At 42.8% G+C, this 144179-nt stretch overlaps 3 protein-coding genes across 4 annotated transcripts; 2 read left to right on the top strand and 1 right to left on the bottom strand.

Moving 5' to 3' along the window:
* Window positions 1–7326: 7326 nt before the first annotated feature.
* Window positions 7327–22164, bottom strand: exosc1 (exosome component 1). 2 transcript variants are annotated; one of them, XM_068002024.1, is made up of 8 exons: window positions 22080–22164; window positions 17767–17882; window positions 16258–16332; window positions 12370–12458; window positions 11174–11207; window positions 10152–10202; window positions 9008–9092; window positions 7327–7686 (listed from the first exon to the last, which is right to left on the bottom strand). In XM_068002024.1, exons 1-8 carry the CDS (start codon window positions 22105–22107, stop codon window positions 7580–7582), a joined length of 585 nt encoding a protein of 194 aa, XP_067858125.1. In that variant the 5' UTR covers window positions 22108–22164; the 3' UTR covers window positions 7327–7579. The 2 variants fall into 2 exon arrangements, with proteins under 2 accessions (XP_067858125.1, XP_067858124.1); XM_068002023.1 differs by lacking the exon at window positions 22080–22164 and adding an exon at window positions 20983–22004.
* Window positions 22165–30454: 8290 nt separating this feature from the next.
* Window positions 30455–95632, top strand: LOC137339933 (ligand-dependent corepressor-like). The gene is made up of 7 exons (XM_068002022.1): window positions 30455–30642; window positions 38738–38803; window positions 41683–41762; window positions 46118–46250; window positions 49259–49531; window positions 62894–62993; window positions 93484–95632. The coding sequence occupies exons 1-7, from the start codon at window positions 30516–30518 to the stop codon at window positions 94442–94444; spliced, it is 1740 nt and encodes a 579-aa protein (XP_067858123.1). The 5' UTR covers window positions 30455–30515; the 3' UTR covers window positions 94445–95632.
* A 202-nt stretch (window positions 95633–95834) lies between these two features.
* LOC137339932 (uncharacterized) lies at window positions 95835–143165 on the top strand. Its single transcript, XM_068002021.1, has 2 exons — window positions 95835–95923; window positions 137686–143165. The coding sequence occupies exon 2, from the start codon at window positions 137753–137755 to the stop codon at window positions 142709–142711; it is 4959 nt and encodes a 1652-aa protein (XP_067858122.1). The 5' UTR covers window positions 95835–95923; window positions 137686–137752; the 3' UTR covers window positions 142712–143165.
* Window positions 143166–144179: the final 1014 nt, after the last annotated feature.

Here is a 144179-nt window from a genome sequence, read left to right as displayed (position 1 = left end):
ATCTTTGTGTCATCGGCAAACTTGAATATGTGGCTCTCTATCCCGTCATCTAAGTCATTAATAAGTACAGTGAATAGTTGAGGCCCCAACACAGATCCCTGTGGGACACCACTAGTCATGTCTTGCCAATTTGAGTACCTGCCCATTATCCCTACTCTCTGTTTCTTGCTGCTCAATTTCCTAACCAGGTCAATAATTTGCCCTCAATTCCATGAGCTTCATCTTCAGCAAACAGTCTCTTATGAGGGACTTTATCAAATGCCTTCTGGAAGTCGATAGAAACAACATCCATAGACATTCCCCTGTCCACTACCTTTGTCACCTCTTCAAAAAATTCAATCAGGTTTGTCAGGCATGACCTGCCCTTTACAAATCCAAGCTGACTCTCTCTGAGCAGCTGAAAATTTTCAGTCACTCTATCATTAATTATAGACTCTAGTAATTTCCCCACAACAGATGTTAGGCGAAGAAGAGCCACAAGGCTGGTCCCCAGTGTTCGGTAGCGTTGCCAACTCTGGTTGGACATATTCCTGAAGGTTCAATCGCATAACATTTGATCACATGACATTAACTGGGCTCTCGCACGTGCCAGGGGAACTGTACCCCAGTGAGAGTCAGTGCCAGGGGAACTGTACCCCAGTGAGAGTCAGTGCCGGGCGAACTGTACCCCAGTGAGAGTCAGTGCCGGGGGAACTGTACCCCAGTGAGAGTCAGTGCCGGGGGTACTGTACCCCACTGAGAGTCAGTGCCGGGGGAACTGTACCCCAGTGAGAGTCAGTGCCGGGGGAACTGTACCCCAGTGAGAGTCAGTGCCGGGGGAACCGTACCCCAGTGAGAGTCAGTGCCTGGGGAACTGTACCCCAGTGAGAGTCAGTGCCGGGGGAACTGTACCCCAGCGAGAGTCAGTGCCTGGGGAACTGTACCCCAGTGAGAGTCAGTGCCGGGGGAACTGAACCCCAGTGAGAGTCAGTGCCGGGGGAACTGTACCCCAGCGAGAGTCAGTGCCGGGGGAACTGTACCCCAGTGAGAGTCAGTGCTGGGGGAACTGTACCCCAGCGAGAGTCAGTGCCGGGGGAAGTGTACCCCAGTGAGAGTCAGTGCCGGGGGAACTGTACCCCAGTGAGAGTCAGTGCCTGGGGAACTGTACCCCAGTGAGAGTCAGTGCCGGGGGAACTGTACCCCAGTGAGAGTCAGTGCCGGGGGAACTGTACCCCAGTGAGAGTCAGTGCCGGGGGAACTGTACCCCAGCGAGAGTCAGTGCCTGGGGAACTGTACCCCAGTGAGAGTCAGTGCCGGGGGAACTGTACCCCAGTGAGAGTCAGTGCCTGGGGAACTGTACCCCAGTGAGAGTCAGTGCCAGGGGAACTGTACCCCAGTGAGAGTCAGTGCCGGGGGAACTGTACCCCAGTGAGAGACAGTGCCGGGGGAACTGTACCCCAGTGAGAGTCAGTGCCGGGGGTACTGTACCCCAGTGAGAGTCAGTGCCGGGGGAACTGTACCCCAGTGAGAGTCAGTGCCTGGGGAACTGTACCCCAGTGAGAGTCAGTGCCGGGGGAACTGTACCCCAGTGAGAGTCAGTGCCGGGGGAACTGTACCCCAGTGAGAGTCAGTGCCGGGGGAACTGTACCCCAGTGAGAGTCAGTGCCGGGGGAACTGTACCCCAGTGAGAGTCAGTGCCGGGGGAACTGTACCCCAGTGAGAGTCAGTGCCTGGGGAACTGTACCCCAGTGAGAGTCAGTGCCAGGGGAACTGTACCCCAGTGAGAGTCAGTGCCGGGGGAACTGTACCCCAGTGAGAGTCAGTGCCGGGGGAACTGTACCCCAGTGAGAGTCAGTGCCTGGGGAACTGTACCCCAGTGAGAGTCAGTGCCTGGGGAACTGTACCCCAGTGAGAGACAGTGCCGGGGGAACTGTACCCCAGTGAGAGTCAGTGCCGGGGAAACTGTACCCCAGTGAGAGTCAGTGCCGGGCGAACTGTACCCCAGTGAGAGTCAGTGCCGGGGGAACTGTACCCCAGTGAGAGTCAGTGCCGGGGGTACTGTACCCCAGTGAGAGTCAGTGCCGGGGGAACTGTACCCCAGTGAGAGTCAGTGCCTGGGGAACTGTACCCCAGTGAGAGTCAGTGCCGTGGGAACTGTACCCCAGTGAGAGTCAGTGCCTGGGGAACTGTACCCCAGTGAGAGTCAGTGCCGGGGGAACTGTACCCCAGTGAGAGTCAGTGCCTGGGGAACTGTACCCCAGTGAGAGTCAGTGCCGGGGGAACTGTCCCCCAGTGAGAGTCAGTGCCGGGGGAACTGTACCCCAGTGAGAGTCAGTGCCGGGGGAACTGTACCCCAGTGAGAGTCAGTGCCGGGGGAACTGTACCCCAGTGAGAGTCAGTGCCGGGGGAACTGTACCCCAGTGAGATTCAGTGCCGGGGGAACTGTACCCCAGTGAGAGTCAGTGCCGGGGGAACTGTACCCCAGTGAGAGTCAGTGCCGGGGGAACTGTACCCCAGTGAGAGTCAGTGCCGGGGGAACTGTACCCCAGTGAGAGTCAGTGCCGGGGGAACTGTACCCCAGTGAGAGTCAGTGCCTGGGGAACTGTACCCCAGTGAGAGTCAGTGCCAGGGGAACTGTACCCCAGTGAGAGTCAGTGCCGGGGGAACTGTACCCCAGTGAGAGTCAGTGCCGGGGGAACTGTACCCCAGTGAGAGTCAGTGCCTGGGGAACTGTACCCCAGTGAGAGTCAGTGCCTGGGGAACTGTACCCCAGTGAGAGACAGTGCCGGGGGAACTGTACCCCAGTGAGAGTCAGTGCCGGGGAAACTGTACCCCAGTGAGAGTCAGTGCCGGGCGAACTGTACCCCAGTGAGAGTCAGTGCCGGGGGAACTGTACCCCAGTGAGAGTCAGTGCCGGGGGTACTGTACCCCAGTGAGAGTCAGTGCCGGGGGAACTGTACCCCAGTGAGAGTCAGTGCCTGGGGAACTGTACCCCAGTGAGAGTCAGTGCCGTGGGAACTGTACCCCAGTGAGAGTCAGTGCCTGGGGAACTGTACCCCAGTGAGAGTCAGTGCCGGGGGAACTGTACCCCAGTGAGAGTCAGTGCCTGGGGAACTGTACCCCAGTGAGAGTCAGTGCCGGGGGAACTGTCCCCCAGTGAGAGTCAGTGCCGGGGGAACTGTACCCCAGTGAGAGTCAGTGCCGGGGGAACTGTACCCCAGTGAGAGTCAGTGCCGGGGGAACTGTACCCCAGTGAGAGTCAGTGCCGGGGGAACTGTACCCCAGTGAGATTCAGTGCCGGGGGAACTGTACCCCAGTGAGAGTCAGTGCCGGGGGAACTGTACCCCAGTGAGAGTCAGTGCCGGGGGAACTGTACCCCAGCGAGAGTCAGTGCCAGGGGAACTGTATCCCAGTGAAAGTCAGTGCCGGGGGAACTGTACCCCAGTGAGAGTCAGTGCCAGGGGAACTGTACCCCAGTGAGAGTCAGTGCCGGGGTAACTGTACCCCAGTGAGAGTCAGTGCCGGGAGAACTGTACCCCAGTAAGAGTCGTGCCGGGGTAACTGTACCCCAGTGAGAGTCAGTGCCGGGAGAACTGTACCCCAGTAAGAGTCAGTGCCGGGAGAACTGTACCCCAGTAAGAGTCAGTGCCGGGGTAACTGTACCCCAGTGAGAGTCAGTGCCGGGGGAACTGTATGCCAGTGAGAGTCAGTGCCAGAGGAACTGTACCCCAGTGAGAGTCAGTGCCAGGGGAACTGTACCCCAGTGAGAGTCAGTGCCAGGGGAACTGTACCCCAGTGAGAGTCAGTGCCAGAGGAACTGTACCCCAGTGAGAGTCAGTGACAGAAAATTTTATTTGACCCAGCATCCACAGCCTTTTGGAGGAGAGAGTTCTAGATTTTCCCTACCTTTAGCATAGAAAACGCTTCCTGATTTCACTCCTAAATGGCCTATCTCTAATTTTATGATTGTGCCCCCCTTTTTTTTGTGGATTCCCTCACCAGAGGAAATCATTTCTCTGTATCTACCCCATCGAATCTCTTTATCATTTTAAATACCTCAATTAGATCACTCCTCAACCTTCTAAGCTCATGGGAATACAAGCCAAGTTTATGCCACCTGTCCTCATAATTTAACACTTTAAGACCTGGTATCACGCTGGTGAATCTGCGCTGCACCCCCTCCAAGGCCAATATATCCTTTCTCAGGTGCGATGGTCAGAACTGAACGCAGTTCTCCAGATGGGGTCAGAGCAAGGCTCTGTACAACAGAAGCATCACTTGCTCCACTCTCTTGTGCCCCTCCACCTGTCGTACATTCCAAATGCCTACAGTCCAGTCTAGGCTTACACTGAAGAAGGATCATTTGGCAAGGTATCAGAGGGAACACAATGCTAGTGGAACTCTATCCCGGCAACGGTCGGAGATTAAGAGGAGAAAGGAAAAAAAAGAAAGTTTGCCAAGCACTTTGCCGGCCTTCCATGTCCTGTTAATTGAGATAATGGGGCCAGTGCCCCAGCTCCAGTGTAATCTATCACCAAGGTTGTACGTGAAACGCATTGTGAGGAAAGTGAGTCCGTCAGTCATGTGCTGATTAATTGATTCTGTGAAACTATCCCAGACAGGGCTGACAATAGGGTTATTTTTACACAGAGCCAGTGTTTGTCAGTCGACACTTTAAGTCACTGAAGGTTGACGTTGTGCCTATTGGTTATTGACAATACACCTTTATCATTTTATATACTTTTTTAAAAAAAATGTGTTTTGTGCTCCACACTGAAGGTGGTGGGGAATGTGATACTATCCCATCGAAGGTACCTGATGGCAGCAAGATTTTTTAGAAGCTCTTTACCTTTTATTTTTTGTCTCTATTATGTCCCTAAACGCTATGTGTTGCTTTCCAGAGGACGGAGCTGACACATGAGCTGCTCCCTATCCTGTGCTTTGTAACCGGACCGCAGGAGGTGTGTATGGGTCAAAAAAGGATACCCAGGAGTGAGTTACAGGCTGGAATCTAATCGAGGGGTTCAGGGGGTTTATATATAGAATAACGGATACCCGGGAGTGAGTTACAGACTGGAATCTAATCGAGGGGTTCGGGGGGGGGTTATATATGGAATAACGGATACCCAGGAGTGAGTTACAGGCTGGAATCTAATCGAGGGGTTCGGGGGGTTTATATATAGAATAACGGATACCTGGGAGTGAGTTACAGACTGGAATCTAATCGAGGGGTTCGGGTGGTTTATATATAGAATAACGGATATTCGAGAGTGAGATTCAGGCTGAAAGTTTTTTTAAAAATCTGGATTAATTATCTAAGAGCAGGGAGATCACCCTGGAATTAAATATCAGTCATCATCTGCCCTCTCAAGTGGATGTAAAAGGTCCCTTGTCACTATTTCGAAGGAGAGCAAAGGGAGTTCTCCCCAGTGTCCTGGCCAATATTTATCCCTCAACCAACATCACTAAAAAACTAAAGAAAAATAATGCGGATGCTGGAAATCTGAAATAAAAACAGAAAACCATTTCCCAATTCTGATGAAAGGTCATCGACCTGAAATGTTAACTGTTTCTCTCAACAGATGCTGCCCGACCTGTTTTCCAGCATTTTTTGTTTTTATTACCAGAACAGATTACCTGGCCATTTATCTCATTGCTGTTTGTGGGATCTTGCAGTGTGCAAATTGGCTGCCGTGTTTCCTACAACAGTGACAACATTTCAAAAGTATTTCATTGGCTGTAAAGCGCTTCGGGACGTCCTGAGGTTGTGAAAGGCGTGATATAAACGCAAGTTCTTTCTCGTTACTCCGAGTTACTTGTGCCCAAGAGAGAGGGGGTGAATTTCCGGTGGGGTTCTCCCGCTCATCTGCTATAACTTTGACTTCTTGTTCCGGGATTTCGGGATTTCCGCATTGCTTTGGCCGAGGTCACGGAGGACGAGGGGGAGAATCGCTAAGGGAACTCTCCCGCCCCCGAGAGAGAGTGGGATTCTTCTTTGATTAAAAAGTGAGACAGTAACATCTGGTGGCAGCCTCCCAGTATTGCTCATTGTTTCGACTTAGGTAAAGATATCGGGGTGGGGAGGGTGTGAAATGGTAGGCTGTGGATTCACAGCCGCGGTTCACCGTGGGGGAGATGCCACAGTCATACATCGAGGGGACACATAGAAAGCGAGCATTTAATTTACACACCTACCCCACCCCTTGAGATAAAGAAACATCTGATGGCTGTTTAAAGATACGAGTTCCAGTAGATTGGTGTACGTCTAGGAGAGTATTAGAACTTAGCCCTCCCTTTTGTTTCCTCGTACAGGTCTCTGGCATCCTGTGGTCGAGACAGCAGGCTCCTCGAATATTCCCCACAGTTCTCCCATCGTGGTGCAGACTCTTGCCGGGGTACAGTTCCACAGGAACCAGCACCCTCTGGTACTTTGCCCACCTGGCCATTCTCCATATGTGAGCCTGGACATCATACCCTTACTGTTACTGTGAGTACTCAACTCATTGTTATCTGTGTTGCCTTTTTTTTTTAAAAAAGGCAAAAAAAAAACTTAACTTAGTTCTAGTAACATTTTAATTTAGTTAATACTGAGGAAAACTGCAACAAAATCCAAGATGTTAATAACTTGCAGAATGGGCGTGTAAGTGGCAAGTGAATTTCAATATAGGTAAGTGTGGGAAATAAGAATCTAAATGGGGTAGAGGAGCAAAGGGATCTATGGGTACAGATTCACAAATTAAAAGTAGCAACTCAAGTTAACAATGTCATAAAAAATACAAACCAAGCACTGGGGTTAATTTCTAGAGGACTAGAATTGAAAAGCAGAGATGTTATGTTAAACTTGTATAGAACCTTAGACCACACTTGCAGTACTGTGCAGTTCTGGTCTCCATATTACAAAAAGGATATAGAGGCACTGGAGAAAGTGCAAAAAAGATTTACAAGGATGATACCAGAACTGAGAGGATATACTTATCAGGAAAGGCTGAACAGGCTGGGGCTCTTTCTCCTAGAAAAAAAGCTGAGGGGTGACCTGATAGAGGTCTTTAAAATTATGACGGGGTTCATTAGGGTAGACGTAGACAAGATGTTTCCACTTGTTGGGGGGGAACAAAACTGGGGGGAACAAAACCAGAGGTCATAGATATAAGGTAGTCACTAATAAACTCACGATCCGAAGGACACAATATCTGTGTGTCCAGGTGGATGGTTACTGGAGGCACGGATAAAAGTCTAGGAGCAATTCACAGACCCGCTTTCCTTGGCAGTTGAGGTGTGATACCAGGTGCACATGAACAGAGAGAGATAACTCGCAAATGATAAATGACTTAAAACAAAGAAAAAAAATTGCTGTTAAGGAAAAATATTTATCTTTTTAATAAAAAGTGGAAAATCTATAATGCCTCTTAGTACAAGTGACATTAAATCCAGTGCCAGACCCCTACAGGACTCAGTCCTGCCATTTGCGTGTCCAGTTACAGGAGCGGACCGTCATACGATTTAATTTGAATACAAACTGAGTTCAGTAACAGGCTTCAAAGACGTAACGTGCGTGTTCCAAGGGCGGAGAAATCTTCTCTCTTCTTGTTGCCACCAGGACTCAGGCGTGGAGGAACTCGGGCTGCACTCGAGCCACTTTCCGGAACTCTTTCCCATGGGTTTTGGGACATTGCATCTCGCACCAGCTGACGGGGACCATCTGCGCACCTACGGGAGGGAAAAAATATATTTAAAATACACAGGATGGGGTCGGGGTGGCACGGTGATTTGGAATTTTGTTTTAAGATTTCTCCCAATTCCCACCTCCCCCTTTCTTTATATGTTCGCTCCTTGTTTAGGTATAATTCAATCGCTCGTTTCAGCTGGTTATTCTTCACGTGTGTGTTGGGAGCTTAAATCTACCATAGCTGGCTCAAGGATGAGTTGTGCCGAGGCAGTACTTAATGTTTCCCAGAGGCTAGTTGCTGGAGGCACAAGTAGAGGTCCAGGTCTTGTAATCTCCCGCACTGGCGACCTTTTCAGCAGGGATGCTGAGTTACGATCAGGACAGGGTCCCAGATGATTTCCCCCCACCCCCCCTAGGGCTTCCCTGGCTTCATCTTAAAGTCTCTTTTCCAAAGAAAAATAAGCCCAATTTCCTTAACCTTTTCTTGTAACAGAGGCTGTGTTCTTTCCAAGAGTGGCTCGCCTTCTGATCCCCTCAAAGCTTCTTCACTATCTACAAAGCTCAAGTCAGGAGTGTGTTGGAATACTCACCACTTGCCTGGATGGGTGCAGCCACAACAACACTCAAGAAACTCAACACCATCCAGGACAGGGCAGTTTATTCGATCAGTGCCCCTGCCATTGAACTCAGGACCCATCCCCTCTATCACCAGTGCAGTATGTACTACCCACAGGATGCTCTGCAGCAAATAACTAAACTCACTTGACAGCACCTCCCAGTGGGAACACACTCACCTCCAAGTTCCCGTCCAAATCACACACCATCCCGGCTTGGATATATATCGTCATTGGGTCAAATTCCTGGAACTCCCTCCCTAACAGCACGGTAGGAGCATCATCACCACACCACATAGACTGCAGGGATTCAAAAAGGCCCACCACCACCTTCTCACAGGCAACTAGGGATGGGCAATAAATGCCGGCCTTGCCAGAATTGCCCAAGGGAGAACAAATATAAACAAAGATTCCTCTACCCTGGCTTACTTGCAGCAAATCCCTCCCCTCGCTGCCATAATTCCATGGCCAACCTCAGAAACCCCAGGATGATGATCACACCATACAGGAGGCCAGCTTATTTAAAATGAGTCCAAGTTTTCAAGTTACAAGGCTGTTCCTCGGAGTATTCCATTAAATGGCATTTTGTTCCATTCTTTTTACTTTGCCATAGGTAATGTTCTCACGAGTCACAGGCCGTGAGCAGTCATCCCCTTTGGCATTGCAAAGCTACCCATTAAGGAGGAAGATCTTTGAACTTTCGCATCGGAAACATTTCAAAGCGAAGAGAATGCTAGGAGAAACCCACCTGCCTCACTGTGTGCGACTACCACTCCCAGTTCATTCTCTGCAGTAGTCAGCAGGTAGTTAGACTGAGCATCACCCAGAGAGATCTACCAGTACATGTTAAGGATAACAATAAAAGTCTTACGGTTTAATCGTCACAGCATTAGCAACACTCAAGTTATGATTTTCAATCCTAAACTGTGTCTTGAGAGAGAGAAAAAGCACAACAGCTTTTTATTTTAAAACCTCCTCCTCCTCCTCACACCAGTTTTCTCCACTGCAGGCCTCCGCAGAGTACAGTTTAACAGGTGCACGGAGTCCTCTGCCCAAGTAGCCATTTTTCCATGTGTGCCCCTGGACACTGTGTCTTAGTGAGACAGCCGACTGCAGAGGCTGATCCTATCCTTGCCCAATATCCACACACGCGCACTTTCCAGCAGCAGTCATCGGTAGGTGCCCGGGAGTGGGAGCCCAAAGCGATTGTTCCTTTTCTAATTTGAGGTGCTGAGGCCAACCGTAGTGCCCCAGCTGAGATCAGTTAACTCACTACAGACTGGGGAACCAAAACTGGGACCTTTCTGGTCTGTATCGCTCAGCTACTGGCTGGATAAAGTCGCTGAGCAATAAAGGGAGCTTCCGCTGAGCTTCTGATCTCAGTGCTGGGCGTCCCTCTCGCTGACTCAATAGGTTTCTAGACAGAGAATGAAGAACAAATCTTCTGGGCACTATGTTGATTGAAGACATTGCTTTGGGTACTGATGGACCACCATCTCCCTTTATATAGCACCTCAAAATATCTCTTTACATACATTGAATTCCTTCAGAATTCAGTGACTGTTATGTAGGCAAAATGACGCAGCCATTTTTCGCACAGCAACATCCCAAGAACAAGTTAAATGACCAGTGGTGTTGGTTGAGGGAGGAATATTGGCCCTGACACTGGGAGAGCTCACTGCTCTTCTTCGAATGCAACCGTGGGTTCGTTAACATCTGCAGGAACGGACAAACGGGAACTCAGATTACCGTCTCATCCAAAGGATGGCACCTCCAACAATGCAGCATCCCCTCAATACTGCAGTGAAATGTCAGCTTAGATTCTAAATGCAATTCCTGGATTTGAGATTGTGAGGCACAGCAAATAATCAGATTTAAACCGCAAAGGATACCACTTTCGATAAAACAATATCCCCGGGTCGGAAGCATTTGTAGACCTCTACCTGTGGGAAAGAAGCAGATGATAATACAGTAAATTTGCATTTGTATAATACTTTTCATATCCCCAGGACGTCCCAAAGTGTTGCATAACCAATGAAGTACCTTCAAAGTGTAGTCACTGTTGTTACGTAAGCACCTTGAGGCATTTTACTACGTTAATGGCGCTGTTGTTATGTAGACAAACATGGCTGCCAATTTGTGCATGGAGAGGTCCCATTACCAAAAAATGAGATAAATGACCAGTTAATTTCCTTATTGGTGGTGATGGTTGGGAGATAAATGTTGGCCAGGAACCAGAAGAACTGCTCTTCTTCAAATAATGCCATGGGATCTTTTACATCCACTCGAACAGGCAGAAGGGGCCTCGACCTAACATCTCATCCAAAAAATGGCACCAGTGGCAATGCAGCACTCCCTCAGTACTGGAATTTTCCACATTCACCTGAGGAAGGAGGAAGCCTCCGAAAGCTTGTGGATTTTAAAATAAAATTGTTGGACTATAACTTGGTGTTGTAAAATTGTTTACAATCAGTGCTGGAACGGTGTGTCAGCTCAAATTCCTCATGTGTGATCGAACACACAACCTCCTGACCCAGAGGCAAGTGTGCTACCAATAGAGGCAAGCTGACAGACTGGCCTGGAAGAGGTGCTACCTGCAAGAGTTCAATCCTGATCACATCAACTTCTGCCAACTGCAGTCAGAGGTCAAAGGGTAGGAATGCACACATAGAGGCAAAAAATAAACATTCAGCAAATTCAACAAAACATTAATGCTGCTAATGCACCCGCACCATGCAATAAGCTTTCAACAACAGGGAAGATAAAAAAAATTTACAAAAAGAACAGTTCACATTGAGCGACTCCTGTGACCATTTCAGCTACTATCACTAAAACACATTAACTTAAGGGGGACACTAACTGAGGGTATAACTGACTGATCACCCAAAGGGGTGGAAAGAGAGAAAGTGCATACCTTGTCCTTTTCCGTTGCTCGAATGTCTTCTCTCCTGCGTAAAATAATGTAAAGTTATAATATCTGACTGAACCCGCCTCCTAGGCAAACATTGCCATGTCCTTGAGTTATGAGACATTATAGTTTGTTAATATTTATATTTTAAAGCAGAGTTACATGCTTTAATTGGCGAGGATCTTATTATAATTCTACCACCTACCAAGTAAAAACGTATAGACAAACCTGGTGCAAGCAAATCGCCGAAGATCAACAGATCTGTGCAGATTTTAAGGTGGTCCGAATGCTATACTGCGTGCGCTGTCGAATGCAGAGAATATCATGAAAACTGATAAGCAGGCCAAGAAGTGGGGCCAACTCAGTCCCTCCTCAGCAACACTGCACATTTTCTGCATGATTTTCTTTCTCTCCCCAGGGCTCTCATTGGGCTCCAGCACCACACCTGCTAGCTGTTCTCCAGAATCTCACCCAAATGACCTTTTCACGTGAGCCCCAATGAGTACCAGGCGGCTGTTTGCATATCCTGGGAGCGTCGCAGTTTAGCCTGACCCTGTCTTGCCTGATGCCCATTCACCTTTTCAGCAAGGGGGGAGGGTCATTAAATATCGTCCCGGAGTGGGAATCCCGGCTGATTTCCACCCCCAAACCCGCAGCGATCCTAGGGGCGCCCTTGCCTTAATTTCTTCATGGAATAGCATAGTAAAGAGCTATTTAGGGAGCTATTACAGGTCAATATACTGCAGTCTCACTAAAAGGAGTTAAAAGTTGTGCTGAAATTACATGCAAGCCAGTGAGGGACCATTGTGAAGTACTATAAATTCTGATGTAGAAATCACACACTTTTATGTCCCCTAAATACAGGGAATGACTCGTACACCTATCACATTGTGGGGTGGAGGGGTGGGTAAGAATCCCCAGACCTCTCTGACTTGCGTCTGAACAGCCAGTTGACTGCAGTATTGGGAACAGTTTTCACACTTGCCCGCCCAGCCCCTCAAGGTCTGCATGGCCAATAAAACCAGGGAAGAGGAAGGCACTGGAGGACAAGTACTCAAGAAGCTATCGGTAAAGTAGGTGTGTGAAACATACAAAGTCCAATTTATGCACTGTTCATGAGGAGTTGTAAAGCAGATTTATATACTAGGCTTTTAACTCATTCTCTCCTGGACTGCAGAGCAAGTTTGCTTTATTAACGTTACCTGATGGTTCCTCTAAAAGCACCTTTCAGTGGAGTGGATCGTACGTATAAAATATGAACTTTAGCGAACCGAGGGTTAATACTGGTCACCTGTTTATAAAAAGAAAATTGTCATTTAACATTCAGAATAAATACAATAACAGAACACTTTGGGAACAGCAAGGGATGCAGATACCTGGCGGGGAGGGGTGCAGGAGGAGTAAAAAGTTCTACAGGGATTGCTTTGGTACAAAATAGTTATGCTTCCATGTCCCAGACATGCCACAGTGATCTGCCACATGCCTCATTGCTGGATTGCTCTTGCATAGAGCTGGGACGGGCTGAATGGCCTCCTTCCATGCTGTAACCGTTCTATGATCTGCCACTCACTTAACCTGTTTATATCCCTTTGCAGACTCTTTGTATCCTCCTCACAGCTTACTTTCCCACTTAGCTTTGCATCGTCAGCAGACTTGGATACATTACACTTGGTCCCTTCATCTAAGTCATTAATATAAATTGTAAATAGCTGAGGCCCAAGCACTGATCCTTGCGGCACCCCACTAGTTATAGCCTGCCAACCTGAAAATGACCCGTTTATTCCTACTCTCTGTTTTCTTTCTGTCCATTAACCAATCCTCAATCCATGCTAATATATTACCCTCAACCCCATGAGCCCTAATCTTGTATAACAACCTTTTATGTGGCATCTTACCGAATGCCTTTTGAAAATCCAAATATACTACATCCACTGGTTCCGCTTTATCTAAACTGCTAGTTAAACCCTCAAAAAACTCTTAATAGATTTGTCAAACACGATTTCACTTTCATAAAACCATGTTGACTCTGCCTAATCATATTACGATTTTCTAAGTGCCCTGTTACTACATCCTTAATAATAGATTCTAGCATTTTCCCTACTACTGATGACAGGCTAACTGGCCTATAGTTCCCTGTTTTCTCTCTTCCCTCCTTTCTTGAATATCGGGGTTACATTTGCTACCTTCCAATCCACGGGGACCATTCTAGAAGATCAAAACCCATGCATCCACAATCTCTGCAGCCACCTCTTTCTAGATGTGGAGATGCCGGTGATGGACTGGGGTTGACAATTGTAAACAATTTTACAACACCAAGTTATAGTCCAGCAATTTTATTTTAAATTCACAAGCTTTCGGAGATTTTCTCCTTCCTCAGGTAAATGTTTCAAGATCTCCTTGAAGCCTACGCATTTATACATATTGAATAATACATGGTGTTTACAGACTGCCCCTGCAACTGCCCGTTGCCAAGGCAATCACCGTGTTCAGACAGAGAGGACGTAGGCCATCAGGTCCAGGGGATGTGTCAGCTTTTAGTCCCATTAATTTTTCTAATTCTTTTTCTTTACTAATCTTAAGTACTTTAAGTTCCTCCCTCGCATTATACCCTTGGTTCCCCACTATCTCCGGTATGTTTTTTGTGTCTTCTACTGTGAAGACAGATATAAAATATTTGTTTAACATCACTGCCATTTCCTTATTCCCCATTATAATTTCTCCTGTCTCAGCCTCTAAGGGACCCACGTTCACTTTCGCTAATCTCTTCCTTTTTATATATTTGTAGAAGCTCTTACAATCTGTTTTTACATTTATTTTTAGTTTAATCTCATATTCAATTTTCTCCCTCTTTATCAATTTCCTTTGCCGATTTTGAAAACCCTCCCAATCCTCAGGCTTACTACTCTTTTTGGCAACATTGTAAACCTCTTCTTTTAATCTAATATTATCCTTAACTGCGCTAGTTAGCCACGGTTGGATCACTTTTCCTGTGGAGTTTTTATTCCTCAAGGGTATGTATATTCATTAGGAATTATGAATTATATCTTTAAGTGTTCATCATTGCTTATATATATCTTTTAATCTAATTTCCCAATCTACCTTAGCCAACTCGCCCCTCATACCTACATAATTGGCCTTGTTTAAATTTAAGACCCTAGTTTCGGACTTAACTACATCACTCAATACGAAATTCTATCATATTATGATCATTCTTTCCCAGGGAATCTTTATTATGATTACTAATTAATCCTATCTCACTATACTAGATCTAAAATAGCCTGATCCCTAGTTGGCTCCTTGACATTGTTTTAGAAAACTGTCTCGGATACATTCCATGAACTCGTCCTCCAAATTACTTTTGAGGATTTGGTTTGCCAGTCTATACGAAGATTAAAGACTCCATGATTATTGCATTACCCTTGTTACATGCTCCTCTAATTTCCTGATTTATACTCTGTCCAACATTATAACTACAGTTCGGGGGCCTGTAATCTACTGCCACCAGTGTTTTCTGCCCTTTTTTATTTCTTATCTCCACCCATACTGATTTTACATCCTGATTTTCTGAGCTCAGATCTTTTCCCATTACTGCCTTCATCTCATCCTTTATTATCAGGACTACCACCCCCTCCTTTTCCATTTTGCCGATCTTTTCTAACAGGCAACTACCCTGGAATATTTAGTTCCCAACCTTGGTCACCCTGAAACCACATCTCAGTAATGGCTACTAGATCAACATCTCTATTTGTGCCATTAGTTCATCTATCTTGTTACGATGCTTCGTGCATTCAGATACAGCGCCTTTAATTTTAACTTTTTTTCCCCCTGATGTGACCTTAGTCACTAATGCCCTATTACCTTTGTTAAGCTCTCTGTCCCTTCCTGACACACACTGCTTCTTTTTACCCAAATCGCTACACTGCCCTACAGCATTGATTTTTCTTTTTAGACTGATAAAATTAACCTTACCTTAACATCCCCCAACTTATTAGTTTAAAGCCCTATCTACCGCCCTAGTTATTCGATTTGCCAGGACACTGGTCCCAGCCCGGTTTAAGTGGAGCCCATCCCAACGGAACAGCTCCCTCTTTCCCCAGTACTGGTGCCAGTGCCCCTTGAATCAAAAATTCATGGGGCACTGGACCGCTGGAAGTACGTGTGAAAGTCAAATGGGCACAGGTTTGGTCGTCATACTCATCTTCCAAGGGCATACAGTCCACCAGTACTCACCGCTAAGGCTCATGCATGAATAATGGCTACTGAAATCACTATGGCTGTCTGAGGCAAGAAGTCACTGCCTTTAGGATAGGAGAAAATTGTCATGTAAAAAGTTGACCCATGTGTGAGTGTGTCGCTGATGTACTTCAGTGTGAACAGGCACAGGTTCAAATCATAGACCACTTGTGGTTTGGTTAAAAATAAAATATACTTTTTTAAACTAGGTGATATGTTGATGCAGTGAGGGGGAAGGGATGCTTCTGTGAAGAGCTGCCCTGCAGGGGGTCAGGTGCCTCCACATTGTGGAGAGGAGGGGTGGGTAAGAATCTCCAGACCTCTCCTACTTGCTTCCTAACAGCCAGCTGACTGCAGTATCGGGAGCAGTTTTTCCACCTACCCATCCAGCCTCACAAGATATAGACTCATATAGCACAGGAGGAGGCCATTCGGCCCATCGTGCCTGTGCCAGCTCTTTGAAAGAGCTATCCAATTCCCCTGCTCTTTCCCCATAGCCCTGCATATTTTTTCCTTTTCAAGTATTTATCCAATTCCCTTTTGAAAGTTACTATTGAATCTGCTTCCACCGCCCTTTCAGGCAGCACATTCCAGATCATAACAACTCGCTGCTGAAAAAAAAAATTCTCATTCCTCCACCACCCCCCCCCGTTCATTTGCCAATTACTTTAAATCTGCGTCCTCTGGTTACTGACCCACCTGCCAGTGGAAACAGTTTCTCCTTATTTACTCTGCAAGGCCAATAAAACCAGAAAAGGGAGGGGGTACTGAGTGATGACAAGTACTCAAAATTTTAAACGAATAAAAGGCTTAGCTCTGTTGAGGGCAGCAGAAGAAGTGGTTTGAAACCATCTTACCTTACATGTTACGACGACACCGACTTCTGGCAGGAGTTGGGGCTCTGTGTCCCGAACCACCGATATAACCGGCACCTGCGAATACCAGCTCAGAGTTATCGATTACTTGACTGCTGCCCACTCCTGTACTTGGGCTTGGAGGCAGGTTCAATAATTCTAAAATATTTATTGACACAAAGGCTTAGCTGCGGCTGTATTGCGCTCCTCCCCTCCCCACCTGGCAGCCCACTGGGAATTCCACTTTATAGGGACAACAGTAAACAAACACTACCACATTTGGTGAGAAGGAAAAAAAATTGGAGCAGCTGACTCATGCTGCAGTTTGAAAGCCAGAGTATAACTGAGTCACTAGGTTAGGAGGTCCACGTTCAATTTCTGCTCTGTGCTGAATTGGCTGATCTCAGCCAGGCAGCAGTTGGGATGTTTAAACTTTGCCTCAGCGCCGCTGGACAAGGGGAGGAGAAAAGAAATCAGCCAGTGTTCCCAGTTGTGGTTGCCACCCAGTGAACGCTCACTCTTCCGAACTCACATATGAAGAATGGGCACTGAGGGGAGATACTGGAGAGTGCCTAGTACTTGTGAAACTGTAACCCAGCATGAGGAGAAAACTGCTAAACAAAAAAGGAAAGTAAAATTAATCGGGCTTACTGCAAACTTTCTGTATAACTGATATCCAATCACATTATTTGGTTCAAAAGATACTTCCAAACTCAATGGAGGGCCTGGTGTAGGATATCCTCGTGAGCTCCAATGCCACATGAAATAGGATCACTCCATCCCTGGCTTCATCACATTAAAGAAAAGGACATGCGTTTATGTAGCGCTTTTCATGACCTCAGGACGTCCCAAAGTGCTTTACAGACAATGAAGTAGTTCTAAAGTGCAGTCACTATTGTAATGTAGGAAATGCGACAGCCAATTTGCACACAGCAAGATCCCACAAACAGTAATGTGATAATGACCAGGTAATCTGTTTTTAGTGATGTTGGTTGAGGGATAAACATTGGCCAGGACACCGGGAAGAACTCCTCTGCTCTTCTTTGAAATTGTGCCATGGGATCTTTTACATCCACTTGAGAGGGTAAACGGGGCTTCGGTTTAACGTCTCATCCAAAAGACGGCACCTCCAACAGTGCAGCACTCCCTTAGTAGTGCGCTGAAATGTCAGCCTGGATTTTGTGCTCAAGTCCCTGGAGTGGGGCTTGAACCCACAACCCTCTGACTCAGGGGCGTGAGAGTTACAGCTGATCCGAGGCTCATTAGTGGTAATGGAGACATTCCCACTGATCTGGCTCCTAGATAAGGTCATTAACGAACCATTTTTATGGAAGTAAATGTACCAAAGCCAATCTGAAACTGGCACTAGATGAACAAAAGTATTCTTCCCTGAGGTTAATCTGGCATCCACTTGGCACTCTGTAGAGCTGCTGCAAAGATCAGGAATTGAGTGAGGAGGAAACTGCAGACATAAATCTCCCTACCAGCACTCTGACTCCATGCCTTGCTTACCATTCCATTGTCATTTTTCTTCACCACATACCCAGCTAAAGACGCAAAAATGTATCCATGTCTGGAGTATGTGCCATCACCAGGAGTGCTGTCCTCTATGCTGCACAATCTCTCCCCTGTAGGCATGCAATAACATTTTGACATCAGGTTACATACAGCATGTTAAATGGTCATGAATAAAGAAAATGATTTGAATTTATATCATGCCTTTCACGACCTCAGGACATCCCAAAGAGCTTTACTGCCAATTAAGTAACTTTTGAAGTGTAGTCACTGCTGTAATGTAGGAAACACGGCAGCCAATTTGCGCACAGCAGGTCCCACAAACAGCAATGTGATAATGACCAGATAATCTAGTTTTTTTTAGTAATGTTGGTTGAGGCTAGGACATATTGGGGAGAACTCCCCTGTTCCTCTTCGAACCAGTGCCATGGGATCTTTTGCGTCCACCTGAGAGGGCAGACGAGGCCTCGGTTTAACATCTCATCCGAAAGGCAGCACCTCTGACGGTGAACATTCCCTCGGTACTGGACTGGAGTATCAGCCTGGATTATGCTCTCATGTTCCCCTCCAAGTCACACACCATCCCGACTTGGAAATATATCGCTATTCCTTCATCGTCGCTGGGTCAAAATCCTGGAACTCCCTTCCTAATAGCACTGTGGGAGAACCTTCACCACACGGACTGCAGCGGTTCAAGAAGGCGGCTCACCACCACCTTCTCAAGGGCAATTAGGGATGGGCAATAAATGCTGGCCTCGCCAGCGGCGCCCACATCGCATGAACGAATAAAAAAAATTCTCTGGAGTGAGACATCATCACCTATTAGATCCTTTCCCAGAATAAAAGATAAAAGTACAGATACAGCAAGAACACTCGAAATTGAGCTGTTTGGACCCAGAAGGTATCAGATTCGAACCCTGGTCTCTAAATTAGCTGATCTCAGCTGGGGCAATGGTGAGATCCACGACAATTGGCCGCAGTGCTCCTGAGCTGGGCGGGCCGGGGGTGGGGGCGGTGTAAGAGAAAATAATTTAACCAAAGTTCTCACTCCAGCTTGTTAGCCAGTAATCCTTGCTGGAAAGTATGTGATGTGGAAACTCAGGTGAGGAGAGGTTTGGGATAGGATGTGATGCACTCCTAACTCTCTCTTTTTAGGCCCTCATATGAAAAAAAGAGTCAATTAGGCAAGGCACTGGAACGCTGCCAGTGTCTGTGGAACCATATGGCAGAAAGAGTTCGGGGCAGGAAGGAAAATGGACAGAATAAAATAACTCAATAAAAATAAATTAACAAAGTTTACCTCATCCTTGTCATTAGACTTGTTTAACCCATTGGTATTAATATGCTACCGGAGAATAAGTATTTAAGGCAATGCAACAGAATGTTGTGAGGTACTCAATTCATCATCTTAAATCACCTGCAGCACCACCACCACCATCTGACACACCTGTAACCCTCAGTACTCCACCCTTGTGTTATGTTGCAGGAATGGCAGAGAAATTATTAGGTGTTTTTCTCAAGTGGACCTAATACAGAAATTTCACACCCACCATCATCAAATCCTAGTAATGGTACATGAAATCCTTTGCATTCTTTCCCACCAATTTTCTCTCATTTCCCTAACCCAGGGCATGAAGGCCAAGAGTCAGCACTGCTACCCCAGCTGAGAACAGCAACAGGAAGGGGAGGGGGGGGGGGGGGTTGTGGAAATCAAACCTGAGACCTTCCTGGGCTGTGTTGCTCAGCAAATCACCGAATAGTCACCATTTCAGCCAGAAAATAATACAAATTTGAGGTTTTTTGATCAAAATTTATCACTTTTTCTTGTGTACTTCTGACCATATTAAGCTGCATCTTGTTTCTTATGCTGAAGTCACTTCTCCCTGTAGATTTTTAAATGCTAATTTTGATATATTGCATAAATAACCACGCAGGTCCCCTAGGGAGTAATACCTGGCAGGTCTGCCTCCCTGCCCACAACCCCTGTATATTCAGCAGAGAATTTCTGCACTGATCAGTCATTTTTTTGAATTCGTTCATGGGATGTGGGCGTCATTGGCAAGACCAGCATTTACTGCCCATCCCTAATTGCCCTCGAGAAGGTGGTGGTGAGCCGCCTTCTTGAACCGCTGCAGTCCGTGTGGTGAAGGTTCTCCCACAGTGCTGTTAGGAAGGGAGTGCCAGGATTTTGACCCAGCAACGATGAAGGAACGGCGATATATTTCCAAGTTGGGATGGTGAGAGACTTGGAGGGGAATGTGCAGGTGGTGTTGTTCCCATGTGCCTGATGCCCTTGTCCTTGTCCTTCTAGGTGGTAGAGGTTGTGGGTTTGGGAGATGCTGTCGAAGAAGTCTTGGTGAGTTGCTGCAGTGCATCCTGTGGATAGTACACACTGCAGCCACAGAGCGCCGGTGCTAAAGGGAGTAAACGTTTAGGGTGGTGGATGGGGTGCCAATCAAGTGGACTGCTTTGTCCTGGATGGTATCGAGCTTCTTGAGTGTTGTTGGAGCTGCACTCATCCAGGCAAGTGGAGAGTATTCCATCACACTCCTGACTTGTGCCTTGTAGATGGTGGAAAGGCTTTGGGGAGTCAGGAGGTGAGTCACTCACCGCAGAATACCCAGCCTCTGACCTGCTCTTGTAGCCACAGTATTTATATGGCTGGCCCAGTTAAGTTTCTGGTCAATGGTGACCCCCAGGATATTGATGGTGGGGGATTCGGCGATGGTAATGCCATTGAATGTCAAAGGGAGGTGGTTAGACTCTCTCTTGTTGGAGATGGTCAGTGCCTGTCACTTGTCCGGCATGAATGTTACTTGCCACTTATCAGCCCAAGCCTGGGTGTTGTCTAGGTCTTGCTGCATGCGGGCTCGGACTGCTTCATTATCTGAGGGGTTGCGAATGGAACTGAACACAGTGCAATCATCAGCAAACATCCCCATTTCTGACCTAATGATGGAGGGAAGGTCATTGATGAAGCAGCTGAAGATGGTTGGGCCTAGGATACTGCTTTGAGGAACTCCTGCAGCAATGCCCTGGGGCTGAGATGATTGGCCTCCAACAACCACTACCATCTTCCTTTGTGCTAGGTATGACTCCAACCACTGGAGAGTTTTCCCCCAATTCCCATTGACTTCAATTTTACTAGGGCTCCTTGGTGCCACACTCGGTCAAATGCTGCTTTGATGTCAAGGGCGATCACTCTCACCTCACCTCTGGAATTCTGCTCTTTTGTCCATGTTTGGACCAAGGCTGTAATGAGGTCTGGAGCCGAGTGGTCCTGGCGGAACCCAAACTGAGAATCGGTGAGCAGGTTATTGGTGAGTAAGTGCCGTTTGATAGCACTGTCGACGACACTTTGCATCACTTTGCTGATGATTGAGAGTAGACTGATGCGGCGGTAATTGGCCGGATTAGATTTGGACATACCTGGGCAATTTTCCACATTGTCGGGTAGATGCCAGTGTTGTAGCTGTACTGGAACAGTTTGGCTACAGGCGCGGCTAGTTCTGGAGCACAAGTCTTCAGCATTGTAAATGGGGGCCTGGACTATCTGGGACCCACTTGCCAAGGGCCAACATTGCCTGGGGCAAGGTTGCTAGGGTTACCAAGAGTGCAGCAGGCAGAGGCCTGGGTTGCTGGAGGAAACAGTGCCCAGGGCAGAGTTGCTAGGGACCTGGTTGCCAGGGGAAACAGTGCCCAGGGCAGGGTTGCTAGGGACCCAGTTGCCAGGGGACAGTGCTCAGGGCAGGGTTGCTAGGGACCCAGTTGCCAGGGGACAGTGCTCAGGGCAGGGTTGCTAGGGACCCAGTTGCCAGGGGACAGTGCTCAGGGCAGGGTTGCTAGGGACCCGGTTGCCCAGGGCAAACAGTGCCAGGGGAAACAGTGCCCAGAGCGGGGTTGCTAGGGACCCGGTTGCTAGGGACAGTGCCCAGGGCAGGGTTGATAGGGACCCGGTTGCCAGGGGAGACAGTGCCCAGAGCGGGGTTGCTAGGGACCCGGTTGCCAGGGGAAACAGTGCTCCAGGGCAGGGTTGCTCGGGACCGATGGCCGGGAACAGCGATTCCTGGAGAGGGTTGTCCCCGGGCAGAATCACCGGGCAGAATCACCGGGCAGAATCACCAGGCAGAATCACCAGGCCTTCCCCCCGGGCTCACCCAGCACACGTCTGGGGTAATTATTTGGTTTCAAACCGAGAGACCTTCAACACAGAAAAACAAACGCCTGCGGGGCATTAGATTAGGCCCTGGGTCCTGGGTCCTGCGAGCAGCGGGCAGCTCCCGCCCTCGCACTCGGGCGGCCGCCTTTACCTGGAATACACAGCTTCACCGGCGCCATCACAGCTTCGCGGAGCCTCGGGAACCGCGTCGGGATTGGATGTGAGCAAGGAGCAAGCGGATTGGCTGAACCCCGTCGCCAGGACGGTGTACCAGAGTAGGACATGGCGGCGCTGGGCCGTCCCTCCCTTTGCTGCTGCCACCCCTTGGTGGTGTGGGATCAGTGCAGGAGAAACAGGGCAACCACCTGAACCATTATTCATGTGCATTATAACCATGATTTCATTTTATACTTCTCCCCTCCATTCTCTACGTTTCAGTACCACACCAGTGGGTGTAGTGAACCACTGATCCATCATGGGGGCTCCCCTTTTAATTTATTTCTTCTCATCCTCCCCCCCCCCCCCCCCCAAAGAGACCGGGCTACATGGCTCCCAACCGCTGGTAATACCGTGTTCCAAACAGCCAGTGAATTCACTGAATCATCCAATACAGAGGGAGGCCAACTGACCCACCGTGCCTGTGCCGGCCCTCTGAAAGAACTACCAATTAGTCCCATTCCCCTGCTCTTTCCCCATAATCCTGCAAATTTTTCCTTTTTAAGTATTTATCCAATTCCCTTTTGAAAGTTACTGTTGAATCTGCTTCCAGAAGGTTCAGAACAGTCACGCAAGGTGACAGCTTTTAATTTTCTCTCATTCCCTATGTATTTCCGACATTACGACAGTGACAACCATTCAAAAGTACTTAATTGGCTGTGAAGGGCTTTGGGACGTCCTGAGGTAGCTATATAAATGCATAGCTTTCTTTTATATATTTGTAATACAAAAAACAGAAAATGCTGGAAGCACTCAGCAGGTCAGGCATCTGTGGAGAGAACAGATGAGTTAATATTTCGAGTGTGAGCCGTTCATCAAAACTGTAATGCATTTAATGATTGAACAGACAGACAGATTGACCGTATGGGCATGGGGCTGAGAAGGGGGAGTTGAGTGATCAGGAGCAGAACTGGAACAAAGTAAAGGAAGGAGGTGGTGAACTTCATGGAGGAAATATGCCTCAGGAGGGCTGAGAGCAGGATGGGAAGGGGTTAGGAGATGTAGGGACAGGTAGAGGGGGCAGAAGTGGCCAAGTGTATGGCTTTAATTTTGGAAGCAAAGAAGTCCATGAGCTGCTCACATCTAGAACCAGTGGTAAGAATGGTGATTGTGGGGAGGGAAGTTCAGGGAGATGAATAGTTGTGGCAACAAAGGAGTGTTTGGAGTTTGTCTTGCCCAGCAGATGTCCCTGAAATAATAGGTGAATAATAGCAATGGATACCCAGGGCAGACAAATGCCACCTGTGAACTTCAAAACCATGGAGGTGCTTATTGGACTAGGGAGGGGTGATGGTTGGAGAGCGTCCAGCATCTGCTGTTACATTTCGTTGTGGCCATTTTGGAGCAGAATTAAGAGGTCTGAAAACAAAAAAGAGCACAAGTGCAATTAAAGCCATATTAATTCAACTAGGACATTCCAACAGGGGTTAGTGATCTCATCAGTGATATTTATGACATCACAGGCTGTATATGTGACATATTGGGGGAGATTTTAGCAGGACAATAGCAGATTTAAAATCAAGGTGGTTGACTTACTGCTCCCTTCCTGCTCTGCTGTCATTTTCCCTGGGGTGTTCCACTGGGTAGCCTATAATGTGCATAGGATCCCGATGCAATTTTAGCAACCTCCCTGGTGGTGAAGAGGCCCCAAAAAGGTAAGTCTAAAATGATTTTTTGTGAGTCCAAAAGGAGCAGGAGAGCTCCTCCGGGCTCCACACAAATAATATGGGCCGCTGCTGCCGTGGGCTCCCCACAAAGAGAGACTGCTGAGGTGTGTGCCAAGCACCCCCTTATATACCTTCAATTCAAAGAAACCCCTTTCCATGCAATTGACCGATCTGGGTGATACATGTAGCAGAAGGGTTCATTTCTAACAGTCATATAAAGGTTCTTTAAAATGTCAAAGCATGGACACCTAGAAATAGAAGTCCCATTTTCACCCCTCTAACTCTCAACCTTCCTTTTAACAAAGGGTCCTACACAGGATCAGATAAGGTATGGCATATTTATGTCCCACTAACAAGCTATTCCTGAGCTCAGTCCTCAGTGTTAGCTGTCTTGTAAATGGTAATGAATGTTTGTTTAAATAAACATCCTTAGGGTTTAATTGATTTTGTTTTCCTAGCCGTTTCCCAGCATCCAGTTTAACTACTGACTCCATATTGTGTGACCACTTTTACTGAAACTCTATTTTGAGAACCAAATTCAAGCACTTTGCAGGGCATTTTCCTTACAACCTCAACAGTTACTCTCCCACATTCATTGCCCTCCTCTGCCCCACTACAGTTCTTAGAGACACTCTACTCCCTCTGGACCCAGTTCATAAAGATACTGTTCTTCATCCAACTGCCCACTTTTCACAAAGGCTCTCTCTTCTCCCTTCAGTGCTCCCACTTCATACTGGCACTTCTTCCTCTCCCCCCTTATTTCAACCACACACTTTTCTCCCCCTCGACCCCAGTTCAAGCTAGCATTCTTACATCGAGTTACATCGAAACTACAGCACAGAAACAGGCCATTCGGCTCAATTGGTCCATGCTGTTGTTTATGCTCCACACGAGCCTCCTCCCTCCCGACTTCATCTAACCCTGTCAGGATAACCTTCTATTCCTTTCTCCCTCGTGCTTATCTAGCTTCCCCTTAAATGCATCTATGCTATTCACCTCAACTACTCCTTGTGGTAGCGAGTTCCACATTCTTATCATTCTCTGGGTAAAGAAGTTTCTCCTGAATTCCCTATTGGATTTATTAGTGACTATTTTATATTTATGGTCTCTAGATTTGGACCCCCCCCCCACCAAAAGTGGAAACATTTTCTCTACGTCTACCCTATCAAACCATATCATTATCTTAAAGACCTCTATCAGGTCACCCCTCACCTTCTCTTTTCTAGAGAAAAGAGCCCCAGCCCGTTCAACCTTTCCTGATAAGGATATCCTCTCAGTTCTGGAATCATCCTTGTGAATCTTTTTTGCACCCTCTCCAATGCCTCTATATCCTTTCTATAATATGGAGACCAGAACTGTTCACAATACTCCGAGTGTGGTCTAACCAAGGTCCTATACAAGTTTAACAGAACTTCTTTGCTTTTGAATTCTATCCCTTTAGAAATGAACCCCAGTGCTTGATTTGCTTTTTTTTACGGCCTTATTAACCTGCGTCGCTACTTTTAGTGATTTGTGTATCTGTACCCCTAGATCCTTTTGCTCCTCTATCCCATTTAGACTCTTATTTTCCAAGCAGTATGTGGCCTCCTTATCCTTCCTACCAAAATGCACGACCTCACACTTATCTAAATCAAAAGCAAAATACTGCGGATGCTGAAAATCTGAAATAAAAGCAGAAAATTTCTATATTGAAATTCATTTGCTAATCAGACGCCCATTCCGCAAGTTTATTAATGTCCACTTGCATTTTGACGCATTCTTCCTTTGTATTAATTACACTCCCAAGTTTGGTGTCGTCCGCAAATTTTGAAATTGTGCTTCCAATTCCCAAATCCAAATTGTTAATGTAAATTGTGAACAACACTGGTCCCAGCGCCAATCCTTGTGGAACACCACTTCCCACCTTTTGCCAGTCTGTGTAGCTACCCTTAACCCCTATTCTCTGATTTCTGTTTTGCAGCCAGCTTGCTGCTACCTGTCCCCTAACTCCACATACTCTGACCTTATGACTCATGAGTCTACAATGCGGTACCTTATTGAAGGCTTTTTGAAAATCAAAATATATTACATCGATTGCATTACCCTTGTCTGCTCTATCTGTTACTTCTTCAAAGAATTCAATAAGGTTGGTCAAGCATGATTTTCCCTTGTGAAATCTGTGCTGACTATTCTTTATTATATTTTTGTACTCGAGGTATCTTTCTATTAGATCTTTGAGTAAAAATTCCATTATCTTTCCTACCACTGATGTTAAGCTAACTGGCATATAGTTCCCTGGACTTGTTCTTTCTCCCTTCTCTGCCCATTCAAGCTAGCATTCTTCTTCTCCCCCCCCCCCCCCAGTTTAAGATGGCACTTCCTCCCCCACTTCAATCCCCAGTTCATATTGTCACATTTCACCCCATCAGCTCAACATGACGTTCTTCCCCCACCCCCAATTTGTGTTGGTCCACTCTTTTCTCCACCTCGGTTAATGCTGGAACTTTCCTCTGGACATCACAAAGAGCCAGTGTCAGTTTCTCCCTGCTTTCCTGCAAAGCTCAAAACTTCTGCCTCTCCCCCTTCCTTTCTTCTTCTCTTCATTGCCATCCATTCCCCTTTCCCTTTTGCCTTCGGCCATTTCTCCTGCTTCCCTCTTTTCATTGCCATTCACTTTCCTTCTCTCCTTAGCACCGCTCCCACATAAGTGCTACTGCCAATGGAAATGATTCCTGCCACAGTGGATGCCACTGCATCCATGTAAGCAGGAACTCCTGTTCTTGTGAGTACATCGAGTTGACAGCACAAAAACAGGCCATTTGGCCTAACTAGTCTATGCCGGCGTTTATGCTCCACACAAGCCTCCTCCCATCCCTCTCCATCTAACCCTACTAGCATATCCTCCGAGTCCTTTCTTCCCCATATTCTTACCCAGCTTCCCTTTGAACGTATCTAAAATGTATGCCGTGGCTGCGATCATTTCCATTACCAGCGGAACTCTTGTAACGGTAACACTGAGGGGACAGGGACATGGTTTGCCTTGATTTTTGTCAGCAAATGCTGACACATGGACCAGACCCGCAAAATCCTGATAGTTGGCACGAAGAACTACCAATGGTGGCAGAAGTGTCAAACACCTTGCCCCCACAGTCTGGCACAGTGTCTTGAAATCCAGTGTCTTGTTGTAGCCTTTCCCACCTTCAAAGGTCACCCTAAAACCTACTTCTTCAACTATGCCTTTAGCAATTTCCCCGATTTCCCTTCCTACTTGGGTCTGACAGAGGGTTGCCAGGTCTGGCTGAATGTATTACTGAAGGTTTCCTCACATGACCTCCCGCCTTCAACCGCCCTGTACAGTCAAACGACTATTTTCCCATCTCCAATATTTCTATAACTAATAAGAACATAAGAACATAAGAAATAGGAGCAGGAGTAGGCCAATCGGCCCCTCGAGCCTGCTCCGCCATTCAATAAGATCATGGCTGATCTGATCCTAACCTCAAATCTAAATTCATGTCCAATTTCCTGCCCGCTCCCCGTAACCCCTAATTCCCTTTACTTCTAGGAAACTGTCTATTTCTGTCTTAAATTTATTTAATGATGTAGCTTCCACAGCTTCCTGGGGCAACAAATTCCACAGACCTACCACCCTCTGAGTGAAGAAGTTTCTCCTCATCTCAGTTTTGAAAGAGCAGCCCCTTATTCTAAGATTATGCCCCCTAGTTCTAGTTTCACCCATCCTTGGGAACATCCTTACCGCATCCACCCGATCAAGCCCCTTCACAATCTTATATGTTTCAATAAGATTGCCTCTCATTCTTCTGAACTCCAATGAGTAGAGTCCCAATCTACTCAACCTCTCCTCATATGTCCGCCCCCTCATCCCCGGGATTAACCGAGTGAACCTTCTTTGTACTGCCTCGAGAGCAATTATGTCTTTTCTTAAGTATGGAGACCAAAACTGTATGCAGTATTCCAGGTGCGGTCTCACCAATACCTTATATAACTGCAGCAATACCTCCCTGTTTTTATATTCTATCCCCCTAGCAATAAAAGCCAACATTCCATTGGCCTTCTTGATCACCTGCTGCACCTGCATACTAACTTTTTGATTTTCTTGCACTAGGACCCCCAGATCCCTTTGTACTGCAGTACTTTCCAGTTTCTCGCCATTAAGATAATAACATGCTCTCTGATTTTTCCTGCCAAAGTGCATAACCTCACATTTTCCAATATTGTATTGCATCTGCCAAATCTCTGCCCACTCACCCAGCCTGTCTATATCCCCTTGTAGGTTTTTTATGTCCTCCTCACTCTTTACTTTCCCTCCCATCTTTGTATCATCTGCAAACTTTGATATGTTACACTCGGTCCCCTCCTCCAAATCGTTAATATAGATTGTAAAGAGTTGGGGACCCAGCACCGACCCCTGCGGAACACCACTGGCCACTGGTTGCCAGTCCGAGAATGAACCATTTATCCCAACTCTCTGCTTCCTGTTAGATAACCAATCCTCCACCCATGCCAGAATATTACCCCCAATCCAGTGATTCTTTATCTTGAGCAATAATCTTTTATGTGGCACCTTGTCGAATGCCTTCTGGAAGTCTAAATACACTACGTCCACTGGTTCCCCTTTATCCACCCTGTACGTTATGTCCTCAAAGAACTCAAGCAAATTTGTCAGACATGACTTCCCCTTCATAAAGCCATGCTGACTTTGTCCTATTAAATTATGTTTATCCAAATGTTCCACTACTGTCTCCTTAATAATAGACTCCAAAATTTTACCCATCACAGACGTTAGGCTAACTGGTCTATAATTTCCAGCCTTCTGCCTACTACCCTTTTTAAATAAGGGTGTTACATTAGCAGTTTTCCAATCTGCCGGGACCTTTGCCGAGTCCAGAGAATTTTGGAAAATTATTACCAAAGCATCCACAATCCCTACTGCCACTTCCCTCAAGACCCTCGAATGTAAGCCATCAGGTCCTGGGGATTTATCCGCCTTGAGTCCCATTATTTTACTGAGTACCAATTCCTTAGTGATTTTAATCGTATTTAGCTCCTCCCCCCCAGAGCCACCTGTTTGTCCAGTGTTGGGATATTCTTAGTGTCCTCTACCGTAAAGACTGAAACAAAATATTTGTTCAGCATTTTTGCCATCTCCATGTTTCCCACCATTAATTTCCCGGTCTCATCCTCTAAGGGACCTACGTTTGCCTTAGCCACCCTTTTTCTTTTTATATAACTGTAGAAACTCTTGCTATCTGTTTTTATATTTTTTGCTAATTTATTTTCATAATCTATCTTCCCTTTCTTAATCAATCCTTTAGTTACTTTTTGCTGTCTTTTGAAGACTTCCCAATCTTCTATCCTCCCACTAAGTTTGGCTGCCTTATATGTCCTTGTTTTTAGTCGGATACTATCCTTAATTTCTTTACTTAGCCACGGATGGCTGTCATTTCTTTTACACCTTTTTTTCCTCAGTGGAATATATATTTTTTGAAAGTTGTAAAATAACTCCTTAAATGAACACCACTGCTCATGTACCTAAAAAAGGAAGGGTTTTGATAGAGTAAATAAGGAGAAACTATTTCCACTGGCAGGAGTGTCAGTAACTAGGGGGCACAGATTTAGAATAATTGGCCAAAGAACCAGAGGTGAGATGAGAACTTTTTTTTACGCATCAAGTTCTGATGATCTGGAATGCGCTGCCTGAAAGGGTGATGGAAGCAGATTCAATAGTAACTTTCAAAAGGGGAATTGGATAAATACTTGCAAAGGAAAAATTTGGAGGACTATGGGGAAAGAGCAGGAGAGTGGGACTAATTGGATAGCTTTTTCAAAGAGCCAGTACAGGCACAATGGGCTGAATGGCCTCCTTCTGTGCTGCATGATTCTAAAGATAGACGTGCATTTATATAGCGCTTTTCACGGCCTCAGGACCTAAAGCAAAGCGCTTTACAGCCAATGAAGTTCACATTCTATGAAAGTGTTCAAAGAAAATGAAAAAAAATGAATTGCTATTTTAATGCCCCCATTATTTTTTTCCCAGTTTGCTTGCAATGGTGTCCAGGAGATTAATCTTTAATTCCCGGAGACTCCAGGACAATCCTAGAAGGTTGATAACCCTCGTCTGACATGGAAATTTGACTTGACTTCATAGACCAATACAGCACAGGAGGCCATTCGGCCCATCGTGCCTGTGCCGGCTATTTGAAAGAGCTATCCAATTAGTCTCACTCCCCTGCTCTTTCCCCATAGACTTGGGACACTTTTTGCCATGTAAGATGATGCAAGTTTATGTCAGGACAAAAAGCATTAATTTGGAAAATATATTTTTTAAAAAATGGTTTTGGTAAATGTTGAAAAGCCTAACCCAATAAGAATGTCAGCACATGACAATGACAATGACACTAATGGGGTTGGATGAAGCAGGGGTGGGAGGAGGCTCGTGTGGAGCGTAATTCAACCGGCACGGACCTGACGGGCCGAACGGCCTGTTTCCCGTGCAATTCCGTCCGCCCCGCCGACGTCATGACGTCACGCCGGCTTAGGCGCGCGCGCGCCCCAGGACGCGCAGGTGCGGGCACGCGCTTGCGGCGTCGCGTCGAGTCGAGTCGCGCCGCGCGCACGGCGCGTCCTCTCGCCGCCCCCCACACGGCCGTCTCCTGCCGCCGCCGCCGCCGCCGCGGTGTGTGTGTGTGTGTTTTTTTATATATATGATTATTATCTATCCCCCCAGTCAGAAAATGGCGAGCCCGTGTCATAGTCAACAATGTTCGATAGAAAGGCGCGGCTTTCGACAGGAGCTCGACTCTTGGAGACATAAACTTATTCACTGTGTAGGTAAGATTTTTTTTTAAATCTGCCCCCCCCCCCCCCGCTCTTTTTTTAAAAAAAAAAATTAATTTTTAAAAGCGAAGGTGTCTACTTGTTTTTCCCTGCGCGGAAAGAGGTTAATATTGAAACGTGATAATTTCATTCGGCGTCTCACTCCCACCTCCTCACCGTCTGACGGTTGATTTTTAGCACAGGGGGCGCTGTGTTTGTTTTTTTATAAATTAAAAATAAAACGGCGTCATCCGCACATCCCCCTCCTCCACAACAAATAAATAAACATCACCCTCAATTTTATATATATATATATATATATATGTATAACTGAAAAAAAAGTCATCGTCTCCTCTTCAAAATATAATCACCGTTAAAATGTTTTTTTTTTAAAGAAAAATAATGGTTTTTTTTTTACCTCATATTACTTAATGATTCTTAGTTGGGATTTTTTTTTTTCCCGACGCCTGTCGGTGTTTTTTTTCCCCTCCTCCGTTAAAAACCGTTATTTTTAAAATTATATTCAAAAAGGGAGGGAGCCGCCGCGAGCCTGCCGACCAGTGCGCGCGCGCGCGCGCCCCCCGCCCTGAAGGATCATGGGAGTTGTAGTCCTGTCCCTTCTCTCCCATCACCTTCCTTTCATTTCGTTCCTCCCCCCCCCCCCCCTTTATTTTGTAGCGCGCAGCATTGGTAATTTTCCCTATAATTTTGTATTTGGAAAGGGACAATGCCGTCTGACAATGCTGTATGGAAACTACTGCAGGTTTCAAGAGGAAGCCCCGCAGCAAAGCAAGTGGTGTTGTGATGGTATTGTACCACACTTATGGTTACTTATTTATTTTAACCTGGAAATGATTTCCGTGATGGATGCATGCCATATCGTTTATCTTTGTGGCTTCACTGAAAGACAGTCTCTGCCCTTGTGACATCAGTTATGTTATTGGGGGGGGGGAATAAAAGGAGCTTAATGCAATTCTGACATTACTCTCGATTTATTTTTCTATAAATCTTGCTCCATATTATGTATCCTATATCTAAGGGACTACTGGATATTGGGGGGGCGGTGGGTGGGTATTGGTATTGGCTGAATTCCTTTTTGAGCTATACAGCATGTACCCTTTAAGGGAAGCAAGTGATGTCGATATCTAGTGCGTATGGTGTCAAAATGCCTTAAATTACTTTGTACAATAAATTAATGTTTGAAGTGCAATGACTGTTGTTATGTAGGCAAAGAGATACCAGAATAGTGTAGACTACTTAAAAAATGACCTCTGATTAGTCATCGTTACCCCAACAGTCCTTGTTATGTATGTAGTAAAACTTTGTTTTTTTTTCTTGAGGAAATCTATTTGTAAAGTTAACTTGATTATACTGCGTATCATATTTCTATGCAAAATCATTGACTGAATTGTGTTGAAAATTTTAATTTTTCATTATAATCACATTTCATCAGACAATGGACTGATTGAGCAATTTATTTGTAGCATGAATGTCAGCAGTGCCATGATCATACATGTTTCATGCACTAATCATCTCGATTCCTTTATTAAAACCGCATGAGATTACCATGCATCTATAATCTTGGTTTGTTATTGAACTGTTGTAAAATTATTGGTATTTTCAATGGGAATGTTGGTTAGACTGTTTAAATGTATCTTCCAATCAGACCTCGTTATAAAGTTTGGTGCTTGGCGTGACAGGAAATACAGATTTATTTTCCTCCTTCCAATTTTTCCCGTCTTTTCCTGAAGGTGCTGACTGTTGCTGTGGTGCGGATCCATGAATGCTGGTTGCCCTTTGGTCCCTTACCTAAATGATCATCATGTGTGAGCTTTGTCTCTGAGTGTCAGCAGACATTCAACCATGAAGATTATCACAGCTGAGCTCTGTACTCAACTGATATCCACACTTTTCAACAGAAGTTACAGAATAGTGATGAGGAGTGGAACCCTGGCTGATTATTTCCTCCCCAGCATTGGGCACTGAGGATAATTATTACACTTCAGTTGCCAGTAACTGACCATAGTCCAAGAATTAAAGCTGGGACCTTCTGATTTGTTTGGCTCAGTTACACATTATCATTACACCTGAGTCATCGAGGAAGGTATTATAGATTTACAGCTGTGTTAAATCTATTAAAATCTATTTAAAGTCTCCATTAAATGGGTTTTAAACATGGTCTAATTGCAATAACTGAAGAAAGTGTATATAGACAGTGGTGGGGTCTAACATGGTAAAAGCTTTGACACATGCATACCTTGTTTGGTATTGCCCAATTGGTCTTTAGGGAAGGCATGGTATAGATTTTCACAGACAGCAGGATAATATTAGCATTATTAACTGCCATTCATATTTTTGTTTTATGAAGACTGTAGTGTTAACAAAGGGGGCTAAGGGGAGAAAAAATTAAATATTACTATATGTAAAAAAAAAAATTAATGTCATATATTACTCCAGTCCCAAAGTATGTGATTGACTCTTAGTGCCCTCACGGCAACAAGGGATTGGCAATAAATACTGTCCAGCCAGTGTCATTCATCTCCCAAGAACACATTTAAAAAAAAAAGATTTTTAATCATTTTAGTCCTTTGGCAGTGCAGCTTTTTTAAAAAAAAATTAACAAACGGTGATCAAGGCCCGTAACGCAGGACACCAGAAAGGTTAAGATGAGTAAGCGAATCATTGGGTGATACTAAGCTTAAGTTTTAAAACGGGGAAGAAAATTAGTTATACAGTTTTAGGTTCCAAAAGAATGAGTTGGAGTAGGAGGAGTTGAAATCAAGACTCATTGTATTGTCTTCTGCTCCCAAATGAATGGAGGAAACCGCATCTTGGAGACAGCTTTAACAATAGAGAAGATGTAGGAGTTCTATTTGAGACCAGTGGAAATAGTGAGGCCAAGAATGTCAGTAGATGAAGAAGGACTAGGGATGGAGCCAGCAGAGGTAAGAGGTGGTAGCTGTTGGCTGGACTTCTGACAGACTTGATTGCTATAGATATAAAAGTTATAGAAGTAATATACTTAGTCATGCTGTATGGTGGCAGATTTAAGCCTTAACAGTGGGTGGCCTTGAAAACTTAACAATCAATATTTGTGCAGAATTTCTTTGGTAGAACTACTAGGTAAGTAGTTTCAAAAAGTTCCTTTCAACCTAAGCCAAGAATTACAAGGTAGTTAAAGATGAGGAAGGCCTTTAATGCATATCTTACTTCATCGTTCAGAAAGGCTCTAAAGTCTCCTCTTTTTAGCAACCAACTGTTGCTTAAATGATTCCAGGTATTTTGCCTTCACTGCTGTATCTGAGAGTCCATTCCACGTATTGATCACTCTTTCTGTGGAAAAATACTTCTCGGTATCGGTCCTAAATTTGCCTTTTACTAGTGTCCCCTTGTCATATTCTCCTAATTTAATTTTAAACTAATCTTCTGAATTTACCTTTTCCATAACATTTGCTGTCTTGTATACCTCTATAATATTGACTCTTGAAGGTCTCCTTTCAAGCTAACAAACTCATAACTCAAGCCTTTAACATTCGAGATCAACCTCAGCACTTCTCTGCACTTCATCTAGTGCTAAAATCTCTTGTGTCCTGATGACCAGAACTGGACACAGTACACAAGGTGTAGTCTGATCAGAGCACTTGTACAGTTTGATCACAACTTCTTGACTTGTATGCTGCTGTTTTGGCTACGTAGTTCAACAATCTATTAGCATTGTTGGCTGTTGTTCTACATTGGTTGGACATGTATGATGAGATTTTCTGCTTCTGTGTTTCCCCAGCCCACGATTTTCCATCTATTAAAATGAACAAGCAGAAAATTGCAAGCTTGGGAGCACAGAGGAAGCAACCGCTGGCCCTTGAGCATTGTCTACTAAGACTCCTTTCAGTTGCATCCTTGGGTGTTCTGTCACCATTTATGGAGTATGTGACAGCCATTTTTCATTTCTACGTGCAGTACTTTATACCTGTCTGCTCATCTGCCATTGTTTTTCACACTTACACATTTTATCCAACTCATTTTGTAATTTCTAGGCTGTCTCCTTTGATTCCATTGCCCCTCCTAGTTTGGTATCATCTGCAAATCTGACCTGTTTGCACTGAATCCATGTCATTGATTAAGGAATAATACTGTTAGAAACAGTAGTGGTGATCACATTTCTTCCTAGATTATCCAAAGTGAGTGATTTACCAGTTAAAACGAGTAGGAAATGTGTAGTGGCGAGTGTATGTGAACTGGACTACGGTTGTGTGGTATCAGTATTTTTTTGAAGTGGGGGGGGGGGGTGGAGATGAGAAGCAAAACCCTGGGGAAGTCTCAGTCATTACTTTTAAAGATCTTGGTGGTTATTTTCAATGAATGGATAATCTTGTATGCTTAAAATGTGCAATCCTGTCCACGGGATGCCTCGGGAGTTATACTGTGGCCCCCATGCAAACTACAGTGTCTTTTTAAAAGTTGAAACTCTTGATTGAGTTGAATTGGTACTGTGAGTGCAGTATTGTTGGTTGTGAATTGAGTTTGTCACATACCAAGTCATTATAATTTGTTTTATTAAAGTAGAAGTGGACGAGGCAAGATTGAATGTTCAATCATTCACAACCATCACTTGAACCCTTAGATTACAGCATTGAAATCAGTAGGGTAACTGTTTTTCGTAATATAGTGTAAGAGACAATGAAGTAAAAACTGATTCAAAACGGAAACATGCCTAAAAATGACCTTTTTCCCCTCTCTTAAACTCCCCTTCATTGTTATATAGAATATTATAGACGGGAATGTTTTTAAAAGACATGTACTGTTTACTATACTTTGCTTGTTAAAAGAAGTCTGGATACGGGTACTTTTGTACACAGTTCCCTCCTGTGTGGCATCATGACATTTCATTCTAAAAATGTAACAACTTAGAAAGCAGGCTGATGACAGCAATTGATGAGAGGGGAGTTTCAGATAATTGATTAACTGTTTTGGGCCTTTTCATCAACACTGACTGTCATGGAAGAAGTTGATGGCCAGTGTGTTGATGTGTATACTGAAGGATTAATAATTGTGACTAAGTTTGTTCAGTAATGAAGAGTTGATTATCAGGAAATAATATGACAGTATATATTACAGATGAAAAGTATTAACATTGGCGGACATTGGATTAATTGAACAATCCCAAGATATATGCTTTTCAAAACAGTATTTGGTAGCTGAGGCCGGAGTCACTAGCACAGCTCTCCTGACACTGACTCTGTAAGTAGTTTGTTGAATTCTCCTGTATTGTTTTAGTTGCCAGGGTTGCTTAGACAAATCCCATACACCAATTACAGCCTACAATAAATACTGGAGTGTCAGACATTGTGCATATATGCTTATGGTGCAAGGGGTTTGCAACTATAGTAGTAGTGATTTTCAGCAACAGGCTTATCTACTGGTTATGTCATAGAAATTAAAGCCAGCAAAGATCTTATAAATGAAACCGTAAATCCTGGAAGACAGCTGCTCTTTTTGTGCCCTCACACTTTCTTTCTCCATGTCTCTCTCTTTCTCTTGATGTTGCTGAACAGCAAGGGTTTTGGATAGGTTAATTATAATTTTTTATACATTTAAAAATGGCTTCCTTTATTAATTCAAATGTACAGAGGAAATATAAATAAATTAAGGAAAGTCACTATAAACGGTTTAATAATCAGATAACGAGGTGATACATTTGGGGAGGGCAAACAAGGCAAGGGAATACATAATAAATGATAGGATACTGAGAGGTGTAGAGGAACAGATCCCTGAAGATAGGAAGACAGGTAGATAAGGTGGTTAAGAAGGCATACGTAATAGTTTCCTTTATTAGCCAAGGCATAGAATCTAAGAGCAGGGAGGTTATACTACATCTGTATAAAATACTAGTTAGGCCACAACTAGAGTGCTGCGTACAGTTCTGGTCACTACATTACAGGAAAGATGTGATTGCACTAGGGAGGGTACAGAGGCGATTTATGAGGATGTTGCCAGGACTGGAGAATTTTTAGCTATGAGGAAAGATTGGATAGGCTGGGGTAATTTTCTTTGGAACAGAGGCGGCTGAGGGGAGATTTAATTGAGGTGTATAAGATTATGAGGGGCCTGGATGGAGTGGATTGGAAGGACCCATTTCCCTTAGCGGAGAGGTCAATAACCAGGGGGCATAGATTTAAATTAAGTGGCAGAAGGGTTAGAGGGGAATTGAGAATTTTTTTCACCCAGAGGGTGGTGGGGATCTGGAACTCTTTTTATCTGAAAGGGTGGTAAAGGCAGAAACCCTCATCGCATTTAAAAAGTACTTGAAGTGCCGTAACCTACAAGGCTACGGACCAAGAGCTGGAAAGTGTGATTAGGCTGGATAGCTTTTTTTTCTGCTGGCACAGATGCAATGGGCCGAATGGCCTCCTTCTGTGCCGTAAATTTCAATGATTCTATCAAGTTGCAATTGTGACTGTTGATGAAAATAAAATGAGTGGAAAAGTAAAGAAAATATAATAGGGAAACTAAACAAATAAAGATATAGAGAAAATAAGACCAGAAGCAGAAAAATGTTGTAAGAAAAGATTTTAGAAGTTCTCATTGCAGACTTAACATCAAAAGGGATATCAGTGGATATAAGTTATTTGTGGGATTCCTGAAAGTCTTAGTTGGAGATGTGAAACCGTGCATTAATTGGAAGTTCTGCTTATGGACTTTTTAGTGACCAAATGGCTGACTGGTGGCATGTGATGGCTCAGTCAAAACCAATATCATGCAGTACTGCTTAAAAGATCTGTGCGATTTAAATGTACAAATCTTCCTTGCCCAAACATGTATTTAATGACACAATTTGACACACATAGAATCATAGAAAGGTTACAGTACGGAAAGGGGCCATTCGGCCCATCGTGTCCGCGCCAGCTCTATGCAAGAGCAATCCAACTAGACCCACTCCCCCGCCCTTTCCCCGTAGCCCTGCAATATTTTTCCCTTCAAGTACTTATCCAGTTCCTTTTTGAAGGCCATGATTGAATCTGCCTCCACCATCCCCTCGGGCAGTGCATTCCAGATCCTAACCACGCGCTGAGCAAAAAAAGTTTTTCCTCATTGGTTCTTTTGCCAATCACCTTAAATCTATGTCCTCTGGTCCTTGTCCCTTCCGCCAATGGGAACAGTTTCTCTCTATCTACTCTGTCTCGACCCTTCATGATTTTGAATACCTCTATCAAATCTCCTCGCACCGTCTCTGTTCCAAGGAGAACAACCCCAGCTCCTCCAGTCTATCCGCGTAACTAAAGTCCCTCATCCCTGGAATCATTCTAGTAAATCTCTTCTGCACCCTCTCTAAGGCCTCCACGTCTTTCCTGAAGTGCGGTGCCCAGAACTGGACACAATACTCCAGTTGTGGCCGAACCAGTGTTTTTATAAAGGTTCATCGTGATTTCCATACTTTTGTACTCTATGCCTCTATTTATAAAGCCCAGTATCCCAAATGCTTTTTTAACCGCTTTCTCAATCTCCCCTGCCACCTTCCAACGATTTGTGCACATATACCCCCAGATATCTCTGTTCCTGTACCCCTTTTAGAGTTGTGCCCTCTAGTTTATATTAAATGTAGAAACATTTAAAAGTATTCCAGATCTGATGAGGGTTACATTGGTGATTCTTTTGTAGAAGGTTAGTCAGTTCCAGTTGTCCTGTTGTTGATGGATACATGCTGGAGAAAAAAGATGTTTGCACACATCTGGTATAAACTAGTGATTGCATCAAGCACTACCAGGTCAAGCATAGCTTGGTTTAGATGCAGAGTAAAGCTTTGTAATATTAAAAAAAAATCGTATATCCTGTCTACAGGGTGTTAGCAAGGATTGCTTTGTGAAGTTGTTTTCTAGCTGAATTCTATTTCTTAAAAATATGAATGCTGACATTTTTAAATTGCGAACATTTTTTATGTCTATAAATATACTGAGCAGCTCTATTAATCACAGTCCAGTGTCTGTAATAAATATTATAGCACGAGTTGGCAGATATATAATTGTGAAATTAATGCCTACTGTTTTAGCTGCTGCATGTTGTTGCCAGGACAATTTTGTTTGTACTCACATTGTCGTAATTTTTTTTCCATAAGGGTTTGAAAGCATTTTGGAAGGGCTGTTTGGACCTAGACTTCTAAAAGATATCAGCCTATTTGAAGGTAAACCTTTTATTTATTTCTAATGTCCTCACTCAAAAATAGCATATGAAAACCAAGTTTTTTTTACATATTTGCACAAATGCTGGAAATAGTGGAAAATATTTGATGTTTTGTTCCACAGACTTCTATTTTGGAGGTGGGTGAGAGAGGAAAGTCATCCTCCTCATGCTGAATATTTTTTAGACTAATGATAGACACAGTGTACTTCCATTATCTGCTATAATGGAAATCAATGGGAAATGAGAATCTATAAAATTTAGCCTTGGTTGAGCAATACCCTAGGTATAGGGATGAAGACAAGTACAATACCAATAACAAAATAAATATTATGTTTATTAATCAAGACAGATATGAAAAGCAAGCAGGTGGACTGTACAGTAAGGTTCATCTTATAAAAAGCCTTATCAGGAAGATAGATAATTGGAGTGCCACGTAATGGAGGTTCTTCTGTAAATGGATTGCCTTCAATAATTTCACAAACTGTCAAATTGGTGCTTTCTCTGTGTTGCAATGAAATTGTGCTTAGATTTTTGTTGACTTGTTCTGAGAATAGAAATGAGACTTTTGCTCATCTTGGGCAGATAGGTTACTGATTATTTCTGTCACTTTGACTAGGGAATGATGTATGGTATGGAACGAGAAGGAAAAATATTAAATCTCTCATCCTAAGTTGCTAAAGATGAAGGTAACTACAGATAGCTGTAGATTGACCACAATGATATTTTTTCAACTTAAAAGATATTTATAGGGCTCCTCTATTGCATATATTTATCTGTTTGGTTTTGATGTGCTGGAGTGATGTAAAGCACGGGGATCCCCATTGTAATTCATCCTGTTGGTATCTTTAGTGGACTGAGTTCAGTATCTTTTAGAGTCAGATCACAAGTTGGTTGTTTAAGCATTTTGTTAAAAAGAAAAAGATCTGTTTATAAAGACTGAAAACACAAGCATCATGAGACTGAGTGGCCATACTGCAAAGGGATCACTTGGTCCAATATTATTACTGAACATATCTCTAGCACCAAATGGATAAAAATAGGGTGCTAAAGGAATGCCCTATAAATAGACATTTTAAAAATGTTGCTTTTTAAAAATGCAGCAAAGGTGGTTCAGTGATATAGCACTTGGCTGATAGTTATCATCTCCTTTAATGCTGAAAAATAAGTTCTGTTTACTTAATTTACAATACTGCCTGTGCAATTCTAATTTGAATTTTATTTGATACCCCTCTGTTGTCAATAGACCAATCCTTGCATTGTTATATGCCCGTAATAATTTCCATCAATTACATAATTTTGATCCATAATTTAAATTGTGAAGAATTGTTAATGCTGGACATAATCCATTCTGGGCACTCAGTATTGGATCTAACACTGCCATGCCAAGAATAACTTGATGTGGAGATGCCGGTGATGGACTGGGGTTGACAATTGTAAACAATTTTACAACACCAAGTTATAGTCCAACAAATTTATTTTAAATTCCACAAGCTTTCGGAGGCTTCCTCCTTCCACACCGTTCACCTGACGAAGGAGGAAGCCTCCGAAAGCTTGTGGAATTTAAAATAAATTTGTTGGACTATAACTTGGTGTTGTAAAATTGTTTACAAGAATAACTTGGTTAGATGCAGAATAAAGCTCCCACTACTTTGCCTCAACGATGTGCTTCAGCCCAAACTCAGTGGAATACCCCCTACTTCATACTGACATTTTTCTGTTTCCCAACCTGTAATTCTTTAGATATTGTCGATTGGTGCTGAATTAAGGACAGTTTGTGGTGTGCCACACCCAATTAGAACTGGACTGCGACTGTTCAGAGTCATTTTGCTTAGGACCCTTATAGCCAGCTGACCAAGGACTCTTTAATCCCCTCATACTGGGCTGGATTTGACATCTTGTAGGTGAAGGATTATTGTCTGACCTACTGCACTACCCAATTTCTCTTGACTTTGACTTTTTGAACACTGAGTTTAGATACTCCAGGATAAATCAATGGGCTTAACACAATGGGTTAACCTCAGCTCCGAGCACCCCTCTAGTCTGTGCTGCAGTGAAAGCAGTTAACAATGAGGGCTACTGGCTGTTGATCCTAAATGAAGAAGTGCCTCATTTCATTGCACAGCCTCAGAAATGTCATGAAAATGACGACCTTTTTGGCAGGCTAGCATAGTGAAGCATTTAAGTTTTTAAAAAAATATTTTAAAAAATTGAACATAGTGGCATGGCTTGTTGGTATACCAACATGTACTATTTAAGAATTGGCGTGATCTATGTTTGATTTACCATCCATTCTGGTAAGTACCTTATCTCAGCTGCGTGGTTGTAATGAGGTGCCTGGTATTAATTTAGCATCTCATTGTGCTTTGGGAGGTGGGGTGAAATTAGAGTAAGATTTATTGTTAGACCACTGTTGCGTGTGTCCTCTACTGAGTGAAGAACTGCATTGACAGAGGCCTTAGGGTTGGTTATGCACCTACCCTCTCAGCTACAAGAGTGTTGGCTTGGCAATAACTGTATGAGAAGCAAAGGAAGAAGGGAAGAATAAAGTGTTTTCATACCCTCAAAAAAAAAGCTAAGTTAGTTTTGTTTCTATTATAAGCACTGTTCACAATGTGTAGAAATTTCATGTATAGAAATTTCATCTGTAGCATATAGAAGCTGACTTCTTAGTTTCACTCCTTTTGCACTGAGAGGGAGGAATTTTAGGAGTATTGCCAAGTGTACCTCCTGTCGACTGAAATGTGGAATGATTTGTTATTGTAGAGGATGCTATTTGGCAGATCATCCACCCTCCCAAATGAAGGCTGGTTTAAAAAAAAGACTAAAAACAGCAACAAAATAAATCTTGTGTTAGGCTAAAATTATTCTTGAATTCCACAGATTGTGAGCCTACAGGTGTTTCTGACTGGTCATTTGATGAAAACTGTCTCTTCTGTTGCTTGAGAAGAGAAAAAGTGAAGGTAAGAAGCAATTTTGAAATATTAAAATTTCAACATAATTTTAGCGACTGGTTGGTACACTTGGTTTAGAACAGCAAGATGCTGCTTAGCCTGTTAGGTTATGTAGCTGGTAATGCAAAAGAATGTTTTTGTTTGGTACAAACAATATATTTTTTGAGGGTATGTACTGTTTCTCCCCTTACTCCCTGCCAGGCCATCACCCGTGTTGCTCTTGACTAGTTGTCATGCGGTGCATGAGAGTGGCCTGGTGCTGACTATCCATCTGACTTTCCTTTCTTCACCCTTCCCTCTTTCCCACCCCCCTCCTCTGCTTAAAGGAAGGTTGAAAACATGGATGTGGGAGATTGGACCTCTACTATTAGTTCATGATGTGCTGCTGATCCAGATTGCAATTGAATGGAAAGAATTAGATCTTAACCTAGAAAGAAAAATCTAATATGAGTACTTTTCATTCAAAGTACACCTAACTTTTATAGCGAAATTTGATAAACACACCTTAAAATTTTGGTTGCCACTACAGACAAGGGCTCAAAATGTAGGTGATCCACAAAATATATTTTTCTACTTCAAGGGTGTCAGCATCAGAGTTGTACCACCTTCCCGGACAACCTTCTTCAGATGTGCTTCTCAATCCATGACAACATGAATTACTGCTAAGAGGGTTTTCACATTACAGAAGACATTACAGACATGTATGGGATTTTGTCAATAATGAGTAATTTATTTTTTTCATGCTTAAAAATCACAAAATCAAATTGTGGATGCTATTCCAGCATATGTGACAATCAGACACCAGACATTGCAAAGCCAAAGTTTTAGTTGCTTTATTTGATGTCTTCACTCGTTTACTAGAAGCCTCACTTTACTCAGCTGGAATTTGTGCAAATTTTGTAAATGTCCTTGATGCCTGACTGCAGCATATATGACATGCTGCCTAGAAGCTGAATATTATAAGGAACTTGCAGTCCACTTTCCTGTTCAACTGCAATCAGCAGCAAAACCTAATCATCGATACTGTCAGATTTTTCTGACTGCTCATTGCTTTCCTTCTTGGTGGTAGTGTGGTCAGGCTAACCTTTAACATATTTCTACCATTATCTGTTATGGTAATCAAAACTTTTTAGCTTGGGATTTCCCAATCGCGAAGAAATGTTAACCAAGTACCCCTAATATGCTCACTAGTGTGCAAGTGATCCGAAGTAAAAAGACCCAGCCGTGCTTGCAAGACAATTTAGACAGTATTCCACTGTCGTCTACACCCAAATGTTAGCCTGTTTTTTTCTGTTTACAGATTCTGAAGGTCCTGTGAAATATTTCCCAATTTTTTTGCTTTTACTTAGATTTATAATATTTGCAGTTTTTTCCTTTTTGTCTGGCTACCTGAAACTAGATACTGTGGGTCTACAGAGATACAAAAATCTACAAAACCATTGTTTTCTATCACAGGGACAAAACATCCTAACTTCATTGCTATGAAGGACAATTTTTTTTTAACCACCTTCTCAGTACCATCTTGGTATAAAGCCGCCTTCTTCCAAATGGTGTTTGATGAGAAAATCAGAAACATCAATATCATTTTTTGATAAGGTAGCTTACGGGTCTGCCTCTTATTTATACATGGATGGTAGACCTACAAATGTTGACAAATTAACTAATTGATGTATATGTTTGAGATTTTTAAAAATGATATATATTTAATATGTTATAGTTTATAGTGCTTATAGTAATTGTATGTGGCTTTCAAAAAGGAATTAGTTAACTACTTGAAGTCAAAAATTTGCAGGGCTACGGGGAAAGAGCAGGGGAACGGGATGAACTGGATTGCTCTTACAAAGAGCTGGCATGGGCTCGATGGGCCGAAGGGCCTCGGTGCTGTAATCATTCTACATAAAATGAACAAAGTATTTAATTTAGATGGAAACCATAACCTACCTTTTTTAAATGCAAGTTTGTGGTTATTTTTTCCACATTCTTCTACTTTAACTTTTGTTTCCAAACTTAAAGTTCTTACACAGAGAAGAATCTTTTACTCGACCAGGTATGATCTGTCTTCATAGTATACCCTTCTCTCTCCTTCACGGGCCTTGTAAGTAATAGTAGGAAGTAGGAACTAAACAAGCTGGCAAAAAAGGCTTCAGTGAACAGTGCCTTCCTTGGTTTTTCATGCTATGCTGAAGAGTGACGATTTTTTCTCTGACTTTTAACTTAAGCTGTAGTCAATAGCCTCTCCTCGCTCTTTCACAGTACCCCCCCCCCTCATTCCTTCAATTAATGCTTTCTATATCTACAATACTTTGAAAAGATTAGAACTAAAATATGGAAATCAGAAGCATTTTTTCTAAAATTAAAATACTGCATGCTTAAAATTTAGTAACAGAAGACTTATTTGAAATTTGGGTTAAATATTTTATAAAGACTAATTAAAGTTAGACTAAAATTTGAAATGAAGAAGCAGGGCTGAGACGAAGATAATTTCTAGAAGTAAAATACTTGTGGATATTAGCTGAGGATTGTTATAGTTCAGCTGTGAGGCGCTGTGACCGAATAGCTTGCTGAAACACTCTGTCCAGGCTTGAATATGGAGGAAGGCTAATTGGGTGAGGTGAATGCCGCACTTCCCTTTTTGTGCATGTTGCAATTTATGGTTTGTATAGGATAGTTTTTTCTCTTTTGTCGTTTTCACAGCAGTTTTCATTGGCTAATCTTGTGCCTTATGATTCAAAAGCTGTACTTTTTCCAATGGTCTATCCTCATAGAGTTGCGTGACTCCAAGGATGAATAATTACTCTATTTACTGTCAGACATTTACTGGATTAAATGTAGTGTTGCGCTATGCTGCACGCTTTCTTTGAATAGGCAGACATTACACACGGTTTGGAAGTAGTTTTCTCAGGCTAAAGCAACTAATATATTTCTAATTAACTGCAAATATGAAGTACAAAACAATTCTGCATCAAACTAAAATAGCAGAGTCTGTATTGAGCTAATTACCTTTTTCTGTAACTTTCTGATTTAAAAAAAATGTAATAGTTTACTATTTTATGAAACAATATCCTGGTTAAGTAAATTCAGTATGATTTCTCTTGCATCTGCCTTTTGGTATCTGTTAATTACAATTAAAACATTATATATGCAGCATAAGCCTCATGTTAGGAAGTCCTCAATTTCAGAACGCAATAAACAGCTGAACTGAAAAACCTTCCAGTTTTTAACCTGTTATTTCTTTCAAAGTTAGGATTTCAGTTCATTCATTCTTTGAATACAAGAGATTGCTCTTAGATGCTTGTAGATAATTTCCTGACCGCACAGACTTTATAGTTCACAATGGACAAATGTTGTCACTGGTTTGACGAAGAACAGTGAGTCAGCTAAAAACATTTTGCATGATTGTTTCGGACTTAAAGACTGTTTCCTTCATTTAAAAAAAAGAGTTCAGTGGTTAATTACAGTGTGAAAGACTCTATTTGAGCTTTTGGAATGAACAGGCCCTGTATTATGTTTAAATACAGAGCTTGAACCACACACATTCAACATTTGTGGTTGTATCTCGTTCGAGCGCTAGTAGCAAGAGCACCTCCGCCGTCCACTCTCGGAACTCTCAAATCACTGGGTCCCTGTTGGAGTTTTATAGTTTGCCTGCTTTATATTATCAGCTGTCAGCTGCAGGAATACTGTAGACTTGCTGCCAATATCGAAGTACCCAGAGAATCTAATGGTTTTCGTGAGTCACTCTAGCTTAGTGTGTTGCAGAACACTTTCTCCCTGTGCTACCATGACAACGGGATAATTGCAAGCATGGGACAATCAATGGGTGGTGTTATCACTGTAGCATTGCAGAGGTTATTGTACTATTACTATGCCATTCCCATAGCATATAAATCTAACCCCAAATTTGAGGGAATTTTTAAAAACTGGTGGATTGTGGAATAAATAGAAAATCCATCAGGATCTTTGACCTGATTGAATAACACACTCACAATTTCAATCAGATTTTCTGAGTAAGATAAATATCATATCCTGTAGGTCTCCGGCATGTGTATCTCTTTACTTGTTAATATGAATGAACTGATCGACTTCATATTAATAACAATTGCTATAGACAACTTATAATCCTGTTTATTTAAAAGATTTAAAGTAGAATCTGTTGCAGAAATCACCCTTCAATTTTACAGTCGCCATTTCAGTAAAAGCACTAAGCTGTATTGGTACATAAATTCTTCCATTTTTTTTAGAGGAACTAAATCCATGTATGAAGGTGCTACTTATACACCAGGTCATTTGTAGTATTTGTTTAGTGAATTTAGTAGAACTTCCTTTGCAAGTATAGTTCTAATTGCATGTATACTTCTCCACAGGAACATTTAGTCGCTCTTGATCAACCAAAATTAAAAGTTGGAGAAGGGGCATTGTCAAGACAGGAACAGGCCAAAATTAACCGTTTGGAAAAGCAAGCAGAAGAATTTCTCAATGCTGTCTTTCAGAGAAAAGGTAAGTCATTAGAGAAGCTGCTATTATTGAACTTTATTTTGCTTCTTGTGAATTGATTGCTTTTGAAGTTGCATTCCCTGTTGTTTTGTTTCTGCACTTTCTAAATACTTCACAAAATTATTGGATTTGCCAGGTTTTGAAGCTTGCCTTGGAAGTCCTTCCATTTTGTTCCAAATCAGAGGATCACGTGAAAATTATTGTCGGAATCTTATAAGCTTAACAATCATTTGATGCCCAAGCAAAGAACCTCTAGGAAAAGAATTCTTAAGTCAACAGTTGAGAAATCTTGTTTTTTGCACTCTTTGATGTATGATTTGGATTGAAATAATAGTTTATATCATAGTGGTGACAAAGGTGGATGGTACAGTGTTTCATCGACCCTCAGAGGGGAGAAGTCACAATGAAAACTGTCCTTAATTATATGATTCAACTTTAATCAGTTACCTTTTCTTACTTTCAGTCACTCATTGGTGCTTAAGAAGGAAAACCTTTGGGGTAGAGTTTAAACCTTGGGAGTTTATCCAGATCAAGTATTGTCAATTGTTGAGTTTTCCCCATTGTTTCAAGTAGTCACTGGAAATCTAGTGGTTGAGTTTTCTGATGCACCTCCTCCTTTGCTTACATAGTTCCCCATATAATATGAAATTCTGCTGCAACAACATGACCAGAAATTGCTGCCTACAACTTTCCATTGCTATTCATGATGATGTTGGAGCTGAATTTTATCTTGCAGCATGAGAGGGACCAACATTTTGGTGACTCAACTGCTCCCATGTTGCCCGTTGATGCTACTTTTGGAACATTAGCCATAGCAATAAGGTAGTGACCCAGAAACACCAATAGTGTTCCAGTATCTGCATTTATCACAGCTTGCATTGTAACAATATTGTTTTTTAAAATTTGTTCTCTGAATGTGGACAACGCTGGCAAGGCTGAATTTATTGCTTAATCTTAGTTGCCCTGAGAAGGTGGAGGTGGGCCTTCTCCTTGAACTGCTGTATTCCTTGTAGTGATAATGCTCCCATGTTGGTATTAGGTACGGGAATTCCAGGATATTGATCCAGCAGCAATGAAAGAATGGTGATATATGTCCATCAGGATGGTCCATGACTTGTAGGTGATTGTGCTCCCATGACATTGCTGCTCTTGTCATTCCCAGCGGTTGAGGTTGTAGGAGGAGGAGGTGTTGGTGAGTTGTTGCAATGCAACCTGTCAATTTTCCCTTTGTCGCTCACTGACTTCAGTTTTACTAGGGCTTCTTGGTGCCATATTTAGTCAAATGTTGTCTTGATGTTGAGGGCAGTTTCTGTCACCTGACATTCAGCTCTTACATTCATGTCTGCCTCAAGGCTGTAGTGAGGTCTGGGGCTGAGTGGTTCTGTCAGAGACTGAACTGAGCACTGGTGAGCATATTAGGTGATTTGGTGTTGTCTGATGGTAACTATTAAAGACACCTTCCATCGCTTTACTGATGTCTGAAAGGAGGCTGATAGGGCAGTAATTGGCCAGGTTAGATTTATCCTATTTTTAGACGATTGGACTTAATTGAGCAATCATTCACATTGTCTGGTATATGCCAGTATCATAGCTGTACTGGAACAGCTTGATTAGGGGAGTGGCTAGCTCTGGTGCACAGGTCTTCAAGGCTCATAGTCTTTGCCATATTCAGTGCACTCAGCTTCTTAACGTTACAGGGAATCAACCGAATTAGCTGGTATGTACGATGGTGGGGACTTCAGGAGGAGGCCAAGTAGGATAGTCCACTTGGTACTTTTGACTGTAGACCCTCGCAAACACATCTGCCTCGTCGCTTGAACTCGCGTGCTGATCTTCACTATGGTTGAGAATGGAAATATTCGTGGAACCCCCCCCCCCCCGGCCTCCTGTTAGTTGCCTGGTTGGTCCACCACCATTCTTGACTTAAGTGGGAGCGCTATAGAGGTTTTCTCTGATCTGTTGGTTTGACTGCTTTGCTCCTTTCTTAGTTTGCTGCTTTTGGTGTTTATCGTACAGGTAGTCCTATGAAATAGCTTCACAAGTTAGTCTCCGCCTTCCCATTAAATATGTGACTACTGATTATTATAGTCTGCATTTCGATGAAGGTGTTCTATCAGGAGAGGATGACATAGCTTAACATTCTATGACAAATAGCCCTATTACTTACCTTTCTGCTTCACTTGAATACAATTATGTTTCTGGGTTTTCTTTTCTCTTTTTTGACTCGATATTTTTGACACTCGTACGTGTGGCAGTATTTTTGCTTGCCCAGATAGCTAGGTAAATTTGTAGTGTGCTCAAGAAATTATCCTTTTCTCACTACATTTCAGTTACCTATTTTATTACATGATCTTCCTTGTCTTTGAAAGGTGGCATAATAACACTGCACTAGACATTGACTGCCAAGCAAGTTATTAAACTGTAAAAGGACAAGCAAATAGTAGTAGTAACAATACATATATTTTTACAGTAGTTTCTGTGCTCAGATAGCTTCTCATAGTAGAATATAATAAATACTTTGTGACTGCTGTGCTAAACTTTGATATAAGCAACACTCCTAGGTAGTAGTTCCTGTCTTTTCCAGTCTATGGGAGCAATTGCTCTGACTATCTCTTTTGAAGGGTTCAGACAGATGAAAGTGACTGGTTTAAATAATTATTATATTCATAAAAGCTGGCAATCACACAAGTATTTGAACAGATCCATTAAGGTGTTTATATCGAATGGTTTGGCCTCTCCCTCAGACACCAGTCTCTGACAAACCAACTAATTCTGTAACTGTTGTATCAAGTTAAACTGGGATATGGAAAAACAGAACAGGAATGAGACAGCTAAGAGAGAGACATATTGTGAGCTAAAGGTATCCTCCACTAAGCCAGTTGATTAAATGCTGGATACTGTAGCTCCCATCACATCTTGGAGAGGGATCTTTAGCCCTATTCCTCCACCTCGGAAGAGAGTGTACGTGTATTTCCTATAAAACAAGTAACATTATTTTCTCGCCTTTGCAGACAGCCCACGGGTTGCGGACCCCAGTATTCCTTTAGTGGCTCGTGAGATTATGCATCGAATGATCAGGCAGTTTGCTGCTGAATATACCTCAAAAACTAGCACTTCTCAGGACTCTATTGTACTCACCAGCACTAAGGACCAAAGTGCATCTAAAACACCTGTGCTCGGTGCCAGTGCTCTAAATCCTGTTTTAAGCAAGCTTCTTATGGCTGACCAAGATAGTCCTTTGGATCTAACTGTCAAAAAGTCTATCTCTGAATCGGACAATCAAGGTAAGTCTACAATTTCTAACAGTTTTTAACTGCAGTGTGTGTATCTGTAGTAGATTTATTTTGTCTAGTTTTCTCTGAGATATGGAAATGGGTGGATATTCCAATGAAGCATTGTGATTTTGTTCGTCTGATTTTTAACCAGGGCCGGCTTGTGTTCCAATTGTAAATGTATTCAACCTTCTCTTTGAAGGCTGGCGTCTGGGAGCTGCATGAGTTACATAGAATTATATAGAATGTACAGCACAGGTACAGGCCATTCGGCAAACAGGTCCATGCCGATGTTTATGCTCAACTCGAGCGTCCTCCCGCCTTCATCTAACCCTATCAGCATATCCTTATATTCCTTTCTCCCTCATGTGTTTATCTAGCATCCCCTTAAATGCATGAGTGAACAGCTGGGAGTTTAAGGGTTAATCTCTTTTAAAATCTAGTGTAAATTGCTATCAACTGTTTAAGTTCAATTTTAAAGTTTAAATTTTTAAGTTTCTGTCAGGCTCAAGCAGAGACAAACAAGCAAGCTCTCCTGCTGGAGAGCTGCTGTAGTTAGTTAATTGGTTAGCTAGCTTAAACTGGTTCCTGAAACAGGAGCAGGCCTGACTCATCTGAGTCACAAACAGTAGAAATACAGGGGCCTGTGAGTGCAACCAGCACTGAGTGCAATGGGGCACAGAGTGAACAGCTACTGGCTAACCGTATTTCAGAGCTGGAGCTGCGGGTGGATTCACTGTGGAGCATCCGTGATGCTGAGACTATCGTGGATAGCACGTTCAGTGAGGTGGTCACACCGCAGGTAAAGATTACGCAGGCAGAAAGGAAATGGGTGACTGCCAGGCAGAGTAAAAGGACTAGGCAGGTAGAGCAGGAGTCCCTGGGGCCATCTCCCTCTCAAACAGATAAACCGCTTTGGATACTGTTGGGGGAGATGGCTTATCAGGGGAAAGCAGCAAGAGCCAAGTTTGGGGCACCATGGGTGGCTCTGCTGCACAGGAGGGGAGGAAGAAGAGCGGCAGGGCTATAGTGATAGGGGATTCAATTGTAAGGGGAGCAGATAGGCATTCCTGTGGCCGCAAAAGTAACTCCAGGATGGTATGTTGCCTCCCTGGTGCTAGGGTCAAGGATGTCACGGAGCAGCTGCAGGGCATTCTGGAGGGGGAGGGTGAACAGCCAGTAGTCATGGTCCATATCGGTACCAACGACATAGGTTTAAAAAAAAGGGATGAGGTCCTGCAAGGTGAATTTAAGGAGTTAGGAGATAAATTAAAAAGCAGGACCTCAAAGGTAGTGATCTCAGGATTACCACCGGTGCCACGTGTTAGTGAATATAGGAACGGGAGAATAGACCAGATGAATGCGTGGCTGCAGAGATGATGTAGGAGGGAGGGATTTAGATTCCTGTGACATTGGGACCGGTTCTGGGGAAGGTGGGACCTGTACAAACGGGACGGGTTACAACCGAGCAGGACTGGGACCAATGTCCTCGCAGGGGCGTTTGCTAGTGTTGTTGGGGAAGGTTTAAACTAGAATGGCAGGGGGATGGGAACTTGAGCAGTGAGACAGAGGAGGGGGAAACAAGGATAGAAACAAAAGACAGAAAGGGAAGAAGCAATAGTGGAAGGCAGAGAAAACAAGGGCAAAAAACAAACAGGGCCATAGTGCAAAATAATACGAAGATGACTAGCAATCTTAAAAAGACAAGTCTAAAGGCATTGTGTCTTAATGCGTGGAGCATTCGCAATAAGGTAGATGAATTAACAGCGCAGATAGCTATTAACGGGTATGATATAGTTGCGATTATGGAGACATGGCTGCAGGGTGACCAAGGATGGGAACTGAACATCCAGGGGTATTCATTATTTAGGAACGACAGGCAAATAGGGAAAGGAGGTGGGGTAGCGTTGCGAGTAAAGGAGGAAATCAATGCAATAGTGAGGAAGGATATTGGCTCGGAAAATCACGATGTGGAATCTGTATGGGTGGAGCTAAGAAACACCAAGGGGCAGAAAACGTTGGTGGGGGTTGTCTATAGGCCCCCAAACAGTAGTGGAGAAGTAAAAGCTTCTATAAATATGTTAAGAGAAAAAGATTAGTGAAGACAAATGTAGGACCCTTACAGTCAGAAATGGGGGAAATTATAATGGGGAACAAAGAAATGGCAGAACACTTAAACACATACTTTGGTTCTGTCTTCACAAAGGAGGACACAAATAACCTCCCGGAAATGTTAGGGAACCAAGGGTCTAGTGAGAGGGAGGAACTGAAGGAAATCAGTATTCGTAAAAAAAAAATAGTGCTCGGGAAATTAATGGGGCTAAAGGCTGACAAATCCCCAGGGCCTGATGATCTACATCCCAGAGTACTAAAGGAAGTGGCCCTGGAAATAGTGGATGCATTGGTGGTCATCTTCCAAAATTCTATAGATTCTGGAACAGTTCCTACAAATTGGAGGGTGGCAAATGTAACCCCACTATTTAAAAAAGGATGGAGAGAAAAAAACGGAATTACAGACCATTTAGCCTAACATCAGTAGTGGGGAAAATGCTAGAGTCTTTTATAAAGGATATGATAACAGAACACTTGGAAGGCATTAATGGGATTGGACAAAGTCAGCATGGGTTTATGAAAGGGAAATCATACTTAACAAATCTACTGGAGTTTTTTGAGGATGTAACTAGTAGGATAGGGGAGAACCAGTGGATGTGGTATACTGGGATTTTCAGAAGGCCTTTGATAAGGTCCCACACAAGAGGTTAGTGTGCAAAATTAAAGCACGTGGGATTGGGGAAATATACTGGCATGGATAGAGAATTGGTTGACAGACAGGAAACAGAGAATAGGAATAAATGGGTCTTTTTCCAGGTGGCAGGAATTGACTAGTGGGGTACCGCAGGGATCAGTGCTTGGGCCCCGACTATTCCCATTATATATCAATGATTTGGATGAGGGAACTGAATGTAACATTTCCAAGTTCGCAGACGACACAAAGCTGGGGTGGAATGTGAGCTGTGAGGAGGATGCAAAGAGGCTCCAATGTCATTTAGACAAGTTGGGTGAATGGGCAAGAACATGGCAGATGCAGTATAACGTGGATAAATGTGAGGTTATCCACTTTGGTTGTTAAAACAGAAAGACAGATTATTATCTGAATGGTGATTAGATTGGGAAAAGGGGAGGTGCAACGAGACCTGGGTGTCCTTGTACACCAGTCGCTGAAAGCGAGCATTCAGGTGCAGCAAGCAGTTAGGAAGGCGAATGATATGCTGGCGTTCATTGCAAGAGGATTTGAGTACAGGAACAGGGATGTCTAACTGCAATTGTATGGGGCCTTGGTGAGACCACATCTGGAGTATTGTGTGCAGTTTTTGTCTCCTTATCTGAGGAAGGATGTCCTTGCCATGGAGGGAGTGCAACAAAGGTTTACCAGACTGATTCCTGGGATGGCAGGACTGACTTATGAGGAGAGATTGGGTCGACTAGGCCTCCATTCACTAGAGTTTAGAAGAATGAGAGGTGACCTCATCGAAACATATAAAATTCTAACAGGACTAGACGGACTAGATGCAGGGAGAATGTTCCCAATGGATGGAGAACCTATAACCAGGGGTCACAGTCTCAGGATACGTGGAATGCCATTTAGAACCGAGGTGAGGAGAAATTTCTTCACTGAGGGTGGTGAACCTGTGGAATTCTCCACCACAGAAGGCAGTGGAGGCCAAGTCATTAAATATATTCAGGAAGGAGATAGATATATTTCTTAATGCTAAAAGGATCTAGGGATATGGGGAAAAAGCGGTAACAGGGTAGTGAGTTCGACGATCAGCCATGATCATTTTGAATGGCGGAGCAGGCCCGAAAGGCCGAATGGCCTACTCTTGCTACTATTTTCTATGATTCTATGTATGCTAGTTGCCACAACTACTCCTTGTGGTAGCAAGTTCCACATTCTAACTATTCTCTGGTAAAATAAATTTCTCCTGAACTCCCTATTGGATTTATTAGTGACTGTTGCGTATGTATGGCCTCTAGTTCTGGTCTCCCCCACAAGTGGAAACATCCTCTCTACATCTACCCTATCAAACCCTTTCATAATCTTAAAGACCTCTATCAGGTCACCCTTCAGTCTTCTCTTTTCTAGAGAAAAGAGGCCCAGCCTAGTCAATCTTTCCTGTTAAGTGTAACCTCTCAGTTCTGATATCATCTTAGTAAACCTTTCTTGTACCTTCTCCAGTGCCTCTTTATCCTTTTTATAATATGGAGACCAGAACTGTTCACAATACTCCAAGTGTGGTCTAACCAAGGTTCTATATGAGCTTAGCATAACTTCTCTACTTTTCAATTCTATCCCTCCTAGAAATGAACCCCAGTGCTTGGTTTGCTTTTTTATGGCCTTATTATGACCTGCATTGCTGCTTGTAGTGATTTGTGTATCTGTACCCCCAGATCCCTTTGCTCCTCTACCCCATTTATGTGGTAGTATGTGGCCCCCTTATTCTTCCTACCAAAATGTAATACCTCACACTTGTCTATATTGAAATTCATTTGCCACTTACACGCCCATTCTGCAAGTTTATTAATGTCGTCCTGTATTTTGTCGCGGTCCTCCTTGGTATTAACTACACCTCCCCCCAATTTGGTGACGTCCGCAAATTTTGAAATTATACTTCCAATTCCCGAGTCCAAATCATTTCTGTAATTGGCGAACAACAGTGGTTCCGGCACCTATCCTTGTGGAATACCACTTCCCACCTTTTGCCAGTCTGAGTAACTACCTTTAACCCCTACTCTCTGTTTTCTCTTTTGTAGCCAGCTTGCTATCCATTCTGCTACTTGTCCCCTGACTCCATATGCTCTGACCTTAGTCTTGAGTCTACTGTGCGGTACATTATTGAAGGCCTTTTGAAAATCCAAATATATTACATCTCCTGCGTTATCCTTGTCTACCCTTTCTGTTACTTCTTCAAAGAATTCAATAAGGTTGGTCAAGCATGACCTTCCTTTTTGAAATCTGTGCTGACTATTCTTTATAGTTTCAGTTTCTAGATTTTTTTTACTGCATCTTTGAGTGAGGATTCCATTATCTTTCCAACCATCGACATTAAGCTAATTGGTCTATAGTTCTCTGAACTGATTCTATCTCCCTTTTTAAATATAGGAATTACATTAGCTGTCTGCCAGTCCTCTGGCACTATTCCCTTTTGTAATGAATTTTTATATGTATGTAATAGTGCCTCTGCTATCTTTTCCTTAACTTCTTTTAGTATGTGTGGATGCAATCCATCCGGTTTTATCCTCTCTAAGTTTGATCAGTTTATCAATTAAAAATAAGGGGTCTCCCATTTAAGATGGACGTGAGGAGAAATTTTTTCTCTGAGGGTCGTGAGTCTGTGGAACTCCCTTCCCCAGAGAACGGTGGAGGCAGGGTCATTGAATATTTTTAAGGCTGAGTTAGATAAATTCCTGATTTTCAAGGGAGTCAAAGGTTATAGTAGGTAGACGGGAAAGTAGGGTTAAGGTCATAATCAGATCAGCCATGATCTTATCAAATGGCAGAGCAGGCTCGAGGGGCCGAATGGCCAACTCCTGCTCTTAATTCGTATGTTCGTATCTCCCCCCTTTCTATTTTAAATGTCTTTATATCTTTTTTGATCTCCTCTTCTAATGTCATGCCTACCATGTTAGTCTCCCTGGTAAATACTGAGGCAAAGTAATTAATTAATATTTCTGCCATTTTGCTGTCATTACCTGTGAATTTATCATGTGTATCCTTTAGTGGCCCTATCCCAATCCTGATTTTTCTTTTGTTATTTGTGTCTGTAATGAGTTCTACATCCTGGTCTCTTGTATTGCAGTGAGGTGCATGCTGTTATAAAGAGTATATTTCATAGGATTTTTCATTTAAAAAAAACCTGAATGGGCTTTTATCAGAGGTTGCAGTTTTTCGAAGAGGCTCTATATTTGGATTTCACCCTATATGCATAACTTTAACTTTTCTCCCCCTTTTATTCTGCTCCTAAATCTCCCTGCCTTCCAAAGTGCTGCTCATATCCTGGAACTAGGAGGATGGGCAGTTGCAGCTTTCCTCCTCATTATGTTTCCTATTCTATAAGGAGGTTTTAGACCAATTCTAGCTTGTATTTGAATTTTATGGTCCTCCCAACAATTTATATCAACGTCTCTTATAATTAAAGGAAAAGATAAGTGCGCGGGAGTACTTTCAATATTTATAAAAATAAAGCAGCATGTACCTAAAGGTTCCAAGTTTGATTCCTGGTCTATGTTGCGTTAGCTGATCTCAGTTGGGGTGGTACTTTGAGCGCTACAATTGGGTTTAGAGTCCCTGGGTTAAGAAGAGGAATCTTGCTCCTGATCGCAATGGCCTCCTGGGAAAATATGTGCATGTGAAGATTGGGTGAGAACAGAATGGTGCTGTATAAATATGATGTTTTATTATCGGGGAGTAACGTCGCTTGAATATATTATTTTAGTTCTCCTCATGAATCTCCAATGTACGGACTGAGGTCCAGAGTAAACCTCTGGCATGTTACCTAATCTGTTAGCTGAAAATATCCTGGTTAGCTAGTTTGATGCTTGCACTGATCAATCTTGTTCAAGTGTGTTGTCTAATCTTGGAGTATTGATCTTATTTTGGAATAACTTGATGTACAATGCATATTTGAAGCTAGAAATCCCAGCTTCCCATTCAGTTCTAGACTAGGCAATGTTTTATAAAAGAGATCTGCTCAGGATGCAAGTAATATTTTGCAGACTTGACATCTATTCAGGACTTTTGTTCTTTGTGGAGTTCCGTGACAATCATAGAGAACAGACTGACTTGCTTACAAGCTGTTCTCAGCGGGTAGTAAGAACTGCAAAGAACACTTAACAAATAAAGGAGGGAAGTGGCTTTCTCTGATGTAAAATACATGATGACCAATTGTATCCTAGATGAATGCATTCATCATCATTAGGTGACTCCACATATTATGTCAAATTTTGTCTGATAATGCTCCTATGAAGCACCATGGGATGTTTTTACTATGTTAAAGGTGCTATATAAATGCAATTTGTTGTTGTATTGCAGAAATATCTACTTTGTTATAACTAATCCTTTCTGTCCACTAGTGGACTAAGCACTCCCTGAAGCCTTAATATAAATAAAGCCATTGTGTGACGCTTTCTTAGTGGAGGCTATGTTTGCAATATTGAAGCTTTTCAATTACCTGCAGCAGTGTAATGTTATAAGTATGTAATCTGTCTACAGATTGTTTTAATGAGTGCTAAGTGCAAATTGATAGGGCACTCTCCTCCATAGGTAAAGTAAAACATGGCAAATGCTGAAAATTTTGAAAAAGGAATAAAAATGCTGAAAATAAAACAGTTGGCCAGACAATATCTGAAAAGAAAACATTTTGGGTGGAGGTCCTACAAAGAAATGCCTTCATCTACAATATCAACTAATCTTTTCTCACTTGTGAATTTCTGGCACCTTCTGTTTGTATGACCAATTTCTAAGTAGATTTACTCTTCTTCAAATTTTGGACTGATAAAATTTATCAGGAGTAAGAGTTTTTTTTTATTCTGTTGGGGGGGAGGGGTGCAGCTTGGGTATTTGGATCTGGAGTGATGGTTTTCAAGATTGAATGTTCATAAATTAAGGAACCTAAACAGTGTTTTTAAAATAATCTCTTCCTATATATGACTATGATATATACAGCATTGACAGGGATAGCAGAGTGCCTGGTGCCATGGTTGGATATCTACACGAGCAATCCCATGGAGTACAAACATACTCCTCAGTATTTATTCTACACAGTTCTATGGCAACCTATGTGAATTTTATTTAAGCTGGAGATGAGGTCCTACACTCCCAGAAACTTGAGTATCATTAGCTCCTGATTTTTGTTAAGTATGAAAGTTAGAAAGAACTTGCATTTATATAGAGCCTTTCACGACCTTAGGATGTCCCAAAGTGCTTCACAGCTATATAAATCCGAAGAATCATTTTAAAACCGTATTTGGCCCTGAGGATCACATCTGCAGTACTGCGTGCAATTTTGGTCTTCCTATTTCAAAAAGGATATTCAGTTAATGGAGGGGGTACAGAGAAGGGCTTTACAGGTTTGATCCCAGAACTTAAGGGAATGATGTTTGAGGAAAGATTAACTACCCTGCGACTTTTCTCTCTTGAAAAGAGAATACTGAGAGGGGATAAGGTGGTTAAGAAGACAAATGGAATATTTCCCTTTATTAGCCGAGGCATAGCATATAGGAGCAGGGAGGTTATTCTGGAACTGTATAAAACACTGGTTAGGCCACAACTTGAGTACTGTGTACAGTTCTGGTCACCACATTGCAGGAAGGATGTAATTGCACTAGAGAGGGTACAGAGGAGATTTACGAGGATGTTGCCAGGGCTGGAGAATTTTAGCTATGAGGAAAGATTGGATAGGCTGGGATTGTTCTCTTTGGAACAGAAGAGGCTGAGGGGTGATTTAATTGAGGTGTACAAAATTATGAGGGGCTTAGATAGAGTGGATAGGAAGGACCTATTTCCCTCAGCAGAGAGGTATAGCAGGGGGCATAGATTTAAAGTGATTGGTAGAAGGATTAGAGGGGAGCTGAGGAAAAAAAATTCACCCAGAAGGTGGTAGTGGTCTGGAACTCACTGCCTGAAAAGGTGGTAGAGGCAGAAACCCTCAACTCATTAAAAAAGTACCTGGATGTGCACCTGAAGTGCCGTGACCTACAGGGCTACGGACCAAGTGCTGGAAAGTGGGTTTAGTTTGGGTGGCTTATTTTCAGATGTTGGGGACACGATGGGCCAAATGGCCTCCTTCTGTGCGGTAAATTTTCTATGATATAATAATAGGGTTTAAAATTATGAAAGGTTTGGACAAATTGGATCTAAGTAAGCTTTTCTGCCATGTACAGAATTTAAGGACAAGGGGGTAATCTTTACAAGTTAAGGACAACAAAAGAATATAGGAAATGAAGCTGGAATTTTTTTTTACAAAAGAATGGTATGTGGAACAGATTACCAGCACATACAGTGGAACAAGAAACCTTAATGGATTTCAAGAAGGAGCTAGACAGGTTCTTGTCAACAAATGAGTTTGAGTTATTAGAAATGCACCATGGGAATACTGTGGATAGGTGGGCTTGATGGACTGAAAGTTTTCTGGTGCCTGAAACTGTTACTATGTTGAGAGTGCTCAGAGGAGCAAAGAGAGACTCAGAAAAGAGTACAGCTGCAGAGATAAAACTTAATGGTAAGAAATTCTTTAAGTACTTCAACTGTAAGAGGGCAGTTAGAGAAGAGGTAAGAACCATAAAAGATGCAAACAGCTTGAAATGAAGGAAGACCACAAAATCTGAGTGATCACACTCTAAGTATTTACAAGGGAAGAAGACATGAGCAACATGCCCTTTCCAAGCAGAGATAACTGAAGCAGAATTAATGACTTTGCTATAAATGACAAGCTAAAATGGCTCAAAGTAAATAAAGCCCCTGGGATAGATAGTATTTATCCTGGAGTACTAAGGGAGACCAGGCAGGAGAGTAATGATGAAGTCATTGGACACTGAGGAGGTACCAGCAGATTAGAAAGAGGCTAACATGATGCCTATTTTCAAAAAAGGTAACAAATAGACAACTACAGGACTATTAGCCTGTCCACTATCCTGTGCAAAAATAGTGGAATTGATGAATGAGTAAATCGAGGATTATCTATTAAATAATAACTTTAGTAAATAGACAGTTCCGACGGGCCACAGCGAAATATCGCATAGATCTCCTCAGAAGACTAACACGGGACACAACCAACAGAGTACCCTACGTCGTCCAGTACTTCCCCGGAGCGGAGAAACTACGCCATGTTCTCCGCAGCCTTCAACATGTCATCGATGACTACTAACACCTCGCTAAGGCCATCCCCGCACCTCCACTACTCGCCTTCAAACAGCCACCCAACCTCAAACAGACCATCATTCACAGCAAATTACCCAGCTTTCAGGAGAACAGCGTCCACGACACCACACAACCCTGCCACGGCAACCTCTGCAAGACATGCCAGATCATCGACACAGACACCACCATCACACGAGAGGACACCACCCACCAGGTACATGGTTCATACTCCTGTGACTCGGCCAACGTTGTCTACCTCATACGTTGCAGGAAAGGATGCCCCGGAGCATGGTACATTGGTGAGACCATGCAGACGCTGCGACAACGGATGAACGGACACCGCGCAACAATCGCCGGACAGGAGGGTTCCCTCCCAGTCGGGGAACACTTCAGCAGTCAAGGACATTCAGCCACCGATCTTCGGGTAAGCGTTCTTCAAGGCGGCCTTCGAGACACACGACAACGCAAAATCGTCGAACAGAAATTGATAGCCAAGTTCCGCACTCATGAGGACAGCCTCAACCGGGATCTTGGGTTCATGTCACGCTACACGTAACCCCACCAGCGAAAAAAAATTATCTGTTTTTAACACAACGGGTCATTCTCTGTCTTTCTCTTCCTTTCGGATGTTTCTCTCCCTCTCTCTCTCTGTTTTGTGTTCTGGCCGTTTGTGTATTCGGTGGTCCTGTAGGTAACATCACTCTGTCTGAACACTTTGATTGCCTTGACAACGGGCAGTTGGAAAGATTATCTGTAATCACCAGGTATTGTTCTCTGACTATAAATGCGGTAACCTTCCATGGAATCCCACACTCGCTCACCTGACGAAGGAGAAAGCCTCCGAAAGCTTGTGATTTTCAAATAAAACAGTTGGACTATAACCTGGTGTTGTAAGATTCCTTACATTTGTCAACCCCAGTCCATCACCGGCATCTCCACATCATTAGTAAATAGAAATCAACATGGATTCAAAAAGGGAAGATCCTGCCAGTCAAAGCTCCTTGACATTTCTGAGGAAATGACATCCCAAGTGTCCAATGGAAAGCCATATGTTGTGTGTGGTGTACCTAGAAATCCAAAAGGCATTTGACAAAGCTCCACAAAATAGATGATTCGTAAACTCAAATTGTGGGGATTCAAGATAAATCTCAGGCCGCAAGGATCTGTGCTTGGGCCTCAGCTATTTACAATCTGTATTAATAACTTAGATGAAGGGACCGAGTGTAATGTATCCAAGTTTGCTGACTATACAAAACTAGGTGGGAAAGTAAGCTGTGAGGAGGACAGAAAGAGTTTGAAAAGGGATATGGACAGGTTAAGTGAGTGGGCAAGAAGGTGGCAGATGGAGTATAATGTGGGGAAATGTGAAGTTATTCACTTTGGTAGGAAGAATAGAAAAACTATATTTTTTAAATTGATGGTGTTCAGAGAGACTTGGGTGCCCTCGTACAAGAAACACAAAAAGTTAGCATGCAGGTACAGCAGGCAATTAGGAAAGCAAATGGCATGTTGGCCTTTATTGCAAGGGGTTGGAGTACAAGAGTAAGGAAGTCTTACTACAATTGTACAGCGCTTTTGACCGCGCTTTAATGAGACCTCACCTGGAGTGCTGCGTACAGTTTTAGTCTCCTTATCGAAGGAAGGATATACTTGCCTTAGAGACAGTGCAATGAAGGTTCACCAAATTAATTCCTGGGATGAGAGGGTTGTCCAATGAGGAGAGATTGAGTAGAATGGGCCTATACTCTCTGGAGTTTAGAAGAATGAGAGGTGATCTCATTGAAACATATAAGATTCTGAGGGGGCTTGACAGGGTAGATGCTGAGAGGTTGTTTCCCCTGGCTAGAGAGTCTAGAACTAGGGGACATAGTCACAGGATAAGGGGTCGGCCATTTAAGACTGAGATGAGGAGGAATTTCTTCACTCAGAGGGTTGTGAATCTTTGGAATTCTCTACCGCAGAGGGCTGTAAATGCTGGGTCATTGAATATATTCAAGGCTGAGGTGGATAGATTTTTGGACTCTTGGGGAATCAAGGGATATGGGGATCGGGCGGGAAAGTGGAGTTGAGGTCTAAGATCAGCCATGATCTGATTGAATGGCAGAGCAGGCTCGAGGGGCTGTATGGCCTACTCCTGCTCCTATTTCTTATGTTCTTAGGTAGAGGAGTTGTGTTGGAGTTGTGAAGTACTTATTGCGGTGCCCAGGGATCAATTTTGGGATTGTTACTGTTTCTAATTTATATCACTGACTTGGATTCAGAAATTCAATGCAGATTGATACAGTTTGCAGTTGGTGTCAATTTCGGAGGGCAGTGGATTGGGAGGAGGCAGCTCAGAAGTTGGACAAAATATGTAAGGGTGCAGAGTGATGGCAGATGGAATTTTTCATGGACAAGTGAAAAATACTCTACATAGAAAATAAAAATGAATGAAGTATTCCATGAATGGTATTGAAATAGCTACTGGTGAATTTGAGAGAGATCTAGGGATTTAGTAGACTTGATGCTTCACACATGCAACCAATGCAGAACAACATCAACAAAGCCAATGGAATATTGAGCTATATAGCCAAAATTGTAGACTGCAATTCAAAGGAAATCATGTTCAAACTGTATATTGCTCTGGTCAGACCACACCTTGAGCACTGTGTCCAATTCTGGCCACTCCATTTGTTGCTAATGCCCGAACTTTGTATCCAATCGTGTATTTGTGCCTTGTGTCTTCTGAACTCTTCCCCATGCACCCTCTATGTCTGTGTGTGTGTGTGTGTGTGTGTGTGTGTGTGTGTGTGTTTTCCAAGAGACTCCCAGTTGGAATCCCAGCCAAGTTACACCAGTATTATGGTGCTACCCATGTTCCTTTACATCGATTAGGCCAATCATCTTCAACTAATCAAAGTAATATGGGCAACTGTGACAATATATCTTGTATAATTGAACTGCAAATCAAGTTTGGGGAAGGAAAACTTAGCCTTGTATCTCCAGATACTATGGAATGTGTTGAAAATAGAAGGTGCCATTATATAATTGGATGTCAATATTGAATGTCGACAGCAGGCCTGGTTCCTAAAAGCGGCTGCATCAGTGGCAGGGAGACGGGTGCTGCTGATTTTATTTTTTAAAAAGTTCAAACTGCAACAAATTTACCCCCAGGAGCAATCCATTCCAATGTTTGGTTATTTTTAACGTGCTAGCATTGAAATCGTGGATCTTGTAGTTGGATAAGCTTGTTTGTGACTTGAGAAAGCAATAATTACCTCATTATGAAATTGTCCTGTGCAGTTGATGGTGTTTCACTCGCACTGAAGAACTAGATTTTTATCTCTGGCTAATTTAATTTTCTTAGTATTTTATGACAGACATGTATGCAGTTCCAAAAAAAAGTGCCTTGTTCCCCCCCCCTCCCCCCACCAAATCTGTCAATCTGGGGTTGTTGACACCTGTGCTTCTTTCTCCAGATGGAGTGCTTGATCTGTCTACTAAGAAGAGTCCTTGTGCCAGCAAAGTTTCCTCGAGCAAGTCCCTGGGCTGCTCCTCATCTGCTAGTCTTGCCAAAGGGTAAGCATGAAGACTGTTTGTCTTAAATTGCTTTATTTTCCTTTTAAGTACTTTACCCTTTTTTTATTACTAGTTCACATTGGCTTGTGCCTGAGAACCACATGAATGCTGGGTGTTTCCATTTGCCTTCTATATTCTTATTTAAGGAATTTCTTTTTTTTTAATTCAACAATACAACAAGTGCAAGGTGTTGGTGGGGAAGCAGGAAAAAAATTAAATCACTAAGGTAAAAATCAGTTGTACAGCAAATTAACTGTTTTATTTCCTTTTATTAGTGAACTTTCTCTTTCCTTCTGTTTTGGTAGAAGTCAGTTATTATTTTAGATAACTTCCCATCTCGTGTGTATTTTATCAATTTTGTTTGCTTGATGATGTTGTTAATTGTGATGCAATCCTCAATAGAACATTCCTATTCCTCATTTAGTCTAGATAAACAGGATTTATACTTTATATACAAATGTTTGTGCTTCAGAGTTCAGAATTGGGTTGTTCTCTGGACATTATTTCAGGCCATTTAGACTCATTCACAGGATTGCAAAAAAGAATCGATGTAGCATAAAATGCAAAGCCCTGGTATGGGGAGGGGAGAGCAAGATCCGGAAGCTGTAATGTTTGTCTGGCTTTCGTTTGTAGTGATATGTCTGAGTGTTTAGCCTAACCAGTACTGTCTATATATAAAGCTCTATCTTGGCAGAGTATCTTCTGCTGTTCTCCGATTACACAAGGCTTCTCTTCCCAATGTAATGTATGCTTTTCTCTAACTTTTTTTTGGTGCTGAACATTGTAATATGCAATTATATAACTGTACATAGCCATGCAGGATTTCTTAATGCACTTAGAATAAACAAAAATATTCTAATTTGTTTTGGTGTAAGAATGTAGATTCTATTGGATGTATTAAGAAGACTTTTTTCAAGTATAAACAGTTATGTGATTTCAGTAGTATGTAAAATGATATAGAAATCCATCTGAACACCACTCTACTGAACTGAATGAACAACAGAAGGTGCTGGGAGATACAGCTAGGAATTAAATCGTGCCTCAGTGCTCCCTAGACCTTTTTGAAGTGCCTCAGTTTGCGAGACTAACCACGAGCGACTGGGGTTGCCAACTCTCCCGGAATTTCCTGGAGTTACTAGGAATTAGAGATTAATATCCCGATCACTGCTGTGAGCAGTGCCGGAGATTGGGAATAATTGGGAGTCGGATTGGCTCAGGAATTGGGGACGAGAGAGAGGGACTGAGGAATGGGGGTCAGAGGGAAAGAGGGAGACTAGTGGATGGGGTTTGGGGAGAGAGGGGAATTGGGGAATGAAGATGGGAGGTCAGAGGGAGATTGGGGGTCAGGGGGAGGGAGGGAGACTGGGGTTTGGGATTGGGGTATAGGTGAGAGAGACTGAGGAATGAGGATGGGGTCAGGGAGAGAGGGAGACGGGAATAGAGCCAGGGGTCGGGTGGATTGGGGAAGAGAGGGAGGCTGGGGAATGAGGATGGGGCCGGGGGAGAGAGGGAGACTTGGGAATGGGGTGGGCGTGGGGACCAGCATTTCCTGCAGAGCCTGGAGCAGTAGCAGCATGGTCAGTGGGAGCGACACCGGGAGAGGAACAGCCAGTTAAGGGGCGAGTGAAACTTGGGGACTTTACTGTGGGTAAATAGGGACCAAGATCGAAGGGGAGGGGAAAAGGAAGAGTTTTGAACTGTGAGGGCTATTGGACCGTGGGATGCTTCACCATAACTGGCTTTTGAGACTGAGACTAAAACATAATTTAAAAAGGGAATGGGATAAATATTTGAAAAGGAGGAATATAAAAGCATCTGGGGGGGAATGGGGTTACAGGAGAGAGCACCAACATTGGCACAGGCACCGAGGGCCGAATAGCCACCTCTTGTGCTGCAATTTCTATTATTCAATGAAAATTCTCCTTCATTGAGTCCGAGCCCAGGGAGTAGTTTAGAAAGGTTGGTATTGAGCTGAGTTTAGGATGATGTTCCCTGTGAGAAGTGCCCCAAACACCCACCCTTTGTGCGAACACACAGTTTAGTTCAGGTTGGTCCGTTCTAGCCAGTTTCAACCTGTGAAGTCCAAGAACAGATCAGCTCTGACTGAGGCTCCCGGTTGAGTTGTCACCCTCACACAGAACCAGAGTTCAAGGAGATAGAGAGAGCGATGCAGTAATATTTGCAGACGCCACATGATCAGAATGTCACGTGATCAAATCTCTAGCAATGCCACCAACCAAAGTTGGCAACCCTACTACTGTGGGTGGCCAGAGCACCTGCCTGAGTGACGTACATAGTACCCCGAGCGTCATTTTAGGACTTAACTGGGTGGTGCGTACAGCATTGACTGCAGCCGGCAGTCCAATTGAAGAGGAACCCAGAAAGTAAGTTTTTTTTAAATTTAGTTTTGTGAGCAGGCTCCATTTAAAATAACTCGAGCCGTTACCGCACCCCCTAAAAGATATTTCAGCGACTCAGCATGGCAGCCCCGGATGCTCGTTTTCCACCCCTAGTCTGTTAATGAGGCCTGGCCCTCAAATTGGACCGGGTCTCCTGTCGGCAGAAACCCTCCAGAATACGGCCAACCAGAATTGGCAACCCTATCGGTGACTTCATTTTTAAGAAAACTACAGTTTTTATGCAAAAAGTAAAATAATGGTAGTTTGGGGAGAATATTGGGATGTTTCAGTGGGATATTCAAGGATCCCATGACCTTAATGTGGGATGTTCCTCTAGCCAAGAAGCATTGAGGCCATTTGTTGTGTCTCCAATACTGTGCCAGCCAAGATCAGTAAACTCAGACCTAGGATTGAGTCTGGGATCTTTCTGGTGTTCATTTCTCAGTATTGCACCACCGTACATTTATCTTTTAATTATATTTTTTTTAGTAAATGCTCCTCTGATAGATTAGTGGGTAAATGCAACACATGGCCACTGCAGTAACTCCAGAGACAGGAAGGTCCCATGTTTGATTCCCAGTCTGTGTTCCTAACAGATCTCAACGGGGCAACAGCGGAAAGACTGCAAATGACTTCAGTGCCCCTGGGCTGGTGAGCAGTTCCACTTCCTCACTGATATTCCCCTTAATAAAGGAATTATTAGTATAATTCCAATTGTATTTAAACATACATTACAAATATATCATTTGCATTTCTTGCACTTGATGTCATGACAGCATTGACATTCTCTTCCAAGCTCACTCCTCGCCAAAATAATAATAATTGTCCATTTTCCCTACATTACAGCAATGATTAAACTTCAAAAGTATTTCAAGGTGTCCTCAGGTTCTGAGAAGGAATTGATACAGTAGATAGAGAGAAACTTTTTCGGCTTGTGGGGGAGTCTAGGACAAAAGGACATGACCTTAAAATCAGAGCCAGCCCATTCAGGAGAGAAGTTAGGAAACGCTTCTTCACACAAAGGGTGATAGAAGTGTGGAACTCTCTCCCACAAAAAGCAATAGATGCTAGCTCAATTAATAATTTTAAATCTGAGATCGATAGATTTTTGCTAGCCATGGGTGTTAAGGGATATGGAACCAAGGCGGGTAAGTAGAGTTAGGATACAGATTAGCTGTGATCTCATTGAATGGCGGAACAGGCTCGAGGGGCTGAATGGCCTATTCCTGTTCCTATGAAAGATACTATGAAAATGCAAGTTCTTTTAGTATAAAGGCTCATTTTTGAAGCCTTTGTATTCCATGTGATGAGTCAACCACCCAAGTGGTCTCATGCAGTTCAGTGTATTATGAAGAATATGGGCAAGCCATATAAAAAGGGCTACTCTCCTTATTTCTTGGACTGCTCATGTGGCTTTTTCTCAATACAATTGAAGCCAAATAACTAATTTTACAGCCCTTCTGAGATTTGCACAGAATTGGCATTGTGCATCACCTGCAGTAAAACATTGAACAGATTGCTCGTGATCTGAGGTTAAGTAAATCAACAAAACCCATGCCTGCTGCAAAAATGTGACATTTTGGAGCATTAACTCTTTGATTTCAGGATGTCATGTTTGCCTTGCAGAGTACATTGCCTCTTATAGAAATGGTACTTCATAAATTATTGCTGTTGAATATTGCAGGTCTGTGAGCCATGTAAAATTGCAATAGATTGATAAATTGAATGATATCAAGTTTTTTTTTATATAAAAGCAATATTGTATTCTGGAAAGGAACCGTTATTTGTAAAGCCAATTTTATTCATAAATGACTCCAAGATACTATTGCTTCTCTCATGTTTCCATGGTGATAGTATAATATCCTATTTGCAGCATTAGAAAAACAGCACTTGATTTTCCAGATGCTACATGTTCGGTGTTAACTTTTAAAAGAACTTTCTTTTTTAAAAAAAATTGCCTTCACTCAGTCAAGAGTGAAGTGGATATGCCATGATGATGCCAATCACAGTTTCCTCACTCTGGATCTTTATCTTTGGACTGATTGTGGCTACCTACTGTTTTGTCTGCTTAGTATTTACGAATGGACAGAAAATATTCAGTGGAGATTATATTTTTTTTAAAAAAGCATTCTTCAATCAGACTGTTCCCGCTTGGTTGTTTACTGAATGGAATGGACAGATTGATTCCATAGAACAGTGTTGTAACTGCTAAAATTTACTTTTCTTAATTAAAATTGTATTTTTTTAAATCAATCTTGCCTATGGTGATAATTTGTAGGTAAGTATTTAGAGTTAATAACATCCTTTGGATAAGACATTAATCCGAGGTCCATTCAACCTGTTCGGGTGGGTATTAAAAGCTCTCCTGGGAGTATTTGAAGAAGTGCATGGAGTTCTGCAAATGTTCTGGGCAAGATTTCTCCAAAAACAAATAACATTTAAAAAAAAAACACAATTATTCTGATCACTGCTGCTTGTGGGTTGTTGCTAGCACAGAATCACTGCTGAATTTGCCTACATAACAATATTCTGGAAAGTGCTTTGAGACTTGTAGAGATTTGACTCTCAGTTGCCAGTAATTGATGTGACTCCAATTTGGTAAAAAGGTGCTTTATTGAACTTCACAAAAGAACCAACACACGCAGTGTTGGGGCAGTGGTTTACAACACAGAGCAAGAGATCATATCACCTGTTACGCACTGGGTAGAGTTGTGTCTGCCTCAGGAGCCTTGAAGAAAGCGTTTTCCACCTCACCTGGGTACCTTCGTCGATTGGTTATCTCTCATGTCTTCTGCCCCGCCTGGGGTGACCTCTTGGAACCCTTGTCCTCAGTCCTGCTCTGCCTGGAGCCACTTCGAACGATCGAGATCATTCGTCGACATGTCGAATAGCTGTCTGGCTGGTCTCCAACGTCACCAGTCACTACTCCTGCCAAGACTCTACAATCTGATACCAGCGCTGGGTGCTCCTTTTATGCCACTTTTGGGGGTGGGATCAGGGTCAGCTATTGACATGGGCCCCTGCCCTATTGGGGTCTCCCAAAAGGGCAAGGTGCCCAGTGGTGCCTTGAATTCTTTGTTTCTTTAAGGAAAAGGGATCACCCTTCCCTGTATTCTTCCAGGGGTCTGCAGAAGCAGCTTTTGTCCCACCTCTGGCCTTAACCAATCATGACTTCACACAGAAGCTTAAGCCTGTTTTGCCTCATCTTATCTAGTCTTGTCTTCGTGTCAAGGCTGGGATTTCATAGTTCTCCAGGCCTCCCTTGATTCCTTCAGATTCCAGGCCAGGTTTTGTGGACCAGCCTTGTAAGGCTCCATTGTTTGTGGTTACCCAGTATCTGATGAGGGTTCCAGCCCTAACTAAGTGAGGAATGTTGTTTGTTTCATCTTTTTTAATTTGGTCATGTAAACGAGCCAGAAAGCGGAATTCTGAGGCTGCCTTTCTTGATGTGATCTAAGAGCTCCCTGCTCTGATATTAGTCCTACGTGGTTCACACATCCAGCACCAGAGTATTTAGTCACACAAAATCATATAAAAAGAGATACACATATAGACACCATTATAGTGAACTCACTTGCCCACTGTACTATGAGCAAGGGTACAACCTTACAGACTTGTTGATTTGAAAGGCAGTATATTAATGCAAGTATTGCTATAATAGAGAACTTATTCATTTGAGTTACCATCTTTTTAATATAAGAAAGCAGTTATTTTTGTTTATATAATTTGTGTGTTTTTTTGATTATCTTATCAAAGTTTCAGTGCCCCAGGCAGGAACATATAACAGTATTAAAACATGTATGTGATGTCTAGGTTTGCTGAGAAGTATTTTTATTCAGTGTTTTTTTTTCTCTTTGTGAATTAATTTGATCTTAAACCTAGTATTTGAATAATAAAACACCACATTAAGGTGGTGATGTCGAACTTCATGCCACCATTGAGGGTCAGGACAGTTGACTAATGTGACCATTTCTGCCCATATAACATTGCATTATGAAACTGAGCAAATGCGATTATTCTGTGAAGCACAAGTGCAGAGTTTGTAGATTTTCCATGATCAAATTAAGTAGGAAATATATTTTGGGAATCTTTTTCATTTAAATGTAAAATTCTGTTTTTAATCCTATATTATCTGCTTAAAAATAATTTCTGAAGCGTTTTTGTGTCAAATGTCCCAAAGCAAATAATTTAACTTGCAGGACTTTTGCAGACAATTTGGAGTCACACACATGGTGCCCATTTTCTGAAAGGATTGTGTGCTCCAGGTAGCACTGTGCACTTATAATTTTAGCCTTATGAAGTCACCCATTTAATGTGCTACAGCTTTGTACAAAAGCTTACTGTTAATCCTGTCCTTGTTCAAACACTGTAAAGGACTTCTGCAAACTAGTCTACATAACTTCCAGAGTTCTGTTTTTATATTTGCATATATTAGTTGGACAGAAATGTCAACTTTCTTGCTCATTCTTGAGATACAATCTGCTTTAGGAGTGTTTAATCCATTGAGCTTTGGTGGTGATGTTGCTCTTTGCTGAACCCACGGTGTAATCTAAGAATCGAGCTAGGCATGTTCCTAAAATCCGTTGAGAGAAGGTTCAATATTCTTCCAATTCATATAATCATAGAAAGGTTACAGCACGGAAGGAGGCCATTCAGCCCATCGAGTCCGTGCCGGGTCTATGCAAGAGCAATCCAGCTAGTCCCACTCCCCCACCCTATCTCTGTAGCCCTGCAAATTTTTTTCCTTTCAAGTACTTATCCAGTTTCCTTTTGAAAGCCATGATTGAATCTGCTTTCACCACGCCCCCCGGCAGGGCATTCCAGATCCTAACCACTCGCAGTGTAAAAAAAAGCTTTTCCTCATGTCACCTTTGGTTCTTTTGCCAATCACCTTAAATCTATGTCCTTTGGTTCTTGACCCTTCTACCAATGGGAACAGTTTCTCTCTGTCTAGACCCTTCATGATTTTAGATACCTCTATCGAATCTCCTTGCACTGCCTCTGATCCAAGGAGAACAACCCCAGCTTCTCCAGTCTATCCACGTAACTAAAGTCCCTCATCCCTGGAATCGTTCTAGTAAATCTTTTCTGCACCCTCTCTAAGGCCTTCACATCCTTCCGAAAGTGTGGTGCCCAGATTGGACGCCATACTGCAGTTGTGGTCGAACCAGTGTTTTATAAAGGTTCATCATGACTTCTTTGCTTTTGTATTCTATGCCTCTATCTATAAAGCCCAGGTTCCCGTATGCTTTATTAACCGCTTTCTCAACCTGCCCTGCCACTTTTAACGATTTGTGCACATTTAACCCTAGATCTCTCTGTTCCGGTACCTCTTTTAGATTTGTGCCCTCTAGTTTATATTGCCTCTCCTCGTTCTTCCTACAGAAATGTATCACTTTGCATTTTTCTGCATTAAATTTCATCTGCCACCTGTCGGCCTATGCTACCAGCCTGTCTATATCCTCTTGAAGTCTATCACTATCCTCCTCACTGTTCACTACACTTCCAAGTTTTGTGTCATCTGCAAATTTTGAAATTGTGCCCTGTACACCCAAGTCCAAGACATTAATATATATCAAGAAAAGCAGTGGTCCTAGTACCGACCCCTGGGGAGCACCACCACACCCCCCTCCAATCCGAAAAACAACCGTTCACCACTACTCTCTGCTTCCTGTTACTTAGCTAATTTTGTGGCTACTGCCCCCTTTATTCCTTGGGCTTCAATCTTGATGACAAGCCTTTTGAAAGTCCATATGCACCTCATCGACCCTCTCTGTTACCTCATCAAAAAACCCAATCAAGTTAGTTAAACACGATTTGCCTTTAACAAATCCGTGCTGGCTTTCCTTAATCAATTCACTCTTGTCCAGGTGACTACTAATTCTGTCCTGGATTATCGTTTCTAAAATTTTCCCCATCACTGAGATTAAACTGACTGGCCTGTAGTTGCTGGTTTTTATCCTTGCACCCTTTATTGAACAAGGGTGTAACATTTGCAATTCTTCAGTCCTCTAGCACCATCCCCGTATCTACGGATGTTTGGAAGATTATGGCCTGTACCGCCACAATTTCCACCCTAACTTCACTCAGCAACCTAGGATGCATCCCATCTGGACCGGGTGACTTATCTACTTTAAGTACAGCTAGCCTTTCTAGTACCTCCTCTTTATCAATTATTAACCCATCCAGTATCTCAACTACATCTTCCTTTACTGAGACTCCGGCAGCATCTTCTTCCTTGGTAAAGACAGATGCAAAGCACTTATTTAGTACCTCAGCCATGCCCTCTGCCTCCATGAGTAGATCTCCTTTTTGGTCCCTGATCGGCCCCACCTCTCCTCTTAGTACCCGTTTACTGTTTACATGCCTATAAAGACTTTTGGATTCCCTTTTGTGTTTGCCGCCAGTCTATTCTCATACTTTTTGCCCCTCTTATTTCCTTTTTCACTTCCCATCAGAACTTTCTATATTCAGCCTGGTTCTCATTTGTGTTATCAACCTGACATCTGTCATATGCCCCTTTTTTCTGCTTCATCTTACTCTCTATCTCTTTTGTCATCCAGGGAGCTGTGGCTTTAGTTGCCCTACCTTTCTCCATCGTGGGAATGTATCTAGACTGTACCAGAACCATCTCCTCTTGAAAGGCGGTCCATTGTACAATTACAGTTTTGCCTGCCAATCTGATTCCAATTCACCTGGGCCAGATCAGTTCTCATCCCACTGAAATTGGCCCTCTTCCAATTGAGTATTTTTGCTTTAGAGTGGTCCCTGTCCTTTTCCATAACTATATTCTAAACTTTGTGATACTATGATTGCTGTTCCCTAAATGTTCCCCCACTGACACTTACTCCACTTGGCTCGCCTCATTCCCCAGAACCAAGTCCAGCAATGCCTCCTTCCTCGTTGGGCCTGAAACGTACTAGTCAAGAAAGTTCTCCTGAACACATTTCAAAAATTCCTCTCCCTCTTTGCCCCTTACGCTATTACTATCCCAGTCTATGTTAGGATAGTTGAAGTCCCCCATTATCACTACTCTATGGCTTTTGCACCTCTGTAATTTCCCTGTAAATTTGCTCCTCTATCTCCTTCCCAGTAGTTTAATGGCACCTCTATTGTTTCTTAACTCTAACCAAATAGATTCTGTCCCTGACCCATCCAGGACATCCTCTCTCTCCAGCACTGCAATATTCTCCTTAATACTGCCAACCCCCTCCTTTCTTCCCTTCCCTTTCTTTCCTGAACACCTTGTATCCAGGAATATTTAGTACCCAATCCTGCCCTTTTTTGAGCCAGGCCTCCGTTATCGCCACAACATCATGTTCCCACGTGGCTAATTGCACCTGCAGCTCTCCAACCTTGTTTAACACGCTTTGTGCGTTTATACACGTGCACTGTAAACCTATCTTAGACTTTCTTGTACTCTCTTAGTCTGGTCCCATCTACTGCCATACTATTTCTTGCTCTAGTGCTATCTTTCTCCCAATTCTTTGTGCACCTTGTTTCTCCTTTCCAATGCTACATCCTGGTGCCCACCCCTCTGCCAAATTAGTTTAAACCTCCCCGTGAGGACATCGGTCCCAGCTGAGGTATATACCTTTAAGCACTGCCAAACTCCTTTGTTGTTTATTTTCTAACCTTTGCATCTATAGCCTTCCAAGTTCACTTACTAATTTTCTGCATTCCATCTCCAGTTGTGATTCTGTCCCATCTGGATCTACACTCAGGTTCCCATCCACCTACCAAGCTAGTTTAAACCTTCCCCAATCCAAGAGTAAAAGGACTAGGCAGGTAAAGCAGGAGTCACCTGCGGCCATCTCCCTCTCAAACCGATATTCCGCTTTGGATACTGTTGGGGGAGATGGCTTATCAGAGGAAAGCAGCAAGAGCCAAGTTTGTGGCACCATGGGCGGCTCTGCTGCACAGGAGGGGAGGAAGAAGAGTGCCAGGGCTATAGTGATAGGGGATTCAATTGTAAGGGGAACAGATAGGCGTTTCTGCAGCCGTAAACGTGACTCCAGGATGGTATGTTGCCTCCCTGGTGCTAGGGTCAAGGATGTCACGGAGCAGCTGCAGGGCATTCTGGAGGGGGAGGGTGAACAGCCAGTAGTCGTGGTCCATATTGGTACCAACGACATAGGTGAAAAAAGGATGAGGTCCTGCAAGGTGAATTCAAGGAGTTAGGAGATAAATTAAAAAGCAGGACCTCAAAGGTAGTGATCTCAGGATTACTATCAGTGCCACGTGCTAGTGAGTATAGGAATAGGAGAATAGACCGGATGAATGCGTTGCTGCAGGGATGGTGTAGGAGGGAGGGATTTAGATTTCTGTGACATTGGGACCGGTTCTGGGGAAGGTGGGACCTGTACAAGCGAGACGGGTTTCACCCGAGCAGGACCGGGACCAATGTCCTTGCGGGGATGTCTGCTAGAGCTGTTGGGGAAGGTTTAAACTAGAGTGGCAGGGGGATGGGAACCTGAGCGGGGAGTCAGAAGGGAGTAAAGTTGAGAGCAGTAAGAGAGGGGAAGACCCAGGGGAAATTTACAATACAAATACTACAAACACTTGTTCAAGAACAAGTGAAAGGGAAAAGCATAGAGCAGCAGAAAGAAAGTGTACTTTAGGCAATACAGGTATAGTGAAAACTAGAAAGCATAAGGCGATTAACCCAGCATCAAAGCTGAAGGTCAGGCTAGGGTGTGTGGTCCAACTAAGAGTTCTATATACAAATGCACGGAGTATAATGAATAAATTAAATGAACTACAGGTTCAAATTCAAGTTGGAGGGTATGACATGATAGCTATTACTGAGACATGGCTGCAGGATGGTCAGGATTGGGAACTAAATATACCGGGTTATAAGGTCTACAGGAGAGATAGGGAAAAAGGAAGAGGGGGAGGAGTCGCCTTAGTGATTAGAGATGAAATCACTTCAATGACCGAGCTGTCTGCCTAGTGCGTGCCCAGAGGAAATTCCTACTCCGAGAAGAACGTGGCAGTACATCAGGACACATTATTCCAATTAGATCTATATTATAGCCTTCAGTGGTGTAGGCAAGATCTAACCAGCATGCAGTTTAGGGATTTTTTAAGTGGTGGTCTGAACTTCAAATGTTATATTTGCAGTGGTTGTATTTTTTTTTAAAAATCATGTCAAGTGACATTCACCGTTTCAGATACATCCTTCCCTATAGTAATAATTTCACTTGTTGAAATTAAGTACTGCAAAGCGACTCTGTTCTAAAACTTCAGACGTAAAACAGTTCAAATAGTTAAGCCATTTCAGTGAATATTTTTGTTTTGGATTTTATCATGGTGACCCAAGTAACGGTTCAGGACTTTGCTTGGGACGTCAGAAAGCTGCAGACAGACATGTCTTGCCCCGTTATTGACGAGAGAGTTTGCATCTTAAAACCTGCAGTTGTACACATTTAGAGTTGTGACCCAGAGTTTTTTTTAATTGGGGGTGGGGGAAGAGGATTGTGCATTCCAAGTACCCAGTCACTATCCATAACACTTCACTGAAGCAGAGAATGAAAGGAAGGTTTTAGGGCTCCGTGTTTAAATGCACCGTGCGGTGCAATACTGAACCATATGGATCAGTGCAATCTTGGGTTTAATTCCCAATTTGTGCTGAGTTAGCTGATCTCAGCCACTGTGGCACAATAATTAGCTTCAGCACCTTCAGCCTAGGCAAAGGAATAATCTGGCTAGGATTGCTGATTGCCAACTGATAATTCCCCTGCTGGAAAGTGATCACATGAACAGTACCTGTTTAGGTGAGGTATTTGAAGGCTGTTTGCTCCTGTGGAGCTGTACCCAAATAAAATGATAGTCAAGAGAGGTACGGTAAGCTTAACTGCAATTGAAGGAAACATTCTCTGCACTGCAATATTTGTTGACCAAAAATTTGGATGGAAGTGGAATGAACTTTAACATTTGTTTGTCTTTTGCAGAGGTTCCTTTGAACCCCACAATTACAAATTGCTGTAGTGCAGGTAGTTTCTTTTAGCTTAATTTCTGTTGTGGGGGTCCTGATGGATCTTTTAGCTCCCCAAACTCAAAAAAAAAAGGAATTTTGGTCTATAGTGCTAGATTTGGGTAATACGTTCTAGCATTCCAGTGTAGTTGGCTCATGTCCATCTTGCAAACATGTCAATTTCATCTGCCACCCAGTGGCAAACTGTCAACTTTAAAAGAATGATGATCCCTTTACTGTACTTAACTGAGATACTGTATGGGATAAAAATTGATAGAGGATGTATTAGAAAGGCTGGCTGTACTTAAAATAGATAAGTCACCAGGTCTGGATGGGCTACATCATAGGTTGCTGAGGGAAGCTAGGGTAGAAATTGCGGAAGTACTGGCCACAATCTTCCAATCCTCCTTAGACACGGGTGGTGTCGGAGGACTGGAGAATTGCAAATGTTACATCCTTGTTCAAAAAAGGATGTAAACATAAACCCAGCAACTATAGACCAGTCAATTTAACTTTGGTGGGGAAGCTTTTAGAAACAATAATTCGGGACAAAATTAATAGTCACTTGGACATGTGTGGATTAATAAGGGAAAGCCAGCATGGATTTTTAAAGGCAAATCGTGTTTGACCAACTTGATTGAGTTTTTTGATGAGGTAATAGAGGATTGATGAGGACAATGTGGTTGATGTGTATATGGACTTCCAAAAGGCTTTTGATAAAGTGCTTGTCAATAAAATTGAAGCCCATGGAATAAAAGGGACAGTGGCAACATAGATACGAAATTGGCTCTGGAATAGGAAACAGAGGGTAGTGGTGAATGGTTGTTTTTCTGACTGGAGGGAGTTGTACAGTGGTGTTCCCCAGGGGTTGGTACTGGGACCACTGCTTTTCTTGATATATATTAATGACTTGGACTTGGGTATACATGGCACAATTTCAAAATTTGCAGATGGCATAAAACTTGGAAGTGTAGTAAACAATAAGGAGGATAGTGATAGACTTCAAGAGGACGTAGACAGGCTGGTGGGATGGGCAGACACGTGGCATATGAAATTTAATGTTGAGAAGTGTGAGGTAATAATTTTGATAGGAAGAACGAGGAGCGATAGTGTAAACTAAAGGGTACAACTTTAAAGGGGGTGCAGGAACAGAGACCTGGGGGAATATGTACACAAGTCTTTGAAGGTGGCAGGACAGGTTGAGAAACTGGTTTAAAAAAAGCATACAGGATCCTGGGCTTTATAAATAGAGGCATAGAGTACAAAAGCGAGGATGTTATGTTGAACTTTTAAAAACACTGGTTCGGCCGCAATTGGAGTATTGTGTCCAATTCTGGGCACCGCAGTTTAGGAAGGATGTGAAGGCCATAGAAAGGGTGCAGAAAAGATTTACTAGAATGGTTCCAGGGATGAGGGACCTCCAGTTACGTAGATAGACTGGAAAAGCTGGAATTGTTCTCAGAGCAGAGAAGGTTGAGAGGAGATTTGATAGAGGTGTTCTAAATGATGAAGGGTCTAGACAAAGTAAATGAAGAAAAACTGTTCCAACTGGTGGAAGGGTCGCGAACCAGAGGACACAGATTTAAGGTGATTGGCAAAAGAATCAAAGGCGACATGAGGAGAAACCTTTTTATGCAGCGAGTGGTTAGGATCTGGAATGCACTGCCTGAAAGGGTGGTGGAAGCACACTCAATTGTGGTTTTCAAAGAGGAATTAGATAGGTACCTGAAGGAGAAAAATTTGTAGGGCTACAGGGAAAGAGCAGGGGAGTGGGACTAGCTGGGTTGCTTTTGGAGAGCTGGTGCAGGCTCGATGGGCCGAATGGCCTCCTTCTGTGCCATAACCATTCCAGTATGTCCTAGAGGCAACAAGGGGGCAAGCCATACTAGATTTAGTAATGAGTAATGAACCAGATTTAGTTAACAGCTTAACTGTGCGAGAACATCTATCCAATAGCAATCATAACATGATCGAGTTCAATGTAGTGTTTGAAAGGGAAAAAAAATGAATCAGCTGCTCAGATTCTAGACTTGGGTAAGGCCGGCTTCAATGGGATGAGACAGAGACTGTCCACAGTAAAGTGGGCAAATCTGTTAATGGGTAAAACGACTGATGATCAGTGGGAAACATTTAACGAGATACAGAACTGGTTTATACCCCTGAGAGGCAAGAACTCTACTTGCCATAAAAAACAACCATGGACAACTAAAGAGGTAAGGGACAGTATAAGACATAAAGAAAGGGCATACAAAAAGGCAAAAAATGGCACAGATCCTGGCAAATGGGAAAGATACAAAGATCAACAAAGGGTCACAAAACAGAGCTACAAAAAGAGAGTATGAAAAGAAACTTGCAAGGGGTATCAAAACCAATACGAAGAACTTTTATAGTTATATTAGGAAAAAGAGGGTGGTCAGGAGCAGTGTTGGCCCCTTAAAAACTGAAAGTGGGGATATTGTCATTGACAATGGGGAAATGGCGGACATGTTGAATAATTACTTTGCATCAGTATTTACAGTAGAAAAAGAGGATAGCATGCCGGAAATCCCAAGAAAACTTATATTGAATCAGGGACAGGGACTTGATAAAATTAACATAAGTAAAGCAACAGTAATGAAGAAAATAATAGCAATAAAGAGTGACAAATCCCCAGGACCAGATGGTTTCCATCCCAGGATTTTAAAGGAAGTAGGTGAGCACATTGCAGATGCCCTAACTATAATCTTTCAAAGTTCTCTAGATTCAGGAACTGTCCCTCTGGATTGGAAAATTGCACATGTCACTCCGCTTTTTAAGAAAGGAGAGAGAGGGAAACCGGGGAATTATAGACCCGTTAGCCTAACATCTGTTTGGGGAAAACGCTTTAGTCTATAATTAAGGATAGGGTGACTGAATAACTGAAAATTCTCGAGGTGATCAGAGAGAGCCAGCATGGATTTGTGAAAGGTAGGTCGTGCCTGACAAACCTGATTGAATTTTTTGAAGAGGTGACTAAAGTAGTGGACAGGGGAATGTCAATGTATGTTATTAAAATGGACTTCCAGAAGGCATTTGATAAGGTCCCACTTAAGAGACTGTTAGCTAAGATAGAAGCCCGTGGAATCGAGGGAAAAGTACGGACTTGGTTAGGAAATTGGCTGAGCGAAAGGCGACAGAGAGTAGGGATAATGGGTAAGTACTCACATTGGCAGGATGTGACTAGTGGAGTCCCGCAGGGATCTGTCTTGGGGCCTCAATTATTTACAATATTTATTAACGACTTAGATGAAGGCATAGAAAGTCTCATATCTAAGTTTGCGGATGACACAAAGATTGGTGACATTGTAAGCAGTATAGATGAAAACATAAAATTACATATTGATAGATTAGGTGAATGGGCAAAACTGTGGCAAATGGAATTCATTGTAGACAAATGTGAGGTCATCTACTTTGGATCAAAAAAGGATAGAACAGGGTACTTTCTCAATGGTAAAAAGTTTAAAAACAGTGGATGTCCAAAGGGACTTAGGGGTTCAGGTACATAGATCATTGAAGTGTCATGAACAGGTGCAGAAAATAATCAATAAGGCTAATGGAATGCTGGCCTTTATATCTAGAGGACTGGAGTACAAGGGGGCAGAAGTTATGCTGCAGCTATACAAAACCCTGGTTAGACCGCACCTGGAGTACTGTGAGCAGTTCTGGGCACCGCACCTTCGGAAGGACATATTGGCCTTGGAGGGAGTGCAGCGTAGATTTACTGGAATGATACCTGGACTTCGAGGGTTAAGTTACGAGGAGAGATTACACAAATTGGGGTTGTATTCACTGGAGTTTCGAAGGTTATGGGGTGATCTGATCGAAGTTTATAAGATATTAAGGGGAACGGATGGGGTGGATAGAGAGAAACTATTTCCGCTGGTTGGGGATTCTAGGAGTAGGGGGCACAATCTAAAAATTAGAGCCAGACCTTTCAGGAGTGAACTTAGAAAACATTTCTACACACAAAGGGTGGTAGAAGTTTGGAACTCTCGTCTGCAAATGGCAATTGATACTAGCTCAATTGCTAAATTTAAATGTGAGATAGATAGCTTTTTGGCAACCAAAGGTATTAAGGGATATGGGCCAAAGGCAGGTATGTGGAGCTAGATCACAGATCAGCCATGATCTTATCAAAAGGCGGAGCAGGCATGAGGGGCTGAATGGCCTACTCCTGTTCTTGTGTTCCTCTGTAACAGCACCAGCAAACCTTCCCGCAAGGATATTGGTCCCAGCCCTGTTGAGGTGCAACCCGTTCCGCCTGTACAGGTCCCACCTCCCCCAGAACTGGTTCCAATGCCCCAGGAATCTAAAGCCCTCCCTCTTGTGCCATCTCTCCAGCCACGCATTCGTCTGCTGCACTTCCTATTTCTGTACTTGCTAGCGCGTGGCACCGGGAGTACTCCTGGAAATTCTGTGGTATCGGAACACAGGAAAGTACAGGACCGGAAAAGTCTCTGCCATCAATCTGGCCAAAAACTGATATGTCTCACTCTCTGAAATAGCTATCCTCAAATTTTTCCACACTATCTGCCTCCTTGGGCAGACCATTCCAGGGAGTGATCCCTCTTCAGTCTGAACAATTTTAGTTTTAAATGTGAATTTGTTGGCTGCTTTGGGCCATTCAAACAGCCATGAAAGGCTCAAATGTACTCTTACTCTGTGATCTATCTCTGCTGAAAAAGCATGTCATTTTATAGCTTTTTATTCCCCTCACCTCTTTTTCTAGTTTTCTTTCTCCCTTTCGTGAAGGCATTGACTCCTTTCTAGTTTATGGTCAACTTCCTTACTGGTGCCCTCAGGTAACTCAGCACAAAATGAAGATTGAACCATGTCGCTTCCTGGTCTCTGAGTGAGTTACAGATTGGCTTAGCCAGCTAAGCCATCAGGAGAGCCTTCGAATCATTTTAACTCAAATTGTTGGGATTTTCTTGAACAATACAATAATCACAGTATAATGGTGATGAGGACTGCTCATCTTGTGGTTTGTCATGGAAGTTATAAGTTGCTTTTATATTTTAATTTGAATTCTGGGAGCTCACCTTCAAGGAGCCAAGTCCCAGTGTTTATACTTTTAATTCTGCCTTCCATAACACAGCTGACTCATAGGGGGCAATTTTAACTTAATCCGTCCTTCGGAAGCTGATTGGATCGGGTGCAACGCTGGTTTTACACCCCGCCCGATTTTACTGTCCATTGAAGTCGATGAGTAATATTGGGTGGGGTGTAAAACTGGTATTCCACGATCTTATCAAATGGCGGAGCAGGCACGAGGGGCTGAATGGCCTACTCCTGTTCCTATGTTCCTATGATTCCCACCCAATGAGTTAGGTTAAAATTACCCCCTTAAGCTCAGATAAAGCTAGGTCTATGAGTCTACAGTTGAGGTCTGGAAAATTCTTTTAACAGCATAAATGCCCAGAGCTGCTCACTGATGTTGAACATCTGAAATACAAATATAAAAAAGTGCAATATAAAAGTAGCTCAATTGTCTTAATCCAAGTCATAAAGGATTTTTGATTGAATTTTCCTTTTTGTCAGTTTTGTTATGATTAGTTATTGCGATTTCACTTATTGCAGATAGGGAGAAAAAGAGAGAGGCATGGTTTTCTGGGCTTTACATTTTGACGTGACATGCCAGAAGGTTATCGTTAGGATTTTAATGAAGCCTCGTGGTGAGCGTACAAGAATTTACATAAATCCACATAAACTGTGAAAAACACCTTTACAGCTCTAATCTTCCTGAATTTGGGTTGCATATGGAGAGAGCATTTGAGCTATATAACACTAGGATAAAATATGGTGATGCTAGTGATTGTGGTGGGAACAATTTGACTTAATTTAAAGTATCTGACACAAAACATATTGGGAAACATTTAAACATTTAAAGAATTTTGGCTCGTGTGATTTCCTCCCTCGCCCGTAGCATATATACTAAGTAAGTCTAGTAACAGCATTGGTATCTATGCTACAAGCAATCTAGATATGCCCTGTAACAGGTTAACCGATCTGTAATCTCCCTCTCCCCTACATATTTTGCATCCAAACCATCAGTAGATTGTTCTGGGATTTGGTCACAATATTACCAATGTTTATGTCAATTTAAACATTAAAATTCACAACTTCACATTTGCTGTTAGGTTAGCCAGTTTATAATTTGTTGAATAAAGATGTTGTGATGCTGGTGCCTGTATGTCAGTATATAGAAGCAATAAAGAATAGTATTGCGGTGTAAAGTTATTTCAATTATTGTCATTGTACTGGTCCCAGATATTGGAGTTTGAAAACATTCAAATTCATTGGAATTCTACAAAAACCATGTACTAATGTAATGCTTGTGTACCAGGTTTTTGCTACTGGTGTCCTTCAGTGAAATTGTGGGACAGAAATGAGGGTCAAAACACTGACTTATAGGTTGAGAACTGGTATCAGTCACTGGTTTGCTTACGTTCCAAAAGCTGTAATTTATCTTTTGTATGTGGGCAGCCATCAAATGCAAATTTGTTAAAAGCCTGCATGAGAATCTGAGCGGCAAGCAGTGCATGTAGCTTGTTGGAATGACTTCACTGGTCCCCCAGGCCAATTACACTACAACTGTCACTCGGCTGTTTCTAAATTTATTGGCCTCAATCCAGTGGACCATTGCTAATTTGGAGATCTTGTAGCATTTTAAGATCATTTTACGTTCTCCCATCATCGGCTGTTTTCATAAATATGAATAACCTAACCGTCGTTATTCTAACAGCAATAGAAACCTAATTTGGATGGCCCTCGCAAGCTGTCCCTGGATTTGTTGATTCCATCTCTGTCTGGCCTACTAAATGTCTGGAGCCATTTTAGTGTGTTCAACGTCTTACATTTTTACTCAGTGACACAACTTTCTGTATTAACCTCATGAATATTTATAACATTCTATTCATAGTAACCAGGTCTCTCTGATGCACTGTTCTCAGCCGTCCAAGGTTAATATCAAAGTTCTACTCTGTGATTGAATGGACTGTGCACTAAAATAGAGAAGAACGGCTGAGTTCTCCCAATAACTCGGTTAGTAAAACCATAGAGTAACTGAACCTCAAAGATTCTAAGTTTGATTCTTGACTCTGATTACATAGCCCAATTGGTGTCAGTGCCCTTAAGTTAGGGGCAGGGCTGGCAAATTAATTTTATATGGTGGGCCTAGGGAAATAGGCAATCCACCTAACTAAAGGAGCCAGCATCACAGAACCTCCTTTAACAAGAGCCCTCTGTAAGGAGAAGTTGGGCCTTTATTTACTGCGCCAGTGCTTATAACAGCAGGCAGCACAGAGTACCTGCCTCAGTGACAGGCTCATTGCACCACCAGAATCTTTACCACTCGCCCACTGCACAGCATCCAGGAACCTGTCATAACCAAGAACCGTCTCTCCGTAGCACCAATTGGGCAGATTCATCTATCTGCCGCTTACTATACTCTAGTTCTAGAGTACCACAAGCTTCTCATTGATTAGTTCCACTGGCAATAAAAGAATGTCCTGCGACAACAAAGCAACTATCATCGGATGCTTGAGAATTAACAGATTATTACCCGGGGTCCTAGGTAATAATCTGAGCGTGTGGCTATTACGGATGGTGGCTGGGAATTGGGGTGGGGGAAGGGGATGATCATCTGTCAGATTCATATGCAAGAAATCTCAGTCTGCGAGCCAGATGAAAATGTTCCGTTGGCCAGATTGAGCCCACTGGCTGTACGTTTGACACCTCTGAGTTAAGGAGAGGAAAATCAGCCAAAAATTCCTGTTCCTGATGACTATCCAGTGACCCCAGCTGGAAAGTGCTTGTGTGTGGACATTGAATGAGGGCAGGATTGGGCTTGGCTATAATGATCCCTGTGGTTGAAAAGCCTGCTCACACTCACTGTCTAGACTTGTATGGAAAAAATGGTCACTTGAGAGAAGCACCTAAAGGCTACCTGAGTTGACTCCTTCAGAAAAGGAGGAACATAAGAACAGGAGTAGGCCATTTAGCCCCTCGAGCCTGTTCCACCATTCAGTGAGATCATGACTGATCTGTGACCTAACTCCTTGTACCTGCCTTAGCCTCATATTCCTTAATACCTTTGGTTAACAAAAATCTATCAATCTCAGATTTAAAATTAACAATTGAGCTAGCATTGACTGCCGTTTGCAGAAGAGAGTTCCAAACTTCTACACTCTTTGTGTGTAGAAGTGTTTCCTAACTTCATTCCTGAAAGTCCTGGCTCTAATTTATAGGCTATGTCTCCTAGTCCTACACTCCCCAACCAGCGGAAATAGTTTCTGCCTATCAGTTTCCCCTAATATCTTGAAAACTTTGATCAAATCACCCTGTAATCTTCTAAATTTCAGGGAATGCAACCCTAGTTTGTGTAATCTCTCCTCGTAATTTAACCCTTGGAGTCCTGGTATCATTCTAGTAAATCTACACTGCATTCCCTCCAAGGCCAGTATATTTTTCCTAAGATGCAGTGCCCAGAACTGAACACAGTACTCCAAGTGTGGTCTAACCAGGGCGTTGTATAGCTGTAGCATAACTTCTACCCCCTTGTATTCTAGTCCTCTAGATATAAAGGCCTGCATTCCATTAGCCTTTTTGATTATTTTCTGTACCTATCTATGACATTTTAATGATCTATGTACATGGACCCCTAAATCCCCCATTGTTTCAAGCTTTTCACCATTTAGAAAGTACTTTGTTCTATCCTTTTTAGGTCCAAAGTGGATGACCTCACACTTACCTACATTGAAATCCATTTGCCACGGTTTTGCCCATTCAATTAATCTATGAAACATAAAAAATAGGAGCAAGAGTAGGCCATTTGGCCCTGCTCCGCCATTCAAAATGATCATGGCTGATCGTCTAACTCAATACCCTGTTCCCGCTTTTTCCCCATATCCCTTAATCCCTTTAGCATTAAGAAATATATCTATCTCCTTCTTGAATATATCTAATGACTTGGCCTCCACTGCCTTCTGTGGTAGAGAATTCCACAGGTTCACCACCCTCTGAGTGAAGAAATTTCTCCTCATCTCGGTTCTAAATGGCATACCCCGTATCCTGAGACTGTGACCCCTGGTTATAGGTTCCTCATCCATTGGGAACATTCTCCCTGCATCTAGTCCGTCTAGTCCTGTTAGAATTTTATATGTTTCGATGATGTCACCTCTCATTCTTCTAAACTCTAGTGAATAGAGGCCTAGTCGACCCAATCCCTCCTCATACGTCAGTCCTGCCATCCCAGGAATCAGTCTGGTAAACCTTTGTTACACTCCCTCCATGGCAAGGACATCCTTCCTAAGGAGACCAAAACTGCACACAATATTCCAGATGTGGTCTCACCAAGGCCCCGTACAACTGCAGTAAGACATCCCTGCTCCTGTACTCCAATCCTCTTGCAATGAAGGCCAACATACCATTCGCCTTCCTAACTGCTCGCTTTCAGCAACTGGTCTACAAGGACACCCAGGTCTCATTGCACCTCCCCTTTTCCCAGTCTATCAGCATTCAGATTATCTGCCTTTCTGTTTTTACAACCAAAGTGGATAACCTCACATTTATCCACGTTATACTGCATCTGCCATGTTCTTGCCCACTCACCCAACTTGTCTAATTGACATTGGAGCCTCTTTGCATCCTCCTCACAGCTCACATTCCACCCCAGTTTTGTGTCATCTGCAAACTTGGAAATGTTACATTCAGTTCCCTCATCCAAATTATTGATATACATTGTGAATAGCTGGGGCCCAAGCACTGATCCCCACGGTACCCCACTAGTCACTGCCTGCCACTCGGAAAAAGACCCATTTATTCCTACTCTCTGTTTCCTGTCTGTCAACCAATTCTTTATCCATGCCAGTTTATTCCCCCCAATCCCATGTGCTTTAATTTTGCACACTAACCTCTTGTGTGGGACCTTATCAAAAGCCTTCTGAAAATCCAAATACACCACATCCACTGGTTCTCCCCTATCTATTCTACTAGTTACATCCTCAAAAAACTCCAGTAGATTTGTTAAGCATGATTTCCCTTTCATAAACCCATGCTGACTTTGTCCAATCCCGTTAATGCCTTCCAAGTGTTCTGTTATCACATCTTTTATAATAGATTCTAGCATTTTCCCCACGACTGAGGTTAGGCTAACTGGTCTATAATTCCCTGTTTTTTCTCTCCCTTTTTTAAATAGTGGGGTTACATTTGCCACTCTCCAATCTGTAGGAACTGTTCCAGAGTCTATAGAATTTTGGAAGATGATCACCAATGCATCCACTTCCTTTAGTACTCTGGGATGTAGATTATCAGGCCCTGGGGATTTGTCAGCCTTTAGCCCCATTAATTTCCCCAGCACTTTTTTTTACTAATACTGATTTCCTTCAGTTCCTCCCTCTCACTAGACCCTTGGTTCCCTAACATTTCCGGGAGGTTATTTGTATCCTCCTTTGTGAAGACAGAACCAAAGTATGTGTTTAATTGTTCTGTCATTTCTTTGTTCCCCATTATAATTTCCCCCATTTCTGACTGTAAGGGACCTACATTTGTCTTCACTAATCTTTTTTCTCTTAACATATTTATAGAAGCTTTTACATTCAGTTTTTGTTTCCTGCTAGTTTATTCTCATGCTCTATTTTTCCCCTCTTAATCAATCTCTTTGTTCTCCTTTGCTGAATTCTAAACTTCTCCCAATCCTCAGGCTTGCAGCTTTTTCTGGCAATTTTATATGTCTCCTCTTTGGATCTAATACTATCCCTAATTTCTTTTGTAAGCCACGGTTGAGCCACCTTTCCTGTTTTATTTTTGCGCCAGACAGGAATGAATAACTGTTGTAATTCCTGCACATGTTCTTTAAATATTAGCCATTACCTATCCACCTCCATCTGTTTTAGTAAAGTTCCCCAATCTATCATAGCCAACTCGCACCTCCTACTTTAGCAATTTCCTTTATTTAGATTTAGGACCCTAGTTTCGGATTCTACTATTTCACACTCCATCTTAATGAGGAATTCTATCATGTTATGGTCGCTCTTCCCTAAGGGACCCTGCACAACAAGATTGTTAATTAATCCTTTCTCATTGCACAATACCCAGTCTAGGATCACCTGTTCTCTAGTTGGTTCCTCAACGTATTGGTCTAGAAAACCATCACGTACACACTCCAGGAATTCCCCCCCCACAGTATTATTGCTAATTTGGTTTGACCGATCCATATGTAGATTAAAGTCACCCATGATTATAGTTGTACCCTTCTTGCATGTGTCTCCAATTTCCTGTTTACTGCCCTCCCCTACATCTCCACTACTGTTTGGGGGCCTATGGACAACCCCCACCAACATTTTGTGCCCCTTGGTGTTTCTTAGCTCCACCCATACAGATTCCATATCGTGATTTTCCGAGCCAATATCCTTCCTCACTATTGCATTGATTTCCTCCTTTACTAACAACGCTACCCCTCCTCTTTTCCCTTTTTACCTGTCCTTCCTAAATATTGAATACCCCGGATGTTCACTTCCCATCCTTGGTCACCCTTCAGCCATGTCTCTGTAATCGCAAATATATCATACCCGTTAATATCTATCTGCGCTGTTAATTCATCTACCTTATTGCGAACGCTCTGCGCATTAAGACACAATGCCTTTCGACTTGTCTTTTTACGATTGCTAGTCATCTTAGTTTTATTTTGCACTATGGCCTTATTTGTTTTTCACCGTTTTCTCTGCCTTCCACTATTGCTTCTTCCCTTTCTGTCTTTTGTTTCTATCCTTGTTTCCCCCTCCTCTGTCTCCCTGCTTAGGTTCTCATCCCCCTGCCATTCAAGTTTAACCCTTCCCCAACAGCACTAGCAAACACCCCCACGAGGACATCAGTACTGATCCTGCTCGGGTATAACCCGTCCCACTTGTACAGGTCCCACCTTCCCCAGAACCAGTCCCAATGTCCCAGGAATCTAAATCCCTCCCTCCTACACCATCCCTGCAGCCACGCATTCATCTGGTCTATTCTCCTGTTCCTATACTCACTAGCACATGGCACTGGTAGTAATCCTGCTTTTTAATTTATCTCCTAACTCCTTGAATTCACCTTGCAGGACCTCATCCCTTTTTTTAAACCTATGTCGTTGGTACCGATATGGACCATGACTACTGGCTGTTCACTTCGAACTCCGTCGCAGCTGTCGCGTGAAGGCCCCCGCTCCTTCTGCTCTGTTCCGCTCCTCTCAGCTGTTCCGTGCTCCGAAATCCCGCCTTTTTATGGGATGCTCCCTCTGCTCTGTTCCGCTCCTAGGAACATAGGAACAGGAGTAGGCCATTCAGCCCCTCGTGCCTGCTCCGCCATTTGATAAGATCATGGCTGTTTTCGGTATTAGTATCTCTCTGTAATCTTATGCTTCCATCTACACTGCTTACAATGCTGCCTATCTTTGTGTCATCGGCAAGTTTGGATATGTGGCTCTCTATCCCGTCATCGAAGTTGTTAATAAGTACAGTGAATAGTTGAGGCCCCAACACAGATCCCTGTGGGACACCACTAGTCACGTCTTGCCAATTTGAGTACCTGCCCATTATCCCTACTCTCTGTCTCCTGCTGCTCAGCCAATTTCCTAATCAGTTCAATAATTTGCCCTCAATTCCTTGAGCTTCAACTTTAGCTAACAGTCTCTTGTGAGGGACTTTATCGAATGCCTTCTGAAAGTCCATATAAACAACATCCATAGACATTCCCATGTCCACTATGTTATTACCTCTTCAAAAAATTCAATCCGATTCGTCAGGCATGACCCACCCTTTACAAATCCACACTGGCTCTATCTGATCAGCTGAAAACTTTCAAGGTGTTCAGTCACTCTATCCTTAATTATAGACTCTAGTAACTAAATTTCCTGACAACAGATGTTAAGCTAACTAGTCTATAATTCCCTGGTTTCCCTCTCTCACCTTTCTTAAATAGCGGATTGACGTGCAATTTTCCAATCTAAAGGAACGGTTCCTGAATCGATAGAACTTTAGAAGATTATAGGTGGGGCTTCTTCAATGTTCTCACCTACTTCCTTTAAAACCCTGGGATGGAAACCATCTGGTCCTGGGGATTTGTCACTCTTTAGTGCCATTGTTTTCTTCATTACTGTTAATTTGCTTATGCTAATTATGGGGAGTCCCCGTCCGATTCAAACTTGGGGTGTCGGACATGCTATCCTCTTCTTCTACTGTAAATACAGAGGCAAAGTAATTATTTAACATGGCCACCATTTCCTTATTTTCATTTACAGTATTACCATTATAAGTTTTTAAGGGGCCCACTTTGCTCTTGACCACCCTCTTTTTCCTAATATAATTGTAAAAGATTTTTGTGTTGATTTTGATATGCATTGCAAGTTTCTTTTCACAGTCCCTTTTTGTAGCTCTTACTATCTGTTTTGTCATCCTTTACTGTTCTTTGTATCTCTCCCGGTCACCAGGATCTGTGCTATTTTTTGCATTTTTGTGTGCTTTTTCTTTTAGTTTTATGTTGTCCCTTACCTCTTTTGTCATCCATGGCTGTTTTTGTTTGGCAAGTAGAGCTCTTGCCAAAAAAAAGACAAGAAAAATACAAAAAAAAGGGGAAAACGTGGAGTAATACTTTCTCTAACAAATAGAGTTAGAATTTGCAGCAATCCAGTTTTCATTCAAAGGTGCTGCTAATTGATATTCCTGAAAGTCTTAGAATGAAAAGTATTTAAAGCAAGAGGCAGTAACTGCCCTTATTCTGGAGTGGATCCTACTCAGTCAGGCATATACAATGACCATCATATTTTAGGTAGCCTGGATTTGAACATAACGGGTTATTTTCAGGGTGGCTGCCAGATAATTCTGAGAAACTAAGACCAGACAACCAGTTTAGTTTTCTAATGCTGGATTTATAAAAGTGCCATGCATATGCATGAGACAGAAGCCGATTGGACATACGCACGAGCAAAATGCACCCGTTTCACTCAGGTGATCTGACTGCGCACCCTTTTTTTCAAATACACCCGTTCCAGTTCTATTTTTGAACTGGAGAAAAATTGGTATACAATTTTTTTTTTACAAGAGAAAGTCTCTATGCATTTGTGGAACAGTCAGATCACAAAAAATAGGCATTGGTCATGTATACGTGAATTCAAAACATTTGCTTGGTATGATATGATTTGTAATGACTTTCACACGTGCGCACAGCTTTTTTTTAAAAATGCCCCACCTAAATTTGAACTGGGAGCAAAATGTAGTTGCCCTGCAGTTCTTAATAAATGGGCTGTTTCTAATCATATTTTTCTGTCCATTTGAAATTATTTGAGGGGTGAGTTTATCTAAATTCAGTTTTTCTGTTCATTTACTTGCTTTGAACCCTGTTGTGTGGTTTTCAGACTTTTTATGTTGCACAATTGGTGTAATAAGTTAATTTTATAATACCAAATTGCAGCAAAAAATGTACATAAATCCTGGAGTTTAATAGTGGGAGATCTGTTTGAGTGTATTGTGTTATAACATTAAGCTTGTGTGTATGTGTATGGAAACTGTTGGCAATATTCATAGAATTTCTCAACTGAATTTAATTTCATGGGGGACCATTTTCATGGAAAAAAATGTTATTTTTTTATTTTGGGGAAGAGTGGGTTATTTTTGTTGTTTGATACCACACACAAGTGATGTAAAGTGCATATCAACATCACTTTCATGTTTTGGCCAAAATAAATCTCATTACTTTCATTAATAATGCTCAGCAGCAAACAAGTGCTCAAAACCCTGACCTAGTCCAATCTAATTTACATTGGGGCCCTGATTGTGATGTAATGAAGGTTGAATTGTATCCTGTGAATGGGAGTTGTTCTGTTCAATTGCCAGAGACCCTTCATATACAGTACCAAGAATTTATGGGTCTATTCTCCTTTAGCATCTTTCACCACAGCAACCATATGAGACCTACAGAACACAACTGTCATTGCTAAGTGCCTAATCTAGGCAAAAATTCTGTTTCTTATTAGTTGTGGCACTGATCTGGATAGAAAATGTAGGATTGTAATTTAAACCAACCGAATGTGGAATTATATAGCTGAAACAAGTCAGAGAAAGTCACGCTTAAACCTGTATAATGCTCTGGCCAAATCACACCCTTGAATACTGTCCCCATTTCTGGTCACCAAGACACAAGGGAGACACGCACAAACATTGGAGACCATGTGAGAAGAGCCATTTGGCTGCTCCCTAGCATTAGAGGTCGGAGTTATCAGGAAAAGCTAGAGGAACTTGGGCTTTTCAGTCTTGAAAGGACCCGCCCGATCTTGTAGAAGTATGTAAGATATTAAGTGGTATGGAAAAGGTAAGTCCAGAAAATTACTTTAAATTGAATTGCTAGGGTAGGACTCGTAAAAGGCAATTTAGGATAAATACCAGGAAGTTATACTTCAAGCAAGCAGTGATCAACAGGTGGAATGGACTCCCGGATAGAATAGCGGAGGTGAAAACTCTGGAATAATTTAGGAACCAATTGGATGCTGTAGTAGCGGAACTTTAGGTCACACTGGGTGGATGAACTAAGATGGGCCAGATGGCTTGCCTCATCCGTAGAAAAGGATGTGTTTTGGGATTATAAAATAATCAAAATGAAGTGTTAAACTAGAGGCCAGAGCAAGCAAAGAGTATAATTTTAAGGGATCGCTGTTAGTCAGATTTTGCTTGGCTTTTTTTGTTTTTGTCTATCAGTGTGACAGAAAAATTGAATAGTGAAATGTAATATACCTTACTAACTGTTTTTAGAACTGAAAATGAAGGCAGTGGATAATGTCGTGAGTTAGCTCACTACTTATCTCACTGAACTGGATCAAGTCTGAACTAATGAGGCATAATTCTCTCTGCCAGCTGTGAGGATCCAAAGTGAAATTTATCTTGTTGGTCCTTAGAGCAAAACGACCTACAATTCAGCATAGATTGGCATTCATGGGGGCTACAGGATATCTGGTGTGAGCAATGTCGTACTGGGCTGCTTTCATGCAGTTGTTAAAAAGTAGAGGGATCTTCACCATGTAGCTAACCCATGCTTGAATGTAGGATCTAATAAGGATCCTTTTCTTTTCTCTCCCCCACTATATATGTACAACTACAAGGACCCCACTAAATTTTGATACTTTTCTTCCCACAAATCTGACCTGTTGCTATCAAATTTGACTCCTGTGCATGTATTATGGAGTCTGATTTGAATACACATCTAGTAAGAAGGTATGCCTTTAGGTGGGCATCCCTGCGGTTAATATTCTACAAATATAATGAATTTTTAAAACTGAAATGTGTGCAAATGATACAGTTTAGTATTTCTTCACTAATGGTGCTATCTAGAAGAAGTTCTGAACCTATGGTGCAAAACATAACCAAATTCTCAAAAGGGTAAACGTATCAAAAATGATAGTGAAATTGGTGCAATATGCAAACCAGATTGGGTAAGTGAAAATTATTTGGTTAATGGTAATCACTGATTAGCAATTCAAAATGTTGCTTTTAGATTTAATAGAGGTGTTCAAAATCACAAAGGGTTTTGATAGAGTAAATAAGGAGAAACTGTTTCAAGTGGCAGAAGGGTCATGTAACCAGAGGACACAGATTAAAGGTAATTGGCAAAAGAACCAGAGGTGAGATGAGGAGAATTTTTTTTACACAGCGAGTTGTTGTGATATGGAATGCACTGCCTGAAAGGACGGTGGAAGCAGATTCAATAATAACTTTCAAAAGGGAAATTGGATAAATACTTGAAAGGGAAAAATTTGCAGGGCTATGCGGAAAGGTTCAGGGCAGTGGGACAAATTGGATAGCTCTTTCAAAGAGCCGGCACAGGCACGATGGTCCGAATGGCTTCCTGTGCTGTATCATTCTATGATTCTATGAATGTAGTACGAAAGCAGTAGTATATGATTCCTAAATGGCTCAATTGGTTAAATAGGTTTGTTCCTGGTCTGTGCTGATTTATCTGATCGCAGTAGGGGTGCTACAATTGGCGTTTGTACCCTTGGCTTGTAGGGGAGAATTCAGTCAGGGTTCCCACTCTTGATTGCTATCCAGTGACCCCCACTGGAAAGTGCATCTGTGTGGATGAGGACAATAATGAGCCGAACTGTGATTATAGAATCTTACAGCGCAGACGGAAGCCATTTGGCCCTTTGTGCCTTCGCTGGCTCTTTGAAAGAGCTATCCCATTAGTCCTACACCTCTGCTCTTTCCCCATATCCCCGCAAATGTTTTCTTTTTGAGATCTGTGATCATATAGCCTGTCAACACTCGTTCCCAATGCTCAAATATGAAGAGTGGCCCCTTGGGCAAAATGCCAAAGGACACTTGGTACCAGTGGAACTGCACCTTAGCATGAGTCCGGCTTCAGGAGTGAGTGAAGGGAGAAACAAGAGAAAGAAATTGGCAGGAAAAAGGTGTAATACGTATGAAAGGAGTAATCTGTGTTGAAGTCTCACAAATTATTGGGAACTTTCCTGTTTTAGCTTCATCCGAGACTTAATAAATATATTATTTGTTAAAAGTTTATTCCTTAGTTTTGGTGGAAGTGTGGCTTGCACAAAGCTTTAAAATGTTTATTTAAATATATGGCATTAAATGTTTAATCATGCATCATTTGGCTGACTCTTTTATTACTTGTTTAGTGGTAACGTCACATTTGTTACACTAAAATCAATTTTGTATTTGTAGAGTGACAATATATGTTAAGTTGTAATGTGCAATAAAGCTACTGTTTGTAGATTATTTGCGCGAGTCATTTCCTCAACAGGAATTTGTGCACCCTTTTTAAAAACAAAATGACTGCCCTTACTGCTGTATTATTTTTATATTTTGGGGTAGCTTTGATTCCAGTGCCTCAGTTTGAGCTATTTCAGACTGTTGGTGAATATTTTCTAACCATTTTATAAATAACTATCAAACAAAAATTTTTTTAATTGATGCAGATGTTGAGGTTGTTAAATTCTATAGATTCATAAAGTGATGTTACCCAAGCAAGGTCTTCTAATAAAGGAGTGATCCCATCCATCCCTTCCTGCCTGTGCAAGTCCTGCTCACCTGAGTTTCCTTCCATCCAATCCTAGGCGTCCTGGGAGAGCTGGCCAACAGCAATTGGACTGCGAATCGCAAAGTATTGAAGGGGCACTTCCAAAGTCGCTAAGAAGCATTCAGACCATGACGCAGGACAATTATGGATCTTCTGTTATTCTCAAAATACCAGTGACTCGATCAGCCCAAAAGGGTGAGGAACCAGTAAATAAGAATGAGGCATCTACTACACCCAATTTAGGACCAGCATCACAGCACCGTGGACAGCACTTAGTACTAGCCAGAGAGGCCCCTTGGGCCAAACCACATTATGAATTCAATTTGGAACATGTAAAATTCAGGGGAAATGATACATCTGCAGAAACCAAGGAACCTCCTGTCCATCAGGTTACATTTCAGAGAGGATTAGTTCAGACAAAACATGATGGGAAGAAAGACCAAGGCCATTTAGCTTCAGTGGATTTGAAGATACCACAGGTTCGGGGAATGGATCTCTCTTACGAAACCAATGTCACAAATCATTACACCTATAGCCCATTGCTCATGAATTCACAGATTGAAAGCGCACTTCACAGGAAACTCAGAGTGATCCTTCCAAAGCAGAATTTGTGGCACAGGAAAGGGGTGGTGAGCTTGGTTGAGGGAGGACATGATTCCTGGGGCTCAGATGTGGACCAGCCTACCTCTAGTAAGCAGCAGGCCACATCTGACATAGAAGGCGACTCGAAGCAGCCCAGAAAAAAGCGAGGACGCTACCGACAGTACAACAATGAGATCCTTGAAGAAGCTATCACTGTGGTGATGAGTGGGAAGATGAGTGTCTCGAAAGCACAGAGTACCTACGGAATCCCTCACAGCACCCTGGAGTACAAAGTGAAAGAGAGGCTGGGTACTTTGAAAAACCCGCCAAAGAAAAAGCTGAAACTCCTCAGTCCAGAGCCCCAAGAGTTGGATGACGAGCTGGAACACAGTCCTAGCAATTCGAAAGTTGAGTAGGGTTTTGTGTTGGTGCTAGTACTTTTTCGTATCTGGGTGAGCACTAGTGTAGCACAGCAACAATTCAATAATACAACATGATGGGTGTGGAGGAGGGGGGATAAAAAGGGAGAGCTCCTTCGCTATTGAAAATACCAATTGCTACCTATTTAAAAACTAGCAAACTTTACAGCAGTACAAAAGCAAAATACTGCAGATGCTGGCAATCTAAAATAAAATCAGAAAATGCTGGAAACAGAGTTCTGAGGAAAGGTCATCGACCTGAAACGTTAACTCTGTTTCTCTCTCCACAGATGCCGCTTGACCTGCTGAGTGTTTCCAGCATTTTCTATTTTTATTACAGCAGTACTACCCTGGCCCAGCAAAAAAAAAGAAAAATTCTGAATATTATCTTTTCTAAATACTCTGAATCTTTGTGCATTTTTTCAATGCAGTAGCAAAGGAATTTATACTGAACATGAGACAGACTTCTGAAACACTAAAGTAGCAGTAACAAGATGAATAGCACTTATAGCAGGATCAGCACTGAACACTTACGCAGCTTTCTATAAAATAGAATTGCTAAATTGCACTGTTTGTGGCATTAGCGTTTCCTGCTGTCCATCAGTTCAAGAAATGCAGTTGACATGAAACTGATAAGAGATTTATACCCTGTGTATTCATATTCCAGCATAGAAACAAATCAAGAATAATTGTCCCAAACTATTTCCTGCCCCTTTTTAATTTTATTTTGGAATTTAGTACATCAAACCATAGAGTCAGTGTTTTAAATTTTAAAAATTCATAGAAAAATGGGGAATTTGCTTTACATTTGACTTCCTAAATGATTTTGAAGTAGAATGTATAATATCTAAATACAGAATTGTGCAATAAAGGAAAGGATCCCATTTAGTCTTGTTTGACTTGAACTGGCAGCGAGAGGAAATATTATACCATCCAAGGCTGGTAAGGTAGGCTTTCTATAATGCTTTGATTCCGCCCAAGAAAAAATAAATAACGTTAGGAAGGAAGGGCAAAGTGTCCGTAATTTCATTGCTTGCCTTTTGATACCCAAGCATTTGCTGGTGCGAAACCTGACTGGAGGGGTAGGGAGGAGCTTCAAATGAAAATAAATTAAGTAATTGGAACATATTCTTGGAGCTAACTATGTTTTTTTTATGTATTTATACAATTTTATACCAATTCTTGCCTTTAATTTTTGTCATCTAATTAAATAAATCAGGCAAATGCTGCCGTCTTCTAACAGTCAGCACAAGCTGCAGATTGGCAGCTGTAATAACCAGTCGGGAGGTGGGCTCTGTCATTAGCCAATCGGGGAGACATGGGCGGGACTTCTCAAGTCCCTTGTACCGCAGCTTATGGACTCCTGGGATGTTACTGTAGTGTATTTTAATTTTAATTTATGTCTTTGACAAATTTCCCTTAATGGAGTTCAACGACAATGGAATGATTGTGAACTGGAAATCATCTATATGAAATGTAAGTTCATTGTAAAGATTTAATGCAGTAAGCTCAGGAGAGAGAGTATGGCTTTACTGTTGTCTTGCTATTTTGACCCACTTATCTCTTTAAAAAGGATGTGCTCATTCCCATGTCGTATAAATTATTATTTTTTAAACTCTTAACAAATTGAGATGGATTAGCAGAACGTAAGGTGGGGTGCACAGAGTAGCCTAGCTGTATCTGAATAAAGAACGTTTTGTTACGGCTGCGCTTTTATTTGATATTATCTGGAAACAGGCCTAGCTAGAGGCAGCGAGGAGCACAGCACACAAAACCACAAGAGGTTGTACCTCAGTACGGTCACCCCCGCCCGCCTCCGCAATTCATGTTAATCACCAAATTTTAGCTTTGCAAGGTTAGTTAACCTGTCAATGCTTGTTAATAACCCCGTTTCAGTGTTATCAAGTTAAGGACTAAATATTGGAATCCCTTCCTTCACCAACATTTCCTGTTTGACAATTACTGTAAAATTCGGTGTATAAGTTCAATGTGAGTATAAATGGGAGCCTTATATTTTAGTGATGCTAAACAATATGCAAGTCTTGCTGTAAAAGCATCTCTATACTTGGAAATGTTTTTTAAAATGATCAAATTTAGACTCCTACGCAGTGAGGCTTGGATCTGTCTTCACCAACATTGGTTATTTTCATGCAATTTTTTTTCAGATTTGGAGCACTAGAGCATGTAGAAACTTCTTTTTTTAAAAAAATACTCACAAATTTTGTAGTATTTATCATTGAGAGAAGTTCTTAACTTGGCACTATAATTTGCTAACATTCAATGGAGCTACTAGCTGATCGTTTGGTAAGTTTTAAAGCTATAGTATACGTTTTGAAATGTTGTCTTTGTGTTAGTTCAAATTTGATAAGTCCATTTGGATTGCATTCGAAAGAGCGAGATTTAATTTCAAAGTAGTGAGATTTAATGGCCTTAATTGTGGGCCCCACAAGAGGGCACAATTGTAACTTGTACAGATTGATTAGGTAAACCCTCGGCTACTTAGAACTGCTCATATGACGATGGCATAACTTTCCCCCACCATCACCACCCTGCCATCTGAGGATTAGAAAGAGTTTATAGGTATAAAGTTGTAGCTACTTAGCATTATGCAGGAACTAAAATATTTCTAATCCAAAAATGTGGAGCATTGTTTGCATTCTGTCTTAGAGTGGCAGGTAATGTAAAAAAAAATGAAGTTTTATAGCACTCTAATTTCAGGAGAGTCATGTCAATGCAGGATGAAAAGCTATTTGCTGCACTAGTATAACTGCAGAATTGGACAATGAACTGACAAAATCGGAACTAGTAGAAGTATTCAGTGTTGACAAGTAATTTTTTTGCATATATTTTCATTGTTAAATGACTTTTTAAAAAAAATCAAATCTGTTCAGAACATAATCTCCTTAATTTGTTTTTAAAAAATCAGAAATGGGGAAATGATGTTAGCTAAGTTTGAAGAGCACAACATATAAACTAAAGAGTTAAAAATTGTATTTTAAATTGGTTTGTATCCTTGGCATAATTTAAATTTATACCATGTATGTTGGGTTGGATAAAAATTGTGGGATAAGATTGATATTTCCACAAAGTAACTTTATAACAATGAATTTTAAAATGAGTTTGTCTAAATTTTTATTCTAAACACACAACGGGCAAAACTGAAAGGCTTATTAGATAGGTTGTCCTTATTGAGGAATAAAATTGGTATTTCACTTTATTCTTATTATACATGCCCTCTATATCAGAACTCCTGTGTCTTAAGATATAAACATGGTAATGTTGGCATTATGGTGGTGCAGCCCGTTGTAGCATCAGAGAGTGGTAGGATTCAGGCTTGATTGCCTGCTCCATTAAATCCAGTTTATGTTCTCAGGTTTGCTGCTGTGGTAAAATGTTGGTCTGGTGGCCAATCACTTCCCCACACAGAAGGAAAGGAAGGAACGAGAGAATATCTAAGGGGCATTTATTGCTGGCTTGCTGTTGTGAACTTGAACAACAATATTGTTGGAGGCTTGCCCTAATTGTAGGAGATGCATGGTAAAGTAACATCTGCACAAGAAGAAAAAGGAGCCAAGAGGATTTTGTAACGCATGGATATAGTGCGTCTGATGCTGTCATGTGTTTGTCTGAAATTCCTTTCGGTGTTTTATTAGAGGCATTAATTTAAAATAAATAGGTTGTGTCTCTACTCAGATGGTAGAGAGATGGGTTTCAGAGGAATGCGCTAACTGTGACATTTCAGGGCTTAATGTAGGAGATCAACAGATGGCATGGGAGGTACGTCCTTGAGTTAGTCTTGCATGGATTCTGGATGGTCCGAACTTGATGGATAGAATGACCTTTTCTCGCTCTGGATATGTATTCTTATGAATGTTGTTTTACCTTACCCGCTGCTGCAGGTCATCCTTCCTGCCATTTTCAAATTCTAAATGAAATTTAACTAGAATGATGAGGAATTAAAATAAGCTATTTATACACTGTTGTGAATTGACTAGTTTTGAGGAGTAATATTTGTTAACCTAGGATTTTTTTTGTTCCAATGTTTTAACAGTGCAGTACAAGAGGGTGGCTTATTTGCTGTTGAATCACAGTGTGTACTGATTTTCTTGATCGAGTGTAGTTGTAGTGCTGACAAATCATGAAAAGAAGTCACAAAATCAAAGCAGTATATTTTGGTTTTAACAAACATTAGTTAGGTTTTGTGGGTTCATGCACCCACTGAATAACATAGTTCAGTATTAGTCACTGTTAAGAATCAACTGATCTATTGGCTACATATCAATGGGATAGAATCATTGATACTTCAGTTCCTGTTGATTCAAAGTAGTTGACAAAGAAACCAATGCTATGCAGATAACTTTTATCTACATAACCGAAAGGCAGAGCCATAGAAATGCAGTGGTGCTGCCTAAAAGGCAGATTGTTTTAAACCCTCTAATTTTTCTATGGATATTTCATTGGACTGCATACACATTTTATTTATTTTTACTGGAAGGAGGGGCATTTAACATTTGCATCTAAACAAATGAAATGTTGCTCAAGCTGCAACATGTTTGCCATTAGCATGGCAGTACACCATGGTGCTTTTAAATTTACTTAACTCTTCACATCTTGTTTAATCTTTAAGTTCAGTATACCAGGTTATTCATGGTAGTTTTTAAACAACTTCCTGGTCTTCCTGGACTGGAGAATTGCAAATGTTACACCCTTGTTCAAAAAAGGATGTAAGGATAAAACCCAGCAACTATAGCCCAGTCAGTTTAACCTCAGTGGTGGGGAAACTTTTAGAAACAATAATCCAGGGTGGAATTAACAGTCACTTGGAGGAGTGTGGATTGATTAGGGAAAGCCAGCATGGATGTGATAAATGCAAATTGTTTTTAACTAACCTGATTGAGTTTTTTGATGAGGTAACAGAGAGGGTAGATGAGGGCAATGCAGTTGATGTGGTGTATATGGACTTCCAAAAGCATTTGATAAAGTGCCGCATGGTAGGCTTATCAAGATTGCAGCCCATGGAGTAAAGGGGGCAGTAGCAACATGGATACAGAATTGGCTAAGGGACAGGAAACAGAGTAGTGGTGAACGGTTGTTTTTCGGATTGGAGGAAGGTGTACAGTGGCGTTCCCCAGGGGTCGGTGCTGGGACCACTGCTTTTCTTGATATATATTAATGACTTGGACTTGAGTGTACAGGGCACAATTTCAAAATTTGCAAATGACACAAAACTTGGAAGGATAGTGATAGACTTCAAGAGGCTACAGACAGGCTGGTGGCATGGGCGGACACATGGCAGATGAAATTTAACACAGAAAAATGCGAAGTGATACATTTTGGTAGGAAGAACAAGGAGAGGCAATATAAACTAGAGGGCACAACTCTAAAAGGGGTACAGGAACAGTGAGATCTGGGTTTATATGTGCACAAATCATTGAAGAGGTGGCAGGGCAGGTTGAGAAAGCGGTTAAAAAAGCATACGGGATCTTGGGCTTTATAAATAGAGGCATAGAGTACAAAAGTAAGGAAGTCATGATGAACCTTTATAAAACACTGGTTTGGCCACAACTGGAGTATTGTGTCCAGTTCTGGGCACCGCTCTTCAGGAAAGATGTGAAAGCCTTAGAGAGGTTGCAGAAAAGATTTACTAGAATGATTCCAGGGATGAGGGACTTTAGTTACGTGGATAGACTGGAGAAGCTGGGGTTGTTCTCCTTGGAACAGAGATGGTGAGAGGAGATTTGATAGGTATTCAAAATCATGAAGGGTCTAGACAGTAGATAGAGAGAAACTGTTCCCATTGGTGGAAGGATCAAGAGCCAGAGGACATAGATTTAAGGTGATTGGCAAAAGAACCAAAGGTGACATGAGGAAAAACTTTTTTACACAGCAAGTGGTTAGGATCTGGAATGCACTGCCCGAGGGGATGGTGGAGGCAGATTCAATCATGGCCTTCAAAAGGAAACTGGATAAGTACTTGAAAGTAAAAAAATTTGCAGGGCTGCGGGGAGAGGGCGGGAGAATGGGACTAGCTGGATTGCTCTTGCATAGAGCCGGCGCAGACTCGATGGGCCGAATGGCCTCCTTCCATGCTGTAACCTTTCTATCATTCAAGGTGTAATGCCAGATGCTTAACTGGAGACCATATTAACAGCCACTACTTTCATTAATGTACAGACATATATTTGTTAAGAAGAAAAGGCACCATAAAGTTGCCTAAGTTTGGAAATACATAAGCTGATAACTGGTGCCATGCAGGCAAACTAACGAGCAGAATGGCGCTCAGAAGTCGCAGGCTCTGACCGATGTTCTTTTGGGGTCCCAGCAGCAATCTAGAGGGACCTTAATGTGTGACAGAGAGCTGCTCCAGGCCTTTTGTTGAAACAACACGAACTCTAATCATTTCAACCTGCGTAGGGTATAAATGAGGCATTAATGTGAGAGTAGAGTTTTTATTCCAATCACAGAGATAATTGTGATAAGAAATTTAATTATAGATGCTTTTATTAAATTGGGCATTTTGATACACCGTACCCCTTTTTTCTTAAAAGTCTGCATTTCCAAAATTTTAAAATATGTTGCAGTAGTTTTCATGCCTCATTTGTGATTAGTTATTTGTTTTTGTGCATATAATAATTTTGAAATAATCAGTACGTAAACGGGCTGGGGAAATTTCTGGAACCTGACAGCAATTATCAATGCTAGCATGTGGCCTCCTTGGAGCAGATGACGACTGTTGTTTTGTGCTGACTGCATGTTTGCTTCAGTTACCAGGTGCATTGAAGTTTTGTCATCTGATGTGACTGCCTTAAAAACACACAATTGCGTATCTTTAGGAATAGCTAACATTAAAATAATTCCTCGGCTTCTAAATATAAGAGGGTGGTGACATGAAGCTGCAAGTTAACAAAATATATACAGGCCAGAGAATGGCTTGGGGAGGGATCTAAATCAAAACAAAAGAAGATAGTAGATTGTATGCTAGTGCTCACCTAGAACACAGCTCATGTCAGTGAAATGGCTGACAGTATTGTGCTGTGCATGTACTGTAATTGTCTTAATACTTCATACCTAATTATGCACAACTACTTCACATCAAATGGTGAAAATGGTATCTTCACTGTAATATTGTATTAATACAAGACTTTCTCACCTCTGTATGATCAGTAGCCTTATAGCCTTATTTATAAAGATTCATAACCCATTATAGCATATTGTAGTAGAAGTTTACTGCAGATGATTTTAGTTTGATGTATTTAAACACTACTCCTCATTCACTTCCTTTGTTAAAGCATTAATTTTCCCAAGAATTGCTTACAGAAACTGCTTGGTTCCAGTAACGTAACATCCAACAGAAAAGACTTCTGAAAACAATGGGTTTTGAAAAACTCTAAAACACTTGTGCAGCTTACACTGATATATAATTGCCAGCTTTCTATATCCTGGCTTTAAAATAGTCTGTCAGACAAGCAAATACCAACTTCAGCCAAAATGTTTTCAGGATTTCATATTGTTTTTTTTGGAGAAGAAATCTTAAGGAAGAAGCTCTCCAGAATTTTTCATATCCATTTCTTTTTGACTTTGGAAAAAATTCTGTTGAATTATTTGTGACATTTTAAATTAATTTATTATTAAATATAAAGTGAACTGGCCAGCCTCTGCTTCACTGATTTTATTTATTTATTTATTCTAAACCACTAAAATGAAGTGGTAACTTGTCATTTTTTCTTTTTGCAAATGCTAACTATATCAATCTTTTTTGGAGAGGTTTAATTATTAACTCACAACAAAAAAAATATTTGAGACCAGTGCTGGAGCCATGCATTTTCTGGTGGTGGTTGTCTTTTTTTTGCAATATAAAGAATGTTTGAAATTGAGAACATCTACTGTTACTTCCTACCACATTGATTATCTCTGGCCTTTAGACTGTAACATTTGGCAACCCGAGAACTGTATTCACAAAGACATTGCCTGGCTCAACATAACTTGCTGAATTTTGGGTGGCTTGTTTCTGTGCTTGCAGTTTGCAAGTATGGACCCAGAACATTTTCAGTTGGGGTGAGAAAGAAAGGAAAGAAAAGAGGGAGAATAATGGAAGCAGGGACGTTCTACCCCTGTTTGTTATGACTTTGCATGAATACTGTAGTGTTAAAAATAATGCAGTAACATTACTAAGAAACAACTGGGCACACCATCCTGTTAACAGAAATGAAATCCATTCTAAATCAAAAGTAAAAAGCACTTAAAAAAGTTTGTCACTGAAGAAAAATGCCATTAAAACTACCTATTTAACTAGATGTAATTTCATTACTGTAGCGTTCAGTATATTGGTTGCATCAGCATAATTGCACCCACAATAGGAAGACTAACAATTCTCTTTGCTAGAAAATGAACAGGGTCATCAGTATTAGCGGTAACTGGAGGACATCGTGATGTGGTCTAATCCCCAGGTAAATTGCCTTTTTACTCGCCCTTCTTCAATCACATAACTTGTTAGAATTGTGGGAAATCTTAAAACTTGTGAAGAGTACTTTGTGAAGTGAGCTTGACAAACTTAATGCCCCAGAATGAGGTCGGTTACCTGCTCTCTTGGCCCTTACTGGTACATATATAGGGAGATAGTGGAAGGATTTCCCACCTTCACCAAAAGAAAATCCTTTTGGTGAACGGACCTGGATCCACTCGCCCCCATTAAAAGGTGTGAGTCAGTCCTGAGATCTGTATTAAAAGCTGATATTACATTTGATAATCCAGTTCCTATTCGTTATGGATCCGCACTGTATAACTGATCCTAATTTGACATTAAATTGGCAACCTCACTCAGATGGCCATTGGGAAATGAAAAAAAAAATCACATTGGTGCTGTAGGGGGTGTTCTGAGTTTTGGACTGAGTCGTGTTGGGGCAGAGTATAAGAAGCTTTATTCTATATCTAACAGTCATGTACTGAATCTGGCAGTGCTTGATGCTAGCACTGGGTGCTTCAGATGGAAAGTGTTCCATCCTGCAGCACCAACATCTCCCATTCCTTGAGCACAAAACAAATCAAAATAAAAATAGTAATATTGATTTGTTTTCTATGAATGCTAGGCAAACTACATTCATTCTTTGCAAAATGGCATCATCTGTGGTGTGTTTTCAAAGAAATCAGGAGCAGAACAGTATTGTAACCCAACAGCAACAACTTGCATTTATAGAGTACCTTTTAACATAGAAAAACGACTCAAGGTGGAATTTTTAAAAAAACATTTAAATTTGCAAAAACAAACATCGCCCAGTTTTCTTTGAAGCTGGATGGGAAAAGCATTATCGAAACAAGATATATATCAAAACGCATCCTGCATGAAAACATGCCTTAGTGATGCAGTATGTTGGAGCACCATAGTAGTAATGGGAGCTTAATGTCCCAAAATAAGGTCAGTTACCTGCTCTCTTTGCCCTAACTGGTACATGGCATAGGGAGATAATGTAAGGGTTTTCTACCTTCACCAAAAAAAAATCCTTTTGGTGAATTGACCTGGACCCACTCGTCCCATTACAAGTTGTGAGTCAGTTCTGAGATCTGTATTAAAAGCTGATTATCCATTTGTTTTCATTCTTCCTGGACACGTAGTGTTCAATCTTATACCTCATGCAGATTTCTTTAAAAGGTAATTTGCAAGCATCAGCTCCTTAGGAATCCTGATCCATTATTACAAAGCTAAATACACAGGTTCTGTGTGCCTCTTTCAGGTGGTGTTGCTTGAACACAGTGTACAGTATATCAAAATTTTGATATGTTGCAGGGATAGATGGAGTAAAAGCTCTTATTCCTTTAATCACTTTATAATGTTTTTTCTTCTAGTGTGGGTCCCAAAGTGTAATTTAATTTAATTGTGTTTGCAGCAAATCATTGCAAATTTTGAAACCGACTAGGAATTTCCCGTTCCAATCAATTATCGACCCATTTTCGCAAATGTTTTTCTTTTTCAAAATTCTGACACGTCAAGATTTTGTTTTAATGTAATTTTGCCTCATAAGTTGTACAAAGCACATTTTTTGTCTGACTTCTAATCCAGATATTGGGTTGCCTTGGAAACTGTGACAGAGGCTTTAAAGAGCTGTTTTAAGTCAGAAGCAAGATACCTCATTTGTAAAACAAATGAGGTGGCTAACGGTGCAGCATAACTGTAAAGATTAGGGCAGTCTTCGTAGCAGTGACTATATTTAGAACATAATTTGCCAAATTATTTCAGACCTGCATGCTCTAAAAATTGCAGCTTTATTTTTATTTTGCCTTAATTTTAAAAAATTAAGGCGTTTACCATTGCTGGAATCCCTTTTTACGTTTCCTAACGGATATATTAAACAAGATTTTTTTTCTCTATCTGAGAGGGGATTAGAGTTGTCAAAATTCTCTGTAGCAGATATCCTATTTCATCATTATCGTCATGCTTTGCTCTTCACCAAGTTCTTGAGGTTAATTTGAAGTGACATTGATTCAGTATTATGTCCAGAATGGATTTATTGAATGGTGTGCCTCGCCCTGCAAGGTATTGTTACTGTGTAAACTTTCTTTTTATAAAAAGAACTGTATATCATTTAAAATCTGAATCTGTTTTGAAACATAGATGGTAGATTGAAGTGTGTAATGTATGTAAAAATAGAGCAGAATGAAAGCAATGATTACTCTTAACAGTGCAGTATTTTTCAAGCGTTTATGGACTTGTATCACTCCTGTACATTTCGATGACCAATTGCTCACTACATTTCTCAGCTTTATTACCTACAGTAAATTAAGTAATGCCCACTGTAGTGTAGTATTTCACAATACTGTTTCTAATGCATTCATTTTCATTTTGCTGTCATACAGGCGTTGTTTTTTGAATATTTCCCCCTTCCCCAGGCAGGCTTCCTACATGCAGAGGTCTTCAGTTTGTATCAAAAGTACTTTTTAATATTATAATTCATACTGTCATCCTTGTCTGTGTTGTCACTAGGTTTATTTAGTGTATTGGTACCAACAAGCTGTAGGGAAAAACTACATTTAATATGTTTTAATGGTGTGCCGGTACACATATATGATGTTAATTCATCATCTCAAATCGCTTCCATCCCCTCCACCACCAGTGACTGTAGTAACTATCAGTACTTCTCCTGGTGTTACAAAACTCCAAATGCTCTGTGCAGACACAGCCCACTTTTGAGAGGACAGAATTTATAATTGCATTCTGAGTGTTTTTCACCATTCAGGTGGACATAATGTGAAAGTTTCTCACTCCCACCATCATGTTTTATTGAAATCCTAGTGACAATACTGTCTGTATTAAGTGATCTTGTACGCAATGTAGTTGTCCTTTATTGTAAGCCTGAAATTGTTCACAGTTTGATACTGAAGCCAGTTTATCAGTTTCTCTGCATTTCAGAATTAACATATCAAGGTTAAAATGGTAATTTTTTTTCCTGCATCTTGATTTTTTTTTTGCCAGATCAGAGGGCAAGAACCTTGACCGAGCACTCAAATCCTTTTATAGATATGGTCCATCCTTCAGCGTAGTAAATGTGACTGAAAATTACTAACCTTTGTGTTTCAGCAACAAGCACATCGTCCGTGCTGGAAGACATGGTTTGTATACAATTACTTCTGCAGCACGAGGAGACAGTGGACAATGGCAATTTTCTGATTTCCCATGCACTATTAATTTGATCATGACCAATAGGGAGCACTTTGTTCCATGTGCAACCAGCAGTTAACTCCCAGCTGGACTGAAAACTGGCAAATGACACTGGGCAGTATGCGAAATAATACCAGTTCTGGTTACTGCTTGGATAGTGACAACAGCCAGTATTGGGTTCATGGCCTATTGAACTAAAAGCAGCTCTACGTTATCTCCTATGTTGTTTTTAATTTGATGCGGCCCAGGGTTCTAACCAACTGGGCTCTTGTGTACAGCCGTGACATTTTTGGAGGGGGAGGGAACGGAAGTGATCTCTTGCAGTTAGCTGGATCAGTGCTTCACTTTTCATCTTGCACATCCTCGGTGCACTTTGCACAGATTTTTCCGAGCATAAAAAAGTATTGCTGTTCCGACGGCCAGGTGGATAATGACATTGCTCAATACAGCACTAAGTAATACAGACTAAAAGATCCAAAGTTCGATCCCCTGTCTGTATGAGTTACCAAATCTCAGCTGGGCCAGCAGTTGGTGGGTTACATTTAGCCTCAGTGCCCAGACTGAGGAGGAAAAAAAAATCAGTCAGGATCCTAGCTGGATATTGCGCTCTTGTGAATGTCTGGTGCGATCAGGATCGTGCTTGACTGTGATTCCATTTGTAACCGAAGAATCTGCAGACACTCACTCCCTACTAATTTTGTGACATACCTTTGGAATCATAGCCCAGCTAGAGTCCATGTGCTCGAGAGAAGGGGAGGAAAGTTGCAAAATATATATTGATTATTGCCTCTAAGACTTCGTTTAGAGTTTCTAGTGTAAGTGGACTATATATAGTAAAATATTCCTCCATATAAGTGTGCTAAATGATGGATTTTTAGACAAATTTCCAAACTTACAACCAACTCAGTTTGACAATTCACATTCGATGGGGTGGGAGGGATGAGGTTGGAAATTACTTCCCAAAAATTGTTTATAGGAAAGCAGATTTTCCTGGGAGTGGCTATAATGAACATTTTGGGTGTGCCCAGGGTTTTGAAATATACTACACTCTGGATGTGATTTATGGTTTATTATACCTGACACAGCAATGATGAAAGAGGCTTCTTTAGAGAGTTCAAGAAAACCTGGCTGCAGTATTGACTGTGAACATGTCAGGATGCTCAGAATAATTTGTCAATTTTTTTTATAGTTGCACTTGTTCTCAGTTTCAAAGCAGACAAAGTGACTGTACGATATATATCTGTTGAGGCATTTCAAATCTATTTTATCCAGATTTATAAATGCCACTACTTTGTTTTCAGGTCTATGGTGTGTGCAGTATATTCATGATGTAAAATGCCTCAGTTTTCATTTTTAAAATGCATTTGCTGATTCTGATATTGTATATGCTTGGAGGGGAGGGGATAAAAGGATTGTTATTGCAGGGGGAATGTTGATGGAAAGGTGGGCTTTGTTTCTTTTTGATGTGCATCTCGTCTGAGCATTGATTGGTTTCACAAGCAGCTTGAAACTCAGGTATTTTTTCTCACCATTTTCTCCATCAGTTTCCCTCTTTCCAGTACCTTGCCCAAATGGCCTTTAATTGTGCAAAAGCCTTGACCGTTAATGTTGGCAGGCTAATTAACCGTGGCTGGCATCTCAACAGAGCCTGATACTTTCCCTTACCCATCACACATGCACTCTCTTCTCTCTTTTCCCCCCCCACCACCCAAAACACAGCCCAAAGATATAAAATGCCAATTGTAGCAACCTTAGTTACCCCGGCTGGAGGGCTTTAAACTTGAGATCGACTTTCTGGAACTTTTTTGATGAATTGATTATGGTTATAGTAGAAAATACTGATGAGCTATCTGGATTATTGGGAAATATTTTCTGCCGTGGTGATGTTATTGTTGTAAGAGATGAGTAGAGCCATGTGTGAGAAGATATAAATGCTTTGAATATGGAATACTTAAATTCCTCAGTTGCTTTTTACATTCCTTTGCCTTCTCTGTGTATTTCCCTTTATCCTGCTGGGTTGCTGCAGGTTTTTTAGGTTCCTCATACAGTTACAAATGCTATCTTCTTCATACACCTATGAAGATTTTGGAATGAGATGGCCAATTTTTTTTGTCATTTCTTTAATAAGTTGTGACAAAAAACACACTAAGAGGAGAACCTCTATGTACAAGAGGAATGGAGGATATATGACAAAATACCACTAGCTGCGATTTATACCTCATTATACACTTAGCAACAGATGAGATTGTGTGATGGTCAATGCCAAAAGTCAGATGTAAATTGTGTCACGTGACTCCTCATCACGTATTCTATTTATACCACTTGTTAGCTAAGTAATTATAATCCAAAGAAATTGCTGGAAATGTCCCAATTTAAATGCAGACTCTGTTGATTGCAGACAGATTCCAGTAATGTCACTATAACTTGTCACAATTATGATGTCCCTATAAAATACAAAAGATATTTCCTGAGAATGATAATGGTTTGTGTGGTACAAGATGAATGCAAACATCACATTGGAAAGCAACAGTTTTAAAATGATGGAGGAAAAAAATGGACGAGCTGTATGAACTGTCACTACTTAGATGCACATTAAAAAAACAAACCCGTTTTGGTTTTAATAACCCCTTTGGTTGTTTCAAGTGGGCTGGCGTGCTGTACTGTATGTTTTTATGTTAACTGTAAGAAGAATAAGTGACTTTTTAAAAAAAAATAGCACCTCTAACTATATTACTGTTTTTAAAAAAAACCCTCAGGGACATTTGACACACTACTTCAAAACCACTTACTTAGTGCAGGTACTTTAAGCTAGATTGTTAAATCTAACAGTGACTTTTTTAAGTGTTACAGCACATCTGTTGGTGAATGTTGATTTTACTCAGTTTAACAAAAACTTAGTCAGCCAAACTGAAGCTGCATTTTTTCTACACAGTGCCTCTGACATTTTATAGTGGCATTCTGTCTCCACAATTGTGTATTTCTGTACAGACTTCTTGGGCTCTGTTTTCTGAACGCACCATGTTTCAACAATACTGTTTACATTTTTTAAATGTTTGTAGAATTCCTGCTGTTTATAATTGCCAATTTTTGTAGGTTGGGGCTTAAGGGACAAACTATATCAAAGGAGGCAATTGGTCTCATCCCGCCTGTGCTGGTTAAGGGCTCTACAAGCACAGCTATCTACTGTAATCCCATTTTCCTGCCCTTTAATATTTTGCTGCTTCATATATTTATCAAATTCCCTCTTGATTGTGACTGACTTGGCTTTAATAGCCACATTATGATAAAACATTTCATATTCTAATAACTCTTTGCATGAGAACATTCCTTCTAACCTCCTTCATACTTTTAGTACTAATCCTAAATTTATGCCCCTTGTTACTAATTCATCAACCAATGGAAATAATATTTCACTGTTTACTCTCAAAGCTTTCATAATTTTGCTTATACTTTGTACTAGATCCCCCTTTAACCTCAGCTAGAGTGAATTCAGCCCTAGTGTTATTTAAAATCTCTAATCCCTGGTATTATCCTAGTAAATCTGTGTTGTGTAAAATTAGCATATACCACAGTGTGAAGAGGTATTGAATTGTATTGTTGTGTCATACACGCAGAATTACATGGGGTCGCTTTTTAAAGCTAGGTGTGCTCATGGGATATTGCATGATTTATATTTTGCTGCTAATGTCTAAATATCGAGCAAATGCAGCTACAGTATCCACCACTTATACATAGTGATACGTTGAATGAGTGACTGTGAAGTTGCAAGAGTGAATCATTGGGGTGGGGAAGAAGAGAGTTGGTCTTTGTAATGTAAATTTCAATACCCCCCCCCCCCACCACTTTAAAAGTAGATTTTTAATCCTGTTTACATAATAGACATGGGGTGGAATCTGCATTAACCTAGCAGTGCACACATTTGTCTGGCTTATTGCCCTTTAAAAGATTTTGTATGTGGATGTAATATTCTCAATAGCAAAAAATCTGAACTGTTATGTGGGAATTACTTACTGGTGTTAAACTAGAATTGCAGTGATTTTTCAGTGGTCCCTAAATTGGTGATTCCTGCCCAGCCAATACAAGCATAATATCCTAGTATAATTAGCTGTGCTTGTTGATTAGTTTAGTATTTGAGTTAGTCCAGCAGTATTGAAGTCAGTCTGTCAATGTAACTTTGTTTTTTCCCCTGTATTCCTCTTTAGATAGCAGTGGTGAGGAGAGGTTTTGATTACGTTTCCACATTACATGACTCTAAGCTTCATGAATCAGGTACCATAATAAAGAGTGGGCCGTGTTGAGATTTTAGAAATCACAAGTGCGCCTTATCTAAACTTTTACTGTAGCACAACATACCCCCTCCCAACCTAACAAAATAACTGAACTTAAGTAATTTCTTCAATTTTCTATTGTCTGGCTGGCAGGTGTGGAAAAATGTTTTACACAAGGGCAGTCTTTGTGTTCATACAGTCATATAGCCTACTGTCTATATACAATAGTACATCAGTCTTTAGAAATTCACTGTCGGTTACAGTTGCAAAAGAAATGAAAAAAATTGTTGGAAATCTGAAATAAAATCAGAAAATACTAGTAATAACAGATCAGTCATCATCTCAAAGGTCAAAGAAAAGGTTAACGTTTCAGGTGGGACTCTCCGTCAGAACTTGTGGCCAGAAGAGCCCTGTATAATCCATGTAAAATGGCTTCAAAGCTTGCTGGTTGTGTTGATCAATATCAAATACACTATTAATGCCTCAGAATTATACACTGTTGTTTCAATAAACTCTACTTTTAATGTCAAAAGCACATTACCTCAATCTCACATTTCAGGAATTTTTACTAGTGTTGGCTGCAGAATATTCAGTGTAAGCTACAGCTACTAACCAGTTGAGTTGGGAGTAAGGTGTGTGTGTGTGTGTGTGTGTGTATATGTGTCCTGTGTCTAGCCTTTCCTTAATAACCTGTAATGTTGCTTTACTGCAAGAGTATTCTCCAACGTTTTGTGGAGGGCCATAATCTTGAGCAGTGACTTGCTAAAGGATTGTTTGTCTCTTCTTTTATGTATATAACCTAGTTTGGCCATGTCACCGAGAGGCAGGCTTATGAATTAAAGCCCAGGAACATGTAGTGCTGCAAGCCTGCTGACCGCAAATAGCCCCAGCTGTAATTTGAGCCCTGCTACCTTGTTACAATGTTTCACAGTTCCCAATACCTGCCCCATTCTCAAACTATCTCAGCTTCCCAGATTCAGGTAGTGTTCAAAAAACGGGTGCCCATTTGGTCTGTTTGACCTTGTATTACAATAACAGTTTACAGTCCGAAAGAATTGTATAATTTTTTTAAAAGCTTATTTTGCAGTCGTTTATAAATGTATTTCTTGATTCTGTGTCCATTTATTATCAATGTCTTGTACAGCTGTTGTGGCACTTATGATTTTTTTTGCACTACTGTTAATTGATTTGTTTTAAAAATGCAAATTAATTTCAACTGGAATACTAAAATACCCTGTGTCTTACTGTAAGTGACCAGTACTTTAGATTTTTTTGTAATTTGTGTGGTCCTTTGCATTGTACAGTATATTGGGAAACATTGATTCTGTCTCTGTGCATGTGGGAATTTTTGATTGTTATTGCATAAGAATAACAATGGAGTTTTAACGAATAACAAAAAAAATCTAATTGTAATGTGTTTGTAGTACTTACTGGTTGCTAGGCTCAGTTTCGGTACAAAACACTATTCTTCTAATAAATTTTGTTTGTTAAATTTTATGCTGTCTGTTAATTTCCTTTTTCATCCTCAAAGCTTTGCTTTGTTTTTATTTATTCTCTTGAACGTTTTGTTCTCTGAAGAGCTCTCAGTATGGCACGAATTTCTGGCAGCCTGCCCATTCAATTTGAACTTTGAAGCAGTATACTTGCATTTGCAACCCTCGCCCCTGTATCTGACTTTTCAAAAAGGTTTATGTTTTGGAGATGTTAAGTGTGGCACCAGGAGAAGCAGTAAAATGCATGCTTGTGAGATAAGCCTAGAAGTGAATAAGCTTATCTCGATTGCTCAGGCTCTGAAAACCACTTGGGTTAAAGGCAGTCACTGTTAAAGCTCAGGAACTTTTTAGGTACTTCAGTAACAATGCCAGCTTTAGATGTTAACAGTGTTAAATTCTGGAGGCAGTTCACTTCCATTGTCTTTGTTTTTGCACTGCATAATGTTGCTTCTGTTAAACTATTGTCACCTGGCTTGTTTAATGTAATGGTACCAACACTGTAGGAAAAATTGCACTTAAGCCAACACAGTTTAATGTTTTGCCAATACGCTTCTTGTGTGATGCTGTCAATCAGGAAGTTTTTGCTGTTAAATAAATGTTCGTTTTGCAAATTTAAATTTACGATGAATTTTAATTTTATGCAATTACTGTAAATGTGCCTCAGCACAAAAGTACTGGCAGCCTTGAGGAATATTCTTTCTATTGATACTTCCTGATTTACAATATTCATTACCTCACATTGCTTCCACCAATGCCAGTGACAGTCTTGCAGCCACCAGGTATGCACCCTAGTGCTGTACAGCTCAAAATGCTCTCTTCAGACACTACAAAGTTTGGAAGTACCCATTTAAAATTTTACTGATTTTTCATCATTCAAGTGGACACGGTATGAAAATTTGATACACCTGTTTCACGTTACCGAAATTTTAGTGACAACAATTTAAAACGCAATATGCACATATCTGCAATATGTCATTGCAAAAAAAAATCATGAAATGGGAGAAAAATACAAAACCAATATTAGTAATTTTCATTTAATCTAGTTAAGGTTTTTTCATATTAGCATATTTATTCCACTAGTTCATGGTTGTACCAAGTCAATATTTTTTTAACAAACCACTGAGACAGGAGAGATTTAATCTTTTGTAAAATACTGTAAAGTACTGTTTCCATCTATTTATGGCGCAACTTTTTTTTGAAATTGGAACTTTCTCATCACTTCTTCCTTTCCTTCTTCTGAAGGTGTTGTTTATGCCACATTATGGTTCTAGGGATGACGAGTGGCTTAACAGATAACCCTGTACAGTAAGGGATAATTGTAAACAATTTTACAACACCAAGTTATAGTCCAGCAATTTTATTTTAAATTCACAAGCTTTCGGAGGCTTCCTCCTTCGTCAGGTAAATGTTCAGGAGCTCCTTGAAGTCTACGCATTTATACATCACAGAACAATACATGGTGTTTACAGACTGCCCCTGCAACTGCCCGTTGCCAAGGCAATCACCGTGTTCAGACAGAGAGGTGTCACCTGCAGAACCCCCGAATACACATTCAACAAAAAAACAAACAGGAAAAAAAACAGAGAGAGGCAGAAACATCCGGAAGGCAGAGAAAGCCAGCAAATGACCCATTATATTAAAAATAGATAACATTTGTTCACTGGTGGGGTAACGTGTAGCGTGACATGAACCCAAGATCCCGGTTGAGGCCGTCCTCATGGGTGCGGAACTTGGCTATCAATTTCTGCTCGACGATTTTGCGTTGTCGTGTGTCTCGAAGGCCGCCTTGGAGTACGCTTACCCGAAGGTCGGTGGATGAATGTCCATGACTGCTGAAGTGTTCCCCGACTGGGAGGGAACCCTCCTGTTTGGCGATTGTTGCGCGGTGTCCGTTCATCCGTTGTCGCAGCGTCTGCATGGTCTCGCCAATGTACCATGCTCTGGGGCATCCTTTCCTGCAACGTATGAGGTAGACAACGTTGGCCGAGTCACAGGAGTATGAACCATGCACCTGGTGGGTGGTGTCCTCTCGTGTGATGGTGGTATCTGTGTCGATGATCTGGCATGTCTTGCAGAGGTTACCGTGGCAGGGTTGTGTGGTGTCGTGGACGCTGTTCTCTTGAAAGCTAGGTAATTTGCTGCGAACGATGGTCTGTTTGAGGTTGGGTGGCTGTTTAAAGGCGAGTAGTGGAGGTGTGGGGATGGCCATAGCGAGGTGTTTGTCCTCATTGATGACATGTTGAAGGCTGCGGAGAACATGGCGTAGTTTCTCCGCTCCGGGGAAGTACTGGACGACAAAGGGTACTCTGTTGGTTGCGTCCCGTGTTGGTCTCCTGAGGAGGTCTATGCGATTTTTTGCTGTGGCCCGTCGGAACTGTCGATCGATGAGTCGAGCGTCATATCCCGTTCTTACTAGGGCGTCTTTCAGCGTCTGTAGGTGTCCATCGCGTTCCTCCTCGTCTGAGCAGACCCTGTGTATTCGCAGGGCCTGTCCATAGGGGATGGCCTCTTTGACGTGGTTAGGGTGGAAGCTGGAAAAGTGGAGCATCGTGAGGTTGTCCGTGGGCTTGCGGTAGAGTGAGGTGCTGAGGTGCCCGTCTTTGATGGAGATTCGTGTGTCCAAGAAAGAAACTGATTCTGAGGAGTAGTCCATGGTGAGCTTGATGGTGGGATGGAACTTGTTGATGTTATCGTGTAGTCTCTTTAGTGATTCCTTGCCGTGGGTCCATAGAAAGAAAATGTCGTCGATGTATCTGGTGTATAGTGTTGGTTGGAGGTCTTGTGCAGTGAAGAAGTCCTGCTCGAACTTGTGCATGAAAATGTTGGCGTATTGGGGTGCGAATTTGGTCCCCATGGCTGTTCCGTGTGTTTGGGTAAAGAACTGGTTATCGAAGGTGAAGACATTGTGATCCAGGATGAAGCGGATGAGTTGTAGGATGGCTTCCGGAGATTGGCTGTTGTTGGTGTTGAGTATTGATGCTGTCGCAGCGATGCCGTCATCGTGGGGGATACTGGTGTAGAGTGCCGAGACGTCCATCGTGGTGAGAAGTGTTCCTGGTTCAACTGGTCCGTTCAACTGGTCCGTGGGTACTGTGGGTACAGTAAGGGATAAACACACTGGAACCTATCAGACGGAGTGAATATTTAAAAAGAAAATCAGCCATGATCTTATTGATGGCAGAGCAGGCTTGAGGTGCTCCTGCTCCTAGTTCTTATGTTCTTAAGCAAACCAATGCCAGTACTCCTTTTGGAAGCCGTTTTTCCCGGTGCCTCTTGCTGCTGGGTGCCGGCAGCAGCAGGCATAAAACACTGGCTGCCGGAAGTATGTACGTCAGGATCACTGTTCGTTTGGTCTAGTTCACTTGGTGCTTGATGTCTCAACCCATTCCTACAGTCAAACAATACATTTTTGGCATTGTTGGTCTGTGTGGACCTTCCCCTCAATGTCGGGGAAGGTGCACACAAGGTAGGCCAAGTCGAGAATGCAGTTTTGCACTAACTGCGCATGCGCAGGGTTTGGGCAAGGCTGGTTGCTTTTAAAGTTGTCCTCTCAAATTCAGAGCAGCTATGCGCGAGTCAATGTCACATGCGCAGTTACCCGTTGCTGAATCTGTCTTGCGGTATAAAGATGGGGGATTGAGCAGCAAGGCTTGGGATACGTAATGAAGTTTGGTATGATTGGTGTGCAGATGTGGATCCTCCGGAGTTAAATGAGTGACTCTAATTTGTCAAAGTCACTACAGGCAGCACATAATTAATGTCCAATTCATTAGCAACTCAAGCAAAGCATATTGTACTTACACCATTGTTGTTTCTTAACAAATTAGATTTCTCACCAGAACCTTGCCGCTATTAAAAATTCCCATATCTACTTTAATCCATAGAGAATCATTTTTAAATCCACGTGCTTTGAGATTCAGTAACCTGTACAACACAGCCCAGTATTAAAGAAGAACCTGGAAGTCCCTACAAATTGTCTTGTTCTCGAGTTTTCAAAAATATTTATATTTGTTCTCGAGATATGGATGACACTAGTAAGGCTGCATTTATTGCCCATTCCCAGTTGCCCTGAGAAGATGATGGTAGGCCTTCTCCCCTTATCTGCTGTAGTCCTTGTGATGGTGTTCCCATGGTGGTGTAGGGAATTCCAGGATATTGACTCTGATGATGAAGGAACTGTACTGTATGTCCATCATGATGGTGTGTGACTTGATGATGGTGTTCCCATGACATTGCTAATCTTGTCCTCCTTGGAGATAGTTGTGGCAGGAGGTGCTGACAAATTAAACTTGATGAGTTGCTGCAGTGCATACTGTAATTCGTATATACTGAAGCCACAGTGTGCTGATGGTGGAGGGGATAGTGAGTCTAGTGGCTGGACCACCGATCAAGCAAACTGCTCTGTCCTGCATGTTGTCGAGCTTCTTGAGTTTTTAAAAATTCATTCATGGGATGTGGGCGTTGCTGGCAAGGCCACCATTTATTGCCCATCGCTAACCTTGAACTGAGTGGCTTGCTGGGCCATTTCAGAGGGCAGTTAAGAATCAACCACATTGCTGTGGATCTGGAGTCACATATAGGCCAGACCAGGTAGGGACAGCAGGTTTCCTTCCCAAAAGGACATTAATGAACCAGATGGGTCTTTATGGCAATCTGGTAGTTTCATGGTCACCATTACTGATACTAGCTTTTTATTCCAGATTTTATTTAATTAACTGAATTTAAATTCCCCAGCTGCCGTGGCGGGATTTGAACTCATGTCTCCAGATTATTAATCCAGGCCTTTGGATTACTAGTCCAGTAACATAACCACTCTGCACTCATCCAGGCGAGTGGTGAGTATTCCAACATACTCCTGATGAGCTTTGTAAGTAGTGTCGAGGCTTTGAGGGGTCACCTTTGAGGAGGTAAGCCATTTGTCGCAGCGTATCCAGACTCTGACCTGCGCTTGTTGCCATGGTGCTGATATTGCTCGTTCAGTTTAGCTTCTGGTCAATGGTGACCATTAAGATATTGAGAGTGGGAGACTCAGCAATGGTGGTGCTGTTGAAAGTCAAGGGGAGATGACTGGGCTTTTTCTTGTTTGAGTTGGTTGTTACCTGCCGCTTGTCAGCCCAAACCTCGATGTTATTTAGGTTCTGCTTTAGGCCAACATGGATTGCTTCATTATTGGATGAATGGAACTAAATACTGGAATAGTTAGTGTAGTCCCACATCTGACTTTATGATGGAGGGAGGGTCATTGATGAAGCAGCTGAAGATAGTTGTGCTGAGCATGCTTCCCTGAGGAACTCCTGCAGTGATGTCCTGGGGCTGTGATGACTGGCCTCTGGAAACCACAACCATTTTCCTTTTGTTTCAAGTATGACTCCAGCCACTGGAGGCATTTGCCTTTGACTCCCACTGACTTCAGTTTTGCTAGGGTTCCTTGGTGCCATACTCATTCGAATGCTGCCTTGATGTCAAGGGCAGCTACTCATCTCTCCTAATACTTTCCACTTAAAAAAAAAGTATACTTTTAGAAATGAAGATTATTTTGAAATTTTAAAGATGTTAAAAGTACCATGAGGTGAACGAATTCCCTTGTCAGAACTGGGTACAGAAATGCAGTTACTTTGGCCTTGGCTCCCAGTTTAGCTGCTCATTGCTTTCAGTAGAGCAGCAAAAGTTGCTGGGACCAAAGAAACTTCGATTTTCAAAGTTCTGACTGTTGTCAAATGTCTGCAACAGTGCCGATCGCAGACCTTCCACCAAAAGGAAATCTCACGAGGTTGAAGGTGTTGTCAAGTGTTGAAGGCACAAGGCAAAACCAAATATATTTGGGCCTCTCTAGCCCTCTCGCAACATCAGGCTCAAACTGAGGCACCCTTGGGACTCCGATGCAGGGAATTTTAAATGGCCAGAGCCTCCGCCAGATTTGGATAAAATATATATAAAACCATAAACCAAGTTGCTGCAAAAAGAATTGGTCACTCAGGAATAAAAAGGAAAAACTGGATGCTGGATATCTAAAATAATAACAAACTGCTGGAAACTGGGCAGATCAGTCAGCATCTGAAAAACATGTTAATGTTCCAGGAGTAGACCAATTCTCGCAACTGTTCTGACAAAGATCTACAACCATCTTTAACCTCATTCCATTGGTGTACCTTTTCGAACTTGCAGCATTATATACCTGTGAAGCCTCGGCACTCCAGCACAGTGGCCAAACTTTTGAGTTTCTAGGCAACCGCTGCACTAAGAAATCCAATGATCTCATCCCATTTGTGCCATTTTGTAGGCGGTACTATACTTAGAAATTACAACCTTCCAGAAACAGGCCACTTGGCCCGATCAATCCACATTGGCATTTTACTCTCCAGGTGAGCAAACAGTCCTAATTATGTTGACCCACCCTATTCCCATATCCATGCTTGTGAGCCCATACAATGAGTGTTGGTAGCATTTTCGATCACAAGGTACATCACAGCTGAGCCAGATCCTGCTCTTGCTCTTATTACCCACACGCAGATACTTCTTAACAGGGCTCAAGTGGCAGCACTCTCGCTTCTGAGTCAGAAAGTCATGGGTTCAAGTCCCACTCCAGAGACTTTAGCACAAAATCTAGGCTGACACTCCCAGTGCCAGTACTGAGGGAGAGCTGCACTGTTGGAGGTGCCATCTTTCGGATGAGAAGTTAAACTGATGCCCCCTCTGCCCTCTTAGGTGGACGTAAAAGATCCCATGACACTATTTCGAAGAAAAGCATGGGAGTTCTCCCCAGTGTTCTGGCCAATATTTATCCCTCAACATCACTAGAACAGATTATCTGGTCATTATCTCATTGCTGTTTGTGGGACCTTGCTGTGTGCAAATTGGCTGCCACGTTTCCTACACTACAACAGTGACTACACTTCAAGGGTACTTTATTGACTATAAAGCGCTTTGCGATGTTCTGAGGTCGTGAAAGGCGCTATATAAATGCAAGTCTTTCTTTCTCGATAGATTTTGATTAGAAACCTGAACCTTGGCTGAGATCAGCTATTTCAGCACAGACCAGAAATGGAACCTGGGATCTCTTGCTCCACATAATTCAAATACATACTCCCTTTACCACCTGAGCCACTTGGGGAGCTTAATTAATTTTTTTTTGCCTACGTAACAGTGACTACTCTTCAAAAAAAAAAGTAATTCATTGGTTGTGAAGTGCTTTTAGACATTGAGGATGTATAAGGCTCCAAATAAATTCAAGTTTTTTTCTTAAATGCTAATGTTAAACCAAATATTACAAATTATGGATCATCTTTTCAATGCAAAACAACACCCATGTTTGGTTTAATTTTGTTTTGTGTAAAATTGCATATTTATAGTAAATATTTTCACCTTGCATCATCTGAGATATTGGCCATCGTGTATATATGACTAGAAGAGATTGAGCTGAAGGCTATAACATACCATACACGGTGTTAGCCTGGGTTTGGTGAAAGGAATACTCTAGTTTGCGCTTTCAAATTTAAGTGAACAGCACTTACAACTAAGAACACAAAGGAGTCTGTGTCATGTTTAACTCATGGTTTCGCTCCAAAACAAATTGCTTTATGTTTTACACTATAGGAGTGCAGCTAGAGGCAGAGCGACCCAGTTCTCCCTCTCAAGTGTAAACAAGCTTAAGCTCCAGGAGCCAATGGCATTGTGCACCCGCAAAGCTTTGTGACTGTGATTGTGTGTTGGATTAAGGCCACCAAATTCAGTGAAGGGAACGCGGCCTGATTGTTTGCAGTCCATTACACGGAGGATCCCATCAGTGTTGCAGAGCAGAACTCCCAGCGTGCAGTATGGAAGTAGGAGAGTGGTACACGGAAATCGCTCTCCTGAAACTAGATGCCAGTGCAACCGCCTAAGTGTGCATTGGGCAGTGCATTAATGAAAAACTCTTTGAGTTTGTTGTGGCACTAAACCAGGGTGTTCAGACTGGTGTGTGAGCAAAATGTAACCCTCCAAAGTCCTGGCAATCCTGCCCACAAAGCCCATGCAACGATTTGTGCTTATGTTTCTTGCTCGTTGGTTTGTCATGTTTCCTTATTGGTGGTTAAATCCTAAATCAGCACACCAAGGAATATGCATGTTAACAGGATCATTGATTTCAATTTTATATGGAGCCTGTGAGGCACCTACGAGGCCCGAAGGCCAAAGGATTGGGCGTTCCAGAAGATCTCGCCTTTGATTTCTGATGTGCTGAAGTAGCTGATCTTAGCTGGGGTGGCAGTATAGATGCTACAACTGGCACCAGTACTGCTGGGTTAGGGAGGGCTCCCAGTCCTGTTCGCTATCTAGTAACCCATATTGGAAAATAAGTGTATGCTGTCGTTGGGTGAGGACAGGATTGAGTTGGGCTGTGTTGTTTCCGACAGGCGAATAGCCTACTGATATTCTCCGCGTGTGTGCCCATGTGAAGAATGGCTGCTTGGCTGAGAAAGAGTCGGTATCTTCAGAAGAGAAATTTGGCAAAACCTGTTTTGTTTGGGGAGAGAGAGAATAGCTGTGTGTTCTTGTTCTCATGGTTACAGGTGCGAGTGACTTGAATAAATATTTGATTTATTCCACTACATTGTGTGTTAGGTAAACAAAATGATAAAAGTTTCTCGAATTCTATTGTCATGAAAACAGTGTCTTTTTAAATTCACCTTGGCCCTGAATTATCTGACTTGTTGCAGCAGCTGGCATTTCTGCTGGTACCTTGCAATTGTTTCCTGTCAATCAGAGGTCAAGGAAAATGCTGGGACATCACCCAAAAGCCATTTTAGGGAAGGTAACTTAAGCTACCGCAATATTGAGGGAGTGCTGCGTTGTCCCAGGTACTGATTTTTGCTTACAGCCGAGGCACTTAAAATTATCATCCATCAATAAATCCGTCCATGGCCTCACCCCTTCCTATCTCTGTAACCTCCTCCAGTCCTACAACCCTCCGAGATCTCTGCACTCCTCCAATTCTGGCCTCTTGCACATCCCCAATTTTCACCGCCCCACCATTGGTGGCCATGCCTTCAGCTGCCTAGGCCCTAAGATCCAGAATTCCCTCCCTAAATCTCTCCGCCTTTCTAGCTCTCCTCCTTTAAGACGCTCCTTTAAACCTACCTCTTTGACCAAGCTTTTGGTCACCTGTCCTAATATCTCTTTATGTGGCTCAGTGTCAAATTTTGTTTGATAACGCTTCTGTTAACCGCCTTGGGATGTTTTACTACATTAAAGGTGCTATATAAATTGAAATTATTGTTGTTTCTTCACATAGATGTTAAAAATCTGATGCCACTATTCAAGGAGGAGCAGAGAGTACTCCTGATAACCAGTCCGCCTCTGGCCAGGACATCAGGAAATTTCCTGAGTGTCCCCGGTTAATAGTTCGCAGATGTCCCAGTGACCCTGACAGCTGAATTTGGAGCGATCTAATTCTCTATGCCTGCCTTGGCGTCCCAATCCTGCGCACACATTTTACAGTGTTGGTTTTTGGGAAGACTGTGATTGGGAATTTCCCGCTTGGAGCTGCTCCCTCTGCCACTGAAGGGACGAGGCTCACGACCCCTGCCTTTTCAAAGGAATTGCTTGCTGACAATGTTTCCTTTTCCAAAAAGCCACCCGCAAAAGAGAAGGTCAACGGGATGCTCTTATGGGTCCCTTACTCGCTACCAAGAACTAGTTTCTGACAGTTTTAGAAGCTGCTGTCTTTTGCAGTGTGAGCAATCCCAAAGCTAAATGGTCCCAACTCATGCATAAGTCTGTTTGGCCTCTATAGTATTGTACCTGCTTACGGTCGGTTGTCCTTGTCTCTACACAATGTACTATTGCTTTTATTAGTTTGCTTGCAGTTAGCCTGGCACTTTCAGTTCCAATACCACTACACAAAACATGTACAGTTTGTTCCAGTTAATAAATTCCTTCCAGGTGATTAGATGTTACAGTATATTGCAATATTGTACTTTCACTTCTGGGGCAAACGTCCAATTTCAACTAGGACAGAGATGATGGAAGCTCCTCTCTCCATCATGGTTGTAATAGCCCGTAAACTAAGTGAGATTAAGCAATTGTTTACGGCTTTTTGGCACAATGCCCTCTCCCGCCCCCACCAAATTGCGCCCCCATTTTACATGACAATTCCCAAGCCCTTTCACAGAGCCAGTCCGCCACTGGTCCTGGCCAACATTTTTCCTTCAATCAACATGACCAAAAACATACATCTCATAGCTGTTTGAGAGATGTCGCTGTAGCAGAATGGCGGTTGCTGGATTTTGCCTACAAAACAGCAATAACTGCTCTGGAAAGTAATTCTCGAAGGCTGCTGCCTCCCGAATCAAGCATTGTTGATCCTTTCTGAACCACCTGCAATGCGTCAGTGTCCTTTAGAAGAAAGAGTGTGCCCACACTTGCCCCAGCTTTTGCGCACGTGCAGTCATTTGCAAAGTTGCGACTTTGTTTTCAGGCCACCAGCCTTTCTCGAATGGCTATCGAAGATCCACACAGGCCAGTGAGGAAGAAGCAACATCGCTGGCCTCTCTGGCGCAGGCTGCCAACCCACTGCTAGGAAAGATGGTGTGCTAGCTCACTCACTCTCCCTGCCCCCAATAGGGGCAATCTCTTAAGTGTGCCCCTATTGGGGGCATGGTCAGCTCCAGGGGTGCTGCTGGAAACCACCGATCAGGTGGATAAGTGCAAGGATCACATAACCATAAGAAATAGGAGCAGGAGTAGGCCATACAGATCCTCGAGCCTGTTCCGCCATTCAGTAAGATTGTGGCTGATTTTTCTACCTCAATTCCACTTTTCCGCCCTATCCCCATATCCCTTGATTCCCTTAGTGTCCAAAAACAGTGAGTGATTTATGCTGCTTCTTGCATTACTGCTCCGCTTCCATTGCAAGTGGTTTTGTAGCTGCCGATTTCTACTGTGTCAGATCTGCCTCCTTTACACTGCTCTGCAGATTTGACAAAAATGGGGAACTGTGCATGCGAGAGATCTGGGGTGCAGCAATTGCTGCAATGTTTTAATTATCGCTTTGTCACTTGTACCTTCTGGCTGAGACACTCCCTGATACCATGGACGTTATGCGCAGACCAACAATGTACAATTGTGTTGCTGACCCCCTATAGCGAGGCAATCCACCCCTGGCCAGACCCTAAAATTACTGCTGATGGCAGTTTCAGTTGGAGGCAGGGAGTGAAGGAAGATTTAACTGCTTTCAATAATGTTGAATTGCTGATATTGCAGAGTTGCCTCTGATGTGCCTTTGACAGCCCAGTAAAGAAAGAACTTGGATTTATATAAGCCTTTCACCACCTCAGGACATCCCAAAGCGCTTTACAGCCAATGAATTACTTTTGAAGTCTAGTCACTTTTAATGTAGGAAACATTACATTTAAAAAATGTATTAAAGAACATTTAAAGAAATAATTCATAATTCTCAACGAATATGTATTCCCTTGAGGAATAAAAACTCCACGGGAAAAGTGGTCCAACCATGGCTAACTAGAGAAGTTAAAGATAATGCTAGATTAGAAGGGGCTTACAATGTTGTCAAAAAGAGTAGTAAGCCTGAGGATTGGGAGGGTTTAAGAAATCAGCAAAGGATAACCAAGAAATTGATAAAAAGGGAGAAAATAGAATATGAGAGTAAACTAGCAAGAAATATAAAAACAGATTGTAAGAGCTTCTACAAGTATATAAAAAGGAATAGATTAGTGAAAGTAAACGTGGGTCCCTTAGAGGCAGAAACAGGAGAAATTATAATGGGGAATAAGGAAATGGCAGAGACGTTAAACAAATATTTTGTTTCTGTCTTCACAGTAGAAGACACAAAAAACATACCAGAAATAGTGGGGAACCAAGGGTTTAATGAGAGGGAGGAACTTAAAGTAATTAATATTAGTAAAGAAAAAGTACTGGAGAAATTGATGGGACTAAAAGCTGACAAATCCCCTGGACCTGATGGCCTACATCCTAGAGTTTTAAAAGAGGTGGCTGCAGAGATTGTGGATGCATTGGTTTTGATCTGCCAGAATTCCCTAGATTCTAGAATGGTCCTCGTGGATTGGAAGGTAGCAAATGTAACCCCGCTATTCAAGAAAGGAGGGAAGAGAGAAAACAGTGAACTATAGGCCAGATGGCCTGACATCAGTAGTAGGGAAAATGCTAGAATCTATTATTAGGGATGTGGTAACAGGGCGCTTAGAAAATCGTAATATGATTAAGCAGAGTCATATGGTTTTATGAAAGGGAAATCGTGTTTGACAAATCTGTGTTTTTTGAGGGTGTAACTAGCAGGGTAAATAAAGGGAAACCAATGGATGTAATTTGGATTTTCAAAAGGCATTCGATAAGGTGCCACAGAAGAGGTTGTTATCCAGATTGGGGTAATAGCTTGGATTGAGGATTGGTTAACGGACAGAAAACAGAGTAGGAATAAACGGTTCATTTTCAGGTTGGCAGGCTGTAACTAGTGGGGTGCCGCAAGGATCAATGCTGGGGCCTCAGCTATTTACAATTTATATCAATGACTTGAATGAGGGGACCAAGTGTAATGTATCCAAGTTTGCTGACAATACAAAGCTAGGTGGGAAAGTAAGCAGTGAGGAGGTTGCAAAGGGATTTGGGTAGGTTAAGTGATTGGGCAAGAAGGTGGCAGATGGAGTAAAATGTGGGGAAATGTGAAATTATCCACTTTGGTCGGAAGAATAAAAAAGCAGAATATTTTTTAAATGGTGAGAAACTATTAAATGTTGGCATTCAGAGGGATTTGGGTGTCCTTGCACACAAATCACAAAGTTAACATGCAGGTACAGCAAGCAATTAGGAAAGCAAATGGTATGTTAGCCTTTATTGCAAAGGGGTTGGAGAATAAGAGTAAGGAAGCCTTGCTGCAATTGTACAGAGCTTTAGTGAAACCCCACCTGGAGTACTGTGCACAGTTTTGGTCTCCTTACCTAAGGAAGGATATACTTGCTTTGGAGGGGGTGCAACAAACGTTCACTAGATTGATTCCTGGGATGAGAGGGTTGTCCTATGAGGAGAGATTGAATAGAATGGGCTTATATTCTCTGGAGTTTAGAAGATTGAGGGGTGATCTCATCGAAATGTATAAGATTCTGAGAGGGCTTGACAGGGTAGTTGCTGAGTGGCTGGAGTGTCTCAAACTAGGGTTCATAATCTCAGGATAAGGGGTCGACTATTTAGGACTGAGATGAGGAAAAATTTCTTTAGAGGGTTGTGAATCTTTGGAATTCTCGGCCCGAGTGCTGTGGATGCTGTGTCGTTGAGTATATTCAAAACTGAGATCGATAGATTTTTGGACACTAAGGGAATCAAGGGATGGGTTAGGGCGAGAAAGTGGAGTTGAGGTCGAAGATCAGCCATGATCTTATTGAATGGCAGAGCAGGCTTGAGGGGCCGTATGGCCGACTCCTGCTCCTATTTCTTATGTCCTTATGAAACTAGGCAGCCAACGTGTGTACAGCAAGATCTCACAAACAGCAATGTGATAATGACCAGATAATTTTTTTTCTAGTGATGTCAGTTGAGGGATAAATATTAGCCAGGACATGGGGGCGAACTCCCTTACTCTTCTTCGAAATAGCGCCACGGGATCTTTTACATCCCCCTGAGAGGGCAGACGTTTGGTTTAACGTCTCATCCGACAGAAGACACCTCCGACAGTGTAGCACTCCCTCAGTATTGCACTGAAGGGTCAGCCTAGATTTTGTATTCAAGTCCCTGAAGTGGGAATTGAATCCACGACCTTCTGACTCAGAGGTGAGAGTGCTACCTGCTGAGCCACGACTGACACTGACATTATTACAGAGGGGACATAGGAGAGTAGCACAAAACATGGCAATTGTGAATATGATGATCTGTTCAGCACTAGAAATTTGCAATAGAGCAGATTTGTTTACTGTTAAGAAACCTGGATGTTTTGCAGATCTAAAAGCAACTCCATACTCTGGCTATTATTTCTATTGACTTGCACATTTATCTTGCTAGCAAATCTCCTGTGCTATTTCTCAAGGTAGTCGGATGATGCACTGTTTTATTATTAACAGGAGCATCATTCCATATAATGCACGTTATATTCTGCAGTTGCAGTGAAGCTGTATTTTAAGTTAGCCACAAAGTCTAATTGCTGTAAGCAAATACAGCCCGAGATCAATGAGAGTTTAATTGTTGTTCGAGGGAGATTTGCAGATTGAAAATAGCCTGAAATGAATGCCTTTTTAAAAAAATAATTTTGAAATGCGACATGTTGTATAAACTTTGATTGATCTTTACCTGCAGAGTGGTTAATAGCTAATACTTATATTGTACGTGATTAATTATGTAACTACTGTGTCGTCTGAAGACCTTATGGGGATAGAAGTTCTGCTCTCGAAGGATTGGGTATACGTTTAAAGTTAAAGGTATTAAAAGAGCAAAAGGAAAATTTAGGCACTATCTGTTTTACTAAGGGGGCGATAGAATTATGGAGCAGATTACTAGCAGCGGTGGGAGAATAGAAAACCACGGCAGGGTTTCAAAAAAGGACTGGATGAATTTCTGTCAGGAGAGGAAATACAGGAATATTAGTTCCAAAATGACCCACAAGGAAACTGAAAGGAGATTTGGAATGATAGGCTTGATTAAATGGGCTTCTCCTGCCTACAACATTATTTTGTTCCCCGATGAGAGGATAGAAATTATGTGTCATTCTTGTAATACGGTTTTTGTTTTGGAAAAGCTGGTCCCTACAGACCAATTCAGGTTAGCTAGAAATGGCGAGCTGAGGAAGTACTGATTAGCTGAGCATTGGCCTTGTAGACCTATTGTACGCTTATCAGACCCCATTGTGTTGCTGGATTGAGGAATGAATCTGTCTGGAGTTTAAAGGAAGCATCACAGATTAGCTGGGTGTGTTGCAGTCAGGGGTGCATTTGTGTTTGGTGTCTGTAACCTCTCTCCACAGTTCAGTTAATAAAGACAATAAGGAGCTAAACCTAACAAATAAGAATATCCCAGGTGGGCGCAAGTTACTGATTGTAGTACGGTTGGCCTCTGCCTCTGCTTTAGGGAGGGATATTCAGCTTGTGCTCTCTCTCCTGATGACTATCCAGCGAACCCTGCTGGAAGACCCTCCTATAATTGCGTGTATGTTGGGTGTAGATGGGATTGAACCAGCTGACACTTGCTGTCTAGGCTCACAATGGAAGATGAGATACTTGGGCATGGTATCAAAAGCTTGGTCAAAGAGGTAAGTTTGAAGAAGCGACTTAAAGGAGGGGAGAGAGGTAATGAGGCGGAGAGGTTTAGGGAAGGAATTCCAGAGCTTAGGGCCTAGACAGCAATGATAGGACGAAGGAAATGGGGGATGTGCAAGAGGCCAGAATTGAAGGAGCGCAGAGATCTCGGAGGGTTGTAGGGCTGGAGGAAGTTACAGAGATAGGGAGGGGCGAGGCCGTGGACGGATTTGAATACAAGGATGAGAATTTTAAAATCGAGACATTGCCAGACCCAGAGCCAATGTAGGTCAGTGAGCACAGGGGTGATGGGTGAACAGGACTTGGTGCGAGTTAGGATGCGGGCAGCAGAGTTTTGGATGAGCTCAAGCTTATGGAGGGTGGAAGATGGGAGGCCAGCCAGAAGAGCATTGGAATACTTGACCTGAGAGTGAATGCCAAAAATGGAAAAATGTTCCATTCCGCAGCACTAACATTCCTCGCCTTGATGAATGCGAATATTTGCAACAAAAGTTTTAAAGAAGCTCCTGTACTCTTTAGCTGGTGGTGGACTGCTCCATTTTGCGAGCATCTCTTCTGGACTTGCCAAGGTCAAGCCATTGGCACTAATAAGATTACAAGGGAAAGAACAGTGAAACAAACTGTGGTCCTCATACTGAACAGAGCTGTGTTTATGTGTTTACATTGGCGCTCGGTCCGGCAAAGCCTCGATTTTAAAATTCTCATCCTTGTTTTCAAATTCTTCCACGGCCTTGCCCCTCCCTATCTCTGCAACCTCCTCCAACCCTACAACCTTCCGAGATCTCTGCGCTCCTCCAATTCTGGATTCTTGTCCATCCTCCATTTCCATTGCCCCACCATTGGCGGATGTGTCTTCAGCTGCCTAGGTCCTAAGCTCTGGAATTCCCTCCCTAAACCTCTCCGCGCCTCTACCCCAGGGTGGATCAGTGTCAAAATTTGTTTGATAATCGCTCCAGTGAAGTGCCTTGGGACGTTTTACTACGTTAATGGCGCTATATAAATGCAAGTTGTTTATATTCTTGAATAACTGAAATGGATTTTTCTCCCACAAAGTCAGTGAGATGCAACAAGACTGTGTTGCTTTTGTCTCTCTTGTTTTAAGCCCCTGGTTTTATTTTGGAAGAATATCACTTTGTTATCTGGACAAGTCACTCCATTTCAGTAAGTATTTGATTGCAGGAAGTAATTCAATATATTTGAATGTGAAAACGTGCAGTATAAATGCACGGTTTTTATATTAACTTTTTTTCCTATCAGCTTCTGCGCATGAGGGATATTACTGCTGGAGAATGGAAGACCCCCTCCCTCATTTCAGACCCTTGTAGGGGGGGGGGGCGGGGGGGTGCGGGAGAAGGGTTCTGATTTTCACTACAACAAAAGCAGAATCTGCCCTGTACCAGCATCAAACACTCTCAGTTCAAGGGCAGGTACAGCACGGGTTAGATACAGAGTAAAGCTCCCTCTACACTGTCCCATCCAACACTCCCAGGGCAGATATTTTGTATCTGTCTTCACAGTAGAAGGCACTAATAACATACCAATAATAGTAGAAAATCAAGGGGCAAAGGGGAGGGAGGAACTATAACAATCACTATCACTAGAGAAAAAGTACTAGGTAAACTAATGGGTCTAAAGGCTGACAAGTCCCCTGGACCTGATGGCTTGCAAGGAAGTGGCTACAGAGATAGTGGATGCATTGGTTGTAATCTTCCAGAATTCACTAGATTCTGAAAAGGTCCCAATGGATTGGAAAACCGCAAACGTAATACCCCTATTCAAGAAAGGAGTGAGACAGAAAGCAGGTAACTATAGACCAGTTAGCCTAACATCTGTCATTGGGAAAATGCTAGAAACCATTATTAAGGAAGTAGTAGCAGGACATTTGGAGACTCATAATACAATCAAGGAGAGTCAACATGGTTTTATGAAGGGGAAATCGTGTCTGACAAATTTATTAGTTCTTTGAGGAAGTAACGGGCAGGGTGGATAAAGGGGAACCAATGGATGCAGTATATTTGGATTTCCAAAAGGCATTCGATAAGGTGCCACATAAAAGATTACTGCACAAGATAAGAGCTCATGGTGTTGGGAGTAATATACTGGCATGGATAGAGGATTGGCTAACTAACAGAAAACAAAGAGTTGGGATAAAAAGGTTATTTTCAAAATGGCAATCTGTAACTAGTGGGGTGCTGCAGGGCTCAGTGCTGGGGCCTCAACTATTTACAATATATATCAGTGACTTGGATGAAGGAACAGAGTGTCTTGTGGCCAAATTTGCTGCTGATACAAAGTTAGGTGGAAAAGCAAGTTGCAATGAGGACACAGTGTCTGTAAAAGGATATTGACAGGTTAAGCGAATGGGCAAAAATTTGGCAGATGGAATATAATGTGGGAAAATGTGAAGTCATCCACTTTGGGAAGAAAAATAAAAAAGCAAAATATTATTTGAATGGAGAAATACTACAAAATGCTGCGGTACAGAGGGATCTGGGTGTCCTTGTACATGAAACACAAAAAGTGACCATACAGGTGCAGCAGGTAATCGGGAAGGCAAACGGAATATTGGCCTTTATTTTTAGGGGGATAGAGTATAAAAGCAGGGAAGTCATGCTACAACTGTACAGGGTGCTGGTGAGACCATACGTGGAGTACTGCGTGCAGTTCTGGTACCCTTATTTAAGGAAGGATATACTTGCATTGGAGGCAGTTCAGACAACGTTCACTAGGTTGATTCCGGGAGGTATGGAAGGGTTGTCTTATGAGGAAAGATTGAACAGGTTGGGTTTATACTCATTGGAGTTTAGAAGAATGAGAGGAGATCTTATTGAAACATACAAGGTTCTGAGGGGACTCGATAGGGTAGATGCTGAGAGGATGTTACCCCTCATGGGGGAATCTAAAACTAGGGGGCATAGTCTCAGAATAAGGTGTCGCCTATTTAAGACAGAAATTAGGAGGAATTTCTTCTCCCAGAGAGTTGTGAATCTTTGAAATTCTTTACCCCAAATAGCTGTGGAGGCTGAGTCATTGAATACATTCAAGGCTGAGTTAGACAAATTTTTGATCAGCAAGGAAGTCAAAGGCTATGGGGAAAGGGCGGGAAAGTGGAGTTGAGGTAAAAATCAGATCAACCATGTTCTCATTGAATGGCGGAGCAAGCTTGAGGGGCCGAATGGCCTACTCCTGCTCCTATCTCTTATGGTCTTATGGAAGGTACATCACGGGTTAGATACGGAGTAAAGCTCCCTCTACACTGTCCCATCAAACACTTCCAGGGCAGGTACAGCACGGGTTAGATACGGAGTAAAGCTCCCTCTACACTGTCCCATCAAACACTTCCAGGGCAGGTACAGCACGGGTTAGATACAGAGTAAAGCTCTCTCTGTACAATCAAGTGCGAAGAGGTAAGGAATAGCGCAGATAAAACTGCACTGTACTCTTGTCTCACCTGACGATATAAAGGGCACCTCCATGGCATCCAGGGCCTAACTTTTCATTGGTTACGAGAGAGGCTCTCTGATGCAGCAGAAGGCACAGCCCTCGTTCCTATCGGCTCTCCAGTGGGCACCAGAGCACCCAGTGGTGCACTGGTAAAGTAGGTCGCAGATCTCCACTTGAGCATGACTCTCCTGACAGCCTACTGTCAGCATAGAAGAGCAGAGCCCTTCCCAGGCTGTGAGATCCCCTGGAATTCTGTCCTTCCAACACGGAATTTCAGATGTGAGGTTAACCATCACACGTGTGCGATGCGCACGCGCACTGCTCACAGGGAAGACGCTGAGCTTTGACCTCGAGAATACTGGCACAAATCCTCTGAGGGCTCTCGTGCTAATCACAACCAGCAGTGTCGCTGAATGTGAGCGGTATGACATTATCGCAGTTCCCCGCACTCTGTTATCATTCCACCTAATACGATAAACTAGGTACTGCTTCTAGAACAATTACATTGTACCTTTCACGCGTTGTAACGTATTTAGCCAGGTTACAAGGGGCCTGGAGTTCCAGAGACTAAATACCTGATGTTGCTGTAGTAGTCATTCAGATGTGACTTTTTAAAAATGTAATATGTATATATTTTTTTTCACCCCTTTCTTTCTCCTCCTCTCCTGAAGACATTAAAGAAAGAAATACCTTGCATTTAAAGAGCGACTTTCATGAACTCAGGACGTCCCAAATCACTTTATAGCCAATGAAGTACTTTTTGAAGTATAGTCACTGTTGTAATGTAGGAAATGCGGCAGCCAATTTGTGCACAGCAAGGTCCCACAAACAGCAATGTGATAATGACTAGATAATCTTTTTTTTAAGTGATGTTGGTTGAGGGATAATTATTGGCCTCAGGACACCGGGAGAACTCCCCTGCTCTTCTTCAAAATAGTGCCATGGGATCTTTTACGTCCACCCGAGCGGGCAGACTAATTCCATCCTGGGCTCCAGCTCATTGGGCGCCAGCTGCCACTCAGTAGCTCGCCCAAATAGCCATTCTCCAAGAGTCACCCAAGATAGCAGCTATTCAGCTGCGTGGGAGGCTTTGTGGCAAAGCCCAATCCTTTCCTCATTCAGCGCCCACTTGTGTCCTTCCACCAGGGATCATTGGGGAATGATCAGCTTTGGCAACACTGGTGGATTTTCCCCGCCCCCCCCCTTCTAGCCCAGGGGTGCTGAAGCCACTCCCTAAACCACTCCTCCTCTTCCTCTCCTCCTTTAAGAAGCTCCTTAAAACCCACCTATTTGAGCAAGCTTTTGGTCACCTGTCCTAATGTCTCCTTCTTTGGCTCGGTGTCAATTTATGTTTGATTATGCTCCTGTGAAGTGCCTTGGTACGCTGTATAAATGCAAGTTGTTGTCAGCCATGGCAGTGGCAAGGCACAATATCAGTTTTAGTTTATCAAACAAAATCAATTATGATTCATGTCACACAGCTCTTCACTTGCTTTTAATAACACCAAAGCATCTTTAACGCAACAAAGAGTCTTTAATATAACAAATATCCCAATGTGTTTTACCGGTAGATGTAAGGAGGCTGAGCTGGGAAAAGAGAGACCAGGGGAGATGGCCAAAAGCTTGGTCAGAGAGCTGGAGAAGTTTAGGGTGGGGATTCCAGAGATTAGAAATCCAGGAGGTTATCTCTGTAATCTTGCGCATCCCCGATCTTCATCGCTCCACCATTGGCGGCCGTGCCTTCAGCTGCCTAGGCCCTAAGCTCTGGAATTCCTTCTCTAAACCTCTCCGCCTCTCTACTTCTTTCTCCTTTTAAGTCGCTCCTTAAAATCTACCTCTTTGACCAAGCTCACCTGACCAAATATCTCCTTATGTAGCTCGGTGTCAAATGTTGTTAGATAACGCTCCTGTAAAGTGCCTTACTACATGAAAGGGGTGTTTTACTACATGAAAGGCGCTATATAAATGCAAGTTGTTGTTGTTAAGGTGACGGGACGGGGGATGTATGAAGGCAGGAGTCATAGGAATGAAGTATTCCAGCCTGGAGATTGGAGGAGATTGCTGAGGTAGGATAGGGTGAGACCATGGTGGGATTTAAGATTGAGAATTTTAAATTTAATGCTCCGGGTGCATGTCAGCAAGGACAGGGCTGAATGTCACTTATACTCTCTGGGAAGTCTACATTACATATTGAGAATGTCTACTGACCAAGTTTGATTCTCTAAGAATTGCAGTCTTTGCTAAGCTTAAAAGAGGGGTGGCCATGGGAAGCAGTCAGGGGCAGCTAACAAGCTTTTTGACCAAACCTAACAGCGATCGCAACCTTCCCTTTAAGGAAAGAGGAAATGGTTTACCTTTAAGGCCCATCCCCCCCCCCCCTTTCCTTATCACCCAGGCTGCCTTTTGTTTGGCTTTAACACTGGAGATTAGTTTTTTAAAAGCCAGTCACTCTTTTAGTACGGGCTGGGCAGAAAGGTGATCAGGAAAGCTCCAGATGGGGAGTTGAACAGTTGCTGCTGTTTTCTACTGGTGCGTGACGGACAGGAAGAAAATTGGGTGAGTTGACACACGATATTATTAATGAACAGTTTTAAAAAAAACCCTAGTGTCCGGATTAAAGAGAGAAGTCAGGAGCAAGAGGAGGAAGTGATGCAAGGGATTTAAAATGAACAGTGAAAAAGGACACCACAGTCTTGTTTTTTCTTCTTTATTCCTCCTCTGGATGCCTAGAAGTGATAAAATTGGGAGATTCTGGAAAAGCCTAATTTGCACCCAAGGAGACAGGATAATTTCAGGCCTGTATTAACATGCAAGTAATATTGAGGCATTCTGTCTGGAGAAGCAGATCAGAGAAGTTAACTCGCAAATAGTTTCTATACTCTCGAGGAAGCTTAAAAAAACAAATTTGAAAGCATGTATAGATTGTCAAACTAGTGGGTCAGTATGTCTATCATCAGCGTTTGATATTTCCTGTATTTGTCAACCAACTAGTGCATTATTTCTTTTGCTGTGTGCTAATAAATAAAGCGTATTTTTGCAATTAGGCCACCATTTCCATTGCGCAGCTGACACTGTCTTTGGGGGTTCCTACGAGTGCGCAGTATTTGCAGGGGGCTCCCAAGGACCGTCACTGTCTGTGGAGAGAACAGACAAGTTATCGTTTCAGGCGTGGACCCGTGTCCCATCTCCCCACACAGATACTGTCTGACCCCGCTGAGTGTTTTCAGCAACTCCGCTTTTGGGATTTTTGTTCCAAAGAGTGTGTCGGTATTTGCAGCAGGTCTCCAGGAACGTATCAATATTTTCAGGTCCCCTGGAGTACGTCAGTACGGTCCCCACCACTTACACCATCCCCGCTTATCCTGAACAGCAGCCTATATCGGGAAAATGGCGCTCACCACATGCTGTCACCATAGGTGTCGATTACAAAGGCGCTGATTAAACCGTATTAAATGCGCTGACTATTTCGTGCAACAACACCAACTTGCATTTATATAGCGCCTTTAACTTAGTAAAACGACCCAAGGTGCTTCACAGAAGCGATTATCAGACAAAATTTGACACCGAGCCACATATGAGGACAGGTGACCAAAAGCTTGATCAAAGAGGTAGATTTTAAGGATCATCTTAAAGGAAGAGAGAGAGTTAGAGAGCGGACAGCTTTAGGGAGGGAATTCCAGAGCGTAGGGCCTAGGCAGCTGAAGGCCTGTCCGCCAATGGTGGAGCGAAAGAAATTGAGGGATGCGCAAGAGGCCAGAATTGGAGGAGCGCAGAGATCTCGGAGGGTTGTAGGGCTGCAGGAGGTTAGAGATAGGGAGCGGTGAGGCCATGGAGGGATTTGAACACAAGGATGAGAATTTTAAAATCAAGGCGTTGCCGGACTGGGAGCCAATGTAGCTCAGCGAGCAGAGCAGCAGTTTAATACTTGCCTGATTGAAGCTGCCCACGTATGAATCCGCCTTCACACTGGGTTTTGCTGCTGTGTTCTCAACTTTCGTTATCCGTACATGGCCTGCAGCAGAAAGTAACACTAAACTGGGACACAACTTCCATCATTTAACCAACCGCATGAAGCTGTCGATCATCGTGGCGTGAACTGGCAGGGAGCGGCTCTCGATCCCCGCAGTGCGAACAGCTGACTGAAGCTTGCCCCAAGACTCCACTTTCACACTGCCTGCCCTAGTTGCTAACGGTGCCAACAACTGATGAAGACTCGGGGCAGCTTCAAGCAGCTGACTGGGCCACTTAACAGCCACAGGAGGCGGTTGGACAGTGGCGACTCCGGGCAGCTTCAGTCAGATGGTTTTACTGTCCATAGTGTGCAGCGGGCGAGTCACATTAGCACGAACAGGCCTGCTACTTGAGGTGGGGACTGTATTTCCAGCAGTCACCTGTCCCAGTATCTCCTTATGTGGCTCGGAGTCAAATTTTGTTTGTTAATCGCTCCTGTGCCTTGGGACATTTACTACACCGTAAATGTAAGATCGTCACTAATAAATCCAATAGGGAATTCAAGAGAAACTTCTTTACCCAGAGAGTGGTTAGAACGTGGAACTCGCTCCCACAAGGAGTAGTTGAGGCGAATAGTATGGAGGCATTTAAGGGGAAGCTGGATAAACACATGAGGGAGAAAGGAATAGAAGGATATGCTGATAGGGTGAGATGAAGTAGGGAGGGAGGAGGCTCATGGGGAGCATAAACACTGGCACAGACCAGTTGGGCCGAATGGCCTGTTTCTGTGCTGTAGACTCTGTAACTCGATAAATGCCAGAAGTTGTTGTCTGTAGGAGTGTCTCTGTTATTTATCTCGCAAAGAAAAGTTTGAAAGCTGCTGTTTTGAGGGAGCGAATGTGCCTTAATGGCTAATGCTGCAATTCAAATCGCCAACACATTTTCTTTCCAATGGAGCGGCACTCCTGGTTCCCCAGAATGATAGCTGACATTTCCAATCGGAGCAGTTGTACCTACTTGTAGCAATAATCCTCTGTGTTGTCACTAGAATCTCAGTAAAGTAGAATGACAAGTGTAGGAGATTCTCAAATTATCTTCACTTGAATTGTGAGGGGGGGATAAAGTTGTGCGTTTGTAGATTTTGCCCTTCTGATCTTGGGTTGTATTTTCTTGCCTCTGCGTCAGAAGGTCGTGGGTTCAAGCCCCACTCCAGGGAAATGAGCATATAATCCAGGCTGACACTCCCAGTGCCAGTACTGAGGGAATGCTGCACTGTCAGAGGTGCCGTCCTTCAGGTGAGCCTTTAAACCGAGGCCCTGTCTGCCCTCTAAGGTGAACGTAAAAGATCCCCTGACACTATTTCGAAGATGAGCGGGGGAGTTCTCCCCGGTGTCCTAGGCCAATAATTATCCCTCGACCAACATCACAAACAGATTATCTGGTTATTTATCTCATTGCTTCTTGTGGGACCTTGATGTGCACAAATTGGCTGCCGTGTTTCCTATATTACAACAGTGACTACACTTCAGAAAGTACTTTGTTGGCGGTAAAGGTGCTGAAAGGCGCTGTATAAATGCAAGTTCTTTCTTTTCACTTGAGACACGCTGGGGGGAGTATCGTAGGTAGTAGGAGCTCAGTAACTGTGTCAATTTCTCTGAAGGCACTAACTTGATTCTAAAGCCACTGCTGCGCGTGTGCAAGTCTCGCATGTCTGTGACCCTTGGTAGTCTGGCTACGGAGCTTGCCCGATGTTGTGATTTCTGCATCGCGGACCTGTATGCAGCTGGACCCCAAAAATGGTGTCCTCAACCTACGTGCCATCACTGGCAGTGCGCATTGGCGTGTCCAAGTGAAAATCTTGTTCCTAAAACTTATCGCTTCCAACAGCAAGAATTATTTATATGCATATGGGATTAAGTCTGATTTCATTTTCCCTATAGCATATATATGTGTATGTATATGTATGTATGTATTTTTTATATATATTAATTCTGGAGATGTGAGTGTCGCTGGCAAGACTGGCATTTATCTCCCATCACTAGTTGTCCCTTGAGAAGGTGGTGGTGAGCCGCCTTCTTGAACTGCTACAGTCCGTGTGGTGAAAGTTCTCCCACAGTGCTGTTAGGTAGGGAGTTCCAGGATTTTGACCAGCGACAATGAGGGAACAGCGATATATTTCCAAGTTGGGATGGTATGCGGCTTGGAGGCGAACTTGGAAGTGATGGTGTTCCCATGCACCTGCTGCCCTTGTCCTTCTAGGTGGTGGAGGTCGAGAGTTTGGGAGGTGCTGTCGAAGAATCCTTGGCGAGTTGCTGCAGTGCATCCTGTAGATGGTACACCAGTGGGGGAGGAAGTGGGAGGAAGGTGGTGGATGAACTGCCGATCAAGCAGACTGCTCCATTCTGGATGGAGTCAAGCTTCTTGAGTGTTGTTGGAGCTGCACTCATCCAGGCAAGTGGAGAGTATTCCATCACACTCCTGACTTGTTCCTAGTAGGTGGTGGAAAGGCTCTGAGGATGTTGATAGTGGGGGATTCAGCGATGTATTGCCATTGAATGTCAAGAGGAGGTGGTTATGCTTTCTCTTGTTGGAGATGCTCCACCATTCAATCAGATCATGGCTGATCTGTACCTCAACTCCATTTACCCGCCTTTGCTCCATATCCTTTGATACCCTTACCCATCGAAAATCTGTCTGTCTGAGTCTTGAAAGATCTGATTGGCCCTTGTTCTTGTGACCGTTACTGTGCATATATCTGAAGCTACCAATATTAACAGATCTTGGTGTTCCGATTTAGGGTTCATGCCCCAGTGAGACCAGAGCCCTTAACCAAACCTTCAGATGCACGTATTTTAAACAGTGAATAATTTAACTCCAAACCAAACATTGACTGGATCACTACTTCAGAGGACAATGATAATTGGAGAGGAGGCACACAAGAGCAACAAGGATAATTTTGGGACTGAAAACTCTTGAATTGATGTAAGGAGTCTGAACTTGAACTTGACCTCATGAGAGAAAGGAAGATTGAGAGGGGACATTTTTTTAAAAAAAAGGATTGAGAACCTGTGGGAACCAGTGAGATGAGATATTTGGGTAAAAGGAGGCCACATGGCTGTTTTCTAAAACTGCTTATTGAAAAAGTGTAAATGTCCTTTTCTTTTTGTTTTGATTTTTTTAGCAACAACAGGACGCCGACACAAGAGGCAGAACCCAGCACAGAATCCCAGACTTCCCTGGACCAGTTTATGGCTAAGCTGTGCAGACATCATCAGATCCAGTTCATGAGTGTGCTGAGCTACATGCGCAGTGAAGCAAATCCCGCTTTGGAACCGTCGGAATCATCAGCGCACGAAGGCATGGCCGCCTCCAGCCCAGCCCCTGTCCAGCAATCGACTAAAAACCATGAGGGCCCGACTGGGAGCAGGTCCGCGTTACAATCGCGTCCTCCCTTCAGTCGAGAGCCACAAACGCCAAGCCAGTCGAACTGCAAAAGCCGTGCGGAGGAAAATTGGTCGGCTCGTGAGGAGGTGCTCCGGCTAGGGACCGAGACGAGCAGCGCTGCTTCTGTTAATAAACCAGCACCTAAAAGCTGCTGTGGTGGGACTTGTATCAAAAACTGGACCATAGGGGTAGGGACCTCCTCTATAGGGCTGTGTGCTGCTGACTGTAACAAAAAGGGGAGCGTGGAACCGTTGCAAAAAGAAACTGTGAGTAGGAAGGAGATCGGTGACTCACAACTGGATCAGTCCTCCTGCCAATGCGCACGCATCAGTACTGTTTCCCAGATAGAAGTAGTGGGCCCTAACAGCAAGGAGAGCAAAGCAGAGGGAGCAGTTGCAGCCAAAGCTCAGAATGAGTCTCTCCGAGCTTTCCCTGTGGAGCTTTTGAATTTAAGTAAGAACTTGGCTAAAAATCCAAGCAGTTCATTGAGCAGTTCTCGACCCTCCTTAGATCACGAAGCAATTAAAAGCACGCCAATTCAAGTAGGGCCTCAAGAAAATACCAACGCCACCAAAAGAACAATCAAAGATAACCTTGTAATCCCAGCAGACGTGAGCACCAAAGATTGCTGGTTTGTCTCGAAGCCTCATGCTGATACCAACGGGCGCCTGAGGTTAAAGGCTCAATCTCCTTCCACTAAGACGGCCAGAAAGAGCACCAGGGTGTCTGTGCTGCGGGCACGCTCTTCCATGTCCACTGTGTGCCAGTATGTCAACGAGCACGACAACCAGTGTGACATTGTTTACATCAGCAAGCCAATCACGGAGTGCCGCTTCGACGCCCAGCGGTCCTTGTCTTCCACTAAGAAGACCGCGAGGAAAAGCACTCGCGGGCACCTTTGCAACGAAGAGTATTGGGAGCTCCAGACTGTTCGCACTTTGGCCAGGAGCTCGGCCACAGACACGAAACGGGCGAACCGCCCCTCTTTGATCCCCAAACCGCCCACCTCAGCCAGCCCAAAGCAAGCACTTACTCTGCCGGTTAGCGTGCCCGCCTTTGAGGTTCCAGTCGCGGCTGGCGCTGGTGAAAATGGGGGTTCGAAGGTGCAACTGAAGGTCGTTCTGAGGCGAGGACAGTCGGAGGAGCTCAAGGAGAACCAAGACTTTCGTTGCCCAGCAGGGGACGGGGAGCTTGTGGTTGAGCCGTGTCAGACCCGCAGGTCGCAGGAGGCCGACGCACCTTCCAGTGACGCAAGCAGTCTGCCAATGGAGCTGAAGAAGCCAGGTGGTCAGACCAACGCTTCTGGCCAATCTCCGGAAATCAAAAGCGCGCCAATTTTAAACATGCAGACAAGCGGCAGCATTGCAACGCGGACCGATTGGAGAGCTCTGGGTGCAAGCTCACGACTTGAGCCTGCTGTTTGCGAGAGTTGCGATCCGTCCAGCAGCCACAGCTGGGAGCCGCTAGAAGAGTGCTGGCAAGCTCCAGGGAGTCCTTCTAGACTGGTGCAGTCAGTTAAGGAAAAAGATGACACGGAGCACGAGTCCTCGACCGAGGGCTCTCTAAACAACTCGGAGCCCAGTCCCAATAACCAGATCGAGGCCCTTTCCGCGCCTTCTTTAAATAACTTGGGCACCAGTCCCGTTAACAATATCAGGGTTGACATCATTCCTTCTCAGGAGCAATGTAATGGTAGCAGTGAAGTATTAAATGGCAGCGAGGTGATGGGGGATATTCCTGGTTCGATAGTGGGAAATTGGCGAGCTGGGGGTTTCTTCGAATCATTTGAAAACACGAAGGAGCTAAGAGAGGAAAGACCGCTAACTGGGAAAGAAAAGTCCAACAGATCAGGACAGACGCTCAGTTTTCCCACTGTAGTTGAAGCAATTGCTTGCACCCTCACCCCCAAGAAAGAACCATGTCCGCAAATAGCCTCTGGATGTAAAGAAGAGAGGAGTAGCAATGATCCAGGAGGGCCCGCACTGGGGCTGAAAGGACCTTGTGAAAGAACTGATGGCATTAAGTGCAAAATGCCATTGGCCGATCCATATTTGGAGGAGAGGAGTTTGGACGATCTTGGTAAAAATGTGGCCGCCAACAAGAGGGAAGGAGGCAATAGCACGGGCAGATCTCCTAACTCTGAAAAGAATACGAGCCCCCAGAAAGAGAAGGCACTTACTCCAGCCACTTCAGAGAAGGTAAAGCATCGTAAAAAGTTGGAGCTTGCTTCTTCGGACAGATGCTTACGGAGTCAGCAGTCTCAGCCCCAACCTACGGCCAGTCCTTGTGGTGTTAAACAGGAGCCGCTGGTTTGTGCTGAGGGGCTACTGGTGCCATGTCTCAACGTGAAACTTCTGAGAAGTCAAAGCGAGAGGGGATACAAAAGGGAAGTGTGTGTCAACAGAGTGGCATCTGTCCAGTTTCCAATGGACTGCTTCAATAAAATCCTTTTGCAAAGTATTATTGATCCCGAGAGCAGAGTAGATGAATCTCTTGCTACCACCTCCGTAAAAGATACTGGCAAAACAAGAAAGCTGACAGCCAAACAGGTCTCCAAAGGTCTTCTGGCTGAAAGCTCAGCAGACGAAGAACCGATGGACGACAGTTTTGTCTATGAAAGAGCATACTGCGGGCAAGGTAGAATGCTTGAGGTCTATGTGGATACTAGATCATCTGAAGAGCGGAAAGTTTCCTTTTCTAGTGAAAAGGTTGACACCGATCAAGGTACCGAGTCTTCAGATGACTCCGCGGATGATCCTTCTCCTGCAACCCATCAGCAGTCAAGTTTAGGAAAGGTGGGTGTCCATAAAGAAAGCCAAAAATGGGCAAGAGGAGGCCTTGCAAAAAGATCGGCCAGTTTTGGACCTCCACATCCAGCAAATAAAGGAATGGCGGCAAAAATGTCTCCAGGAGATAAGAAGGCTATTGGGTCTCGCGACATGAGATTCCCAAATGTGTCCATCACAGAACCAGAAATGGTTGCGCTAGAAGCGGACAACGAAGGCCTAAATATAAATCTGTCCACCGAGGTTCTCCAGGAGCCTGAAGACTCCGAGTTGATAGATCTCAATGACTCAGATGCTCCTGAAGTGAGTCGGCCAAAGTTTTTGGACTGGTGCTCGGAGGATGAGAACCAGGAGCTAATCACCACCTTGAATGCCAAATACGAGAATATCCACAAAGCTTGGATTCAGATTGAGAAGGAAGGCTCGGTGATGCAGAAAGCGAAATCCAAATCCGACTGGCTCAAGGAAATTTGGAAAAGCAAGAAGAGGGCACGCAAAGCGAGGGGGCTGTATGACCACAAAACATCCCCCGTGCAGAAACTCTTTGTGGCCAACTTTGACTTTGCCAACATCTGCAAGTGGTTCATGGAGACGACGGAGACGAGGTCCCTGGTCATCGTCAAGAACGTCACTGCACGGAATCCGGTGGAGACGCTGAAAGCCAAGAGCTTCCTCCAGAAGAGCTCTGCCGTCGGACTGTTCCCCAGTCCCCAAGCTGAGCGGCTGAGGAAGCACCTGAAGAAATTTGCCGTGGCCTCGCCGGCTCGGAATAACTGGAGGACCCGGGCACTGATGGACAGCGTGCAGCGGGGTGGTGCGACGAGAGGGGACGGAGCAAACCAGCGGCAGGACTTCTTGCCTGATGTCGGGGGAGGCCTCGTCCCCCGGAACCTCTTTCTGCCCCAAGCGCGAGGCAGCCTGGCCGAGGGGGACGGGCCGCTCGGCAGCGTGAAAGCGGCCCAGCCCTCCAAGCACCTGGGCATGAAGAAGCCGCTCAGCGCCTGGATCCTGAGGAAGTACTCCAACATGAGGGAGAAGTTGCGGGTGCAACAACAATCACAGCACGGGAAAGAGCAAGCTGCTAGGAAGCACCCAGCCAAGCACAGGAGCGTGTGCATGAATCCCTTGGTCTCGCCCAAGTTGACCTCGCAGACCCAGCTGGACACCCGAGGGGTGCCGCCCCCCTCTGCCTCTCCCAAACCCAAGGAGAATAAAGGGAAAAGGAAGCCGCCCAGGGATGCTCCTGCCAAGGAACTCCGGGCAGGGCGAAGCAAGAGCAGCAAGTCCGAGGCTGTTCCCGTCGCCCTGCCCTCCTCGAAATCTACGTCCAGGCAGCTGCCGGCAAACAGGAAGCCCAGAGCAGAGGGCAGTGCCGCCAAGCCACCCGGTCCCAAAAAGCCTGCCCGGGGCAGCAAGGCTGACACTCTGCTCTCCAGCCTCAGCCGGAAAGGTGTGGAGAAGAGGTTCTCTGGCTCTCCCCTGAAAACTGTTCAGAAGGGCAAGAGCCGGTCCCAGAATCGGGACGGGGTGAAAGGCAGAAAGGTCAAACCGAAGACGAAAGCCGGCAGCGGCAAAGAGCGGCAGGCGAAAACCACCAAGAGGACCAGGCCCTCACCGGTGGTGGCTGCCCAGGCCAGGGCCAAGCGGCGGGAGAAGACTGGCGTCCAAAGGAAAAGCAAGGCAGTCGCCCCAACCAAGTCCCCAGCCAAAGCAGTCGCCCCAACCAAGTCCCCAGCCAAAGCAGTCGCCCCAACCAAGACCCCAATCAAAGCAGTCGCCCCAACCAAGACCCCAGTCAAAGCAGTCGCCCCAACCAAGACCCCAGTCAAAGCAGTCGCCCCAACCAAGACCCCAGTCAAAGCAGTCGCCCCAGTGAAGGGTGTATGTAAGACCGAGGCCGTGCACAAAAAGAAACGCAAGCTAAACGAGAAAAGCCAGCTGGTGCCGAACAAACGCAGACGGACTGATGCAAAATGAGACGTCGTCTTAACGACTTAAACTGTAAATTATTGCGTCTTTATACAAAAAAAATAAGAATAACCGATGACTGCAGTTTGAGCATTAATTGTCACAAAGCTGCTTTTTATAATCTGAAGCGAAGGCCCTTCAGATCGCAGAGGAGAGAACTTGAGTGTGATTTTAATTTTATTTTTTTAAGCCCGTGAGCAGATAACTGTTGTAAAGAAGAATACAGGGAAGCCCCCCGACTGTGAATAGAGTTTTTATATGGTGCTACGAACGGTATTTTTTTTTGTTTTTTCCCCCCGTTTGTTTTGCTTTTTTAAAAAAAAAATTACCCCAGCTTAGAACAGACACGAGAGCTGTTAAACACAAATTGAAAAGAACAGTGCCTTATTTAAACGACAAGAGGAAAAAGCAACATCTTTTTGCGTGTGTGTACCTGAGATTAAAGGCTTGCATTCACAATGGAGACTTGCTCTATACTTGTTGCACCTCCACTTGCAGTAAAAAGAAAGCCATCACGGAGGTCATTCGGCCCATCGTGCCTGTGCCGGCTCTTTGAAAGAGCTTTTCCAATTAATCCCACTCCTCCCTGCCCTTTCCCCATAGCCCTGCAAATTTTTCGTTTTCAAGAATTTATCCAATTCCCCTTTTGAAAGTTACTGTTGAATCGGCTTCCACCGCCCTTTCAGGCAGAGCATTCCAGATCATAACAACTCCATCTCCCCCCTGATTCTTTCGCCAATTACCTTAAATCTGTGTCCTCTGGATACCGACCCTCCTGCCAGTGGAAACAGTTTCTCCTTATTTACTCTTACAAAAACCATTAATAATTTTGAGCATCTCTATTAAATCTCCCCTTAACCTTCTCTGCTCTAAGGAGAACAATCCCAGCTTCTCCAGTCTCTCCACATATAAAGTAAAATTGTTGAGATAAATGGGGAATGTTGGAAAACTGGAGTGAAGCACACTGCAAATCCGCCATCAGCTGGCTGAGGGGGCCGGCTAGAGTACATTCGGGTGAGGACCCTTCATCACATCTGATGCTTCTGAAATGTTAACCTCTCTCTTTTTTCTCTGGTGTTGACCCCCACCCCGTGCATTTGCAGCATTTTTTGTTAAAAAAGTGAATATTGCTTCATCTTTCCCATTAGGCTGTTTTGAGAACCGATTTTGTTACTAAGTGAGCTTGCATTAGGTTTTGAATGCGTATCTGAAATCTCGTTAACCCACATACACTTTGTGTTGCAGACTGCAGTCTTATGGATAGCTGCTGTTTGTTGTGAATGCATGTAGTATTCCAAGCCCCGCCCGGCCTCTCCCAGACCAACTTCCCAAGGTCATAAGATCATTATGGATAAGGGATACCATTTGGTCCTAATTAACCATCCAAGAAGATCCTATACTTTCCCCCCACTCCCTCCACCAGGGCATTCATCTGTTAAATTATTCTAGGATGTTTGCTTCCACTACCCTTCCCAGA

This window comes from Heptranchias perlo, chromosome 21 (assembly GCF_035084215.1).
Source record: "Heptranchias perlo isolate sHepPer1 chromosome 21, sHepPer1.hap1, whole genome shotgun sequence".
NCBI classification, from domain to species: Eukaryota; Metazoa; Chordata; class Chondrichthyes; order Hexanchiformes; family Hexanchidae; genus Heptranchias; species Heptranchias perlo.
Note: the sequence above shows the minus strand (reverse complement) of the source record. Positions and strands in the feature narration are given on the sequence as shown.

Bases quoted from the DNA above. Each gene is read 5' to 3' on its own strand.
- exosc1 (XM_068002023.1), bottom strand. From the start codon at position 21,196: ATGTCCAAATCTAATCCGGCCAATTACCGCCGCATCAGTCTACTCTCA. The intron at 11,208-12,369 runs GTAACGTTAATA...TATTTTACGCAG, and splicing joins GCTTTTAGAGGAACCATCAG to GAGAGAAGACATTCGAGCAA. The intron at 7,687-9,007 runs GTGGGTTTCTCC...TCCCTCCCGTAG, and splicing joins AGTCGCACACAGTGAGGCAG to GTGCGCAGATGGTCCCCGTC.
- LOC137339933 (XM_068002022.1), top strand. From the start codon at position 30,516: ATGATTATTATCTATCCCCCCAGTCAGAAAATGGCGAGCCCGTGTCAT. The intron at 30,643-38,737 runs GTAAGATTTTTT...TTTTTCCATAAG, and splicing joins TAAACTTATTCACTGTGTAG to GGTTTGAAAGCATTTTGGAA. The intron at 38,804-41,682 runs GTAAACCTTTTA...TGAATTCCACAG, and splicing joins AGATATCAGCCTATTTGAAG to ATTGTGAGCCTACAGGTGTT.
- LOC137339932 (XM_068002021.1), top strand. From the start codon at position 137,753: ATGGCTAAGCTGTGCAGACATCATCAGATCCAGTTCATGAGTGTGCTG.